Raw genomic sequence first — 144,179 nt, 5'->3', positions numbered from 1 at the left:
GGAGGCACGGCAGCAGAACATCCCATCTCCGCCTGAGGGGCTCTTCCAGGCCCTGGATCATCCCTTTTAATGTTCGGTTGAACCGCTCAACCAGTCCGTTCCCCTGAGGGTGATAGGGGGTCGTGAACTTGTATGTGACCCCGCACTGCTGCCACAGGGACCGCATGTACCTGGAGATAAAGTTCGTGCCGCGGTCGCTCACCACTTCGCGGGGAAATCCCACTCGGGAGAAGATCCCCATCAAGGCCCGGCCTACCACAGGGGCCGTTATAGTTCTTAGCGGGACCGCCTCCGGGTACCTGGTGGCGTGGTCCACGAGGACCAGGATGAAGCGGTGGCCCAGGGCGGTTTGGGGGTCCAGGGGCCCCACAATATCGATTCCGACCCGTTCGAACGGGGTGCTGACGGCTGGAAAGGGCTGGAGGGGGGCCTTGACCCGACCCCCCGTCTTCCCGCTGGCTTGGCAGGTCGGGCAGGACCGGCAGTGGTTGTCCACGTCTTTCCGCATCCGGGGCCAGTAGAAGTGGGTCACCAGACGACTGTACGTTTTGTCTTGCCCCAAGTGTCCGGCGAGGGGCACATCATGTGCCAGGTTGAGAAGGAACTCCCGGAAGCGGAGGGGGACCACCAACACGCGGCTGGCCCCGAGTTCTGCCACTTTCTGTTCGCTGTACAACAGGCCCTCGGCCCAGTAGACCCAGTGGGTGCCGGTCTGGTCACCGTTGGCTTGCGCGGTCGCCTGTTGTCGGACCCCCTCGAGAGAGGGACAGGACTGCTGTTCTTGCTGGAACTGCTCTCGGGTGGGGCCCCCTTCATGTCGCCATTGTGTCAGTTCTGGTAGGGCGCTCGGGGACGCCATCTCTTCGGGGGAGGATTCGCTGGGTCCAGGGTCGGTGTCCGCCTCCTCCTCGCTGCTGGTGGGAGGGGGTGTGAGCCCCTCGGCTGGGGCGGCCCCGGAGGTCGAGGATGAGCTGGAGGCCCGGGTGGTCATGGACCGGGTGATGGCGCAGGCCCAGTCAGCCAGTCCCAACATCCGGAGGTGCTCCCGTCGCTCCACTTGAGCCCAGGGGGAACTCTCCAAGTCGTTCCCCAGGAGACAGTCGACAGGGGCGTCGTCGCGCACCGTCACTTTCAGCAGGCCCGTCACCCCTCCCCACTCGAAGGGGACCAGGGCCATCTGGCACAGGCTTTCACTGTTGTCGGCCGTCCGTACGGGGCACAGGACATTCGGTAGAATCTGTTCAGGGGTCACCAGGTGGCAGCGGACAGCGGTGATACTGGCGCCTGTGTCACGAAGGGCTTCGGCCCGTTGTCCATTGACCGTGACCTGCTGCCGGTACTTCTGGGTGTTGCTTGGGATGGGGGTGCAGGGTACCATTTCTCGGCTGCCCAGGCAGACCAGGGACATGGCTGCAGGCTCCCACTCAGTGTTTCCTCGGTCGAGGGCCTCCTCTTCCTCTTCTCCTTCTCCCAGGGCGGCGTCCGCCAGCTGTCGGGGCGGGGGCCCGCCGGCCCCGTTTCTTCGGTTCAGGGGGCAGACCGGATCGCTGGCATAGTGTCTGGTCTGTTGGCAGCTGTAGCAGGTCACTGGTGGCCGTGGTCCGGGTCTGGCCGGGGGCGCCCCCCTTCGGGCTAGGCTCGGGGAGAGTTGTTGCTGCGGTGGCCCTCGAGGGGGGCTCCTGGGGGCACCGGCGGGAGTGTCTCGGTTCCTGTTCGGCCCTCCCCCTCCACCGCGCTGGCGGGGGGGTCCGGTGGGGTTCCTCTGGTACTCCCCCATTGAGTTCCGGGGGACCCGGGAATTGACCCATCGATCTGCCTCGACGGCGAGTTTTCGTGGGTCGGTCATTTTGCTGTCGAGGAGGTGCTGTCTCAGTTCCACAAAGCAATTGTTGGAGAGGTGCTCCCACACGATGAGGTCGACCAACTGCCCGTAGGTAGTGACTTTGCTCCCTTTGATCCACCCTTCTAGGGCCCGACTGAAAAAGTCCACATATTCCACCCAGGTGGTGCCCGGGATTTTCTTGCAGTCTCTGAGCCGCTGGCGGTACATTTCCGCGGTGAGCCCGTAGCGGGTGAGCAGGGCCTCCTTCATGTGATCGTAGGAGGTCATCACCTCCTTCGGCAGCTGGAGCAGCGTGTCTCGACCCTCACTCAGGAACCGCCCCCAAAGGCCCGCGCCCCAGTCTTTTCGGGGCACCCGATGAGAGGTCATGGCCACCTCGTAGGCCTTGAACCATTGCTGGATGTCGTCATTCTTGTAATACTCCTTGACGACCTCTTTCGGGATATGTACCTTGGTCTCGGAAGGCGGTAGAGTGTCTCTAGTACTGGGGGTGTTGGTCCCTCCGTTCTTGGCCTTGATCTCGAGCTCCTTGAGACTGCGCTCGTGCTCAAGAGTCAGTTTCTTCTCCTCCAACTCCCGGTGTCGTCTCTTCTCCTCGATCTCCTCTTGAAGCCGTAGCTGTTCTAGGGCCAGTTTCTTTTCTGCCAACTGGAGTTCGCCGTCCAGCCGCAGTCGTGCGAGCTCTAGCTCGTGGCTCCGGACCTTCTCCCGCTCTCGTATTTCGTCTTCGGAGAGGCCGGTTTCTAGGCTCTTTCTTCCTCCGGTTGCCGGAGTCAGTGCGGTTGCTGTGGTCTCAGTCAGGGGCAGGGGACCTTCTTCCTGGGAGGGGCCTGCCCCGGCCTCCCACCATGCCCTTAGAGCCTTCTGCATCTCCTGTTTGGTACCTAGGCCGGTGGTTGCAATGCCTTTGTCCTTGCAGAACTGCTTTAACTCTTCGTGCGTATATTCCTCCAGCCGTTCGGGCTGGAACTCCATTGTCGCGTTGTTTTCCTGGCTGCTCATGATGCTGTTCGTTTGGATGGGTAGCTAGTGGGTACTGGCTGGTACGTATTGCGTTCGGCTCGGATCCCGTCGCTGGCCACCAAATGTTGGAAGGCGGACCCCGAGGAGTCGGCGAGACCACCAAGGGGGGCCCTCCCACTGTATGAAGTAGCTGAGCGCTGCCGAGAAGTCTCCTGGGAGATCCTTCTCCTATCACGTACTAGCACAGTAACACCACCACACAGGACTCAAGGAGGTTGTCTCAAGACAAGAAATGCTTTATCATCAATAAGAAGGTTACGAGGTCAGTATTTACACGAAGGGATCGAGGGATCCACCAAAAGTCTCAATGTCTCTTTGGAAGGGTAGGGGTAGCGGGACAGTCTTTGGCCGGGATGCGGTACGAGGGTACCTGGGGCCCAGTTCTTCTCCTCAATCTGGAGGACCTCCGATCTCGGAGGGGTCGAGCCGCGACGGCGTCAGCAGGGCTCTGGCGTACAGTTCAGGGAGAGCCGCGATTCAATCAGCAGGGCTCTCAAGGTGGTTTCTGCTCAGCTCGAGCCGCGACGTCGTCAGCAGGGCTCCGAGGAAGGTTTCAGCGAGGGTGGGCCGCGACAGCGTCAGCAGGGCTCCGATGTTCCGGGTGGCTTCAAAGTGTTCACAAGAAGGAGCCGCGACGCAGTCCGCAGGGCTCGTGATGGTTCCGACAAAAGTTCTTCTCCGTAGGGTCAGCCGCGATTCAATCAGCAGGGCTCTCGACTCCGGGATACAACTGCCGATCTGTGGCGGGGTCACCCCAGATATAGGACTGGAGCCCTTTGATGTCCGGACCCAGGCGCCCGAGGGGGGCGGAGAGGCTGGGTGGAGGTGGCCAGACGCCCAGCAGGAGAGGCGCCAGGCCCAAGAGATTCGCAGGCCGATCACACCTAGGGATGGGAGGACAGTTGGGGGTCCCATCGATACTGTCCTCCGCCGGGGGCGATGAATGGTCCCTGCGGCACCCCCTGGCCAGTTCGTGGTGCCTTGATGTCGGGGCTTCGCTGGGGTCGAGGCCGGGTTGAGCGGGGACGCGCTGGCTGGTGCATAGTGTGACATGGATGCCAACAAGATGGCGGAGCCACGAGGAGGATGCGACCGCGTGCAGCTCCGGGTGAAGGGCCTTGGTGCAGTTCAGACGGGTGGCCCGTGAAGGCCGGGGTGGGGAACAGGCACAATCCATAGGGTTAGGGACCACGCCACGAGGCCGGGTCCAACAGTTGTTGATATTTTTTTGTATACAATAATATTGACTTGATTATTTTGTAGTTCGATATTATAGGAGTCAATATTGTATCAGTGTTCGGCAAGAACAGAAATGATTGTAAAAACATCGACATACCTTAACTAGGAGACAGAAGCACTTTAGGGAAATCAGAGCCTGCATGTTTTGTAGTAGGGTTGTTGTACATCCACTGAGAAATTTGAAAAGCACTGAAACAGAAAAAACAAGTTAAGAGAGTAGTTGATAAGGCCTTGAGGAAGCTTATCATTATGATTCTAAATAGAATGAAGTCTCTTAACAAAATAGTGTTGTGCAAAAGGAGACAAAAACAGAAAAAAAGAATAGTGAATAGAAGTAATTTTTGTGCTGTTTTTAATGGAGAATGGATACATACTTCTAGTACAGAGCCTTTCTTTAATGAAAAACGTTATCTCCAGGATAACAGAGCAGTTCATGCTATTGAGGAAAGAGGACAATGTTATGAAATGAAGAATTGTAGTCCTATAGCAAAAACGGTGATGGGACCTAGAAAGGTAGCAGATGTTATTGCAGAAGAGGCACGAGGAAGGCATAGTCAGGCACCTGTATACAAATTGAATTGTAGTAGTGTCTGTAGTATTAGGAAGCAATCCATTGATAAATTAATACAAATCCTATGTATATTCCAAGGCGAAGATTAAAACACAAATTAAGTAGTTTGCAAGGTTTGGATCCTTGTAAGTTGAGAAAGCATACAAATTTGCAGGGACACTCACTAGCTTGTTTATCAAAGAAAATGTTGCAAAGCACCTTTCATCATCTTATAATGTTAGCTGTACACCACTGTGAAATGCCAACTGGAGTTAGGAGTGTTTACTATTGCAATAACTCCTGATTTATGTTTAGGAGAAAAAAAAAGGGCACTTTCAATGGCACTGCGACAGAGGTAGAAAAGGTTTGTGATGATGTGCAGTTTTGTTTCTTTGGTCCAGAAAAGACTGTAAGGAAAATGAAGAGTTGATAACAGGAGGAGTTGAAGAACAGGACAAATGATCTACAGTTAATACTTTTGAAGAAGAGTTTACAACATTTAGGACTAAGACACTATATTCTGAAAATCAAAGAGTATGTCTGTATATGTTGTCAATACACTCACTATAAGAATCAAATGAGGACTGTTGACTTATATTTCAAAAGTGAAAAAGAAAATAATTAAAACTGACAAATTTTGCACTGTACTTATTTGTAGAAGAAGGATTTGAATTGTCCACAGTTATATGGAAGTACTGCTACAATAAATTAAAGGAAAATAAAATGCCTGCTAGAGCTGTGCATAACATGTTAGAACTGGTTCTCATTCCAGAAGTACTTCAAGGTTTCAATATTTATGAGTCCATTCTTAAAAAAACTAAACACCCATTTCAGGCTATGGTGCATATGGAGCCTAAGACCATCAACTGAGTTGCCAAAAGTTCTAAAAGGTAGAGTAGTATATTTGCTATTAGATGTCAAGATAGAGACTTAGAGGGAGGGCTAGTAATTCTTGTAAATGGTGTGCCTAACAAGATCAAGAAAATACAGCAGGTCTTAGTAGATGTTACCAAAGTTAAAAGAAGCAACTTTATCTCTGGTACACAAGTTTTGCTATAGAAATGTGAAAAGCCTGCTGAATGTTACAGATTTGGAGCATCAACTGTGTCAAATGAAAGAAGCAAAAGAAGCTCCATTAAGTATGTGGGAGAAAAAGTTTAGAAGCTTGGTATTTCCCACATCTTTTTCCTACTGGAGTAGGTGGCTGGTATGATGAGTGGCCTCGGCAAATAACTGCATATGAGCATAGATATAATAGACTTTATCCAGAAGACTGTAGGTTTCTATATATATTTCACCTATTATTTGAGAGTAAATTGTCTGGTCTCTCACATGCCATGATTCATATTCTAAAAACAGGAGTTAATAATTTGCATAATATATCAGCAAGACACACTTTGTAGAAATGTCAAGGAATACAATTTAATAAACCTAATGACATGTCAGTGTGAGACTAATGAATATTGGTATTGGCATCATAGTGAACTCAAGTGCATGTTGATGAACCCTGATCTTCTACTTTGTTCTTGATGCTGAGTTGTGCTGAATATAAATTGGGGACCTCCTGCTGGAATTCTCACAGGAGGCAAATTCAAATATAAAATAAATTCATCTGAAGATTCCAGGAGAACTATGCTCACTAGACCCTGCAAAAGTTTGCATATAACTTAATCACAGATTTCAAGCAATGATGTCTTTCACCAAAAAAGAAACAAAACCTCCTCTTGGTGAAGTGATTGATTTCTTTTGGCGTAAAGAGTACCAAGCCAGAGGTGCTCCCCATATTCACATGCTGTTGTTGATAAAAGATGCCCCAATGTTTAGAACAGACAGTGATGAGTCTGTGTTGTCTTTTTTGAGCAGTATGTAACTTGCTACATCCAAAGGAGAGTAGTGACAACATAATGTCGGAGAAAATACAGAACAAAAGGGAAATTTTATACAAGATGTTGTTTTAGACTCCCACTACATGTCATGTCACAAGAAAGAGTCAACAGCTTTTTGTCTGCAGTCAGACATACACTTACAAGAAAATCTCTGAAAAATGCTTACAACCTAAGAAACACAGAGACCTACAAGTACATTAATGACTACAACCCTGTGATTCTGAATATGTGGAATGCAGTTTCTTGCGTAAAGCTCAATTGCTGCTGCTCGGTGCTTTACATCTTCTATATCAAAGTCAGATAAAACTGAGATGAAGGATATGTGGGAGGAGATTTGAGCAGAAAAGAGTCTTTCAAAGAAATTGTACAGTTTTAGTTTGAAAAGACAAAATGGAGTTTTTGTATTTAGCCTTGTTAAGTTGTGTAAGCCATTGCGAGGTGAAAGTGAGCGATTTTGAGAATTTGCCTGTTATGAAGATTCATTCAATGCTGTGAAAGATAGCAATGAGTGCCAGTGTATCTTCAAATGTTGAGAGAAGAGATTGAACAAGAAGAATCATTTGCTGCCGAGATAGCAAGATAGAATTCTCAGAGCAGTCAAAGTACAGCACCAGGAAGTCAAAATCCTCATGAACAGTTTTTAGGTCTTGTTTAATTAACTTAGAAACTGTAGAGAATCAGGAAATATCAAACTCATATTTGATATTTTGGCTGTGTTTGATTCTTTCACCTATAGGTAAAATGGCAGCTTTCATAAGAATATTTCCTAATATGTGTCATAAGATTTACCCACAGAAAATCGGTAAAAACCCTTCATGCATCAGCCCCCGTTTTCTGGTGAGTCAGTATTGATAGTAGGTGAATTGCCAACACCTCAGGCTTTAAATATTCAATGCAAGGTATAGTGAAGTATATGTGGAAGGAGCGCTATCACCAAGCATCTTGGATAGTGGTGAAAACATGACACCAGACTTTTGGAAAACATGAAGGCAGTGTCACCAGGAATGCTTTTTAAAAAAAGGTTCTTTCCAAGTTCAACAAAGATTGGAGTGATATTGTTCCTAGTTGCAGTGATTCAGCTATGTGTATGAAAATGTTGTGTGATGACCTGTCAAAATTGATGCCTGAGCTGAAGTACGTCCCTTTAAGAGATCCACTTGTTAGATGGTATGCTGAAAGCATTTTTATAATCTTCAGTGTTAATGAGGAATGCTATTGACTTTTTAGTCCATTCTGGTGCACTGTTTTCTTATGCACAGGAACTAAAACACAAATATTTATCATGTTGTGCTTTGTGTGGCATTAAAGAGGCATCCCAACTTTGTCCCATGGCTGATGGTTCTCAGTCCAAGAAGCTGTGAATGCTATATTATCAATGTGGCAACTATTTACAGACTTTCTGCTGAGTGATGATGCTTAAGGTAAGAAATGTGAGGATCTTTGGTCTCATACTGATAGTGATGTGAAAAAAAGTACACTTGACTGCATTCTTAGATTTTTACAGGAAAACATAACTGCTGTAGTGGACATAATAAAAAAACTAGAGTCTGAAAACACACTTGTCTGCCAAGTGTTCAGCATAATTGGTGTTGATGTGAAACGTCTCCTGGAGAGTAGGATGGGCAACACCTTCACAACCACAAACTAAATGCCATTCAAAGAGAGGAAAAAGAAAGTGAAAGAGTCATTTTTTTCTTCCTCAAGCAGCCAACACAATGTAACTTTTGTTATACAAGCTAGCAGTAAGGAAGACTGGGCTAACATTATTCTGCTTGAACAGCGATAATTTGTTTCTTGCTCGCGCTGTAAAATAATACATTCTCGCGCGCGCGCGATCGCCTTACCTGAATCCCTGCGTTCGCCAACAAGTTTTCTTGATCCGGTCGTGTTCTTCATGAGATGTTGTATTGTTTTTAGCCATTTGCGCTGTCTCGCGACAGTTCGCGCCCGCAGTGACGTCATGCGTCGCGCGATCACGTCTTTCTTCTCGCGATCATGCACCGCGAGACAACTCAAAACAAGATGGCCGCGCCCGCAAGCAACCACATGGGTAAGTTGGCGACCCGCAACCATGCAGAAAATCTCGCGAACATGCCGGAAAAAAACTTCCGCATCTTCGCGATATTTCCGCTTGTTTGCGATAATTTTAAACATTTTCGCAATAATTTGCGAAAGTTAATTTCGCAAATTCCACCCACCCCTAGTTGAAACCTAAAACTGGACAGCCCAAACACCATTAAAGAATAATGGGGTAACCCAGTATCTCAAAGAACCTGGGGGACTAGAACAGTAAGCACTAATGGTTGGTTCTGTCAACTAAAGCAAAATTATTTGTAAAAACTTATTACTTTGTCCTTACCATTAGGAAAAAGCAATCGATGGTGTAACATCTACATAGTTTACCATACAGATACAAAAACAATGAGACTGACACTATAGACTTAAAAAGAGAACGATATATTAACAGTCATATATATCGTGTGACACACTACATTCTCAAATATCTACATTATTTCTACATACATAATAAGTGCCATGAAGTTAACATAAACCAACATTTAACATTGACCAAACCCATTGAAAACAAAAGGAAGGTACTTGTTAAAACAAGGGCATCCGTAAGGACTTGGCAAATAAATTAACACATATAGGGGCCGATTCCAATCCTGGAAAAAGGCTGTACGAATCGTTGTACGGAGCGTTTTCCCCGTACGAGTCGTTACCGGTAAACTTTCCGTACAACCTAGGAAGTACGATTCGTAAAGAAAGCCTATTTCCTTACGTTTCGTACAAAAGCCCGTACGGGTCAAAAAAACCTATGATTCTGATCCGGAACCGCTTGTACGCGACGTCCGGACGTATTCAGTCAGCGGTTTCCAGCCCAGCAAGTACAATTTGTCCCTACGTCACTACGTACGGCTCTTTTTTTACGGGAGCCAAACACAGCCGGAAAAGCAAAGTCCTACGCAAACCCCTATGCAACGGAGCCCCGGTAAACGACATAAACGCCATGAACCCCGTCGTACGTGTCATCCCGGTCCGCTTGACCTACGACCTGGTGCACCGCATCCGACGCACTCGCCGCAGAAGGTGAGAACAACACCCAGGGGCCAGGGTGGGGGTGAGGGGCAGGAAACATACCCCATACTCAAAGCCAAGCCTATAATATGGAGGCCATACATTACCACCAGGGTCAGGTCACTTGGGGGGCCGTGTCCAGCAACCCCTGCGTACCGCAACAATGGAAGTGGACGTGTACGATGTGTTGCACACGTACCCCTGTGGCACCAGTACAATAGTGATACGATGCGTACACACGCAATGAATGCGTGGGTACGGTGCGTTCCACAGGTACCGCTACGGCACAGTAGAACAGTGATACGGACAGTACACACGGAATGAATGCATGGGGACAGTGCGTCCCACACGTGCCCCTACGGCACATTAGAACTGTGATACGGACCGTACAGACGCAATAAATGCGTGTGTACAGTGCATACCACACGTACCCCTATGGCACATTAGAACAGTGATACGGACAGTACACACGCAATGAATGCGTGGGTACAGTGTGTGTCACATGTACCACTACAGCACCATTAGAACTATGATATGATGCGTACACACGCAATGAATGCGTGGGTACGGTGCGTTCCACAGGTACCCCTACGGCACAGTAGAACAGTGATATGGACAGTACACATGGAATGAATGCGTGGGGACAGTGCGTACCACACGTACCCCTACGGCACATTAGAACTGTGATACGGACCGTACACACGCAATAAATGCGTGGGTACAGTGCATACCACACGTACCCCTACAGCACCATTAGAACAGTGATACTGAACATACACATGCAATGAATGCGTGGGTACGGTGCGTACCACACGTACCCCTACAGCACCATTAGAACTGTGATACGGACCGTACACACGCAATGAATGCGTGGGTACGGTGCATGGCACACGTACCCCTACGGCACAGTAGAACTGTGATACGGACCGTACACACGCAATTAATGCGTGGGTACGGTGCATACCACACGTACCCCTACGGCACAGTAGAACTGTGATACGGACCGTACACACGCAATGAATGCGTGGGTGCGGTGCATACCACACGTACACCTACAGCACAGTATAACTGTGGTATGGACTGTACACGTGCAATGAATGCATGGGTACGGTGCATGTCACACGTACCCCTATGGCACCATTAGAACTGTGATACGGACCGTACACACACAATGAATGCGTGGGTACGGTGCGTACCACACGTACCCCTATGGCACAGTAGAATTTTGATACGGACCGTACACACGCAATGAATGCGTGGGTACGGTGGGTTGCATACGTACCCCATTACGGCAGCAGTACATTTGGGATACGAGGTGTACACACGCCAGGAATGCGGACTTACGGACTGGCATTGCATGTTACCTTCATATTGGTGTGTGTGTAGGTCCAGGCCAGCAGTGTACTGCTCCACGGGGCTGTGTGGGTGGGTGCAGAGGACTCCCAGCAGTGTCCAGACATATGAGGGGTGGGTGCATATGACTACCAGCAGTGGCCTGCAATATGAGGTGTGGGTGCATATGACTCCAAGCAGTGGACAGAGATATGGGGGTGGGTGCAGAGGACACCCAGCAGTGTCCAGACATATGAGGGGTGGGTGCATATGACTCCAAGCAGTGGACAGAGATATGGGGGTGGGTGCAGAGGACACCCAGCAGTGTCCAGACATATGAGGGGTGGGTGCATATGACTACCAGCAGTGGCCTGCAATATGATGGGTGGGTGCAGAGGACTCCCAGCAGTGGACAAAGATATGTGGGTGGGTGCAGAGGACTCCCAGCAGTGTCCAGACATATGAGGGGTGGGTGCATATGACTACCAGCAGTGGCCTGCAAAATGAGGGGTGGGTGCATATGACTCCCAGTGGTGGACAGAGATATGGGGGTGGGTGCAGAGGACTCCCAGCAGTGTCCAGACATATGAGGGGTGGGTGCATATGACTACCTGCAGTGGCCTGCAATACGAGGGGTGGGTGCAGAGGACTCCCAGCAGTGGACAGAGATATGGGTGTGGGTGCAGAGGACTCCCCGCAGTGTCCAGACATATGAGGGGTGGGTGCATATGACTACCAGCAGTTTCCTGCAATATGAGGGGTGGGTGCAGAGGACTCCCAGCAGTGGACAGTGATATGGGGGTGGGTGCAGAGGACTCCCATCAGTGCACAGAGATATGGGGGTGGGTGCATATGACTCCCAGCAGTGGACAGAGATATGGGGGTGGGTGCAGAAGACTCCCAGCAGTGTCCAGACATAGAGGGATGGGTGCATATGACTACCAGCAGTGGCGTGCAATATGAGGGGTGGGTGCAGAGGACTCCCAGCAGTGGACAGAGATATGGGGGTGGGTGCAGAGGACTCCCAGCAGTGCACAGAGATATGGTGGTGGGTACATATGACTACCGGCAGTGGACAGGGATATGGGGGTGGTGCATATGACTACCACCAGTGGACAGATATATGACGGGTGGGTGCAGAGGACTCACAGCAGTGGACAGACATATGGGGGTGTACATCATTATCAGATGACCACACCTACATGGTGGTATGGACGCATCCCTAACTTTGGACTATGATGATAGTGCTATTACAACACATCACTGACAGCAGTGTCCCACTCCCAGGAGGATGGATGTCTTTCGCACACTGCATGACACAACACATGTGGGTATGAGGACATATAACACATGCATACCCACCCATGGCGATGCAGCACAATACACACCCTGATTTCATGCCAACAGACTGTATAGTCATGTAACTGCATACAAAACTAAGATAGCCAAAGGGAACACACACTGTCATGCACATCCCAGGAGTGATAGGAATGTTCAGGTGCTGGTCCAGCCACCAAGATGTTGTCTCTCATGGAAGGAATAGGGTTGAATTCCACTAGATTCAATGCCCACAATTGTGAGTCAGGTGCCCAAATACCCTGCATAACAAGTACCATTTGTGTGGTAGGCCGTGATTACACACATGCATTGTGCTGAAAAGGGGCAATTTGACCCTGAAGGCATTCCTACATACCCAAAACACAAGTACAGTGACTAGCAAGGATGTCACAGAAGATTCAGCAGGAGACATCGGTGAGCAGGCATGGCCATTGTTGAAGGGATCCGTCACCAACAAAAGAAATGTTGACACAGGTCAGCACAACAATTGTGCATCTGTTTGCAGGGAAGATGTCAGGTGTCACAGAGGAAGGAACACTCCTTGGGACAATGTCTCCAAACAAAATGAACACACACTCCCAATGATTCTTTGCAGAGACATTGTAATGGCACACAGATACCATGGTCCACCTCATGACCATCATACAAAAACATTTCTCAGAACCCTAACACATTACCAGAACACCAACTCCAGGAGCCTCATCACCAACATCAAGTACCTGAAATGCAATAGTGTTGAAAGTAAAAGAAAAGGCTTTATTCCGCACAAAAACAAAAACCACAAATAAACTATTTACAAAGGCCAATGGCCAGTCCATTTCTCAAGTCCAAGGGGGGACGTAGGGGACTGCGTCCACCCCTACCTTGCCTGCACAAAGGAACCTCAAGGTTTGTCGACCAGGAGGGGCATCATCTGTGGCAGTACCAGGCACCGCAGGGACAGGATGGGGATGGGTAGGGGTGGTGGGTGCAGGGGTGGACGTCTCCACCACAGAGGGTGGGGCAGCACCAAAGGTGGAGGCAAGCTCGGCGCTGCGCACTGCTGCTAGGACGTCCATCCTAACCCCTGCACCTGAAGATTCCCCAGAGCCAACGGAGGGTGTGGTGGGTGAGGGATGTGGTGCAGCGCTCTTGGGGGAGGGGGTGGACTCAACTCCCGTGCCCGGGGACTTCCTCACCCGCTTGTGGGGTGGTGGCTCAGTGGGGGCGAGGTCCAGCCCACCCATAAAGATCTCCTTGGGTGAAAGTTTGGAAGGGGAGCTAAGGGGAGTGGTTTTGGAGGAACAGGACTGCGGACTGCGACTGTGGCTGCGTGTATGTCGTCTGCCCCAGACCCTGTGGGTGTGCCTACATCCCCCTGAGTGTGTGTGCCAGGAGGTGTGCGCCTTGCCTTACTTGGGGGTGTGCTGCCTGTGTCTGGTGGGGTGCGTGCCTGTGACTGTCTGGGTGTGCGTTGGGCAGGCATGGGAGAGGGCAGTGTGGATGGGTCTGGGGAAGGGGGGAAGGAGCGCTGCAGGAGAGTAACTGCTGCCATCAGGGAAGAGTCCATGGACCGCAGAATCCTGCGTTGGTCAGACATCATTTCTGACATGCCCTCCACGAACGACACCATCTGTGTGAGCAGTTTAGTGTGTTCATGGAGGACATACAGCACCGATGCCTGCCCAACCTGCAACTCCTGCAGTATGTCCACAGACTCTTCACTGAGGGCTATATATTAACAAAATGGGGTGACCCTGTGTCCCTAGGAACCTGGGTATTTGATATATAAAGGACAATGGTTCCCTTGGGTAGAAACAATGCGTATTGCGGTTAGCCGTAGTAACTTCAGCATAACATATGATACATTTCTGAAAGCCAGAACATTTCTTAAGCAAATGGGGGAAGGAACAAGAACACAGAAAAAGGGTTTTTCATTAATTTATGTATCAGAAATGATAGCATTTGTTATGCGAACCAAATTATATACAACAAAAATACATTGCAGAATTTTTGCACTTCAAAATTCATACAGTGATACACAATGGTGAGATAGTAGTGCTCAGTGGTGATATAGATACACAGTGCAGTGAGGTAGTAGTGGGGGGGTGCGGTTTGTTTTGGAGGGCCAAATTCAAGAAGCAGTGACAAGTACGTTAAACAAATTATATAGTTGATAGCGACTATGTCCTACAATCTGTGCCAAACTAGTTTGTCGACATTTCAACCATATGGGCGCTTGGTGGAGTGTCACAAGCGGGTCTTTATCAGGACTGTGGAGGAGGGGAGGTCGCCTATGGGAAGGAGTATTATAATAATGAGTGTTCAAGTTCCCATTGTTCGAAAGTAATTAAATCAAGGAATTGTATTATAGACTCACCCTAGAATTTCAAGGGCGGTCAAGGCAATTGATTGAAGGGGTTGGTTTATTCTAGCAACATGTATGTGAAAAATAAGGTATTTGTAAGTGCTAACTCAGATGTGAGTAAAACACAATAGCTTGGAATAATTCTAAAATCTTACCAACTGTGATATGAATTGCACAGAAGATCTAAAGGAAAACAAGAAAAGGGGAAATGTAATCCCTAAGAAACCAAAAGTTGATTTGAGAGTGGTATAATCAGGGGATAATGATAAAACTCACCAAAAAATGATTGCATTCTGGTAAAACGGAGTCCTCACGAAACACTGCTTTCTGGTTGCAGAGCAAGTGAGAAATGAGCTCTTAAGTACTCTAGGCCAAAGCTCCAGCTGGGAGCTTGATGATGATTAACAGGTGTGTTCAAGGACAGCATCACAAGGCCTCACTGCCGAGTCAAAGGGCTACAGCTGAACTGTAGCTAAAACAATCAATCAATTAAATTCTGCCAGGTAAATGTGTGCAGACGAAGTGAAGGGAAAAATGCCGATTTGGATAGTTAAACCCAAATCGCTTTGGCGAATGTATTGGGTAAGGGAAAAAGAATATTCATGGTGATACTACCTTGCATGGAAACAATTGATTGATTCATAGCGGAGGGGCCAACGCAGGCAAGCTGGGTTGGGCTCCCACCGTGAGCTTGATGATGATTGACACGAGTGTTCAAAGAAAGCAGCCAAAGGATTTCACTAGCGCTGGGTATGATAGAAGCTAAAAAAATCCAGCTGAAAGAGGCTGTAGGAAATCAATTGAACTTCTGCAAAGCAGATAAATGTATTCATGGAAAAGCAGTTTTATAAAAATACACTTCATGAATTCTGGATGTGGGTGCTGATCATACAATTTTGCCTAAATTTAGAGGATTGGACAGGTATTGAGTCTCCATGAAAAAAGTGTGTTTTATGTAATGGAAACACAGTGATTTATGCAGGAGTAACAAGAATATCATGAAAGAGCACAATAAATGATAGAGACAACAGATCTAAAGCACTCCGAAAATACAATGGCATTAATAGTCATTAAATAATAATTTTTGTAAACAACGCTGTGGTTTTTGGACATGTAAAATAAACATTAAGTGTAAAATCAGTTTAACATAACAAAGAAATGTTATTTTAAAGGACATTCGTACTGTTGGGGGTTACTACATGTAGATGGTTAAAAACATACAGTAAAAGTTCTCTTATGTAATGTGTGCAATTGTCCTTAAAAAAGGGGGGGGGCATGGGACTGGGGAGAACTAAAGTTGGCCCATCTGTCTCGAAGTCTCTTCTTGTTCATTGAGCCCCTCGGTTACTGAATTAGGTGAATGTGTCCGTTTGCACTCTTTATACCTGAGAGCTTGAACAATGGAACCACCCCTGGGACTGGGCAGTATCCTCTCAAGTATAAGCCATTTGAGACTTGTAGCTGTGTGCATTTTGTTCGAAAAATGTTCGACTAGGGGTGCTCCTGGGACATTGCATCTCACCCATATATATATAAAATAAATATTTAAATTTCAAACTAAACTACATTCACTGGATGATGTCATCAGCGATGTCATCAGTGATGTCGTCAGTGATGTCACTGACCATGTCATGAATGATGCAATATGTGACATCATCAGCAGTGCATTGCGGGCGCACGAGTTATAGTTAGCAGAACTAACTATAACTCAGGAATTTCTATGGTTTTGTATGAGTGAAACGGCCAGCTAACTATAACACCCCTGAAACCTATGTTTTTTTCTGTGAATTTATATATATACATACATATATAAACATATATATAATCTGCATATCTATATAAAAACATATATAAATGCATGCATAGATATAAATACACACATATATATATATATATATATATATATATATATATATATATATACATATACATATATGCATACATATGCATGTCATGTACATGAAAGTTTGAAAAACACTAATACAAGCAAAGCTAGAAACCCACCTAATTACAAACAGAATTGCTTTAACTTAAACGACTGCGAGACCTATTGCATTTTCAATGCTTGTTTACTTTGGTTCCATCAAGAAAGAATTCAGATGTGTCACATATTTGCCATAAATTCTGAATGTTAGCACTCTAGTTGCTCATTAGATCACTGTAGTAAAGCTACTGCTAACCAGGGAAGTCTGCTGCTGGTATTCAAAGTGTCCATGTTTCAGTCTGCATGTCAGAATTTTTTAATGAAATAGAAGAGAAGTCAAAATGTGCCCTTATTTTTCTTTCTGTAGCACTAATAAAACTTTCTGTGGCAAAATGAACACCCCATTGTGTTCCTTTTTAAAATAAATGTTATAAGAGTTACCACTTTATTCGATTCAAGATGGCTTCAGGTGTGCCATACGTTTGTCATAAGTAGGCCTGTTAGCGCTTTAGTTGTTCTTTAGAACACTCTGGGAAGCTGCAGTAGAACACAAAGGAATCAACTGACAGTCTCTGCCCTTGTTGGATGTACATGTTTTACTGAGAATGTCAGACTTCATTCTCACATCACTGAGAAAGATCATGTGAATTTACAGCAAATATGCTCTCCGGTTAGCCTATAGATCACCTTCCAAACCTCTGTGGGAAAAGCATGAGAACATATTTTTCTCTCAAACATGATTCTTGATATCCCAGCAGAAGGCTTTTTCACATGGTAACATCACCTTAGAACACACCAGGATTCCTAAAATGAGTATGATACCATCAACAAATGATTTATAATGTAACTAAAGTCTTAAAACCTTCTATTAACTGCAATGTTTTTTAATGAAGTGCTATCATGTCATGACAGCCAATCAGATCTCACGATGAGATGTGTGGTTAGGCTCCACCCAGATATATATGTGACTTAGATTTAGATTTTCTCAGGAACTACTGAACAGATTGACACCATTTAAGCAAAAGGCAGACGTCTGAACTGAGTACTACCTCTTTGCCAAATTTGGTGTAATTCCGTTCAGCAATTCGGGCTGTAGCTGCGGCTAAATGTCCTATGGGAAATTGCATGGGGAAAACACGTTTTGGGACTCCCCTTTTTTCTCAGCCCCTGCTACATGAATCATCCCGAGACTTTTAGAATAGGAGCGGACCGGAGCTGGCCAAACGTTTTGAAAATTTCACGAAGATTGGTCAATCGGTGCCAAAGTTATTAGGAATAGAATGTTGCGGATTTCCTATGGAAAATAGGTCCTAACTATAATTACCGACTGGCGACCGCCAGTAGGTAATATATAAAAAAAAAAAATATATATATATATATATATATATATATATATATAATATATATATATATATATATTGAATGGCACACAGATAAATACCAGAGACATTGAATTCGCTTGAAAATGCCCTCTTTCAAATGGAACATGTTATATTGTAGTTGTGTTTAAATATAAAGTAGTAGTATTGTCAGACTGTTGCATGCAACCTCTCATTTCATCACCCTGAGATAGTGCCCCATTGCATACAGCCCAGACTATCAGTGAGTATATGTTTTCTAGGGCAGTTGTAGATAAAACCCCCATCCTCACATTGTACTTTATCTGATTGCTTAAAATACTTTATAATACTGGACTGGGAGAACTGAGTCCAAAAGTCGGTAACAGGTTTAGATGCTTGGTCAGTGAACATCGTCGCATGATCCGTACATGATGCTTCCCCAGTATGGGCCGGCGATTTCTCAAGTTCCATCTCATTACCATGTAATGTAACCTTTTGGGAACTGGTTTGGATTTTCTTGGCAGTCTTCTGCCTTTGTTGTGGCTGTGCTTGTAATAGAAGCTGAAGTGATCCCCTTGGGCAGCCCGACCTTATGATGTGAATATTTTCCTCAGAAGTTCAACCAGAACCAACACCTCACCACAGCTGTAATCCTACTATGGACCTGCTGGAGCACTTTCCTTTCTGATGTCTTCCCTGGCCCCAGACCTACAGAAGGTACGATATTAAGCCCGAGACTGAGGGGGTAAGGGAGCTGGGGTAGCTAACGGATGACCAAACCTCCAAACCTCAAAACTCCAAAAGTTAAAAAACTCCATAAAACCCTAGCCTCCCCCTCCCAGGGTGATGCTGAAAGTGGGAGTGAAGGAGCAAGCGTTTCAAGATTTTTTAATTCAAGACAAGCAAACCGCTGCAAAGCAGTCCTCCAAAGCAAAGGACAGCACAGGGCCTCCTCAGGAAAAGTAAGATGCACCCGGCTACTGCTGGATGATTCTGCTCAGCCCTTGGGCCTGTGTAGCACTAAGCCTTACCACCTGCTGCCTGCTTCCCACTCCCCCCTGCTGCTACTCCCACCTCATCTGATCCTGAGCCTGTTTTTCTTCTCTCCATACTCTTTCTCTGCTCTATCTCTACTCACCACCCAAATGGCTATGGCAATGATAGAAAGTTGGAAATGCTGGTAAATTATCTAGTCAGGCACCGATGAAAACCCTACCCAGTCAGGCAGGCAGTACCATCAATCTGTTGTGTGGTCGCAGACATGGTAGACCTGGCTGGGGCCTTCGGTGGCAGAGACCTTTTTACTTTGATATTTCAGGTGTTTCAGATGACACCAAGAGCAAGTGGGGCCTTCCAGGCAAGCCTGCAAGTAGCACCTAGGACTAACTGAGCAGCATCCACTGGTTGCCTGTGGCAGGCACTTGGCAGTTGCAGACTGTCGGTGGCCACACTCACCCAGGTGACTATTAAAACTGCTGGCTTACTGTGAGGCCCCACAAGTGGGGCCAAAGATGGAGGAAGCTGGAGCTCAACATGGCCAAGCTCAGGCAGTGCTGAGCTCAGGCAGTCCTGGACCTGGTGGTGTCCCTCGTGGTCATGAACCTCACCCTGCTCTGCTTCTCTACCAACCACTGGCTGCCTACATCTCAGGCTCTGGTCCAGTCTGAAATTGGCAGGATGCAGTGGTGGTGGTGGTGATTCTCCGGCCCTGGCTCTGGCTCAGGGTCAGAATCCACCTCTCAGGACTCTTGCATCTTGCGAAACGTGTTTGGGAGTGGGAGATGTAAGGTCAGAGGGCATCCACTTAATTTATGGGTACAGCTTATAAATAATATGCTAAAAATCAAAGAAAAACAAACAATACAAATTAAGAGAAAGGTGCTGACAGAAACCCCGAGTAGGCAAGAATCAACATAATTTGTTGACAAACTCCTGTACAGTGCTTGAACCCATGTTGTCAGCTGAGTTTAGTCGGTGTTTGATAGGAATGCAAATTAAAAACATTTCAAAATAAGGCCAACACCACCCAGACAAGCGACTTTCAAGCATATCTAAATGGAGGCTTAAGATGCAGGATTCAAATGAACATGTCAGGAACGGGGCTTAAGTTGATACCAGAACACAAAGAATTAGGGGGGATCGGTGGCACACTCTGCTGAACTCTCAGCTCCAAATTGAGCACAGAGAAGCAAAACTCAGCAGACTCTGACAGCAGTGTGGAGTTTGCCACCCACCCTTAGTTATGAAAACACATTTTTTTGCAGCATTCTGAAATTATTCATTTTGATTCAATTCCATTAATAAAGCAGACTAAAGCACCTTAAAGCAAAGATTTGTAAAAGCAAAAAACAATATCTAATATTTTTCTCCAAATAGAAACAATTGCATAGGGTCACTTGTGAAGTGACCAGCACAGTTTAATTGAGAGGCCTCATTCCAATCTCATGACAGAAGTAATAAAAAATAATTTTGGACTGAAATTTGAGTTTCGAGGACAGAGGTAACTCTGTTAGGATGGGGAGACCAATTCCTCTAACATCCTGAGGGATCTTTGCTAGCCAAATTTAAAGCTGTCCATTGTCCCCTAGCCTTATGGACACCTCTCTACATTAGTGGTTCCTGTGTAAGCACGAAACAGTTGAAGAACAATACAGTCAGACATGATGATTTGCTAGCAGACTTTTACAAAACATTTTTGTTTAAAAAAAAAACTCCAAAGCAGGAGTTTGTTTAGGAAACAAAAAAGCAAATGCTCCCACACGCTGGAAGGTTTCCATGGGTGATGGGGTCATAATTTGTTTTCCAGACAGGTTTTACTCTAAATAGGTAGATAGTGTAAAGTCCCTCCTGAGATGGCCACTACTCTCTTGGCCCCTTACTGCAAAATAATCTGACTCCTAATACAGGCTCCCAAGCACACCATTCAAAGGTGCATGAGTTGGTGCTAGTCAGCACATAGTGAACCAGCACAGGAAAAGAGTAGAAGTGTGCCATATATTAGTAGTCCCTGTCATGCAATGCAGCACAGCAAGTTATCTTAGTGCCTTGCATTTTGTGACTTGTAAGTTAATCGGCCCCTTTGCCACATAACTACCTCACATAAACACCTATGGAATGTCACTGCAAAAATCTGGGGGTAACAGATAATCCATTTCTGGTTCATCTGAAATCATATATCCTGAGCCTCCATCACCCCCTCTTAAGCGCATTAGGGCCTTCCTAGGATCTTGAGTTTCCCTTTGCTGATTCCCTAAGCCATTTGACTGCTTTGTTAGCTATTAACATTTTTCCTGACTTCAGCCGTATGAGTTTCTAGAAAACCTTTTTACCATCATTCACAGACCATACTCATTTTCACCCATCCAACTTTAAACTCCTCTGCCAAGTTTTATGCCGATCCCCTCGCATCCACCCTCAGACTATGGTGCCAGCAACAGGCTGCATCACCTTCACTCAGAAGTCAGTGTGTAATAGTCCGGGCTTTTTATTCATTTTGCATGCTTTGATCTTTAGCAAATACTAAAGAGTTATGAATGGGGGTTTAAGAGGTGGTGGTTGGCAGCATATGAAGCAAGGATGAAAACCATTAACAAAAGGGATAATCAAATACATGTGAACTAGACTCGCATAAGTGTAATCCTGTTGGTCTTCCTTCACTCCCAGGTCACCCAGGGTCTCAATCATTTATCCCCCCCCGTAGTCATGATCTAAGTCATCCTTTAAGTTGTTGTTTGTGCCTCCTGATCCTTATACTGCCCCCGAACTAGCTTTCCTGAATATGGGGGGTCCTATTTGTAGTCCTTCCTGACCTTGGTCTTCCTTGGACTTCATCTCTATTATCCTTGTATTAGCCCGTCCGAGGCCTCCTGACCCTTATACTACTGATCCTCATACTGCTGCTCTGCTAGGTCCTTATTCACCTAGCACTGTTGTCCTGCTTCTTCTAGGGATAGCACTCCTAATATTCCTGGTTTGGGTAATCCTGATTCTCCTTGCCCTGGTCCTCTGTTTGTGGTCTACATGATACTGCCATCCCACTTGTCCTGGACCTCCTTACAAGGTCCTCTTGTCCTGGGACTGGTCATTTTTTGTCCTAGTTTTATCCCATTGATCTTCATGGCTCTGAATGTCCCGGTTCCTTTGATCATCGCCAGTCTGGTCCTAATTCCCAGGTCCCAAGTGCACCTGCTCCACTTGGAACTTCAGGTCCTGCTCCCTTGGTTCTGACTTCCCTAGACCTCACACACTCTGTAAATGGAATTGCTAATTCTGAATATTATAGTCCATTTATTATTACCCATATGGTCCTTGTCTACGTACTCCTGACCTGACTGGTTTTCAGTGTCCACCTTCAACATGCTATAACACTCTTGGCCCTGATCCTCTAGCATGTTGTCATCTTGGACTGAATAATCCACTTTACCTTGATCCTCCTAGTTCAGATCATCCTTTTTTTAGGCACCCAGTTTGGCTCCTGTCATCCGGGCCTTCTTTATCCTAGTCCTCATTTTACTCCTCATCCTGGTTCTCCTTGTCCTGATAAGACATTTCCTGATACTCCTGGGCCTCTGTGAATTGAACTTCCTTTTTGCCTTGATTGTTGTCCCACTGGTCCTCACTGCCCTGGTGCTCTTTGCCCTTGTCTTGTTGGCTCCAGTTGCCTGGCCATCTCCACTTTCTTCTTCAGGTCCTATTCCCCTAGTCTTTCTCAGTGTCAATCTGGTTCATCTAACAATGGTCTTCAAATTCCTGGTCCTCACAATATGTGTTCTCTTCCTGGTCTTGTATCCACTAGACTTGATCCTTTTGTTTCTGCTCCTCCTTGTTTGTGTATTCATATGCCTAATCCTCGTGGTTGTTGTCCTTCTGGCCATCATGGTCCTTTCAAACTCCCTTCTCTTTTTTTTTTTTTTTTTTTTTGTTTTTTGAAAACCTTTATTGACAGTTCAATAAGAACAAGTATGGGCCTACAAACCCCCAGGGCCGGCCGCTAAGCAATCAGAGCCATAACAACAAATATAAACACAGGCAGCACTTCGGGGAGCAAAATCGTACTGCTAACACTGTGAACAGCGTAAGTAGGGCACCAGGAGAAAGAGGTTTTCATTTTATGATGAAACAAGGCAGAAGGATCAGGTGACAAGCAATTTTAAAACAACGATCACGGATATGCGGAGTAATGAACGTTAGCGATGTACAGCAATCTATTAGGTCAGGCGCAAACACAAGAACATCAGGATGGGGAAGAACAGAATATACAGTTGCGCCCGCAGTCCCCCGCCAGAACTCCCCAAGAACACCCCGGAAGTTGTGAACACATGGAGCGGCAACGAGGCATAGCAAAAGGAAGTGTATCACGCTGATCCCAGAAAAAGAAAAACAAAAAGAATCAGAAAAGAAAAAGGAGGCCATGGAAAAAGAGATGAAAGAATACAGAATCCCCTCCCCCAACCCCCCACCCTGCACCTCTGCAGATGAGTACAGCCCCCCCCCCAGCAGTGTGCCTGTCGCCCTGGAACCAGACCCGAAATATAGGAGAATAGGGAAAAAGAAGTAGGAAAGGACCCCCACCAGACGGGGGGGTAGAGAAAGTATTTATAAACTGGAGGAGGGCCTTCATAACAGACCCCCGGCTGCTCCCTCCCGCACGGTAAGGTTCCCCTAAAGTGAACAAGGAACAGCACAAAAAACCAATCTTCTCAAACCACGATGGGGAGCATTATGCACCTATTGTGCCAGTAGCCATGTAAGGAGAGCACGCCACCCCTAGGCCCGCCCGTCCACTAGGCGACCACCCCCGAGGGGCCAGCCTCATCCCTGACCACTCTTTGGAATTCTGCCCATGCCGACCCCTCGACCCAGCACCACACCCAATGTTCCTAGGCAGAGGATTGCCCAAGAACGACCGAGAAGCGACGCACACAGGTGGGGTGGAAGTCTCTGAGCATCAACACAGTCCGCCGCGTGAAGAAACAGGCTTCCCAGTGCTGCCCTAGGATCGGCACTGCACGCAAGGTTCAGGAAGGCGGAAGCAGCCAAAGCAGACATTAGTTGCTGGAGTTGTCCCTGGGTCGCAGGAGGGCATGTACGGGATGAGGCCACCACATCCCTCTCAGGTCCAACGCCTCCGGGACAGATCAGGCCCTCAGAAGGCCGAACACACTGTAGGATACTGGCCGGATCTAGTCGTGTACTAACCTCAGGGGCGGCCGCCACAGCGTCCTCCTGCGCGCAGTGTGGATAGTCTCTGTGTTCGTGCGGACAGGCGGGCCGCCACTGCCCCAACTCCGACGCCACACCATCGAGCTTACTCCCCAAGACCACGAAACCATGAACCAAGGAGGAGTGAAGAGTACCAAGAGCCTCAAGGAGGTCGCCGTACCCCAGCGCAGCTCTCTGTGATCTCGCCGCCACACTCCCAAAAGTCGTACGCTCACAGGCCCGCTGCGGCCCCGCGGACAGGATGGTAGGCGTCATCGCCCCAAGATGGCCGCCAAGTATGCCCGACCCTCACCGGGGCCGGGACCCCGGGACAAGCGCCGCGATGTCCACGTCGCGAGTGACCGAGTTCCGGGGGCAGGCAAAAAACTATCCGTGGTCACGGGCAACAGTCGTCCCCACCACGGACCAGCTCCCGTAGAAATCCGGGGGCGGCCCGCAATGATCGGGGCAGGATACGGACGGCGGCCGGGCAGCTCACCAGCAAGGCAGGGGTAGTCACCGGAGGATCTAAGATTTGCACCCTCGGTCATGCACTCGGTCCGCTACGCTGGGCAGTAGAAGTGGCCACGCCGAAATGTAGGCCGAGTTTGGCACCGCTCCGGCGGGCCGACTCCACCCAGTCACCACCGGCCGCTGTTGTCGCACTGCCACCCGGCCACGGCGTCCACTCGATGTCCCGGCTCCAGGGCCGCACGGGCCGCAAAGTTCAGATGCAGTTTTCTCCGGCGATACCGCAGCTAGAAACCTCGGAGTCACACAGTCGGGAGCCCCTCTCCCTCAGAAACACGACCACGTAGCACAGGTTGAGGATCTCAGGCAGGATATCCGTGCGGGATGCGGAGGTTCATGGAGCCGGGAGTCTACGCTGCCGTCCCGGTCGCCATCTTCTCAAACTCCCTTCTCACATCTCATTCTTTTCTTTCATATCCTCTTGACCCCCATCCATTTAACCCGATCCTTCCGACCCTGCTCATCTGATCCCAGAATATAAGTGACTGACTCTGCTGGTTTTCTCGATCTAAATAGCCGCTTGAATCCTGGCCCTCTTAGGATTTGACATCTTAGCTCTTGTCTTCCTACTTTGGATCATCCTTGTCCTTCTGTCCCTGTGCCTTGATGTCATGGTCCTTCTGGCATTGCACTAAATGGTCAAGGGTCTCTTGGTCCTAGATCTCTTTGTTTGGGTCCTTCTGATCCTTGTTGTTCTCATCCTTGTCCTTCAGGACATCAAGGTCCACTTCACCTGAACTTCCTGGCTCTAGCTGTTCTGGTCCTCCTCATCTTCCTCACTCTGGTCCTGCTGCTCGAGCTCCTGGTCTTTCTGCTCCACATGATACCCCGGGCCCTGGTCCTATGGTCATCGTCCCTCTGGCACTCCTAGTCCTGTTATTGGTCCTATTGATGCTGACCCTGCAAATCCTCCATGACTCTGTTTCTCCTCGTTCCTGTCCTCCTGATATTCTTTGTACTGACCCCCTTATCTTTCTTGTTTATTGTGGCCCCTTGTCCTACTGGCCTGGATCTTGTTTTTATGGCTCTGGTACTCATCCTCTTGACCATGGTCTTCCTGTTTCTTGTCCTCATGCTACTACACAACCTATTCATGGTCTTTCTTAATCTTTTCTCCTGAGCCTGGCCATCTTCTTGCTCATCTTTGTGGCCATCCTGTCCTAGCATTGTGGCCTGGAGCTCCAGGATGTGATCACCGTTGTCCTGATTTTCCTGGTCCTGATCTTCCTTCTCATCCTAACTCTGGTCTCCTGTTCCTAGTTCTCAAAGTCCTGATCCTCTTTGCCCTAATGGTCCTTATCCAGATAGTCCTTTGTTTTCTGTCTCTCTTATAACTTTTCCTTCTGACTCCGGCTGAGTGTGTCCCTGCTGACACTCATGGCCATGATCATGCTATTCTTGTTTTATGTAGTCCTTCATGAGATGTCCTCGATCCTCTTAACCATGTTCCATTTAGTTTGGGTTCCTTTGTAACCTTGTTCTCCTTTACCTGACCCACCTGCTATCATAGTCTTGGTCTCCTTGGTCCTAGTCATCTTGGTCCATGTTGTCCTATTGTTCTTGTTATCATAAACTTTGCCTTTTGGCCATCATGGCCTTTTCTGGTTTCTTCAGACTTGGACCATTGGGCCCTGTTCTTCTGTGGTCCTCTTGGTCCTAGCTTCCTTGTTCTGGTTATCCTCCCTGTCAATCTGCTAGCCCTGGCCCTCCTGGCCCATCTTTCTTCTCATATGATGGTACTATTAATATTTGTCCTTCTGATTTGGTTTGTCCTTCTTCTCCTTGATCGGCACATTGCCCATTTAGTCCTACTGCCTTGCAGAAATTGATCCAGGTGATCATGAGCCAGGTTCTCCCTGTTCGGGTCTTCCTGAGTCTGGTCAGTTTGGTTCTGTTCCTCCTGCCAAGCTCTGTCCATTCCACTCGGTCTTCCAGATACTGGTTGAACTTCTTACCTCAAATCCTCCACACCCTGCTCCTGCTACTTCTAATTATTGCTCTTTTCCACTTGGAAATTCAAGCCATGGTCCCATAAGTCCTGATCTTAATGACCCTCTTGGCCCTCCGTATAGTCCTCTTGGTCATGATCCTTTTTCTTTACCTAGTCCTCTTGCTCTGGTCGTCTGGGTACCTTTGGTACTACCCTCCTTAGACTTGCTAATACCTTTTCTGCTTATTCCAATATCCGGGATGTACTGACCATTGCTCTACAAGAACTGATCTTTGTAGTCCTTTCCAATCTGGTCCATATCTTCCTAGCCCTCGGTCCATTCCCTGGTACTCCTGCCCATAGTAATTTGGATCACCAGTCTCATGTTCCAAAGGCTTTTGATTGGGGACCTTTTCATTCTTGTGGTCCTGTCCCCCTGGTTTATATAGTTCCCTTGTTTGCCTGTTCCTAATTGTTCTGATCCAGGTCACCTTGGTCCATGTAGTTCTGGTCTTAGTTCTGGTACTCCTTTGTATAGTTCTCATATATCAGGTCTTTTGCTGATAATTCTAGTGGCCTTGGTGTCTCTGGCCATTATAGTCCCCTGTCCTCCTGCCCTATCCTACTAATTCTCCAGCTTTCCAGGATTGCCAATTCTGCCTTGTTCTTGTCCATCTGACCATGGCCCCCTCGATCATGCTTCTCCTAGTAATGGTCCTATTGGGTCTCTTCTTCCTCGTTCGTCTGGCACTGGCCCAACTAGTTCCTATGATGCTGTTCACCCATGTTCATGTAGTTCTTGTGAATCTGGTTTAGGGTCCTCCTGAGTGGGATACTCCTGAATCTTCAAATTCTGTTTTCAATGGACCTAAACTTTTTTGTCTCTTATAACCGTCCTGGGAATTTTAATCTAGGATCTCTTGCTCCTGCTAGTCCTGGTGCTTTCTGGTTGTGGTCCTTCTGGCCCTGCTATTTCTGCTTGTGGACCCTTGGTCTCCCTTGATCTCTTCTCTGTCATCTTGCTCCACTGTCTCCTGTCCTTCTTTTCATTGATCTCCTGGTACTGTTCCTCTTTGGTCTGTCTGCTTGAGTCTGCTACTCCTGCCCCTGGTTGTCCTTGTCCCTTTTGTCCTATTTGTTGTGCACAGGTTCTCATAGTCCTCCTTGTTGTTATGGTCCAGAACCTTCTTTTCCTTCTAACTCTGGTCCTTCTGTTATTTCGGTCTCTTGTACACTAGGGCCACATCTCCCTTGTTCACAACCTCCTGGCTCTCCTGATTCTTCTCACCCTCGTCCCGGTACCTCTAGTGCTGTTTTTCATTCCTGTTCCTCATCGTCTATTTGTTTCTGGCATTGTAACCCTAGTCATCATAGACAAGGTCTCCCTGGGTCTCGTTCTTCTTGACCTGGACCTTGTGTCTCTGGTTTTCCTAGCCCTCCTAGTGCTCTCGTACCTTTCATACACCTCTTCCTCTTCTTCCTTCACCAGCCCGCCTTCACAATTAATTTAGTTAGATACATCCTGCAAGCCTGTCACAGATTTGTTTTGTCTTCCAGATTTCTTTTGCTGAGACTGCACTGTCAGGTACAGAAATGAGGTCCAAGTAGAGACATGACCTTGCCCACTTAAAACATTAATGAACATGGTAAACATCAAAACTACCATTCCCAAGATTGTGTAGGTAACTAAAAGTTTAGTATTGCTGAAGGGGGTCACTTATAACATGGGACCTAAAAGCAATGAAATCAACCTACTATGCTTGGTGAAAAGCTTGAACATGTATGTGTATTCAAGGCAGCATGGTGGGCTCCGCCTGCAAATTATTTAGATGCATTACTTGCCTGTCTCCTGCTTTCACTTCCCCATTTCAAGGAAGCACTATTACAGTGTCTTGCTCAATTTACCTCCTGCAAGTGCCCTTTAGCACTGTGTCCCCAAACACTAATTACCTACTGTATGTGTCCCTACAGATGGGGCCCAAATATCACTGTTTTTCTGCTGTTCATTGATTACTGCTGTGTTGTCAGATTTGAAGTGCTAAGCAAGCACAATTTACCTTTAATGGAGGCCTAAAGCCTTCAAAAGGCCTTCCATAGGAAGCCCAAAATATCTCCACCCTCAAAAACCTCAAAAGGAGCATCATGAACATTATAAGAGCAATGTATTCTTATGAATGTATACACAAAACATTAAACATGCTTTAAAACCATACTCAGTAATCTGTGTAGACATCCAAATACTTCCTGAAGCACAAAATATTTGAATGCCATATCCTCCAGGAGCTTCTGTTTGATTTCTACATGTCCTGTTTGAATATTAAATAACATAAATATTTTTATACAAAATTGATTTTACATTTTTTCATCTGTAAAGACTATACCTTTTTATAACTATTGTAGTTTTGTTCATGTGATGGCCACTGTGCTACCTTCATCTGGAGTCCCTGTTTTCTTTGTGGCTGGATAAACACAGACCTGCTTCACACTTTATCAGGAACTCGTCAAATTGTACATAATCAGTACTATTTAGCCTATGGCTGGCTTAACAATAGAGATTGTATGCTTTTTTGCAGGCACTGGGTAAATAGGAGAGATGTTGCACTATTTGGCCACTGAATGTTTAAATAGATACTTCCTGATGAAAACGTTCTGGCTCACTGTCTGCCTCCACGATGACTGCATGCAAGTCTCTTTCCATGAGATTGATGTTTACATCAAAAAGTCTTTGAGCAGCAGCTAGAAAGTGAATATTAATCTGATGGCTCCATTAACTGTATGTGCTCATCCCAAACTGTTACTGACTTACTGTTAGTTTGAAAGCTAACTCTCAGCTTGGATGGACTATCCCTCTAGAAATGTACTGCCCCTTAAGCGAACGCAGACAAGACAAGTAAATGATAAAAATAGTAATCCTGAGCGATGTGTTGCAAGTATCCCTCTTGAACAGAAATGTATCCCTGGACCCAGTGAAATAGCTGCAGATGGCAAAACTGATCTTGGAAAGATGAGAAGTGAGAAACCAGTGTCTATCAATAGGTCAGTGCTTGAAGTGCACTGCCTCCAAAAACAGGTGATGATGAAGGGGAGAGGCACATTCCCAACCCCAATTGCATCTGATATAAGTGAAAATTAAATTCACAACAGAAGTAAAGATGATGTGCACTACTTGGTTGGTAAATTTCCACATGTGCAAAGAAAAAATGCTGCATTAACTGTGAAGAAAGCCAGTAACTGGAGTGGGCTGTTCCATTGCCGTATGCTTAGGGCTGTAGTGGATGGAACTACATTGTGAATGACACTACAGCAGACCAATGGGTGATGAGGGTTGATGAAAGCCCATGCATATGGGAAACAGCATTTACAGTGCTGTATCCTCAATGGAGTGCTATTACAACGCGGTTGTCACAACTACTACTTTGTTAGTACGCAATACCTTTACATCGCAAGTCATTGCAATGTAGAGTTATTGGATATAAACTCCACCACCTTCCCTTCTGTTGCCCAAACTGGAATAGGAATAGTAAATAATACTATTCCTAAGTCCAGCGTGCCCCCTACAGCAAGTCGTTGTAATGACTTGTGATGTAAAGGTATTGTGTACAAACAACACAGTTGTTGTAACAACCACGTTGTAATAGCATGCAATGTATTTGTATGCGTTATAGTCATGCATATACATGTAATTTTATAAAACAAATATTTTGGAAAAATGAGAAGGTCTTGGCTAAAAATATAATGCTACCAGACAAACCACACTCAAAAAACCCGAGTGACTATTTTTTGTGGGATTTTCATCTCCAGTACACCCGAGCCTGACTTTGTGGCAAAAATGTGGAACTTGGTGACCAAAACTATTTGCAGTAAAGTCAAATTATAGGGTGACTTCTGAACACCTGTCAGATTTGTCATTCTTGGTCAGGCAGCTCAGTAAGTGTTTGCACCTTTTTGATTCCACACTTTTAAGGCATCCGGCTGAATGCTATAAGGTCTACTTATTATGCATATGGCACTTTTATGTCCCCTTCTTGAACTTATCACTTAGCAATCCCAGCATGCTCCATACATTTTACGTCACTTCTTTGTTTGTCTACATGTGTTTTGGTTAGTCATCAGCCCATAACCCTTTGATGTTTGTCTTTTTTGCGTTGTGCTGTTTGTGGCATTGAGCTACGTATGAGAAGATCATAATATCATGAAATGGGAGCCAATGTGAACCTTTACAGAACATACTTAAGGATGGGGTGTGTCCTAGCGGCTAGAGCTGCTGATTTTAGAACTGAGGAACTAGTTTTAAATCGCAACCTCCACCTAACATCCTGTGATTCTGAACAAATCAATTAATTTCCTGTGTCTAAAAAGGAAATGTGCTCAAATGTTTTAGGACCATGTTTACGCTGTGTAAAACTGCTAAAATTGTCAAATTTGAAATGTTTTCCTCCTCCTTATTTTTATGCTTCACTATGTTTTTGGTCTGTTTTGAAATCACAGCTTTCTATGAATTATTGCTATCAATTCTTTTAAATGTGCATGCATTGGGCATATGCTCCACTGACTGGAGTAGTATAAACTCTATTGGATGTTTGGTTGTCATTTCACTCTATAGGAAGTTCTTGCTGCAACTGTAAATTCTGAGGCACTATTTTACAACTGAAATTATACTCAATTATCACACTGTGATATTCAGTTCTCTGTCTTCTGTATGCATACTATACGGAAAAAAATCATATGTTGCTACTTATTTTCCAGGCACTGGCATAGCCAATAGGGAAGGCTTTATTGTGACAAACAACATTTGTGCATGCAGCACATGCAAACAGCAATTTTGCAGCTCAGTATTTACTTACATAGACACACTAGAACAAAGCATTCGTCTTTGCCAATGCTTTTTCTTTAACTCTGAGCCCCAGTGCAATACCCTCCAAAATATGATGTTTTTAAATGAACAAGTTAGTTTTACCAATGACTGTAATCATATTGCATATTATATTATTGCCATTTTATTAGAATACAGATAAATACATGGAAACCTGTAAAGAGATTAGAATGGCTGCTGAAAAGGAGAGGTCAGACACCAGTTTTTTTCACAAATGCACCATCTTTTACAAAAAATATGAAAGAAATGAGGTAAAACAGAGTGAGAAGATATTTTTCTAGACCATGGCTCAACCAGGCGCATCACAGCTTGGACTATCCAATGTGTCCGCTTAACTTATTTTCCTTTACCGCATAAACCTCTACTTCACACAGCGTAAGATACTCGATAAAGTACGGAATAACGATATGGATGTATCTGCCACTCATCCCACCGCAGCACAGTACAGTAGTGTTGTAAATGTTTGCTTCACTGAATACACCACAGCTGTGACAAAAGATATACAAGAAACAAGTTTAAGTAAGAATACATCTCTATAAGTAATATCTTGCCACTGTTGTAATGACATTTAAAATTTCCTTCCACTTAAATAAAATCAATTTGGCTTCATTCATTTGAAACTACTCCAATCTTAGCACTCTTGATGGATTACTGCCCACCATGTCTTTATGTAGAAAATGTGACAGCTTTACCCATACTTCCCTTGTCTTGGTGGGCCAACTTTATTTTATATCTTACTCAGGTCTCATCAATATTTTACTGACCTTTGTTGATGTCTGCAAGGCTTGACGTCCTTATGAACATGGACATCTCCCTACCATACTTATTCTCTGTATACCCACATCTTATGAGCTCCTCAGTTGACCCACGCCTATCTTCATATTGTCTAAAATTGAGTATAGCACAAATTGGTACTCTCCTCTATGATCCATAAACATTTGTCTAGAATCATCATTATCTGATTTAGAAGTAGAGATGGTTTCCTCATACTTTATATGATTAGTTAAATTCCTAGGCCAGGCTGGAGCTGACAACAATTAGCAGTGATGAACAACATTAAAATGCCAGCCCAGCAGTCCTAATGTAGAAGCAAATTAACCTAATTAGCTCTTTAAATTCCAACCAATGAGGTGAATGTGCTATAAATTGACCCCCCAGAGATCACCATATTTCACATTCCCATCCCAAATCATGCGTGAAGGAACCTATTTCCGAAGTACACCTAGACAACACACCGCTGATAAGATGGAATGTACTTTTTTGCTAAATTGGGTATGTCCTCTTCATATCAAGATGCCACCAGGTAATTTTCCTGGGTTGTACCTGGGTTCTGTGTATGAAGATTTAAGACATTGGGGCATTTATTGATGGGTGTGTATTCCCTTTTCAATCAACAATCAAAAAAAAAACTAAATTAACCCTCTGGTAGGTTCGTACAAAAACAGTCAGGCTTAACATAGAGGCAATTTGAAATATACCACAAACCAAATAAAAAAATAAAAATAATATGAGACTAAAATGACAAAAATCCAAGCAGTGGAATCACAGATATGCAATGGTAAAGTTTTACAAGGATTCTGTGACAAAAGCACAAAGTACAACTCGAGTACCAGGAAAACGTCACATGTTCAAGTTGACTACATCGAGCCATGGTGCGGATACATGGGACCAGGATAGTCCGGTGCTCAGAATCCAGAACTTCAGGAGTTCTCCTTTTCTTTTAGAGGAGTGCATGATGATGCCATCCAAGGCTCCAGGGCCTGGGGAGGCACCTCTTGGGATCAGAGATTCTAGTGGAGGCCATTAAGGCTAAGGCAGGTCCAGCTGCATAAGGTAAGCTGGGCAGTTGCAGGGAGGCCTCTGGAGTTTATTGTGTCACTGTGGCTCAGAACAAGAGGTCAGTCAATTGACCTTTGGAGTCACACAGATAGCCTAAGATAAAGAGAGCAGGTCCATTGTTTGTTTCCCAGAAAGCATGTTAGCCCCCAAGCAGCAGGGCAATCCTCTGGAGAACAAGGCAGGCCTCAACCATCGGGGCAGTCCTCTCGAGAGCACGGCAAGCCTCAAACAGGAAGGAAATCCTCTGGTAGCATTGGGGCAGGCTTTCAAAGGAAAAATACAGGCCTCAGCCATAGGTTAGTATTCTGGGAAACAAGGCAATTCTCAAGCAGCAGAGCAGTTTTCTAAAAATAAAGTAGGCCTCAAGCAGCAGGCCAGACTTTGATGAATAAGTTAGGTCTTCTTGTCCTCTGCTATAGGAATGAATTGAAGAGTTGTTCAGGAGGTGGTACCATATTTATAACTAGTGCCATCTGCTGAAATGTGGGAATGTTCTAGTCCATGACTACATCTGCATCAGGAAAGTTCTTCCCATCCCCTGCCAAGGCTCAATTAAGTCTAGTGTCATAAAGACAACTTTTTTTGTTTGTGCTGGAGGTAAGGCCTTTGCAATGTAAATAGGGCGGGGAACAGCTCCACACCAACCATCTGAGCAGGATGTCCCATGCTGCCAATATCTAGTCCCTAATATTCACTCATTAGGTCTAATGTGCATTCTTAATGGAGGAACCATTAACAGGCCTGGACAGCTAGAAATTCCTAGAAAGCCTAAGATGTTTATGGGCAAGAAACGGCCAACTTTCTAAAAGTGGCATTTTCACAATTGTGATCTATAATCTCACTTTACTTTAAAGAGGATTTTAAATTACAATTCATTTGAGTCCAAACTTCACATTTCTACCTGCTAGGCCTTATGATAGTGAAACATGCATTTTAGGATTTTTTCTCTACCAGGACATGTAAAACTTATGAAAACATGCACTCTTTTTTTAAATCTAATGCACCCTGTCCTGTGGGCCTTTAGGGCCCACATTAGATGTGACTTAAATGTATGAAAACAAGGTTTAAGCCTCACAAAGATATATTTTGCTAGGCCAAAAAAGCAGTTTCAAACTGCACTTCAGGCTGCAGTTGCATACCTGAGGCGTGTTTTAATGGGCTACTTTAATGGATGGCACAATAAGTGTTACAGGCTCCCCAATAGCATTCAGTTCTCAGGCCCTGGGTAGATATAGTACCATTGTACTAGAGACTTGCAATTAAATTAAATCTATCAATCAGGTTAAAGCAATTGCATCATGCTTAAGGGAGAGAGCACAAGCACTTTAGTAGTAGTTAGCAGTGGTAAAGTGCACTGAGTCTTAAAAAGCAACACAAACAGATTCAGCAAAGGAATTGTGGGAAGGCAAACATTTTGGGGGATACTGCAGAAATGGCAAAGTCCAACATGAGACAGCTATGATATGAATAAAAAGGACTGAATCGGATAGAAGCCCTTTTTTTTTCAACTACTGAGGAAAAACATGGCGGCCGCCAGCTAGAGCGGTTCGCGCGCTCCTACTAGCCTCCTGAGACCCCTGCTGCTTACTGAGAAAATGCCGATATACACACGGGCTTGGAAAATTAGTGCAATCCGTTAATACTCCGACGATCATAGGCAATGACGGATGTGTCTACCGGTGACTTTTCAAGAACCGGCGTCTGTTCCGGTGCTCCTCCCGAATTGGAGACGGGCAGCCGTGGAGCTCAGGCGCGGCCGTGCGGCCGCTGCTCGGGGAATTTTCACAGCGTCTTCCCTCGGCGGGGGAACAGGAGCAGGGATCTCTCCGGTAACGAAGTCGAGGGACAAAGTGCTGCGTAGGTTCCGTCTTGTGGGGGAGACCTTGGAATCGGAGGTGGATCAAGCAGCGGCAGACCCGGAGGAACCAGCGGGCGATACAGCCTTGGCAGAAAGTAAGGTTTCCGCTCCAAGTGGGGGGGTGAGCAAGACGGGGTCAAATAAGAGTAGGAAAAATACTGTTAATCCTCGTCTAGGGTGTATAAGAAGTAGGAATAAGAGTCAGGGTAGGGAGCCTAGGCTGGACGAAAACAAACTACAGCTCCCAGAGTGCACCTTGGGGCAGGTCTCTAAGTCAACTTCGGGTGAGACTATAGGGGGGTCAATCAACGAACAAAAAAAAACCATAAAACAAAAAAAAACAAAAAAACAGGAATTCGAGAGCACCAGGTGATATAGCCCCCTCATTGCGTTCCTATTTTAAAGTGTTACCCCAGATATTAGAGGTCACGCAGGAAATGGCTACATCTCAGGGAGGCAATAGGCAATCCAATAAGCAACAGGTTATTCCCAACGTTACCCCTAGCGTAAGTCCCTATTCTGGCACTCCTGCTAAGGTGGCATTACCTGAGTGTCCATCGGAAGCTATTTCATCAGACTTGGCTGTGGTCATCAGTTCAGAGACCGCTATTTTTAATGAACCGTCTAACCAACAAGCTGAGGTGCTATCAGAAGGAACGCCAGGGTCAAATGTAACGGACGTGAGGACAGAGGATGGAATGGATCGGGGTCATGAATCTCTGAAAGGGGGAGACACGTTGGAGGCTCTAGTCAGCTCAATTAATGCAATGAGGGAAGAAATAAGGCATGACTTTGCAGTGTCGAAGTCTAACCAGAATGACATAAGGGCAACTTGTGAGCTCCTAGGTCAAAAGGTGGAGGGCCTATGCGAAAGGACTGGCGCATTGGAAAGCTCAGTTGGTTTTCTAACAACCGATTTAGAGGCTGCCAAGTCCAAAATACAAGCCCTTCAAAGAGATGGGGATGACATGAGAGAGGGGGTGGAGGTCTTGGAAAATTACTCAAGGCGCAATAACATCCGACTCTTAAAAATCCCAGAAGGAAAAGAAGGAGCAGATCTTAAAGGCTTCATAATCCGATCTCTGAAGGATTCCCTTAACTTAATAGAAACAGCGGAAGAATTAGATAAGGACATCCAGCGAATACACAGAGACCCTTTCCGTTTAAATCCGGCGAGATCCAAACCCAGGAAGGTGCTAATCAACTTCTTGACCTATGCACTCAAGGAAAAGATCTTAAACCTTGCTCTGAAGGCTAGATTATTGAAGTGCGCAGACTTCTCCTTCGAAATTCGTTCGGATCTGTCCAAAACCACACTGGACAGACAGTGGGAGTTGGGGCAACGCATGGATAAGTTCAAGTCCTTAGGAGCCACAGTGCAGATGAGGTTTCCGGCTTTTTTACGGATTATGCATAACAACAAAATGCACAATATTCGCTCTGTTCGTGATGCTGATGATCTACTAAATCTCATTAGGGAACAGGCCCAGAATACAAAATGATGGGTTGAGAGAAATTCCTTTCTTGTTTTTCCGGGTCCTCACACATAAGTGTTAATGGTGATGCCTTCAATTTCAACTTCTGGCCTCTCCCCTCTACGGAGCTTAGAATAAGGTATATATATACACACGGGGGTGACTTTTTAACACTTAGAAAGTGTAAGCTTAATAGATCCTTCTTTGTCACTTAATTTTCTTTTCTCTGGATTTTGGATTCTTCTTTTGCATTTACAATAGTTGGCACAGGTAGTTTGCTAGTATACAATATAAGCAGCAGGGGGGGTTGTAGGGTAAGGCTGTAGGTGGGCGTAACCTGGCCAGTCATCAGGCTAGAATAGTTAGGGGTGGGTTTTTCCAGGGGGGTGGGGTGGGACTGGGGGTGGTGGTGGGGGGGATGGGTATCGCATCAAAAATCCTCATTTGTCTATCGTCTTTATTTTCTCAGGCCAAGCTTTGTTTATTTAAGACTCTCCAATTTATTAATCTAAACACTAAACATAGGGAGGAGCGAAACAACGAAGGTGCTGGAATAAAAAATTTAAAATGACATTAACACATTACATCTCCTGGAATGTTAATGGCCTGCGTGGGAGAGGTAGACGTGACTGTATTTTACAATATCTGAGAGACTCTCAGGCGCTGGTGATAGCTCTTCAGGAGACACACCTTCTTAAAACAGAGGCCACAGCTTTGTTAAAGAAACATAAGTGGGTTGACAAATTTTGCTCAACAGATCATAATGCCAATATTAGGGGGGTCATATTTATTTTTTAAAAAACTGCCAAAGCCCAAATTTTGGAATGTAGAGAAGATCACTCAGGGAGATGGCTATTAGTGAGAGTTGCGTTGGATGCTCAGATTTATACCTTAGTTGGCTATTATGGCCCCAACTCTGATGACCCATCATATCTGGAGGTGATCAGGAACCATCTAATATTAGTTCAAGATCCAGTAATTTGGATGGGGGACTTCAATATTCTTCTCAATCCTAGGTTGGACAAATCGGTGAAATCTAGATTTTGTAGCTCTGTTAAATCCAGGTGCTCCATCCTAACAATTATGACACAACTTGGGTTGGCGGACGTATGGAGAGAGAGGGCGGGTAATAAATTAGGGGTGTCCCTTCGGAATAGCCGTTTTAAACATAAGTCAAGAATTGACTACGCACTTTTCAGCTATTGCCTAAAGGACACTCTTTTTACGATAGATTATCTTCCCTCGCACCTCTCAGACCACTCTGCACTGGCATTTTCTTTAAAACGGGGAAACTCTACAAAACACTCATCCTGGTCCTTTGACCGGACTCTCTTGCTTGAAGAGGAAGAGGTTAAATTTTTAACAACTGAGTCCTTAATTTTCTTTGATATCAATAGGGACTCTGCCGGCTCTACCGCTGTATGGGAAACATTTAAGGCCTTTTTAAGAGGTCAGATTACCAACAGAGCGTCTTTTAGGCGGAAGACATATAGAGAGCAGGTCGTTAGTCTTGAACAAGAGATGAAACATCTAGTGTTAAGGATAGATACTCCCCTAGGAACAATACAGGATCAAGATAAATTGGCCGATTTAAATTCACAACTTAATAACATCTTACAGGAGAGAGTAAATAAAAGATGGGAAGTATTTAAAACCTCCCAATTTGAATTTGGTGAAGCCGCAGGAAAAGTATTAGCTTGGAAAATAAAAGCAGATCAAGCTATTAAATTCATCAAAGAAATTAGGATAGAAGGCGAGGTAGTGACAAGATCCACCCAATTAGAAATAGGGAGAGCCTTCTTTGAATTTTTCGAAGAGATATACAAGGAGGTTCTCCCCAATGACCAGCAAGCAAGAGACAGCTGGCTGGAAGCTATTACCCTCCCATCTCTCTCGATAATTCAAAGTAAGGCCTTGGAGTCCGATATCACAGAGGCGGAGGTAATTAAAGCCATCCATCAACAAAAAAAAGGGAAAGCGGCTGGCCCAGATGGGCTGCCAGGGGAGATATATAGATCCCTGGAGATTGTCTTAGCCCCCGTATTGATGTCCTTATTTAATGGTATCTTAATAGATGGGGAGTCGCCGCCCAAATCTTGGGGGGAGGCCACAATTATACTTATCCCGAAGCCGGGGAAATCTCCCCTCGAGTGCGGGTCATATAGACCAATATCACTATTAAATAACGACTATAAAATCTTTGCAACAATCATGTCAGCTAGATTGGCGAGTGTTATTGGTACTATAGTCCATCAGGATCAAAAAGGTCTCATCAAAGGTCGACAATTAGTCGATTTAACTCACCAACTAATAGGAGCTATAGATATCGCTACTGCCTTCTCCCTACCTATGGCCACTTTAACTCTGGATGCAACTAAAGCATTTGACAGAGTCAACTGGCTTTACCTCATAGACGTACTCAAAAAATGTAATTGTGGGGAAGGTTTTTGTAGAACTATAAAGCAGCTCTATAACACTCCTTCGGCCAGACTATTGATCAATGGGGTTTTGACAGACTCCTTTAATATAACCAGAGGTACGAGGCAGGGCTGCCCGCTTTCCCCTCTCCTATTCAACCTATACATAGAACCTTTTGCCCAGCTTTTGCGTGAGGAGGCTAATATTCCATCTTTTAGCTTTGGAGAGTGGGAAAGACGGGTGGCTCTCTATGTGGATGACATTTTGATCTTTACTTGAGATCCAGTAAAGGCATTTCCCGTAGTCATCAAACGGGCAGAAGAGTTTGGTCTTATCTCCGGTTACGACATAAACTCCAGTAAGAGCAAAATAATGGTCTGGAACTTACCGGATATACAGCTGGGGGTAAATATTTCCACATCTATGCGATATCTTGGCATAAGAATTACTCAAGAAATGGACAGTATAGGACAAACCAATCTAAATAGAATATATATCGAGACTAAAAAACTTTTAAAATCTTGGTCTCATCTGCCACTTTCTATAATGGGTAGGGTGAACCTGGTAAAAATGTCCATTCTCCCTAAGTTTACGTTTATTTTTAATGCGATCCCTCTGGCATTTGATCCCAAATTAATTGAAAAATGTCAACAAGAAATAAACTCCTTCATATGGAACTATAAATCAACCAGAATAGCTTGGAAGAAGTTGAGGAGAAGAAGGGAGAAGGGTGGGCTCGCCTTGCCAGATCTACTATATTACGCCTGGGCATTCCTGTTGGCACATTCCAGGATGCTTTTAAAAATGCCATCTAACCTTCAACCTGGGTCGATATACAAAGCAATGTTAATGGGGGTGAATTTGTCGGCAGAGGGGTTTTTGTTCAAATTTGGGAGCCAGAAATTCTTCAAAAAAATCAAGCTAAAAATTCTACACTCATGGGCTAAAACCTGGTTCAGCATTAGGAAGAGACTAGGGCTGTCTTACTATTCGGATTTTTCCCCAATCTGGGACTTGCCGGGCCTCCCTCTATGTCTAAAGGATAGTCTGTCTTCCATAATACAACAAGCTGGTATCAGGAGATGGGGTCAGCTATTTAAGGAAGGGGCATTAATAGCTTGGCCCCAACTATATGAATGTGTAGGGCCCGGACTTTCCAGATTCAAATTCATTCAATTGGAAAGTTGGGCTAGATCCCAAAAGCGTACAGACCCTCACCTAGGGAAGGTAAGCATCCTGGAGCAACAACTAGTGGAATTTCCATTGGGAGGGAAAGAAGTACCCAAATGGTATTGGCAGTTGATGGAGGAAAGTGATGGAGAGTTCCTTCTCCCAGACCAGCTATGGGGGGGGGGTGTCTGGCCTACATTGTGAAGAGCTCTGGCTAAAATCCTTTGATTTACTTCATAAAATTGTAAAACCATCATGGCTAAAACAAAATCATCTATTTTCAGTACATCGTGCATATATAACCCCGCTGAGACTCTCCAAATTTCTCCCAGATAAAAAGTGCAACAAATGTAATTACAGCGAGGCCTGCGATGTACATATGTTCTTGGACTGCCCGGTAATCGCCGGCTTTTGGGAAGAAGTGAAGAACACCCTAAATTCCATATTAAACGTATCCTTGTCAATAACCTTACCACTTGTCATCTTTGGTTTGGAGGACAACATCATTGGCAAGGCACGGTCCTTCCTCTTCTATGCAATGCTATTGGCCAGAAGACAAATCTGTATTCACTGGACGGAGAAAACAGCCCCATTACATTCAGGGTGGCTTTCATCTCTATACGAAACATCTAGAGCGGACCTTAATAGATCATGCAGTAAACACAATCTAACTTTTTGGAACTTGCTGATCGAATGGCGATAGTGTCCGGGGTTTTTTTTTTTTTTTTTTTTTTCCCCCGGGTCCTATGATTATGCCTTGAACACTCCCTGGACCGGGCTTTTGTTTGTCTTGGTCCACTAATGGTCCTGCAGGCTGTAACATGCCTAGATGGAGTTGGTGAAAGCCCCTCGGATGTTGGAGTTGGTAGGCCACTACTACATTAATCTGTGTACGAGTGGGGTTGTCGGCCTGTCCATCATTGTGGGTTAGGCAAATGAGGACAAAAAAAAAAAAAAAAAAAAAAAAAAAAAAAAAAAAAGGACTGAATCATCCTCCAGGAGCAAACAACCTTAATTTAAGCCTTCAGTAACATGCGGGCAGACTATCTTTGCAGAAACACTCAATAATATGTGACAAATTTTCCAAAATAATTAACAATGCCTATTTTACTCTTATTTAACATTTCGAAATGAGAACAAAATGATAATTTAGAGTAAGCTAATGTGCATTAGGCCTGGGTGGCAAATTCCGTTCCGCTCGCGGAATTTGCGGAATTTGCGTAATTTCGCGTTCCGCGGAGAACGCGAAATTACTCAAAAGGCTGCTTTCCGCGATTTCGCGAAATTTTTGCTTGTTCGCGTTCTCAAAATGCATGTTCGCGAGATATTTCTCCTCGAGCACGCAAACAGCAATTGCGAACAGGAAAAAAGCATCGCGAACAGGCAATTCTGCGTGTTCGCGGAATTTCTGCGTGTTCGCGGAGATTTTTTACCGTTTCGCGGAGATTTGCGTAACGCAATTCCGCACATTCCGCCCACCCCTAATGTGCATGTATTTCAATTTTATTTTAATAATATCATTAAAAAGTATGTTAGACAGCAATGCATCTTTCAAGGCACATAAACACCTATAGCTATTCCTACAAGCATCCTTCTGGCACTAAATCTATGCCCTATACACTGACACCATTACATGTTTACTTACACGCTCATATACATATGTGTTTGCAGTCCTGCTCTTGCCTTTTCAACAAGAAAAATGTAACACAAAAAACTCTTCAGATAACACCCACACATCTCAAAAGCTATGCATTCACATACATACACAACCTCACACAATAGCATGCTTACATAACCCTAAGTGTAAGCTGCACATATCAAAACGTACACACACAAACATTATAGCATCAATATACAGAGGCATAATATGCTTTCACATTGCCACCCTACCTCTACACTGAAACTGAACCAGCCCTATTATTATATACTGAGAAAACACTGGTTAACTACCGTCTACACTAAAAAACAGAATCTTATGTAGTGAATAAAGTGGTCTGTGCTAAATCCCCAGACCTATGACTAAGGGTCCTAATGTGACGCATGTTGACCTCCTGAGGCCATGTTCTTGAAAGCTGTGTGCAGATCTGACTATTCCTACTACTGATACCTGTAATGGTGCTCTAGTGTAGTGGACTCAATGAAATGGTATACATTCGCATAAATTTAAATTACATCAATTGCAACAACACAGAGGTTCTCTGGCTTAAAGTTTCTATGATTAAGTACCTTTGCAGTCACCTTCAATGCTTTTTAGTGGGTTTTGGGGGCACTCTTTAACTGCTCACTGAGAATATTGGTGTTAAATCAAAGGCACCATGATTGCATTCTGAGTTATTCCTCTCTGCCTCTTCTGGCATGTCACTTTGTGTAGAGGAGTGTTCCTAGTTGTCCCTGGCTGCTGCTGTGTCTTATTTTAAGTACTTCTGCCTGTCATCATATGGGGATCTGTAAAATCAAGTGCAGAGTGGGAACCCACATTTAATTTTGAAACAATCCATTATGACCTTCGCCTATCAAATTTTCTGGACAGTTTAGCAGATTATTAAGAGCAATTATGGGAAGACTAAATGACTTGGGTACTAAAATGGAAACCCTAGGATAGGGCATTGACTCACCTGTAACCAGGATGATGTATTGGGAAAATAAAGAAAATCAATCGAACACCACAAGCTCTGTGACACCCCAAATAGTAAAACTGCTACAGTACAAATCCAACTTAACACCTATTTAATGTAGGTATCCGGATGCATGCTTGTTAGAAATTGGGTTTCTGGTTGGCATAGTTATGTACCCTATCTAAGCAGGAACCAGAATCCTATTCAGAATAGGTCAGATACACACCATATATGAACCTGTGCTCACTCTCTGGCAGCTTGAAACAGTAACACAATGAAAACACCACAAAAAGACTCCACACCACTTTAGAAATTGAGATTAGGATTTCATAAATAAAACAAGACCAAAACAACAAAAATCCAATGAGCAGAAGTTGAAATATACATTTCTAAATATTAAATTTGAAAATAGCGCTTAGAATCAACACTTGCCCATAAGGGTTATCTGGTCACGCTGGACCCGAGCAAAGTCAAGAATTTAGGCTGACCGTGATGGAGCGTGGGCTGAATACAGGCTGCATGCAAGGCACACTGAACAAAGTACATTGATCTTGGTCGCAACAGCAAGATTCGGGATGCAGCCTGACATTTTGTCAGTGTCGATCCCGCAGTTGAGATGAGGTGATGATTTTACTCATGAAACAATGGCGATGCTCCGGTGCAGAAATGCAAAGGCATGATGCGTTTGTTCCGAAGTCAATGCGGCAGGTTTCTCTGCACAGTCTGAGGTCATGCAGCTTTTCCAATGCAGCTGTTCTTGAGGTGAAGCACTGGTTCCAAATGCAATGTGCTGGGCCAGTCCCCTCAACAGCACCAATGCAACAAATGTTCTTACTGCAAGAGAGGATGCATTGGTTCTACTGGAGCAAGCAACGGAATCCACTTCCAGTGACATGGCAAAGGAAAAGGAGGTGGAACTTTGATATTCCTGAGTCTCAAACCAGGAAGCAAGCCAGCTTGCCATTGGAGATCACTTTAGTTTCAAAGTAGAATCCAGTTCTTTCTCAGCAGGGGCAGAGGGTAGCAGGCTGCAGGACAGTACAGCAGAAAAAAGTTCTTCCAGAGCAGCAGTCTGGCAGAGTGACAGTCCTTGTAGCAGCACAGCTGTCCTTCATTCTGGCAGAGTTTCTTTACAGGTCCAGAAGGATCTGATTTGGTGGGGTCAGAGATCAAGTACTTATACCCAGTTGTGCCTTTGAAATGGAGGTGACTTCAAAGAGGTTCTTTGAAGTGCACAAAGGCCTTCCCTTTCCAGCTCTGTCAGATCTAACACTGCTCAAAAAGTGGGAATGTATAAATAAGAGCCCTGAAAGTAGGAGCAGATGCCTTAGATATTTGGAGGTGTTTGACAGCTTTATGTTTACAAGGTGGAGTGATTTGACAGCCTACAAAAGGAGGGGGTCCCAAAACACCCAGTGCATGATCAGAGGTTGAAGAACATCCTGGCAAAATGTTAATACTACTCAGAGAAGACGTATTCAATCTCTCAGGTGAGCAGGTGGAATTTCCTCCACAAATACTTGGATTCACTCTTACAGGAAATTTACACAGCAATCCTTCATAGGAGAATTTTGATTAAAAAAAAACAATTGGAGATACGTGTAGAGTGAATGAGATCCAAAATAGATTGAGAATTTCCACAGGTATCACTTTGGAGATGGATGATCAAACCAGGTTCTTCTTAGATCAAGTAGCTGTTGTGCATTTCCTGAATATCCTGAACACCTAACTGTTGTTGCATCTAATGTTAAACTTTCCAGTGCTTAATTTAAAATAGCTAAAGAAAAAACAAAACTCAAGTGCCAAGGAATTCTAAGCCTTACTATTGGCCAAAGTATACCCCCCTAACTCGGTGTGGAAAACTTTTTTTTTTGTTTGACTTTCTCTCAGACATCTCTGATTTGAGGGGATATACTTGTGTGCTGGGAATTTCATTCAGTTTGGTATGCAGCTAAAGACAGATCAGGGTAATTAATTTTCTAAGACGCCTAATGAATTTTCTAAGAAATAAGAAGTTGTATTAAATACATTGGGTTTAGGAGACATTTGGAGATACATAGCCTGGGTGAAAGGTAAATATCTACATCTGATGCAAATAGAAATCATTTTCATGAAAATGTCAAAACCTGTGTAGTAATAACTTGTGTCCTCCATCTCACATAGCTGATAACATATCATATCATTTTCCGATCATTGCTCGATGTGTCTGGACTTTGAAACACATCACAGAATATGGTCATGTGGAGCCTCCATCCACCAAAGAGAAATGGAATATAAACCCACATTGATAACTAATTTGACCTCAACATAAAAAAGAGACCTCATTCCTGAAGATATTGGAAGCCTTTAAGGCTGTTATAGGAGGAAAGCTGATTTACTCCATAGTGATGGCACTTAAACATAGACGATGATAAACTTACAGATTTTAAAAGGAACTTACATTTATAGTGAGTTCCTTCACTCATGTGACCAACACAAACAATAGGTCCTAGAGGCCAGATTAAAGCAATGTTTACAAATAGGGTGAAGATGACACTGCTCCATTGTAAAATATTTGTCTCGGGGCCCAACAATAAGCTGGGAATATGGTTACAAGCTATGCAACAAAGTCAAACAATCAGTACATTAATTCATTCCTTTCAGATGGGTGTACCCTTATGCTAGTGGAAATAGACATGTTGGAGAAAGTAGGTACTTTTTGAGACCATGTATACAGCATAAGTCGATCCAAAGGTTTTACAGAGGAAATATAGTACTTGGACTGAACTGAAAAGGATACCTAGGCCCAAGCTGAAGTATTAGAATAACAGACAGGGAGGTCAATTGATTAGGGCATCCAAGGTAATTGGTCCAAATGGGTACTTCAGCAGCTTTTGTAAATTAGTTTTGCTCCCAACCAGTCATCAAGTGGATTTTGAATTTTAACTATTTTCTCAACACTGTCAAAATTGTCCATTTCATGAGGATGCCTCAGTTATTCTCAAATTGGGAAGAACAATACAATCTGCTACTAATATAGGCTACTCTCAATGTTGATGCTAAATGATATGCAAAAGTTCTTTCTTCCAGAGCAGACCTGCTTTGGTCTGTTTTAGTTCAACCAGACCAATCTCAATTAATTCATGGCAGGCAAGATATGGTTTGTGAGTCATCCAGTGAGAAAGATGTGTAATAAATCATATAAAAAGCCCTGCTGAGTTAGTCTCCCTGGGAATCAACAAAGTGTTTGTGTCGACTGATGCTTGTTTAGACAGGGTCTGGAGTGAATAGAGTATGGCCAATAATATATCACAAGGATTTTGCTTGAATAGGTGACTGAAGGTAGTGCATTGTCCATTCTGACTACTATTTAGACCTTTTTAGAGTCTAAACTTTCCAGAGGGACGATAATAGATAATTTGGAGTAAAATAACCTAACTATATATTTTTGTCAATACAACCTTTCTCACTTTACGCACCCAGACATCTTCTTTCCTGACTCTGATACATCAGAGCAGCATTTGTGAGAAACTAGAGGGTTATCAAATAAGTATGAGCTTGGCCTTGAATCAAGTAGAGAAAATGCAAATGAGAACTCAGTTACAGTTGAGCTGGGCAGAGGCATATCTTTACCCCTTCGATGCTCATGACGGAATGGTTCCGTCATGAGCATCGGTGCCCCTGTGCTCATCATGGAACCATTCTGTCATGAGGCCAGGGGCATGAAATCCCTCTGCTGCAGACAGCAGAGGGATTTCTATTTAATCCCTGAGACCTTGGGAGCTGGGAAAGAGCTTCCCCAGCTCCCGAGGCCCCCTCCCTGGTTTCTGTGCCATGAAGATCAGAGCGCACATCGCGCTGTCTTCATTGCACAGAAACCGAAACTGAAATGAGCCAGTTTCACTTTCTATGGCCACTTTCTATGGCACTTAGAAAGACGGGAGAGGTATCATTGGAAAGGGGAGAATCTGTCCTTTCTAATGGTACCCCTCCCCTGTGGATCCCTGCTTGGGGATCACCCCAGGAGGGCGATCCCCATGGCATAGGCAACTACCTTAACTGTATATCTGTACCCTACTAGATACACATATATAATTGATGGATTCACAGTGAGATTATTCACCTATAAATCTCCTTATATGCCATTTAAATCCAGAAATAAAACTAGGAGGAAAGTTCGGACCTTCTGAGAAATGACATGTATGTATGTATAGGATTTATAAAGCGCAGGAATCACCCCCGGAGGGGTATCTCCATGCTATCTTAATGGGAAAGTCAGACGAATATTTGCAGAAAGAAATTAAACTCTGAATAATGCCGTTTTCAGGAGTTTCCTAAAGCATAAAAGATTGGAGTATTTACACAGGTCCACAGGTAGAGTGTTCCAACATTTTGAGGCTAGATGGACAACAGTTTTGCCGCCTGTTCTAAGCTTATTAAACCACGGGTCCACTAACAGCCTTTTCCCTTCCGATCTAAAATGACGATTCAGACAGTAGACTTTGAAGTTATACGCCAGGTAGCTGGGGCTAGTGCCATAGAGAGCTTTATGGGTGAGACAATTGAGCTTGAAATTAATTCGCTGGTGGATAGGGAGCCAGTGAAGCTGTTTTAATAAAGGTCCTACTGAGGTACGAGAAGGTTTTTTAGGACCAGGCGAACGGCCACATTTTGAACAAACTGCAGTCTTCTGAGAAGGGACTCATTAGCAGATGCCAGCAGAACATTTCAGTAGTCCAAGCGGCCATTAATCAATGCCTGAATCAAGGTTGTTCGCACAGAGAGTGACAGCCAGCGAAACACTGTTTGCAGGAGGCTTAAGGTATGGTAACAGGTCCCCGTCTTAGTCATAACTTGGTCCTTCATGAATAGCAGAACATCTACAGGGGCTTCCAAGATTTTTGCCACTGAGGTTAGAGAGGTGGCCGGACCTAATGTAGCAGGCCACCACCTAGGGGACCAGACGGCCTGAGCTATGCCAAACAACAGGATTTCCGTCTTAGAAGCATTTGCTGAAGACAATGGTCCATCATCCTTTCTGATATAGCTAACATACCCTTAGCAAAACGCTGCTTAATATCCTCAGAGTAGTTAGCAAAGGTCAGAAGAAGCTGGGTATCGTCAGTGTAAGAGAAAGGAGTAAAACCGTGCTCCCTGATAACCTTGGCAAGGGGGACCGCATAGATATTAAACAAAGTCACGCTCAAACAAGAGCCCTGGGCACCCTCTTAGTAAGTTTCAAGGTTTGGGAACGGAAAGGACCCAAGTTGATGGTCTGAGTGCGCTGGTCAAGGAAACTGATGAGCCAGTTGAGTGCCTGTCCCTGCAGCCCAGCCTCTCTCAGTTGAAAAATCAGTGTCTGATGAGAGACCGTGTCAAGGGCTGCTGTCAGATCCAATAAGACCAGAATTACTGCTTTATTACCATCCACAGCCTTTTTAGATATGATCCGTAAGCCCAATAAGGGTTGTCTCTGTGGAATGGTTGGGTCTAAGCCCAGATTGTGAAGGATCCAAAATAGTGTGGCTATCAAGGTAGTCCATGTAGTGGGATATAGGACCAAAGTGGACATGTTCCATGTGGAATCTCAGTAAATGGAAATTTAATTTGGAGGTGGAGGAAAGATGTGTTTCAACATCAGGGACACTTCTTTTGAGCTTGAATCAAGAATAGGAAATTGAACTGGGAACAGTTTTGCTGGCCAGTGGCCTATATTAAATGTTTGGGAATTTGGAATACGCTACATGTCGATCTTTTTTGGGCCAATTGGCCTCCCTTATTTGCTGACATACACAATGATTTACAACAGTGATCCATTCTCTTCATCTCTTGGTGGGATGATGGGCACAATCAAAATAAATACTCCTCACTATCTTGTACTTCTTTTAGACACTTCTGATTACTATTGATTTGGGCTTCTTTAAGGTTCTAAATAATTCTATATTGCAATATGGTTGTGAATGATTCCAGCCCAGTGCACCCTTGTAAACTCCTAATGCATCTCAAATTGGAGGGTGGGTAGGTGATACCAAATTGAAACTAAACAATTATTTATCCTAACTCTGAGTATTGTTTGATTGATCCTTGATCAAAAACTGATCAGTTTTGTGTCCACCGAAATAATACATACATTTTTTTAACACTTGTGAATGGGAATGGCAGAAATGCTACTTTATGAGTAACTTAAACAACATGTATGCAATCTAAATTAAGATCATTGCCTATAAGTGAGATGAAATCATATAGAAATGTTACTTCTGCTATTGCAGGCCTAAAGGGCTGTTATCTCCAAGCTGTATTTAGTGTTGCTTTAAATACAACTGGTTCTGCAGGTTGGGATGAGAGCATTGATTTGTGGGGCTATTCATTGCAACATCTTGGGCATGGTACACAGAGATATGGCTAGAAACAGGATTTACTGCATAGTTGGTACTATGTGAACACAACATTAAATTCCACGTATCCTCATGTTATTCCTAGATGTTGGATGGGTTATGGGGTGATCTGAGGCATATATGGGGGTACATCCTTGGCTTGACGAAATTGGAAGGATAAGCTAGCAGCAATCAATGCTATTCTGGGCTACCCTTTCATAGCAGACTCAGAGCTTTATTTTTGGGAAAGTGTGGGCAGGAACAGAAAGGCATAACAAAGGGGTATGTATCAACTGTAAGAGGGTCAGCCTCTAGAAGCAGCACCCTCTCCCATTCATGATCCTGTGTCATTAGTGATGCATGGAGTAGTTTGGCTATAGAGTGTTTAGTTAGAAACATTAAGGAAAAATGTGCCAAAATGGAACACACCTTGAAACCACTGTTGGACCATATGCCAGATGATCTGTTGAACATAGGGACTGATTTAAATTACGGTGGATGACCTGTGGATAGATAGGCCGCCCACTTTTTTCTCATAAATGACCCGCAAGTATGCAGTTATTTATGAAGACATTGACAAAAGTCACCATCATGGTGGTACCTGTAAATGCATTTAATCTTAAAAGAACACCGCCCCGTAGCAAACAGGATTTTTTTTTCATTTCAGAAAGAAAATCACTATATTGGATTTTTTTTTTCAATGAAACCAATGCTACCCTCGCCACGGGTGGTCTTCCTGATTTTACTGTTCCATACCACCAAGTGCTAATATATAAATGGGACTACTTAAAATGACTTTTTTTTTCATAGAACTCAACATAACTTTTGCACAAATGACAATGTATCACAGTTACCAATTTGTTGGCCAAAGTTTTCAGTGACTGTTAAAAGTTGCACAAAGGCTTCTCTCCTTGATACAGTCTTCTGCTGTCATTGGGAGAAGTGTGAATAACTCTCATGAAGAAACACAAAGGGCCTTCTGTGGGAAGAGGTGTGAATTCCTCCTGTCAGAATCCCTCCAGGCTTGTAGTGGGCATAAAAGTGCCCCCCCCCCCCTGGCAGCTAGACCTAAGATCACATCAGAACTGGAGAAAGGACTGAATAAGGATTGCCTGATGTTTTCAGGACTTAGCCTAAACAAGCTGCACCTAAGTGCATCTGCTGCATCTTGAACTACCAAATAAAAGACTGTGGCTGTTATGTCTTGCTCGAGGAAATGTCCTCTCCAAGCCCGCCAACAGAGAAGGTCACTCAATTGGGCAGTTGGCTGCCTTCATGTTACAGCCATAGAATCTAAATAATCCTGCTTTGGTGTTGTGGTATCCAAGGACACCTGATCGCCGCTGACCTCTGAAGTGCAGCCAGAGAGACCAAGACTTTGAGGGACATGGAACCCTGCGGCCAAAGTCACCCCACCATGTTCATGGGCCAAGGGGTGGCCACGGGAAAATCCCATGCACCAGATAAGCATGTGTGTGCCTCTTCAGCATCCATCAGGACCACTACATTTATTCTTATTATGGTTTGCCCATAGAGCCTAAAACTGGACCGTAGACTGTTTTCTATGTGAGGCACTGTTCTGTTGGACCTTATTGATCCCTGTGACTGGCTTCCTGTTGAAATTGGGTGCCACAAGTGTGCCCTTAGAACCATTTTCAAGTTACACGTTGTGGCTAACCAAAACCGCAAGGAAAGGTTCATTACAATGATTTATTGCGCCATGTGAAAAGCTGCGATTCATTTTTTCCTTTAAAAACTCATGTCTCCAGAACCCTGTGGTGGGTTTTTGTTATTGAGGTGACTATTTAAAGATAAAAATACACCCAATCTTTAAGTCTGGCATTAGCCAAGTCTTTTTGATTTTACTAAAATTATGTATGCAATAATTAAAGGGGATTTCAGCCATCTCCTCATCTTTATTCATTGGTCTGCTGTTGTGTCATTCATGTTTTGCTTTCAGCATCTCCAGCATAAAGTACAGGGCAATACTTTATCTTACTTCAACCACTGGCTTACTTCACTTTGAGTGTCTGTGTTGATCTTTTTCAGATATAGCAAATCTGCAAACAAGGTAGTTCACTCCAGTGTCAGTGTATTTGTTTCTCATTTCTTATTACTTTAGTGCTGCTTTTGTTTGCAGAATTCTTTTTACCCGATAACATCACAGGGTACATTCCATCTATATCATTTCCAGTCTCCTTCCAATGCTATTGTAAATTCCTTTTGAAGAGTTTTGTTTAAGAGGATAACAGATTGCGTCCATTTGAAACTGCTCTGCATTAAAGGATTCTCTTTTCACTGTGCATGCAGTTCACAAACCAAAAGCTACAATTTTAATAAATGAACATTTTCAGGAGACATTTGTTGTGGACTCATTAAATTGTTCTTGAATACATTTTGTCCAGAAAGAAAATCAGCATGTATCACTTTTATTTGCGACACATTTAACCCTCCTTTTTTAATTGCATGTTTTATGTTTGTTTTTTCCTCCTTTTTTCATTTTCTTTCTTTCTTTTTTCTTTCTTTATTTCTTTCTTCCTTTCTTTCTTCTTCTTCTTGTCTTTTTTCTTTCTTTTTCTTCATATCTTTCTTTCTGTCCTTGTTTCTTGGTTTCTTTTCTCCTTTCTTGGATTCTTTCCCCTTTTTTACATTTCTGATTTCTTTCCTGTGTGCCTTTTTCTTTCTTCCTTTCTTCTATTTTTCTTTCTTTTTTCAAGTTTTTTTATTCTTCTTTCTCTCTCACTTTCCTTTTTTCTTTGTTCCTTCTTTCTTTCTCTCTTCTGTACTTTTCCTTCTTCTTTCTTTCTTTACATATTTGTTCGTGTCGCCTTTATCCTTTTTCTTCATTCCTTCCTTCTTGTGCTCTTTCTTTCTTTTTTCTTTCTTTGTTGCTTTTCTTTTTTCTTTCCTTGCTTTTTGTCCTTCTTGCCTATTTCTTACCTTTTTTCTTTCTTTCTTGATTTCTTTCCTGCAGCCTGTCTTGCCTTTTGCTTTGTTTATTCCCTTATTGTTTTTTTTCTTTCTCACCTTTTTTCTTTCCTTCTTTCTTGCTTTTTCAAAGGCGAGATGCTGGCTGTCAGCGGTCGCACAACTGGTTTTTATAGGTCTGTGCTAGCCAAAGCCATTTGATTTTACAAAAATTATGTGTATGATAATGCTACTTATAGGGGGTTAAAGCCACACTTAATCCATTTTTCGGTGGTAATTCTAAAAATCAGGAAAAACAAGAATTGGCAAAAAGCTAGTGGACAATGCCAAACCTGTTGACTTTGCTACTACTTGCTACAAATTGGTATTACAGTGTTACATTTTCTACTTTTTCAACTGTTCTAGTACTTCTAAATGCTTTCCAACAGCCTAACAGCTTTGAGCCATAACTACCCAGGACTGAGCCAAGGTTTTACAATCGAACATGACTTGACCTGATATGGAATTGCAACAACCACACCATGTAATAAACCACTTTCTTCACACTTTTTCATAGATTCAAGCAATTTTCTGACTGCTTTGTTCTGCAAACTTCAAACCTTGTAGGTTCGTTTATGGTATTGTGATGTAGTTTACGGCAGTAGTCTAAACATATCTTCCCTATGGCACTCATCAGTTTAGCCAAAAGGTCAGTTTGAAGGAGCATTTTCCTTCATGAATTTGGTTGCTCTAGTTGACTCCTTCCATCACAGAATTATCTTGCAATCCTCAAATATGCAGCAAATATAACTCTCAAGCTTTTGGGCGTCTGGGCGTCTGAGTAGGATGTAGACTGTGGATGCCCCCCATATTTATTGACAGGCTAAATGGAGTAACTTGTAATCTGCAACCCAGTCTTCACACTGTTTTGGTTGTTGCTATTTTACTGGCCTCATGACTCAATATCCATCAAACATTGAGAAAGAAGGTTACAGGTATTCCTTCGTAGCTTTGATGCTTTTTAAACACTGGGAGCGGAATAGAGGTCCAAAACATTATTGCTTACTAAAAGTAGTACAGATCATAGAACTACAGCAATGACTTACATAGGGTTGTTACCATCAGGTGAGTCTCCAACACGAGCATGAGCAAACATCAGGCGATTTTGGCAACAGTCCGTTCTTTGAAATACCCTGATTGCAGATATTTTGTGGGACTTTCCCAGGTCCAGCATCCACCAGGGAGCCATCTCTATCTCAGTGTGGCAACAGGAAGAATGGTCGATCCTCAGAGCAGTATTTCCATCAATGGCAAGAGAAGCAGTAGCCCATAGTAATCCTAAAAACACAGAACTCTGATTGGCAGCTCCTTCCCGTGCTATATTAATTTCTGGAAGAATGAAGAACATCAGGAGATGTGACTCACCAAAAATTGAGGAGGCTGCATAATCCTCAAACCTCTGTGCAAGTTATCCCTAAAGTGCTTGATACATTTTAATAAATATAACAAAAAGATAGAATGAAGGCTAAACAAGCAAGCAACCATGAGAGAGAGGGGAAGTCTGGGAGCAGTCATGGTTGTACATGTGTTGTTGGATCTATGGCCTAGATGCACACAAGTTAGGACTAGCAATTTTCTAGTTGAGATTTTTTCAAATTAAAATAACAAACTCACTATTCTTTATATATGAAGCTGTTTTGAGTTTCAATAGCGATTCATAGTGGTTCGCAAATAGAACTACCTCATGAATATTAATGAGGTATGTTGCAATTTGTGACCCCCTACAATTTGCTGCCATCTCATGGATGGTGGCTTGCTGGTGTCAACATACCACCATGCATGCGATTTCTTTTATATTAAGCAACTTTTTATTAAGCAGTCTGTTTTCCTTAAAACAGGCAGTAATCTGTTAGACCTCTACCTATCCTTAAAAATATTTTTTGAACCATTCTCAAAGGGAAAGGGGCCCTTTTGGGAACCCATTCTATTTGCAAGTGGGGTACCAGCAAATTTGAGTTGTTGGCAAAGTGCGAACATTTGTGCATACCAATGAAAATTAGTATTTGGAAGGAATGCACTAAATATGCACCTTCCAAATACTGATTTATAACCCCAAATTGCAATTCAGTAAAATGTTATTTAATCGCATTTGGGCTTTTAACCACTGAAAATGCTTTTTTGAATTCACAAATGGTCCAATTAGGTCATTTGCTACCTCAAAAGGGTTGTGTACATCTAGCCCTATTTTCCTAAGGTATTTAATGACTTTCCCCAGTCTGTGTCTATAGTGAAATGTTTTGACACACAAGGACCTAATTGTGTTATGCATAACACATAACTTGAGCAGAGGAGCATAAATGTGAGTCATTGCTACTCATACATTTACAAAGAGAGTTGTTGCATTACAGTTAAACACCTCATCCTCGCTTTTCACAAATTCATCAGGTTTGGCGAGATCATATTTGAAACCAGCAGCAAAGTACTAACTTCGGCAACCCTTCATCTTGCATGAATGACCCACCAAAAACCAAACCCTACTATACACTCAACGGCAGACCTGTTATTTCAGAAACTGACAGATGGATTTTACAGTACACTATTGGCATTACTAGGGTAAGGAGCAGTGAATAGGTGAAATATAAATAAAATAAAAAAGTTTTGAACAGTGGACACTAAAGATCACTTAAATTATTTATTGGTTATATAGTAATATTGATATTTTGCTGCTTAGTCCTGTGCAGTCTCCACCAAGCATTTGAACATTAATATTATATAAAATGTATTAGCTCCCAAACTGATTTGATTGAAGGGTATGCAAAATATACCATGTCCAGAAGGGTAATATGATTAAGTACAATCATTAAAAACAGGACTCAATTAGGTTCTACAATAATACACTGAGAAAGTGCAGCATCACTCAGTCCCAAAAGAATTCAAGATGTCTTTACTATCCTCAAAATGATGCATTCTTTACAGATTGTGGAATAAGACCCATCTGAACGGGGGTGTGGCTTGGCATCATGGCCACGTAGACAGACTTTGAGAGAGCTCTGTGCGGCTGAGCAATATAGATCAATATCCTGAGGTATCCTGGCTTCCAAAAGTAAGGGAATTACTCTCTAGGGACCCGTGAGATTGACTGCTGATAGATGAGGGCTAAACGGACCTGTGTACCCTGGGGCGGCGAATGCGGAGTTCAGGCCCAGGTGATGGACTGGCGCCACCTTGGGAGTGGCCTGAAGAGGACTGAGCGGAGGCGCTGGACCTTACATCTTTAATAGGCCCCACTGTGGGTGAAATAACCGTGCTGCGGCCCCTGGGGGGAAGGCACTGCCTGCTTTGAGGGAAAGGGAGGTGCCGGACAGACCCGCGCTGGTTGCCACGGAGGCTGGTTCTGGTGTGGACAGACTCAAAATGGTAAAGTGCTTGGAGAGTGGGGCTGGTCCTGGGAGCTGGATAAAACCCTGCTGGGTTGGAATGGTGATCTAACCCCACAGCGAAGGTCGACCTATGGCAGCACTGGTGGGAGTATGAAGGAACAAATGCACTCAGAAATGTACCCTGTGGGCCCAAGATACAGTGACGCATGACCGGAGCAACTGCCGGGGGAGATTTAGATGAGCGTGACCAGAGCTGCTCAAACAGCAGGCCGGCCGATGGTAGTGCACACCAGTGGATAAGTGTGCCCTGGACTGAGGACCCTCCTCCCTTGATCGCAAGGTAAGGCTGGGGATCCCTTGAAGAGTGGGATCGCAGGGCAAGAAGAGCAGCCTAAGTCCTGTGGGGATCCGGAGGTGTCTGGTGGAGAAGGGCCTGTGCAGAGGGAGAGATGACTTGGGCCCCCCCTGTGGCTTGGGCGCATGAGGAGAGATCCGAAGTGGGTTCCCCCTGGGAGGCCTTATATAAGTGGTTGCTGGCAGACTGATTGGACTCGCCACCTTGGATGACAGCGGAGCAGTGAGGTGGCTGAGTGGTTCTCACTGCAGACCCAAGGAATAGTAGAACTGCCTGCATTATAATTGGAATCCTGCATATTCATGTTAAGCAGTGGGACACTTCATGTGAGGGAGTGCAGAACCCTTGGTGGGGTTTGAACCAGTGGGAAGAGATACAGACTGGCCGCAACTCCCGCAGAGAGGCATCATATAGATAAACTCGCTGCAACTTGTGGAACAGTATGGGGAAAGATAAAACATCAAAACCACAATCCAACAAGATATCAAATTAGGCTCAGCCCATATTCCATGGTCCTGAGAACAGGAGCGGGGACCACATAATGGAAAAGGGAACAGTGGAAGAGGCCGCCTAAGATGCACCAACACTGATGGATGTTATCAGGGCCGTCCAATCCACTAGAGACGATATGATCAAGAAGATTGATGCTGTGGCCATAGATGTTATTCTACTGAGGTGCGATCTCTAGAAAGTCTCTGACAGAGTGACAACCACTGAGAAAGACTTGGAGGCCCTAAAGGAAGAGATCAAGAACTTTAGTGAGACGGTGGTGGAGCTGATGCGACAGGTGATCAAGCTCGATGACCGGGCGGAGGACTCAGAAGGTCGCTCCAGGAGGGGGAACCTAAGATTTTTGGGGTTTCCAGAGAGGGCAGAAGGTCCGGATGTGGGTTTGTTCTTGGAAGACTGGATTACTCAGGTAATGGCTTCCAAACACTTGTCGAAGTTCTTTAGTATGAAGCGTGCACACAGAGTGTTGGTTGCCCCCCCTAGGACTCGAGTACCTAGGGATCTTCTGCTTCAACTTTCCCGCAGCGGCAAACGATATCATTATTATTATGCAAGTTGGCCTACAGCCAAGAAGGAACTTTGTATTTTAATTAGATGTATCTATCCCCATTGTATCTCGGGGTCCTTTTTGATACCAAACTAAGTTGGGGCCCCCACCTGGCCAAAAAGACAGGGGAACTGGCAAGGGTTAACGCTACCATTTTTAACTTTGCATCGAAATTGGGGAAGAAGCCCAACAATGCCATGATGAAACTCTATAATGCTAAATCAGTGGCAACTGCTGTTTATGGCAGTGAATTATGTGGCTATGTGGCTGGAGAACAGCTACAGGTGGCTGAAAATGCCTTTCTGAAGCGTCTTCTATGTGTTCCAATTGGTACATCTAATCTGGCAGTACATGAAGAATTGGGGGCACAATATTTATGTGACATTTTTTCCCTGCGTCCTTTGACCTGCTGGGTAAAACTGTGGTTGAACCAGGACATTCCATTAACCCGCTTGATTGTGAGAGATCTTGTGTCCCATGATAAGGCAATGTGCACCCCCTGGTTAAAGTATCTGAAATCCTGGTTCTCTCGACTTGGTTGTCTGGAGTTGTTTGAAAAACCAAGCGGGATCGTAAAAGGGGATGTGGAGGCAATTAAGCGTGCTTTTTATATGGGGAGAAATGTTCAACGAGAAGGAGAGGAGCTCCTGAAACCCAGTATTAGGAAATATGTCATGTTAAAAACATGCGAGACAATGGAGCCATATCTGACGGGCTCGTTCAGCTCCCACGAGAAGTTCCTGATGACAAGGTTCAGGTTAAATATCTTTCATCATCTGTTAATTAGACCTAAAACAGATATTTTTAACAAGGCTGCAGCTCCCTGTGGCTGCGACGGAAAGTCTCCACAGGATAAGCTGCATTTTATATTTTTATGTGAGTTTTATGAATACCCATGCAAACGCTATCTGGTTGCTCTTTTAAAGAAACTTAATTTCAATCATATCAGACCAGCACTAATGTATTTACAACTTTTGTACAGTGACAGTGTTCTCCATGTACTGAATTCTTAAAACTGTATGGACCATTGAGGTTGCCTCTTTACTGTGTGATTGCTTCATCTACCTCAGGAACCTATTATATGGATTATACTATATTTTGCGCTATTTGCATCTTATTGATTATGAATTCATTGGCACTATTTAACATTTGTTTTTAACTGTGATGTTTATATGCATACTTTTATGGTTTGAATCAAAATCATAATAAAGTCTCTATTGAATTGAATTGAATTGAATACCAATTTATATTACTGCCCAGGGGTGGGAGTAAGGTGTGAATTTGTTCATTTCTTATAAGATAGTTTTGTTATGAGGGAACCACTAGGGTCACACAGGATTACACTTGGATACACAGGCTGAAGAATCAACAAGAGAATACACTGACCTCAGGGGTACACACATTGGGTGCTTAATGTCATATTGCCATGACAGTACAAACGTTGAAGGTCCTTAACTGGAATGTCCGTGGGATGGCAGGCCTAGATAAGCATCGAAGAATACATGCCTTCCTGAAGAGATATAGGATAGCAATAGTAGGACTACAAGAAACACATATTTGGGGGAATACATTATTGAGCCTATGGAAGAGATGGAGGGGCAGATTTATGGCACATCATACTCTGGGTTTGCACAAGGGGCAATTATATGAGTGGCACCAGGGGTCCCATTCCAACACCTCCAGCATGTCCTAGACCCTGATGGACAGTATGTTATCCTGTTTGGAAGGTGGGAAGGGAGGGAAATATACATCAATGTCTACACACCCAACTTGGACTACCCAGATTTCTTCCCAACAGTCTTACGGCAGTGACCCCATACCTGGGGGCTAAGGTCCTTCTCTTTGGGGATTTTAATTGCATATTTGATGGGAACTTTGGTAGGGAACCCCTAGAGACCACACTAAACCCTGTATGCTGAGATCCCACACTGGTATCCTTCATGGCATGCATCTTTGTGACGAATAGAGAGCACCCAATCCCACAAAAAGGGAGTTCTCTTGCTATACCCCCAAAGCTAATACTTTCTCCCGCATTGACCATTGCTGTCTTTCCACTGGCCTGTCTTCTGCCACGCAGGCCATCTTCTATTTACCGAGATATTTATCTGACCATGCACTATTATTGTTGAATCAGTCCAGCGGACCGGGACGTCCACCTATTCCACTATGGCGGCTTTGAGCTAAGGACCTTACTGATCCTCCCCATACATAAAAACTGTGACATAGACACTTAGTCATTACTTGGGGGAAAACTGGGGATCCACAGCCACTAGATCCACAGAGTGGGAGGCAATGAAGGTCGTTATCAGGGGGATTTGCATGAGGACTACAAATGGAGCCCGGTAGCCACTTAGTGCTGATCTTGACACTTTAGAAAAATGACTAAAGACCCTAGAGTATATACTATATAAGACTTCCACTGACATGACGGAGTGGATGTGACTCCGAGGTGACCTCCTTGAGGCTTGGTCACGCTTAGAGAAGCACAACTATACCACTTACAGGCAGCGATTGTATATGGAGGCCGACAGATCAGGATTGCCCCTAGCAGGACTCATCCACACAGAGATGGTACAGATTCCGGTGTTGAAGCTTTGCAATAGTATGGGAAACAAGTTATGTACCCAAGATGCGATTAGACAGGAATTTGCGACTCATTTACATCAGACATGTTCAAGTGTTGCACAGACTCGTCTGCAGACATTGCAGGACTTTTTAGGGGACATAGCACTTCCTATCCTTGAGGAACAGAACGTTGAAGCACTAGGGGTGCCACTCACTAGGGGAGAAATATTGGCAGCGATCAAAAAACTAAAACCGAAAAAGTGCCCTGGGAGTGACAGTCTCCCGCGCTGAATTTTATAAAACGTTTGCCCCACAGCTGGTAGATAATGAGGCTCTGGATAGGGTGTGCTTCCTGCCACCATGATGGAAGCACTAGTGTCCATGATCCTGAAACCAGATATCCCCTCTCCCCAGGCTTCTACAGACGCATATCTCGTCTGAACATTTGCATCTCTCTTCTGAACATTGATAAGAACATTTTGAGTGGTGTTTTAGCAGCACAACTCTTGCCGTACATGACCCGATTGGTCCATCCAGACCAGGCTGGATTTGTCCCTGGCCGGAATACAACACATTATCTGCGCACACTTGAATTTGTCTGGCACGCGCTGCACCCATGGGACGAGGACTGGACACTGTGTCTTCTAGTTATCCAACAGGCCTTTGATTCATTTGAATGGGATTATATGTGGATGGTGCTTGGTCAGATGGGACTGGGAGATAACTACTTGAGATGGTTAAAATTGCTATATATAAAGCCAATGGCTCGGCTCCGCCTTCGCAATCAGGTATCAGACATTTTAGAACTCCAAAGAGGTACTCGACAGAGCTGCCCCCTGTCGCCGCTCCTTTTCGCTCTCTTAGATGTAGGATGGCACACCGGGGGATTCGGCTTGGGGCGATGATTCATGTGGTGTCAATGTATCCTGATAACACGTTGGTATACCTCCGGCGTCCAAAAGAGGCGGTCCCGAGCTCCTCAGGGAGCTAAATGGCTATGGTAAAATATCAAGGCTTTGCCTTAACCCAGGGAAGTCTATGCTTTTCCCAATGGGGAGCCTGGTGGTTAAGGAGGAGGGGGAGTTGCCCATGGTGGGGATGACCTGGGTTGAAGACATAGGGCCATATGTAGGTAATTTCTATTTACCGATTCCTAAATACCGAATTTTACCGATTCGGTATTTAAGAATCGGTAAATAGAATGTAGGTAAAAAATCGGTACATTTTACCGATTCGGTAATATTCGTTATTACCGATTCGGTATTTACCAGGGCGGAATAAGGAATACCTTCCTAGTCATTCCTATGGGCCTCGAGACCCATAGGAATGAATGGGAAGCCATTCACTATTACCGATTCGGTAAATACCGAATCGGTAATAGGGGGAGCATATTCAAGGGTGGCAGGGTGTCACATTGACACGCTGTCGCACCCCTGAATCGTGCATGTGTGCACATGTGGCGCACATACATGCCCTAAGGGCATGTATTTCTGCCACATGGCATTTCTAGAAAATCACACAATTGCTTTTTAAAAGGTATTCGGTATTTACCACCAACCTGTAGTTGGTGGTAAATAACGAATCCTTAAAACAAAAATGCACTCGCTTGAGTGCTCCCTACATAGGATTTAAGGATTCGGTAATTTACTGATTCGGTATTTTACCGATTCCTTAACCCCTTCGATGCTTGTGACGGAGCGGTTCCGTCATGCACTACGGTCGCGCTGTGCGCATGACGGAACCGCTCCGTCACGGCCCCGCCCGCGCACGGAACCTTCAGCACAGCGCGGAAATCCGCGCCGCGCTGAAGGGGTTAAATGACGAATCGGTAAATTACCGAATCCTTAAACCCAGCCTCCTACATCGCAAAGGGCTAAATACCGGTCGGTAACGGGAAATTTACAGATTTTCGGCCGTTACCGACCGGTATTAGCCCACCTACATATGGCCCTTGGTAGGCTATTTTGGTGTCCGGCTGCTGCACACACAAGAGGCCTACCTATAATGCAATATGGGTAATTGTATGGAAGGCATTCGTAAATCAATCGAATTCTGGGGAGATATGCCCCTGTCCTTGATGGGACGAGTAGCCTTAATAAAAATTGTGATTCTCCGGTGCTGCTTATACACTATGTAGAATTTCCTCCACCATATTCCATGGGCATACTTACAAAGGCTGGATCGCCTATTGGTGGAACTATTATAGGTGTCCAAAATGAAAAGGGTGAAACTGCATACACTACCAAGGACATGGGAGTGGGGAGCACTGGAGGTACCTAGATTGGACTTTTATTACATGGAGACAGTTTCAACATGCCGCCCAGTGGCTAGATGAGAAAGATAACTGGGAGAGGCAGTTGCTGGAGGGTACTCACGGGGGAACCCCTCTTCTGGACCACCTTATGATGGGATCCTGAGTACCGGGGAAACTCCCATATATTATCAGACGAGTGGCCGCAATCTGGGAACTCGCAATTAAAACTGCAGTGAAACGAGCGCCCTATGCAACAGAGGCCCCGTTGTGGGTGGTGGTACCATTGAAACACATAAGTCAAACCATGTCCATTCTCAGATGGACGGAGGGAGGCTATTGTACGATAGGAGATTTGTATGTGGGACAAAAGTTCATCACCAGGGAAGAGGCGGAATCAACGTTTGAGTTAGGCAGGGGGCAATATCTTCAATAGGCCAAGATTTCACCGGTCGCACTGGAGATGTGGCCGACGTTCCTGAAGGAGCCACACATTACCACCACTATTTAGGCTTTTGTGACCTTGGTGGGGCAATGTCGGCTGGTATCTCACATTTATAGGGCACTGAGGGGGAACCTGAATGTGCTCCCGCTCCCGATTCCCAGTGCTGGGAGAGCCCCTAATAGACTTTGAGTAACAAAAGGAACATGAAGGGGTTAAAAGCACAAGTTCTAATACCAGATTCAAACTTACACAATTCAATATAGTACATCAAACCTATCTGACACCAAGTGTACTCCACAAAATATACCCGGATTGCCCTGCTAGATGTCCCAAGTGTGGGTATGGCGATGCCCAGTTCTTGCACATGATATGGGATTGTCCAGACCTGTGTCTCTTTTGGGGATCGATACTGGAGAATTTACCTCGAGTGACCGAGTGGATGCTATCCCAATCTATCAAAGAGTTGTTGCTGGGACATCTTCCTAGACCTAAAGGGAAAAAGCTTACATGTAGATGCCTCCAGTTGGGGTTGGTTTTGGCCAAGAGAAGGATTGCAATTAGTTGGATAAGTCTGATACCCCCCACGGCGGGAAAGTGGATCAGGGACTCGTGGGAATGGGAAATGGCAGAGCTAATTCGAATGAGATGTGTTTGAAGAGTTGATAAACTAAAAGAAGATGTGAGGGTCTGGTATGGCATGATCACAGAGGTCCAAATGGGGGATGGCCTTGCCTCACAAGTGACACAAGAACAAAATATTGAAGGTGATAGACCCAATGAGGTAGGAAGACCACAGGTCTCTCCTACCCTGAGTGCAGTGTAGAAATGTCTGCACACACACATCATATGGCCTGTATTGCAAGTATCGGGATTGAGGTTTTCCTTATGTGAGTCGGGGGTGGTAAGTTAAAGTTATTATGTTATGATTTCCTTAATGAGGATGACATACTTATGTTCCAATACAATACTGTGTGTATCGATACAAGATTTTGGTTATTTGTAATTATTTCTTGATGGGATAGTATTATATCCTTGAGAGGTTACCTCTGATACAAAATTGTTTACAAAATGTAACACTAGTTCAGAAAGTATTGTACTATGTTTGGACGTCTATAAATCATAATAAAAACATATTAAAACAATTAAAGATCCTTCTGAACAGTTATTAGTGTCCCCAGACAATCAAGCCCTGCATACCCTTGTTTCTCAGTTGGGATGGCTCCTTTCAAAACAGAAGAATAACCCTTGTCTAAAACTGAGAAGTTCTATGACACCTCTTCTACATCTGTTCAAAAATACACAAAAAATAATTTTCACCTATAACACCCTGAAATTTGAAGAACAACTATTTTGATAGTACTCCAGCAGATAAATGGGAGCCATGGCTGCTTCATTTTTGGTTAATATTTATGTTGATCTATTTGAAGAAGTGCTAAACAATCCATACAAAGCAAGTACAGCCACATGGTGGCATCATAGAGATACCAAGATCTGCATTTGCCATGGTACAGACTCACACTTCATATCCTAATGTGATTTAATATATTACAGTTTCTCCTATATTTCACAAGGTCAATTAGCTCTGAAAGTTTATGTTCTATATCTCAATATCAAATAAATTTAAAAAGGCATTCGAATAAAGGAGCATCACTGGGCATTGATAAGGCCCCCACTACATTATCAATGTTGCCATCCTGTTTCCATTGGGACAGTCTTCCTGGTGGATCAGGATTTAGAGAGGATTGTAACACTATCTGTGACTTTATACAACAATCTGAAAGGTTAGAAGATCCACCTGTGACTAAGGGTTACCCCTTTCGAGTCATTAGAGATGCTTCTAAACATGTCTGTATTACAACACACAATGTGGTGTTAAAGGTGATAACCTCACCTCATGATTATTGGAATACTGTTGTCACTATATACAATCAACTTCCTTAAAATAATTTGAAAACATTAGAATTTTCATGAAACTGAGGTGGGTGACTTATGAGCACCATGATGTGCATTCAAGACCTGCGAGATAGCTTGGTATAAAATTGAACAAAGTTGCATCAGTCTCTCATTTCAATTGTGTGATTCACTTCCAGTCACAGGGCACTATACCTGTGGGACCTGCAACCTGGGTACTCTGGCCCAGCAGACCAAATATGACTTTTGGAAACAGTTTTAATTGAGAACACACTGATTGTAACGTTCAGAACTTGGGTTACTCATTGGCAGAGTTATGCACCTTGTCCAACCAGAAACAACAATCCTAGTCAGGGTAAGTCAGAAACACACCCTAAATTAACCTATGCTTATCCTCTGGTGGCTTGGCACAGATTAGTCAGGCTTAACTCAAAATCAATGTGTAAAGTATTTGCACAACACTGCAAACAGTAAAACAGAGAAAACACCACACAAGAAGAGAGCACACTTGTTTGGAACAATGGAGCTTAATTTCATAAAGAACACAAGACCAAAATGTCGAAAATCCAATAAATATGACCGAAGTAATGATTTTTTTAAAGATAAATAGAAATGTTTCTTAAAAGCAAAAAGTGACAACCAGGACTATCTGTTTGCGCTAGACTGAGTAAAATCAAGAAGTTCAGGCTGACCACAATGGTGTGCAGGTTAGATTTAGGGACCAGTCTTAGCCCGCAATCACCTACTGTAGTTGCATTATTGTCAGAGCCAAGATGTGAGACATAAATAGGTGATGTGTTGTTGTTGACACAGGCGTAAGACAATGCGTCAGTTCCGAGCCATGCAAAGTCAAGGATGCATCAGGAATGGAGGCGATGCACTGTGCAGTAGGTGATGTAATGTCCTTGGGGCCACGACAGCAGTGATGCATCATTGTTGATGGAGATACACTTGTTCCCATGTGCGCCACGGCATTGATGTGTGGATTTCTGCTAGAATATGTTATGTTATGTTTAATTTTATACAGCGCACAGCTACCCAACAAGGGATTCCCAGCACTAAACCTGACAAGAGACCAAAAACAGTAAAGGAACTCAGAAATACAGTTTAGGATTATTGATTAAATAACCATGCTTTTAAAAGTTTATGAAAATCATATATGAGGTTTCATTACGAATTACAATAGGAACGGAATTCCAAATCGATGGACTAAGACAGGCAAATGAACGACCACCCATTCTTTTAAGTTTAACATGGGCACCACAAATTTACCTTGAGTGGCCGAGCGAAGCACACGAGATGGCTGGTAAGGGTGAACCAGGGTTTGTAAATATTTTGGAGAGGAGCCAGTTTTAATTTTAGACATATAACTCATGGCCTTAAACTTCACACGGTTTTCAACCTTAAGCCAATGAAGATTACGCAGGGCACTGGAAGTTGAAGAGTTTTTAGAGAGCTGACATAGCTGCCTGGCAGAAGAATTTTGGACCACCTGTAGTTTCCGTGTAACTTCCCTGTTTGAGCCCAGATAAAGGATGTTTCCATAGTCCATTCTGGAGGTCACAAGCGCCTGGACTACGGTTTTCTGGGTGGAAACCGGAAGCATCCAAATAATTTTTTTCAACCATTTCAAGATGGTAAAACAGGTGGCAGCCCCCTTTACAGCCTGCTGCTTCATAGATAATTTATCATCAATGAGGACTCCCAAATTGCGAACATAGGCGGAGGGCTGAGGAAGATCACCCATTTCACACGGCCAATGCTGGGGGCCCCAAAGATTTTTATTTTTTCCCTAAATGAGGACCTCAGTTTTTTTGCCGTTAAGCTTAAGAAGATTAGCTTGCATCCAAGATGCAATATGCCTCAGACCAGTCTGAAGAACTGAGGGTCCACACATCTTTTCCGTAGAAAGGGAAAAGATGATCTGGGTGTCGTCAGCATAAGAAAACAGGCACAGCCCTGCCTCCTCTGCTATTGTTGCCAAAGGTTTGACGTACAGATTAAATAAAAGAGGACTCAGAATAGAGCCCTGGGGTACCCCATAAGAAGAAGAGTACATTTTAGAAGTTGTTCTGGATGAGAAGACTTGAAATGTCCGCTTGGCAAGAAAAGATGAAAGCTAACCAAGTGCTGAACCAGTAATTCCAAAGGATTACAAAGATTTAATTAACAATGTATGGGACACTGTATCAAATGGAGTGCTCAAATCGAGCAATATAAGAGCTACGGTGTCCCCAGCATCCAGTCGCTGTCGTAGCATTTCTGATACTCTAAGCAGAGTTGTTTCAGCTGAATAGCCAGCCCTAAAGACGGACTGAGAGAGTGTAGAAGGTTAGTTGATTCAACACAATGAGTAAGTTGCTGATTAACGTGTTTTTCCAAAATGTTGGAATAGGTAGGAAGCAAAGAAATAGGCCTAAAATTAGATAACTGGGTTGTATCAGCATTGGCCTTTTTTAAAAGAGGAAGAACCATCGCATGCTTCCAATCTGAGGGAACAATGGCTTCTCGAATAGAGGCATTAAGCAGCTGCATAATTTACATCAGGGAAGATGAATCCAGCTGCTGTAGCACAGATACAGGGATCAGATCACAAGGAGAGCCGGATTTAATACTATTTAAAATCTTTTTAAAAGAATTGCTATCAAAAAGTGTCCAGGTTTCAAGTCTAATGGAGCCCTTTGCCCTGTAATCAGACTTGATCATAGGAGGTGGCATAACAGAAGCCACTATCTGAGTATTTTGTAATACAGAGAATAGTTGCTCTACTTTATCCACAAAGTAATTAGCAAGGTTGTCGCACTGTTGTTCATTTAAAATAGGTGGCATTGACTGTGTGTCAGAGCCAGCAAGTTTTTTCACCCTGTTAAACAAGGTACGCAAACAATTATGGGCATTGGAGATAGTGGAGGAGACATATTCCTTCCTAGCTAATTTACAAAGAGCTTGATAATGTTTTAAGGCTAGTTTATAATTATATTTAGAGTCCTGCGAGTAATTCCTCCTCCAGCTCCTTTCCAGAGTTTTACATTTCGTTTTTTCAATTTTACATTTTTAATTGCTTTCGTAGATAGTAGCATTCAACTGCATCCGAAATCCACTCATGTATAGTACTCAATGAATTAGTTTGTATATGCTCAATAGTAGGGGCATTATCAACGAGAGTCTTATTAAAGATTTCCAAGTCCAATTTACTCCAGTTCTGAGATCTTTGAGGACTGCTAACAGAGGCAGCAATCAAAGTCAGTGAAAAAGCACACTGAAATTTAGTTGCAAAATTATCAGACCAACATAAAGGGAGAGCAAGATCGCACCAAAGACAAGTTACATTTGAAAATATGGGATCCAACAAATGCCCAGCCACATGAGTGGGGCCGCTATTGCAGAGTAAAAGATGTAATGCTGCAAAATCCGCAATCAGTGTACTACTAGTCGTGCATTCCGATTTGTCAAGATGTAAGTTAAAATCACCCAATATAGTAAAATTTGATGCTTTGAGAAGATGTGACGTAACTAAATCTGGAAGTGAAGAAACCCAGGAGCTAGAAGGTCCAGGGGGACGATCGACAAGAATACCTGAAAAAGTGATTTGCGGTGTCATGGTAATTTTAAATAAGGCTGCTTCAGAGTTTTAAAAAGATAAGTCTTCCAGTTTACATTGATAAGACTTATCATAAATTATAGTAATTCCTCCACCCTTTCCACTGACCCTGTCCCTTCTAGCTATAGCATAATTAGATGGTAAAGCTCAAGCAACATCAGGGCCTGAACTGGTATGTAACCAAGTTTCAGTAAGAAAGATAGCATCTGGATGTTCACTGTTTAAAAGATCAAATATATCCATTTTATGTTTGGGAAGGGAACAGCAATAAACATTCCAAAATGTAAAGACTTTACTAGCAACATCCTTACCCAACAACAAAGCATTATTTTTTAAAGGAAGGGGGGAGGGGATAGTCAGAGTTTCATAAATCTTATCTTTAGGAAGTACTGTACAAAACGAAAAATTACAACAAGGGCAGCAAAACACATCGTTAAATACAGAGTTGACATTACAATTCGGATCTATACATGGGCGGTATTTCATTAATTGTTCAAATGAATATTTTATTAATTTAACCAATTTGTCAGATAATTGGCCAGGGTTCGTGGCCCATGTTCCCGGAATAGCGCGGAGGGGCGCAGAAGGGCTTGCCTTCAGCGCGGCGCCGGCCCGCCCTTTGCCCGCGTCCGCTGCATGTCTGCTTACTGCTCATTTAAATAGGGAATTAGGCAGTGCGGCATGCAACAACTAGTGCGCTGATCAGAGAAAACGCGTGGCACACTCAAAATGGCCACCGCTAAAAATGTTATCAAAAAACCGAGCAAAGTTTAAGATAATCAGTGCGAAGTATCAATATTCAGTTTTAAAGAAAACATAGATTTCCATAAGTAAATCAGAAAAGTACAGTACAATTAATATGCAAATTCAGCAAAAATCTCAACAGAAAAACACAATGGAATCCTGTCAGAATAGCACTTTATACTCAATTCAAAGGGCCTAAGACCGTGTTTCTACCATTTAACAGGGTAAAACTCAGACATGGAAAAGTCCATGTGCTGTAGCAGGGTGAGGTAGAAGTCATTGATGTTCCTGAGACTTTATAACAGAAGGAAAGTCAGCTAGCCCTTGGAGTTACTCTGGGTTCAAGTGGTGCGCATCCAGTTCTTCTCACCCAGGCAAGGAGGGCAGGAGGCAACAGGAAGGTAAGTACAGCAGAAAAATGGTTGTTCCACAGCAACAGTCCAGCAGAGTAAAATTCCTTCATCAACACAGCAGTCGTTCTTCCTGGAAGAATAACTACAGGTCCAGAAGAGTTGATGGTGTCAGAGGTCCAGTACTAAAACCCAGTTGTGCCTTTGAACTGGAGGAATCTACAGACAGGGGCTTTCAAGTCCACATAGGTCCTCCCTTCCAGTACTGGCTCCAGACTCACTACAGGGGGTTAAGCACTCATTTGCATGGAGAGATGACACAGCCTATTTAGGTGTAAGTGTAAGGTTGTGCCCAGCTCCTCTCTCCCATACTCCCAGGATTGCCCATCAGGATGTAAATGGGCCATTAGTCACACCTAAGCTCTCTTTGTTTGTGGCTAGCTACAGGGAATTCATAAGACCCAGCTGTCATCAACCCAGGTGTGTATTAGAGACAGGCAGCAGGAACATAGAGCTAAGAGTAGAAACATTTCATTTTTCTAAATGTGGCGTTTTTAAAATTGCATTGATATATTCAGCTTTACCAATAAATAGGATTTGTCATTATCAAACATGATATCTATACGTCCTTCCAAACGGGAATTACACTGGTTAGATAAAACAAGTAATGCCCAATGGTTTTTCACTACGAGGACACGGAGAACTTAAAAGAATATGTCCTACCTTTTACTTACACACACCCTTTCCTATGGGCTACGTCAGGCCTAACTTAGTGGTGACTTATAGGTAATTAAAGGGAAGTTTAAGTCCTGGCAAAGGGTATTTAATGCCAAGTCACCTTAGCAGTGTACATTGCACACACAGGCTCTGTAGTGGAAGATCTGTTATATTTTAAAGAGCCACTTAAGTGTGAGCACAATCTGTGCTGCAGGTCATTAGTAAGCCTGGGCAAAGCACTATGCTACGCTTGCGTAGTTTGTGAAGTTTGCGCTACTTCGCACTACGCGAACTGCACGTAGCACAGTGCAAACACGCGTAGCGTAGCTAAGTGCAGCGGTCATTTTTTACTTGTTCGCGGTCCTCAACGTCAAGTTGGCGACCGCGAGCAAGCACAATGACATCCCGGCGAGACTTTTTCCTCGTTCGCGATCAGCAACATCAAGTTGCCGATCGCGAGCGTGGAAAATAAACCTCCCGGCGAGATTCTCAACACAGGGAGGTCAGGTTTCTCATTGCGAGTGGTCGCGTATGCTCGCGACCGCTCGCAATGAGAAACTACCAGTCCGCGTTGAGAAAGCTGGCGCTCGAGTAAAAATCTACTCGAGCGGCAGAAATCTACAGCTCGCACTGTGCAAGATGCCGTTTTCAATGACTGCACAGTGCCGAATACTTGTCCGCACTGTGCAATCTTTGAAAATGGCATCTTGCACAGTGCGAACAGGGTACTACGCAGTTTGCGAAGTGCTACGCGTAGCTCGCGTAGTGCGAAGTGCACTTTGCGTAGCTACGCGTAGCACTACTTCGCGAACTACGCCCAGGGATAGTATCATTTAATATACAGGCCCTGAACACATGTATTGCACTTTACTAGTGACTTATAAGTGAATTAAATATGCTAATTGTGGATGGGTAGATCTAACCATGTTTTAGCAGAATAGCAGATGTACTTTATCAATATTTAGCAGTTGTAGAGTGCCCAGAGGCCTTAAACCAACAAAACAAGATTTGTGAAATTGAAGGCTGAATGGTTAAACCTTAACATTACACATTAGGTGTATGGTCTTGTTTGTCCATGACTGCTAAGATACATTAGTTTGAAATGCAGGAAATGGAGGACCAGAATGTTAGAGTGTGCCAGTGTTATAAAGCAAAAAAAAAACAGACTACTAAACTTGACACCTGTTTTAGGAAGTTAATGAGGAATTTCAAATGGCAGGACTAGAGCACGGTACAGCACCCAAACAAACAATTTCTACATAAAGAGCAACTATGGCTCTTTTTCCAACAAGCTGATGCTGATGTATTGAATGAAACTTACATTTGATTTTTGTACGATATTGATAGTCAACACATCTTTTTTTCTATCTTTATTTCAAAAATTTACTATTTTATACTGGAAAGTTAGAGTGAATTTGTTTTATTGTTTAGTTAATTAACACCAAAATTATGTTCTAAAACACTAGATACATTGTATAGTTAAAATCACACAGCAATATATACACTTTAAAACTCTTAATTACATAAATTTCTTTAGACATTCGATTTGTGAGTATAAAATTGATGTGAGTCAGTAATACACCACCTTTTTTATACAATTCATTAAAATTAAGTGATATTTATTTTTTACAGAACAATTGATGATAAAAAAGGCAGACTATGACCACTAAAGCGACTCTGTAACCAATATCAATGTGTCAAGACTTTCTTCTAACTTATTAAAAATGTTGTTAAGTGGCAAATAAGTTGCGGTTCATTCAAATCAAGGTATTTTAATATGGCAGTTCTGCAGGAGTGGATGCCTCTTTCATTGAAGAGTCTCTTCAACAGTTGACGGCGTTGAGGACCTAACACTGGGAAGATGCATATTAGATGTATAAAATCCTGCTTGGGTGACCCTCAAAGAGTGCATGCTTTTAAGCCCTGGTACTTCCAGCAAGTCAGCTCTGCTTTGTCAGGCAACTTTCCCATATGTAACACTAAAAACATGTTTTTTAAGTAGGGGGAAAGAGGAGACCCAGGTATGCGGCTGGCTTTGGTTTTGTGTAAGAATGCACTACCATACATGCATGGGCTCGCTGACTGAACCTTGCTTTGTCTTCTACTAGCAAGTGCTTTTTTACCGCCTTCTTCATGATGAGCTGAAACGAGGCCAGAAGTAGTTTCTGCAGCCAGAGGTCAGCCATCCGGGTGATTTTTAATGAGGCCTGTAAATACTTTGCGTTGACAGACTGAGGGTCAGCTTGTAGGGCTTCCCAGAGCCCATTATTAATCTCGAGCCAACGATTAAGCCAGATTTTATACCAAGTTTTAATTGTCTCGTATCTTCTGTATTATTGTTGTTGTTGCATCCCAAACTCAAATCGAACCTGGGTTGGTGAGGAGTCGTGTGGCAAGGAAAATACCCGTTTGTACACTTGTGTCTGAAGGCTGTACAGAATTGTGACATCATTTCCATGCTGAACTACACTGCCATAGGCAATAATTGGTGGGAGTTTTGCTTAGATGACTACTAGTAATAGGGTAAACAGTGGGCCTTTTAGGGTCTTTGATAAATTACAGAACGCGAATATTAGAGCATTTACCTTTTTTTGAATGGCCTCGTTCTGCTTTAGAAAGAAGAGCCTTCTATCCAGAAATATTCCAAGATATTTATGACTGCTCACCACTTCCAACTTTGCATTGTTGAATGTGAACATCATTTGTTTAAGGTAACAGTGAGTTATGATCATGACTTTTGTTTTTTAAGTATATATTTCCAGCAAGTTTGTCTTGGCCAAGTTAACTGGCTCATTAATTGCTCTTTGCAAGCCAATTCTCGTTTGGCTTAGGAGCACAATGTCATCCGCATAGGAGAGACGTGTTAATGACAGCGTACCCATACGCAGAGGATGTGAGTTAACCTCACTAAGCCCTGATGTCAGGTATACGTTTAACAAATATGGGGCCAAGACACAACCTTTCTTTAGTCCCTCACTAGTATAGGTCTCCCTAGTGAGCTTCTTACCGTTGGCGATTTTTACCTGCATCCAGGTATCAGTGTATAGCTCCATTATTGATTTCAATATTGATTCTGGTAGACCCTGTTGCTTCAATTTGCCCCACAAAATGCTTCTACTGACTCTGTTGAAAGCCGGCCTAAAATCCACGCAGCATGGATGTAATTTCTGTTACTGCTGCAGACTAATATCTGCAATTAGGCCTAACGCTAGAGCATGTGTGATTGTGCCTGTGCCCCAGGGGAAGCCCGACTGGATGATCCCTGACGGGAATTATTTTGTTTGTGCCAGACCAGCTTATTAAGTCGGCTAAGATCAAGGAGGCATAATATTTAGCCTCAGCATCTACTAAAGCAATCAGACGAAAATAGGCTTGGTCTGTTTTATCCCCTCCTTTAAATATTGGATTCATTATTAAACTTCTCCAGCTTTCCTGGATGCAACTGGTTGTGCCTACCAGATGAAACAGACAGTATTGCCCAAAAATCGGGATCTTGCTTGTAGATTGCTTGGGGTACTCCCTTCAGGCCCGGGACCCTATTGATCCTCCTTTTTCTATAACCTTGCAGATTTTTCCTTCGAAATATGGTAGGTATGGGTGTTGTGTTACCTCATCACATTTTGTGTTTGTACCTGTAATTTTGGTGGTATGGGAAAACATGTCCACCCTATAGCTCTGTTTATTTGTGACCACCAATGCAGTTGATCTACCTTTATGAGTTTTCGATGCAAAATCATATTTTGGTCCTCCGCTACCGAGGGGGATGAGAATTTGAGGGAGTTTGTCCTGCCCTAGTTTGATATTGAGAACGTGGTGATTAGGTGTAGTATCCAAACAGACTCTGTGACACAAGTCACGTTTATGACTTTTGACGTTCTAGACAAAGAATTCAGTGAATCACAGAAAGCTCTGTTGTTCAAACGCTTTACGTTATATAATAGTTTCGTACAAAAATTATCGTGTTGTGTTATTTTGTCCTCCCAAATCTGTTTTTTGTCTTTCTTCTTCAGTTGACGTACTTGCACCTATGTGGTAGTGGATGCACTTTGTTGCCGTGCCGACCTAATAGCTCTTCTTAGTTTTTTCCTTAGACTTCGGGCAATTTGACAAAGGTCCGCTATGGTTTATTCTCTTGCTACTTTGCAAATTTGTTGATGCCTCAGAATTTGAAAGGTTTGCTAGGAAGGTGATCCATGTATCAATCGTCAAGGTTTTTTGTGACTCAAGGGTCACCATCAGGTCGTTCGCCCTCGAAGCTATGTGCGGTAGTGCGTTATTTGTCCATCGCAGCCGCATCAGGTTTATTGTTGATGTGGACCCCTCTACGATCGGGCATCTGTGTGTCTTAGAAATGTTTTTGTTAGTTCAAAATGCTGACACGAGTGGTCATTCTTGCTGGTGGATATGATCAGAAACCTTCCTGTTTGCGCTAAGAGCAGAAGAGTTACTATTGAAACGTCTATGACTGAGCTTAAATGAGGGCCATGGTATATGTAGGTCGAAGGTCTGTCCTGTTTCATTATGCCATTTAGTACACGCATCCCTAGATGTTCAAGATCTGCTTCCAATTGTTGTCCTACCCTGTCAGCTCGTTTTGGAATGGAAAAGGATTGTGTCTGTACTGCCCAGATTACGTTTGCTGCAGTGATGTTGTCATCTTCTTCTGGCGTGTATAGTAGATTTGAGATTAAGTCTTCAGTTAGGATTATTTCCGGGTCGGTTGTTAAAACCGGAATTCTGCAATGGTGGCAATATGTTTTTAAATAATTCTATTTTGATCTTTTCTTTTGGGTGTGCGTAAAGATTAGTAAAGATTATGGTGCTCACCACTAACTGAGAGCCCAACTCCATTTTTATTATTTGCATGTCTGATGTGGCTGTTGACAACAGGACAGAAGACATGTCTAGTGCTATGGAAATGTGGCATACACATGGTAGAGGATATGCCCGGGGAGTTCCACTGGAGCTATTAGCCAGGTTTTTTTGAAGGGCAATGATTTCTTAATTATCCCAGCTCTCAGGAGACCCATTGTCATGCAGGCATCTCTTTACGCCTCTTATCTTCCAGGACACGATTTGATTGAGGGAAACTCTGGTATACAATGTGTATGCATATCATTCTCTTTGCAAGTCTAGTCTTTTGGGGTCCTTGGTATGTAATTATTGTAACTTTTATAGTTGCCAATTTTTACCATCCACGCCTTTTGCGCCCCGTAAAATCGAGAGAACTGATATTGTACTAGGATTGTTGCTTGTGGGTTTAATTGATGACAGAAGAGGTGATGGATAATGTTGTATAAAAGGAATAGAAAGAGATATACCAAGCTCTTCAAACTTTAGGGCCTCTTTTAAGATGGCTGAGACCGTGTCTTCCATCTTCAAAGTTGCAGGAGTTTTTTCCCTTCAGTTATTATTTGCCTGGCCGATGAATTCTATTGCCAACAAGTCCGTAGATGTTACATGTTTTAGAGTTGGTATGACTGCCATTAGGCGTAAGATGTGCCCCCTGTTTAGATGTTCTTGTGGTCCTTGTGAGGAATAGTGTGGTGTTTAAGTTTAGTTTGATCTCCTTTTTTTTGCGGGAGAATTGTTGGCGCTGGTCGAGAGCTTTAATTTCTTATCTGCTCTTCTGCTTCATTGTGGCTCACTTGTTCGCATTGCAGGTATTTTTATCAATATCTGGTCTCTCGTCACTCTGCCAGGTTGCTGCCCTCTCTGTAAGATCACTTCCATAACTCTTCCTTTTTCCTCTGTGTGAATCTGTAGAGTGGGACCTAAACTCCTGTGGGAACAGCCACTTTCCTTTGTGCAGATGGTCATAATAGGCTGTGGACTTGTAGTTCCTTTAGGATTTTTTATTTTATTTATAATGCCCCCGGGGCATGCAACTCTGCGCACACTAGGTTTGTTTTCTTCTATTTGATTTCTGTTAAAAGAAAGACCACTGCTCTCAGAGCTCAACTTTGCTGAGACTGGGCTGTTTAACCCTTGACAGTGAGTCTAGTGACTCAGTTATCCCCGTATGATCTGAGCGACGTGCATCCTCTTCCTCTTTGCTTGCTTGATTCTGCCCGGTGATTGCTAGTGACTGGACTTTGCCATAATTGAAATTTAAGATTGGGTAATTGTCCTTTACTTGTAGTTTTAATACTTTACTATATTGGGGACAATTTCTTGCTTTCCTGGTGCATTTCTTCTGTATTTTCATTAAAAGGGGAGTAAGGATAATTGTTTGGTTGGCCCAAGATGTTGTTTGTTGGACCACTTGGGTTTGTGAGGCGTCAATCTGAATAGTAGGTTGTATTGAGGTCAATTCTGCTGAGGAGATTGTCTGTTGGGTATTTGATGGGGCAGTAAATTGTGATATTCTTTCCCCACTCTGTGGCTCTTTTCTGGCTGCACTATTTGATTCTGGGAAATGAGTTGCCTGTTTGCACTCAAGGAGAAAGCTTGTTAGTATTGCTGTGAGTTCACTTAATTTTTCCAGAATTGGGCCCCAAGCACAGTTAAGAGCTTTTACCAGTGTAGGTATCTCATTTTTTTTATAAATAATTGGCCCATCATTGAGTCAAGTTTGGTGTTTATACTGGAGATGTATTTTACTATTCGTTAGATTGATTTGGATGTCAAGTTTATCAGACTGCATAGTAAAGGCACAGGTTGAAGTTTGCAGTGCTTTCACTAAGGAAGTGTGCAGATTTGAAAGGACTTCCAGTTTTATATCAAATTCTTGGTTCTCATCTATTAAATGTTTATTAATTGTGTGATACAGCTGATAGTTCAGTTCTGCTGTACTGCTGGATGGGTGGTACATGCCATTTTTTTGTCTATTGTATTTTCCGTGAAGGACCACTGTTCACTGGTGGGTGGCTTTATTTTTATTATTGACTTTGATAGCTAAGTGAGATAAGAGTAAGGCAGCTCTTTTCTTGACTTCTCTGGTGAGCTAGATATGTTGATTATTGTTTGCTGTTGGTCTATTAGCCGAGGTGTCAGCTTTCTCCTTAATTGACCCTCTGTTGGACTCTTATCATTTTGATCTGTTTCTTGTGCTAAGTTGATGTAGGTTGGCATTGAGGGCTGAGCCTTTCTGTATTTCTCTAATTTCTTCTCTTGGTTACTAAACTTAATATTGTTTATTTTTGCTGTGTTATTGTTTGTTGGGGTTGCTGTCCACAACTTTTGCCAGTTCCGGGGAGGTTAATATTTCTACTGTAGTGAAGTGCGCCTCCGGTCACGACAATGGCTACTTACAAAGTTTTGCTGGAGCTTTTGACGTCGTACTTATTGTCTGCAATATGTCCTTATTGTTCAGTATTGATTGCGGCTCCATCCACGAGTCACAGAAGTCGTCTGTTTTACAAATATTCTCCTTCTTATAGTTTTGCTTCAGCTGTTGTCTTGGAGTAGAGTGATTTTTTTTTTTTTTTTCTGCGTCACTGATAGTTTCCGCTCCATTGTCAGTCCTTGTGTCAATCCTGGGTGTGGGATCCAGTTCTGTGCTCGGGTGAACTTGCACTTGCATGGTGTGCACCGTGTTCCTCTGGCGGTTTGATGTTATAACCTCTTGGTCCACATATGCTGTCCCTGGGATAGAATCTGTGCTGTTACTATATGTTAAGGCTTCATCCTTAAGGAGAATTTCGGTGCTCGAGTGTACTTGCGCTTGAATAATTTGCACCTAATTGCTCCAGCAGTTCGGATTTGTAACCTCTGTCCAATGGCTACTGTCATAAGGAGGGCTTCTTTGCACTCACTAATGTTTGGAGCTGTGTACATTGCAGTTGCAGTTGCCTTTTGTAATTATTTATCTTTTTTGTCTTCGTTCTGCGTCAAGACTTGTTTGTACTGCATCAGCGGTTTAGGGGGGCCATTGACTTTTGCTGATGTGGAGTGTATGACTGCAGTGGTGTCCTTTAAGAAGGTAAATTATCATGTTGTATTCATTGAACAAAATATTGAATAGGTTGGTGATATTAGCATTGCACCTTGATTCCGTGATGATTTTGGTGAGCCACCCAAGGGGGACGCGACTCCTTTGGGTTTTGGTTTTGACGTATAATTTTGCTTTGCTGGTTGTGGTGGTTGCTTCCTTGTCCTGCCTGATATCATTGCTCTACTTAGTTGGTGATGACCGGGCAGCGCTGGGCTAAGCTAGCAAACATAGAAAACAAGTTTGTGAGATTTACTAGTCGTTTGACCTACTGACTGCTTTTCTGGCTGCAGTATTTACTTTTGTTGCTCAGTTGGCCCTTTTCCCCAGTGAGTATGCCACAGTGAGTTTTTGCTGGTTTTGTTGCAGGTGCCTTCTGCCTTGCTGTTTAGCTGCTGGTCAATTTGTGTTGCTTTTTATAGATGCTGGATATAGATGCCATTAGTGACCCATAGTGGAGCCACCTGAGCTCTAAAGAAGAGACTAGTAGGTGTTTTACCCTACTGCTTCATTCAAATCAACTGTCAAAGTTACGACACTGTAGCTACGAGCGATGTGGTTGGGTCAGGGTGCGCTGGGGTTTAAGAAGGAGACACTGTCAAGCAGGGCACTCTCGACGAGGTGGCATGCCGCACCCAGACCTAGCTGGGCCGCTTCCACCACCCCTTCTGGGCTTACACTCAGCCGCTGCCTTCTAATGGCAGCAGCGCTCACAGCCCTCTCCCAACCATCCACCCACCTTCACCACTTCCTGGGTCACACCTTACTGTTCTCGGCGCTTTACCGCTAGTGTGTTGTACTGTGCTCACTGTTACCCTCCCTTGTCAGCAGCTGCACCACGCACCTGTATTGGTGGTGTCTGGTGATGTCCAGTGGAGAGAGAGGGTGGCAGGATTAGATAAGCTCTCCTACCGCCCTCATAATGCTGCTGGAGAAATGATGGTGGTTTAGGGCTTCTCAAGGTAGGGGGCAGGACGCAAAAGGGATGAACAGTGCAGCTCCGCACTGCACCCCAGTATTGACAGAATGGTGGTGGAGACTGAGAGAGTCTGGGGGGAGAGATGCTGGAGGTGAGAGAGTTATGGTCACTACTGCTTCTGCATTTGCTTTGGGTGACTAGGGACCTGACAACCCCTCTACTGCTCTCAATTCTGTCTCTGATCCTGGCACCATCTCCGGCACTGGCCCTTCTTAGGGGAAAGCAGAGCAATGGGACAACTAGCAGGACAACAGGCTGAGGGACTTTTTCACCCCGGAACCCCCCGGTAATCAGGAACCCAGTTCACAACTGCAATAACTCTCCTTCCATTGGGCTATTTCTATAGGCCTCCCCATAGACCACTTCAAACGGCCCCTACTATTTTTCCTTTATTTAATAGATTTTCCGCCCTATCAGATTTAGGAAGTCTAGATTGACTATTACCAACATCCTCTCACATATCCGCTGAGGTTACTAGTATTGTTCCTCTGGAAGAACCAAATCTCACATGTACCGACATGATATGCCCAGGTAGATCAGTACCTCCTCATGTAGTGTGCCCCGATCTTCCCATTGCCCCTCCTTCTTCGCCCATTATTTTACCGATTGATACCCTGAGTATCATTAGTTGGAACATCGCTGGGCTCCCAGGAAAGATGAAAATTAAAGAATGGGTTACTTGGATAAGTAATTTTGATGTGGTAATGCTGCAAGAAACTTGGTGCACTTGTGCCCAATTACTGGAGGGCTTCTTCTGTCATAACCTTATCGTACCACCTCCTGCTATGGGGCGACCCAGTGGTGGTCTATCTATCTGGGCAAAAATTTCCAAGGATGTGAAAATTGAACAATTAAATGTGATCAGCAAACACTTGATAGCCGTGAGATATGTTGCAAGGTTAAAGATTTGTTTTATACATTTTTATAATAATGATTTCGTCAACCATCCTAATCCTATTTTTTTAGAACTGTTTAATTTTATTGATGAAATTGCTAATGGTGAAAAGTATGGCCAATTTGATGGTATTTGTGTAGGCGGAGATTTTAATGCTCACATTTATTCTATATCCCCGCCTTGTAGACGAGGATCCGAATTATTGGACTTATTATATAGCTGGGATTTAGATGATGTAATGGGCTACGGGGGAATTGCTGAGGAAAAAGCACCGGCCCCCACCTACATTGGCCGAGGTAGTTCAACAACTATTGACTATATGTTTACTTCCTCCCTCCTCAGTAGTGTGTTACTCAAATCTGAGGTTGTTAGCAGTTCATATAGTGATCATCTGCCAATAGTAATTCACCTCAAATCCATTAAAAAACACACAGGCCCACATGAGATTGGGGCCTCAATCTACTGATAGGCTTAGGATTGTATGGAGAGGGATTAATAACCAAGAGATTTTAGTTAACGTGATTAAGAATCACCCTTTATTGATCGCTAACTGTTTAACATTTGGCGGCATTGATATAATCAAGTCCTTCTGCGATTTATGTGCAGTTATAAAAAGGGCAATCTCCAAACCCGCAAAAGAGAACAACATAAACAACCATAGATGGTTTGACACCAATTGTTCGAGGGCCAATAGAGAACTCAGAAGGGCCTTGGAAGCTAATCCCCGAGATGTGTCCCTCGTCAGATCAATACGTCTTAAATATAAACATACATTAAAAGCTAGATCTGAGGAGTTGCTAATAAGCAACTGGGACAATCTAACCAAAACTGCTGTTCTAAAAGACTCCACAGGGTTTTGGAGAGAAGTAAAGGATTTGAGAGCCCTGGGTAGTAACATTACCCCGATAAACTGCAATATCACAGGCGATTCATGGGTTAATCACTTTTCTAAGCTTTATGCCGCGGTTGGAGACCCAACCGAGGATACCTTCCCTGATAGTACCATAGTTATAACATTAGAGGAGGTGGAGGAAGCCATTGATAATAGTGCCGGCAATAAGGCTCCTGGCCCTGACAGCTTGTCCATTGACCAGATAAAATCTAACATCTGTTTTTGGGCCCCCTTACTCTGTAATCTTTTTAATAACCTGAGTAAGAAATCCATCCCCTCGACATGGTCCAACAGTACCAGCGTACCCATTTTTAAAAAAGGAAATAGGATGGACCCGGGGTGTTATCGACCAATATCTTTGATTGATAACAACCTGAAGGTCCTTGGAAGGGTTCTATTTAATAAAATCAGTACTTGGGCCGATGAGAACTCTATCATCCATCGTTGCCAGTTGGGCTTTAGGAGTAAACTTGGTACGGTGGAACAATGCCTGAATCTCAATCTCCTAATGGCTAAATACACAAGAGCCAAACAATCCCCCTTATATTTTGGATTTATGGATTTAAGTTCAGCTTTTGATTTTGTAAACCGTTCTCGTTTATGGTCTATTCTTTTAAATTATGGTTTAGATGAACCTTTAGTACACTTTTTAGCCAACCTTCATTGCAATTTGAAAGCTAGAGTACGAATAAATAATGAAGGTGAAGTCTCAAACGATATTTTAATTGGCAAGGGGGTGAGACAAGGCTGTGTCTTGGCCCCCTTGCTTTTTATACTATACATCAATGAATTAACTAACTCCCTATGCAACCTGACAAAGGACGTCCCTATCATTATTCAGAGACCTATCCCGTCTTTACTTTACGCAGATGATGCGGTCCTTATGGGCCGCACCCCGAATGCTTTGCGCATTTTAATATCGGGATTTGTTAACCATATGTCTGATCTAGGTTTGTGCACTAATTTTAGCAAATCTTTTATAATGTCTTGCAGCCCTAAAAATTATAAAATCTCAAAGATTACAATAGGTCAAAACACTTTAAAAAGCACTTGCACTTTCCCCTATTTGGGTCTGCCATTCTCCAATAGCGGTTCATGGCAACCGCATGTTGCAATGGGGAGGAACACACTTTCTAAATCTATTAATTCTGTTACCTCCCTTTGTCAACCACGTCGGGCCAATGTGGTTCCCAGTCTATTCCAGATCTATCAGACTCAATGTCTCCCAACTGGAACGTATGGAGCGGAAGTCTGGGGGTTTTCGAACTGCTCGGATCTACAAAGAGAAGAGAATAGATTCTGTCGGAAGATCCTGGGGGGGTTATTAGTGCACCGACCTTTGTATGTCATAAAGAACTAAAATTACATTACATCGAGGATTTCATAAGGGCCAGATCTGCATTATTTTGGTTAAGGATTTGGCAAAACCCAGCAGCTTCCCTTTCCCGTGAGATCATTATGGATTGCTTGAAAAGCGAGAACTCGAGTTTAATCCCCTGGATAAAAGCGGTGGAAAGGAGCCTTGTGAGTGTCAACTATGGTCACCTCTTCACAGATCCCGAACAGATTGATCGCTCCCATAAAAACCTGGTGAGAAGGGCACTTTATCAATATTTTCAAAATGAGAGGGAAAGAGTGGACTCACTGAAACTATCCACAATAAATGATCTAATGATCCGGGAGTCACACACTGTACCCCCGACGCTACCCCAGCCCTACCTATGTAAAAAATTGGGCAGGTGGAACAGGTGTTTACTATTTAGATTTATGGACAGGAGCTTTGTAAACCTTATTTGTTTTCCACTGGGTTACACTAAAAATTTGGAAAAACTACATTGCCCTTGTGATCTTGGCGGAACCCAGAGTATGCTCCATTTTATTTTTGGCTGTGGTTTTTATAGGAAATATACAAAACATTACCTAATCCCCTATTGCAGGAAACATGAATGACTAACCACAATCTTGCTTATAGCCATTTTTTAACGCTTGGATCGGACGAACTAATTTTTAGAGTTAGTGGTTTTCTTAATGCAATTGTATGTTCACGCATGTCTTTGAAAATTGAGTGATTTTGTTTACATATACATTCTGTACTTTAATGCCTTTTTGCACAAACGTATCTTCAGTTTACATATGCATTTTGCACTTTAAAACCAATTTGTATGAACTCAATGTTGGTTTACATATACATCATGCACTTTAAAGCTAATTTGTACAAATCCAATGCATCGTATCTGCTTTAGCTTTACAAAGTTAGTGTTTACATTTTTGTATATTTTTATCGCACGTATGATGACTTAATGTACAGTTTAGTAAGACCGTAAAATTGTATTTTAACTGTTGCTTTTGCAATTTATATTAATGTGCTTTTTTATTTGCGGCCTAAAATTGTAGTGTTTAACTGTGTATTTTAATTCAGGCTCTGTGCTTTTATGGATGGTTTTGAAATCCGAATAAAGTCTATTTGAATTTGAGTTTGATATCACTGTGGTACTATTTTTTATCAAAATCGCATATACATCTTAATATTTAATGTCATTTTTATAAAGATTCTTTACATAATAGTTAAATCAGGTAGTAGAGCATATTGTTTCAGCTATTTATAAATTGATTTGACAATGTTAGGATGTGTAAAACCTAAGACTGGTACACCACTCTAATACAAACCAATCATAAAATGGCAACCTCTTCAACTTTGCACTCCTTGATCATGAGAAAGGCATCAAGTGAAATTATTTATTTGTTTTTAGACTACACTATCTCCACTTGTGAGTGGTTAGTACCTCATAAAACTTTCCCTCTCTTTCAGAAAGAGATTCCTATCCTATCTATGTATATTCACAATGTATTCTTGAAGTTCGCAGAGAAATTGCAAAAGAATGGGAGTTCAAACTTATACCTAGCTTTATTTTTCTAAGATCTAAATACTACACAACAGTTTATTACATGGTCCAGTGTTGAAAATTAAAGCTTGCCATTGCTTAAATTGTATCATCACTCCTCAACTTTGAAAAAATGTTCTGTCTCTTTAACACCCCCCAAATACACTTGTAGCTCAGTGTACCTAGCAACCTAGTGGAACAAGTTGGCCTAACGGATAGGGCGGTCATCCTCAAATCTGGGGAACTGAGTTTGAGTCTCGGCAATGATGCTGAACATCCTGTGATTCTGGGCAAATCACTTAATCTCCGTGTGCCTAACAAAAATGAATTTGTCCTTATGTAATGCAACTGGTGCTATGTAAGGCGGTCTGATACCCGATTCGGGTCAAATTCGCTTTATATAAAACACTGTAAAAAAAAAAGGACACAAGTTCATTGCAAATTCTAGAAGGAACATGCAATTTCCAAATAAGATACAGATGTGTGCTTTACTCCACAAATTCAAAATCATATCCATGTCTGCATTACATTTCTTTTCTTAAACATCAGCCAACAATAAAACTGCTTGCTAAGCCATCAAACATATTTTATTCATTTTCATGCTGACAGCATCCAATTAAATATAAAGAACACCTCCATTTTAACTGCTTTTCTTTTAGGAAAACTACCTCATTCATCTCCAGCCTTTCTCCTGACTACTATTGCTCCTTCACTTCAAAATGGATTGTGGGCCACAGCTATATTTATTAGGCTAAAGAAGCTGCAAAAAGGAGAGGTATTGACAAAGACTTGGGTTTGCCAAATGTGCAGATTACTTGATTTGGCCAGGGAGGGATAACATTGATGGCTTTGTTTAAATCCATTGTGTATTCCAAAGCTCCTCACCTCATGATTGTACACTGTGGTGGCAATGACCTAGTGACATTGACTGGGGTAGGGCTGGAAATCCTAATGAAGAAAACTTTTCAGAATTGCAGTAGTTTTTCCATCACATTGTCTTGGTGTACTCTAATATATGACAAAGACAGACATTGAAGTGGTTAGATCAATTCTGTCCACAGATTGACAAAGCCAGGAAACATTTTGATAAAACAGTTTCTGCATTCCTCCGAGACAATCGCATGGGCTGTATCTATAACAAAACTTAGCATTTCGACATTCATGTAATTTATAGAAATGATGCGCTTTACAGATGAAGGAAACAGGGTGTTTCTAAGTAACCTGAAACTCTGCATCCTATCTGATGTATAGCATTGATATGTGCACAACCAATGCAAAGTTCTTTTCAGACCCACCCTAGTACCCTAAATATCATGACTTTTCTTTGTAAAGGGTTTTCTTTTCTTTAGTTTTTGAGGATTGTTGCAATGATACACCGATCCCCGTGGACACATCATGAAAACAGAAAACGAAAGCAGATATTTAATAATCACCAACACATCCAAAAATAATATGTAGAAAAATCCATTCTGAACATTGTGCTACACACATAACTATATACATTCTTCTTTCAAAGCATATTTAAACTCATATTTTGGTTCTCAATTTCTTTGAAAACCATCTTTCAGACCTATTTTCCTTTTTCTCGGTTATTAAGAACATCCCAATGACATTGCTAACCGTGCCGATCGCTCCTTTTCCACAAAGTCTAACACACATGTATCTACACAGATTACATATTTTACACACTAGGCGTTTCTCACAGTACTCTTTAAAGTCATGCTCTTCTACAGAGTTTAAAAAAACTGTCTCTAAAACCTTCTTTATATTTTTGTAGTTGTTCTGGAGATCGCGGTGACCTCGGTAATTGTGATCCCCTCTGAGACGTTGTGAAATCGGAAAATAAAAGCACTAATTCAATAGTCACCACCACATTAAAAAATGATAACTATATAATTTATTCTAACCATAACAGTAGATAACTCACTATATAAGTAATTCAGTAAAAACATTTATCAGAATCTCAATATCTGTATAAAAATGTGAATTAATTTTCATAGATTTTTTTTTATATTTCCACCAATGTCCCCAATATGGTACGTGGTAGGCAGCAATGGCCGTCGCGGTGTCATTGCGAATATTGGGTGTGATTAAAAAAATCGATCAATTTTGGATACATAAGCTGTGTCACTAGCAGGCCCATTTCTCAGTTATTGGTTCACATTACTCTTACTCGGACCCCTTATGTTAGCTTTTTCAGAACTTTTCAGCACCAGGAACAGTTCTAGATCAATAAATTGTTAGCCGCAACTTTCTCTTCAGGTTATGTCCAGCCAATAAGATCATTCCTGTTGGTATTCAAATGATTCCCAGTTGCAGTGACCGGAAAAGAAACACTAGGAAAGCTGGCAGCTACACAGCATGAGGACGGCATTGCTGAGGCAGCGGTCTCACCTAGATGAAATACAGAGCCCAGGGGCGGGACCTGATCACTTGTTCTGGTGCTCGGGACACATGAATATGCACAATCATCTGCACTGTAAACAATCGGTAAACTAAGCGTAGAAAACTAGAGACCAGACTATTCAAGTGAATAACCAGGTAGGATCTGATGGGGATATGTGTATTTACGACACAAATTGAGTGCGATACCAAAGCATAGTTCACTATTAAAATGCTGAGCTCCATAGGTATTAGTGATTCAACTGCCTCAAGGAAGATTATAATATAGGCAAGCTGCTGTAATAAAGTAATCAGCAATGTTTAAAGGTTGATTATACCACTGAAAAAGGAAAGGACATATTTTGATCCCAAGCTTCATGATTGAATGTGAAGTATAATTGATCTAGGTGCCAGTGAAGGGTTACAGAAGGTACCAGGATGTAGATTTCTCACATCCAGTGAATTTAGAGAATATTTTATTTCCTGTGCTTTTTTAATATCATATTAGTCATACTTATATCCCCAAATATCACTAAAGTGTGTTTTTGAATAACCCCTGATCGAAAGGGATGTTTACCAAAACCTACAGAATGAAGGTATGAAAAAGGGGGTATATATGGGTTCAAAGGTCCTGTAGAAAACCATGTAGACCCTTGGGAGGGCTAAACAAAACCATCTGAAACATGTTGACAAGTATGCAGTGAGGAGGGGTAAGGGGTTGCTACCTTTTACCCCTTACCACCATCCCATTCTTCTTTTTAACCCTTTCTGGATAATTCTGGAATAAAGCACAATAGGCAGATAGATCTGAGTCAGTTTTAGGTTTCACACTCCTCACATTTAATTTGTTGATCCGATTACTGTTTTCATGTTTCTATTGTCTTCTCCTTCCCTTGCTCTGCCCCAGGTATTGGTCAGCAAAGAGGTGTCAATTAGCAAGCCCTATGATGAAGCATGCCACAATTTGTGGGTGAGGGCAGTTTTTCGACATGTAGCATATGCCACTTAAACTTAATAAGTGAGACATTTGCATTTGTTCCTCTTTTTGTGTGTATACAGTTTATTCGGGGAGTGTGGGTTAGGAAGTTGTCCTGTTTCCCCTTTTTTATGTGTGTTAGACTTGGCCAATTGGCAGAGTAGGGCATATAGAGAATGTAATAAATAGTACAGATGTATTAGAACATGAAGAAAATGCAGAAAACTGTGCAACATTTCTCCTTTACAAAAGACGAAAAATGAAATGCAAATAAATCCACTACTGAAACAACAGGCCACCCACCACAATAAAGTTTAAAAATCCATTAAAAGTACCACCTAATCTAGGTGCATGGGCCCAATCAAACAAACAATACAAAGAGTGTCAAATCCAAATAAAAAGTCACAGGAAAAGGGCTGAGCTCTGGGAGGAGCCTGCTAGACAGGGACAGGAAGTTAGCAACTCTGGGCACTTCCTTCCAGTTGGAAAAAAGAACTCTTTGCACAAAAAATCCAACACCAAATGTCAATTTGGGAAGGTTTATAACTCTTAATCGTCATGTAAGGGAAGATTTGGATGCTTCTTAAGGAGAGAATCTTCTCCAGATTGTAGCCGTGGTAGATCCTGCATGTTTATGATCGTGTATGGCAGAAAACGTCTGCTGGAGGTCTCTGGCACACCTGAATGATGATTTGTCAACTAATAAATCTCGCAGGAGCATTTGGCCAGCTAGCAAAATTACATGGCAAAGTACAGAGATAGAAAATGTATGTTGTTTCTGTGGTCCTTAACAGGAATGTTTGTAAGATAAGAGGTTGGTATATAAGGGTTCTCAACAACTAATCACCAAAATAGATGAGTGGCAATAATTGGCTGTTTATTTATTTGTAGATGTATGCTTTGCCTTCTTCAAATGGCAAATTATATGTAAGTTCTTCTACGATAAATTAAAGAAAAACAAGATGCAAGTTAGAGAAGCACACAACAAGCAAAAATCATAATCTATAACACAACTATGAGATTTGAATGTTTCTGAATCCAATACTCATAAAATGTGTTCATCCATTTCAGGCTATAGATTGTATGGAGCCTAAGACAGGGAAGATACTATAAACTGACCATCAGAAAGACCTTAAAGGAAGAATTGTCTATTTACCTTTAGCTTTTAAACAGAATATTACAACTGTACACAGAGAGGATCATGAATCTGTTAGCATTCTTGTAAATGGTGTGCATAATAACAAAACCTGGCAAGATTTAGTGGGTGTTAGTAAAGTTGAGAATGCAATAATATACCTGGTACAGAATAATGTTTATTATAAAAATGTCAATGTTTTACGAGATGTACCATATGTACCATATGTGGTGGATAAAACATCCCCATCAAGTGAACAGATTAAAAAAGTAAATCAATCCACATCAGAAGAGAATTAAAAATACTACAGCACCTATTCTCTATGGATCTCTTTCGAATGAAGCAAGCAAAGGCATCCCCCGTGAGTTTGTGGGAGAAAAGTTTAGAAGCTTGCTGAAGGAGGCTCCTTTGATGACCATCCTTTACAGATACCAGCAGCTGAAAACCGGTTTTGACTGAATATTCCCTATATATTCAATCTTCTATTTGAGAGTCACTGGTCTGGACTTTCATATGCTGTTATCCATTTCTGAAGACAACAGTGAATCATCAACAACTGTCTGCAAAGGAGTTAATTGACAAACTTCATGAGAAGAATGAAAATATGGAGTACAACTTGATTAATTTGATGGCACACCTACATGGCACCAATGAGTGCTTGTATCGCCATCTTGAAGAACTAAATCATATGGTGAGAAATTTAGGTGTTCCTACTTGGTTTCTCACACTCAATTGTGTGGAGTATACCTGCAAAAAACTTCTTGAACTTTCGTGACAAGCTCACCTAAACATAAAGGATATCAAAATGAAGACAGAAGGAAAACTTTGCTCATTGGATTCTGCAAATGTTTGCTGATGTTTTAACCACAGATTTCAAGCCATGTAGCTTTTCAACTCCAACAAAAGTAATTCCACAATTTGTTGCAGACAATTCCATTGGTGTTGGTTGGTACAACACTTCATACATTATTAAAACAGTAAAGACAGAGACGAAGAAGAAGTGGGAGGAGATTCCTGCAGGAAAGAGTCTATCTAAGAGATTGAACAGTTTTAGCTTAGAAATGTCTTCCCATATAGATATGGCATCCTATGAGTGCTGTGACCACCTGAGGTCAGCCAATTTGTTCTCAAAGTCAAGGGGAAATGTTTATGTAAGTCTAGGACTAGCAAATACAAAGAATAGAGTGTTAAAGTTAGTCTCCGAAATTCAGTATATAGTAGAGTTTGACCCAGAAACTACAGACATTGTGAAGACAAAATAAATTAAATGCATAATATTTTTATTGTATTTCTAAAGAGGAACACTTACCCCCAAGGGGATATCACGACGCTAAGTAGTTGCCTCAACTAGCTATTGAGAAAATACAATGAAAAAGGGGCCCCATGTCATCCATTAGCCCAGAAAAAGCAAGATTTTCAATTCCTTTCTAAATCTGGATTCCCAATGAGAATAAAAACCAAAGGTAAGTAATTCCACTGAACAGCAGCTAAGCACAAGAAAGATTAGCCACCCCATCTGACTTTCCTTATATGCTTGGATTCTGGTAGGGCCACATTACGAGATCTCAAGTTACAAGAGAGTGTATACAAATCCACCCTTGCCTGGAGAATCTCAGGGCCTTCACTGTGAAGAGCTTTATGAGCATAGAATCAGAGTTTTTAATTAGCTTGCTTGTGCATTGGTTGGCAATGCAAGGAGTCTAAGCATGCCGAAGCAGAGCCAAACCTGTCCATCCTACATATTAGCTAGGCTGCTACATTTCAGTTCATTGCAATCTTGTAAAAAAGCCAGCCATGCCTTCAAATACTGCATTGCTATAGCCCAGTCTACTTGACATGTGCGCCTGGACTATACTTGTTTGCCAGGATTTATGAATATATTTGAACATTCTTCTCAGCAGCTCAGGAATGCCAAAGCATTTACCATAGGTAGCCCTGACATACTATGGTATGGAAAGTTGATCATCAATAATGACCCCAGGATTTTTGCAGATGTCTTGGACAAGTGCATCTCCCTTAATGTCTCAGGCCACCAGGAAGCATCCAAATCAGATGTGCACCAATGAACAGCAGGATACTAGTTTTCTCTGCATTAAGATTTAAGCAGTGCTGCTTCATCCATCTGCAACTTCAGTGAGGCAACCCCTTAGTTTGCAGTGGATCTCATTGTGATCCTCCCCAAGTGATATCTTTAACTGGGTATCATCTGTGTAGGACATAACCACATAGCCCCAGTTCTTAATTATTTTTGTCAATGGAGCTTTGCAAATGTTAAAAAGAGTGAGGTTCAACAAGGAGCCTTGGGGGACTCCACAATTAGAAACAAATACAATAGGATCTGTAGGCACCCAACTGCCCTTTCTATATTCTATTCAATAAAAAGGAGCTCAACCACCTGAGGGCATGATAATGTAAACCAATCTTGTGAAGCCTACCTATTAGCAGTCCATGAGAGATGGTGTCAAACGCTGCAGACATGTCAAGTAGGATCATGACTGCGGCCCCTCCCTGATCAACTACTTACCTGATGTCATCCAAAACAGCTAAAAGAGCAGACCCTGTGCTTTTAGTAGCTCGAAATACCATCTAAGAGGGATTCAGAAAATTGATGGGTTCCAGAAATTAGTCAGTTGTTTTTTTAGTAATTTGTCAAGAATTTTAGACATAAGTGGAAGTTTAGATATTGGTTGATTATTGGAAACAATTGGCACATCAATTCCCTTTTTTTTGCTAAGGTTATATTACTGCTTCCTTCCATATCTCTGGATATGTCCTGTCTCTCAAGGATCAATTAAAGATTTGAGTAAAATGGGGACATACAGTCATAGCTAATTGGGAGTTAATGAAGTGAGGGCATGGGTCAAATTGCAAACTAGATTTAACCTCAATTATCAACGGTATTATCTGTGTTTCTAATTGTAGCTCAAAGGCTTTCAAGTGAGCCTTAAAATCTGGGTACAGATCAAGGAGGGCCTGCACCACTTCAGAAAGAGGGAGTTGGTTCTTAAAAAATGTATAGATTTTTCAATTTTTGTCCATAAAAAAGTTCCAATTTCCTAACAGTAGGGCTCTGTGTGGGGAATTCACTGAGATAGGCACATGGGCTGAGCAGGTTTCTTCACAATTTCAAATACATCTCTTGCATAACTACTATTCTCCTTGATACAGTGAATGACGTAGTCTTTCTCAGCTCTTTTCAATGCCTTATAATACAGTTTTTCCTCTACTTTAACTGTCATACTATCCGCTATCATACTATACAAGAAGGAGTACAGATCTGGAAGACATGTCCCTTAATGAAGAATTTCAACACTACAGATACAAAAGGAATGTGACAGAGAACTCAGAAGAAGGGACATATGTGGTAGTTGGATGTGACGATTTTTTGGTGAGACATAACAAAGGAAATATATTTAATCACAGAAATCTGAGTTAACAAAATTCAGCTATAAGAGAGTTTTTCTATTTGGCAGTCCTGTAAATTTTCAAGCCTTGGCATGCTAAATCAGAACTACTTGGAGACTTTGACTGCTCTGAATATACTTTCAATGCTGTAATTAGTGTCACGTTTTTACAAAGTATTTGCAAATGTTGAAAAATGCAATTGAACAGGAATAAACCATTGCTCCTGAAGTAGCTTAGGAGAGTTCACAAAGCAGCAAAAGATGTGCATTACTGAGTCAAGATCCATTTTGACAACCATTTTTCTAAATGAAGCTGCAACAGCCATTAGTGAGGTGAAGAATGCAATTCAACAAGCAAGAGTGGAAAGTGTGAAATTCAAACCACAACTGAAAAACAAACAGAAAGAAATTTATATTGAAGTAAAAGATAAAATAGAGCATGGATTTCTGCATGAGAAGCCAATTCTACTCTACATCAGTGGTCAAGCTGGCACTGGGAAAAGCTTTTTAATTAAAGTACTCACCACTGATCAGAATCAAATGTATCATGTATAGTAACAACACCAACTTGATTAGCTGTACCACACAACTTGAAAGGAATTACTTTACACTGACTACTTATGGTACCTGTTAATCATTACAATATGATGGGAAACCAGAAGTTATCTGGTGAAGCTTGCCTTGAGGTTTCGAGAGTTTTGAGGAAATTGAAGCTTTTAATCATCAATGAGGTGAGCTTGGCTTCAAACGTAATGCTTGTATTTATACACTTTTTAAAAATAGAGTACGATGTGTTCATTGGAGGAAAGCATTCATTGTCTTCGGTGACCTACTCCTGTGAAAGAGCAGCCTCTGTCAAGACATTTCTCCATAATTAAACAAGAGTTTCCTAGTTAAGTATTGACAATGTAAATATTTGGTTAGATTTGTAATACGAGGATCTAGTAAAGAATATGTGTCAAGTATCTGAATTGGAATATGGAGAAATCCGGACAGACATTTGAGTAGTTGTTCTGCCAAAGGAGGGACAATGTACTTTGGAAAGTCAACTTACCAGGAATCTGTTTTCATCTGACAACTGAGCAGCACAACTAATGTACTATTTAATTGCAAACGGCAAATCCATAGTCTGTTGAATTCCTAAACTTCAAAAGTGCTCCAATATTAACTAACAATTACTGAAGCTGGAAAAGGAAGATATTTATTGATAAAATATAACAGCAGGGAGAAACAATACTAATAACTGAGAAACTACAGGCAGAATAGTTTTTTTAAAGACATCTGTGTCATGGACTGCAGGATGAGAAAAGCGTTTATACATATGCAAAACGTTTTGAGTAATTTTACGGCATAATGTAAGTGTGGAGGAAGGGCTAGTAAATTGTGCTTTTGGCAAATATATTGATTTCATCAAATTTCCAAATAGGGATGAGGTTGAGTACTTAGGCATAAAATGTGATCAGATTGATGATGTGAAGCGGACTGGGTTATGTGTTGTACATGTTTTGCTTGTGAAGGACTTATATGTGCAGCTGCACCAGTTGCAAGTGTCTTTAGCATATGCTGTAAGTACATTATTTAAAGAAGGTATTCATATGTTGCATTGTTCTGAGTCAGAACATTCTCTTGTTTATTTTTAGTTGAATTTGATGATAAAAATGTTAGCGCTGATGCAAGCTGTATAAGAGAGTACAATGGGCTAAGAAGTTTATGCGCTCCACATTTAGGCCAGTACCCAATTTATGTCTAAAACGGAAGCTTACACAAAAGTTGATTGATGTTCAAAAAAATAAGCAAAACAGTACAAGGTAGAAGGAGTTAAGAAGAAAAAAATGGAAAATGAGGGAGCTATTGTATGATACCAGTTCAAAACAGTTCAGCTATCAACTGCTATGCAAATGTTGTTTTTAATATACTGTTTCATTTACCAAAACTTGTAAATAAATTTGAAGAAAAAAAAACAGATAAGAGATAGTATTCTGTACTGTATCATATGCTCCAATGTTTACTCAATAACAAATCTGTAATTTATTTTGCTTCAGGCATTTGAGAATTTTTAGATATATGCAGTAAATCACGAATATTTACTCTCAACAGTTAAAAAGACACAAAATAATGTATAATGGTCATGCTTGGAGTTTAAGAAGATAAAAGAAAGCATATTGATTACTTATTTTGACTAAACAAAACATAGAACCATGACTATAACGATTGCTCATTTACATCCACCACTCAAATAAATTCTGAGCGATTTCTGTACTTAGCACTATCAAATTGCAAAATTAGCCTTTTGACAGATTTATAAACATTGCAAACCAAAATATACCTTGCCCAACAAGTGGATCAGATGTTATGTCTATGTTCCAATTACAAAAAACTGGGACACAATGCAGTCTAGATGGATCTAAACTGTAAACCAAAATTCAATTATACACTTCAAAATTCAACTCTGGGATACATTTATAAGTAGCTGTATACCAGGTTTAATAATAAAGTGAACCGTTTTAAGGTACATTTGTTTAAATTAGTGTAGTCATTTTAGGTAAAACAACAGTTTAACAAATGGTACTGAATGTAATGCACAGTGTCAACTATTTACAATGGTGTACTGTGCAGTTATCCACACAATTGTGTTTTTCCCCGCTGTTCAAGGATGAAGCTTCATATAGTAAATTATTTATGGTGTAAACATATGAAAACTTAACACAGGAAAATAACATGTTTTTCAATATTGGGATCTGCTGTTACAGCATGAGCAAATTAAAATGTTATGTTTCTCAAATTATGAAAATAAAATTCTAAATGATATTGGTATTCTTTGGAGTGATATGTGTTTAGATGTATCAAGATACATCTACTGCTATAGACATATTTCAGTGGCATAGTCATGCAGAGGGTCTTCATGGGACCTACTCGACACCACATCACCGGACGTCGCCTTCCTGACCGAAACCTGGATGAACGAAGCCTCCTCGCCAGACATCGCCATAGCCATCCCAGATGGATACAAGATCACCCGCAGAGACAGCGCAAACAGAGTCGGAGGAGGTATCGCCATCGTCCACAAAAACACCATCAAGATCTCTACAAACATCAACGACACCCTCAGCACCGCCGAACACATGCCCTTCCAGATCCACACAGACCCAAAGACCACCCTAAGAGGCACCCTCGTCTACAGACCGCCAGGACCTCAATTCTGCAACTCCATCGCCGACCTCATCAGCTCGCACGCGCTGACCTCCACCGACTACATCCTCCTCGGAGATCACCTGGAGAACAACAACGACAGCAACTCTTCCACCCTGATCGAAAATCTCGCCAACCTCGGACTCAAGCAGCTCGTCACAACGCCGACCCACATCGATGACCACACGCTTGACACAATCTTCTCCTCAAGCCCCCACGTCACCTTCAGCCATGCCTCCGAACTCACCTGGACCGACCACCACTGCATCCATTTCTCCTTCCGAAAACCACTCACACACCACCGCACCCTACTGACCCCCCGCCACCACTGGGGCAAAATCACTGAAGAACAACTACAGACAAGCCGGAAAATCACCGACATCCATGACAGCTTCTGACCCCAGACGACCCTTGCCGACCGCACTGCACCGAATCCTATGCACCTCACCACCCACAACACCCTGACAATCTGGACCAATGTGAGCATCGAGGACACAATCAAGACCATGGGAACAATCCACTCTGGTTCCCCATCCGACCCTCTCCCACACCACATCTTCAACAAAGCCAGCAAGTCCATCGCACCCCACCTGCACAAAATCATCAACCTCTCCTTCGAGACCGCCACCTTCCCTGAGAACTGGAATCTCGCAACGCCCTACTGAAGAAACCCAAGGCAGACCCGAGCGACCTCAAGAACTTCCGGCCCATATCCTTGCTCCCGTTCCCAGCTAAGGTCATTGAGAAGATAGTAAACACCCAGCTCACGCGACACCTCAAAGACAACAACATCCTAAACCCGTCACAATCAGGATTTCGCAGCAACCACAGCACCGAGACCGCCCTCATCACTGCCACAGACGACATCAGGATCCTGCTAGACAAAGGCGAGATGGCGGCCCTCATCCTCCTGGACCTCTTCGCCACCTTCGACACCGTCTGCCACCGCACACTACGCACGCGCCTCCACGATGCAGGAATCCGAAACAAGGCCCTGGACTGGACTACCTCCTTCCTCTCCAGTAGAACTCAGAGAGTCCGTCTCCCCCCGTTCCGCTCCATGGTCTTCAAGATCATCTGCGGCGTTCCCCAAGGTTCCTCCCTCAGCCCAACGCTATTTAACGTCTAAATGGCACCACTAGCACGCATCGCCCGACAGCACAACCTCAACATAATCTCCTATGCTGACGACACTCAGTTGATCCTGTCCCTCACCAAGGACCCCCTCACCGCCAAATCCAGCCTCCACCAGGGAATGAAGGCCGTCACCGTCTGGATGGAGGACAGCCGCCTCAAACTGAACACAAACAAAACGGAAATCCTCATCCTTGGGTCCAACCCCTCTGCTTGGGATGACTCCTGGTGGCCCACATCACTGGGGGTCCCTCACGGCCCCCACCTACCACGCACGCAACCTGGGAGTCATCCTCGACTCGAAACTCTCCATGACCAAACAAGTCAACGCAGACTCCTCCACCTGTTTCAACACCCTCCGCATGCTCCGCAAGATCTTCAGATGGATCCCGACAAACACGAGGAAAACAGTCACCCAGGCCCTGGTCAGCAGCAGGCTCCACTACGGAAACACCCTCTACGCCGGAAACTTGTCCAAGCTCATCAGCAGACTACAGAGAATCCAGAATGCCTCTGCACGCCTGATCCTCGACGTCCCACGCCACGACCACATCACCCCCTACCTGAAGAACCTGCACTGGCTCCCCGTCGACAAAAGAATTTTCTTCAAGCTCCTGATCCACGCACACAAGGTACTCCACAAAACCTGCCCAGCCTATCTCAACAGGTACCCAACAGACAACTCCGCTCCACTGACCACGCCCTAGCCACGGTCCCACGAATCCGGAGAACTACTCCCAGAAGCAGATCCTTCTCCCATCGCGCCGCCAAGACCTGGAACACCCTCCCCCTCCACCTACGTCAAACCGAAGACCTGCTGACCTTCAGGAGACAACTCAAGACATCGCTCTTCGACCAGTAACAGCTTCCATCCCAGCACCTTGAAACCCGCCCAGGTATGTAGTGCACTTTAAAAGTTATATGATTGATTAATTGATTGATTGATTGATGAATAAAAAGCAGTTGATGTCCCTTAACATCTGTTTCTTTTACCAGTTAGGGAACGGGAGAAGTTGGCCTGGTATATGCTGTCCACTAATTATAGCGGGCACCCTGTACCAGTCCAAACAACCCCTTATTGGTTATAGGTTAAAGACAACCTTTATTCAAAGCTATCCTAGTGATAGCTATGTAGAGCAACCTTCAGGCTAAATCTTGAAGGAATGTAAATCAGCTTGTTTTACCAGTCTATAATCTCTTGAGAGCCTAAATGAAAGACATCCATACCAGGTATATATATATATATATAAAATATATGTATTTATTACTAAACACATCCTCCTAGTCTCTTTATGAGACTAGAGTTCAAAACGCATAAGTTACACTTCAAATATTACAGTAAAATAGCACAAATACATGTCAGGCCCTAGGGGCGAGCCAAACCATATACTAAAATAGTGGTATAAGAACCATGACTTAACTAGAACGAAGGCCTAGAGCCTGTAGAATCACTGGAACCCCAAGGAACCACCCAAGGTAGTGACACAGGGGACTCACGGGTAAGTGTGCAGTGTGAGAAAACAGCTGCGAGCTCCTGTTAGCTTCTATGAGGAAATTCGAGGTTGGATTTTTGAAGATTAGGGACACTTAGAAGTGAGTCAGGACCAAACCCTTTGGGATTTAGGAATTTCTAGGGTCAATACCCAAGGGAGCACTGGAGTGCTCATGTTACCTCACCCAGGGAAGCCGGGTGCAGAGGTGTCAAATGGGGTTGGGTTGCGTCGTCAATTTCAATGGAAGCTGGCGAAGAAGTGCTGCTGCTGGGAAGATGCGAAGTGTGCGAAGAGATCCAAGCCTAGATCGAAGATGGGAATAACCTGAAAGCAGAGGGGACAGAGTCTGGGTCACTAGCCAGTGACCAGGAAGGCGATAGGGAGATGCCCACCGATGTCGGGTGATTTCAGGTAAAGAAGGTGAAGCTTGACTCTTCAGCCATGAGGACCAGGAGATGTCAAGGATGACCAGGAGATGGATTTGAGCTGTCCCACAAAGGATGTTGAGTTCTGCAGCATCAGTGCCCGGATTAGACATAACAACCCTTGGCAACAGCAACCCATGCCGAAACGAGAAAGATGGTTCAGTGCAGACCAGCAAGGTCTGTGGGACTCACTACTTGGTAGGGAGTCGGAACACATCAGGAGCAACCAGGAAAGCCCAAGGAAATTCAAAGTTACCCCCTCAGGGACCCACCAGTCATCAGACCAGGGATGGCAAAGGGGCCTCGAGATGAAACACAAAATGGCGTCCTTCGGGTTACTTGGGGTGACTAGGCTGACAATCTTTAATGGATGCTGTGCTCAAGGTGGGGGCTACAAGTCAGGCCATGCACGACTTCAGAAGATGTCAAGAAGTCAATACACTTGCAAAAGTGCACAGTCGCCAGGAGGTCCGGTTCCATGCTACTCACAAGGACAGTGGGTCTCAGCTTTGCTGGGAACTCGGGTCAACCTGTGAGATGTCTGCAAATCCTCTTCCTGGGCTGAAAATACTTCAGAGTCTGGCAGGAGCTTCAGAAATGCAGACCATCAAATTACTTCGTTGGTGCATGCCAAGCAGGGGAGTCACTCCTTGACCCCAAGGGAGATTTCTTCAGTCCTCTGGTCTTTAGCAGAGCGCCGAAGATCCAGGATTCAGCTTCAGAGTTTCATCCAGAGATATCTAAAGTTCTGGTTACAGAGGTTCCTTGCTTATACCTAAGGAAGGAGTTGGACTAGCTCTGGGGACCCACCTATTGGAGGGTTTGGAAAGAAGGGTGGCTACACTCATTTCCTTTGTCCAGTTTCATGGAAGAGCAGGGGCTGGAAGCCCCTGAACCTGTTTGAGCTGGACAGGGACACCTAATGTGCTCCAATGCAGGACTTCAACGCACTCTGAGAGTGCTCTCAGCCCCAATCCACATCATCCTGTCTAGGAGGTGGTTACACCTTCCTGTGACAGGAAACCTATTGTCCAGGCCTCCCCTGCTGGAGTTTCGGTCAGCAGTAGGAGGCCAGACCTGTGTCTGTGGCTGCTGCATCCATTTTGTGATGCCAGGGCTCTGTTAAGTTTCTACCGGGTAACCCAGTACTGCCATGTCTCTCCCTGTAGAAGGGTGGGATCATACTCCCACACCAGTCACTGGTGTGGGGGTATGAGTCCAAGGTGTCTGACAGCAAACACAACATTTTTCGATAGGTTTTTATGTGCAGTGATAGGTGGGGTATAGTGAACATATACCTCAGTAATGGGTGCATGCACCACCTTATCCAGGCTGCAGAAGCAGACCTGTGTTGTCATTTTTGGTGGCTTTCCAGAGGGGGCATAATACATGCTTCAGCCCCTGGTAGACCTCTGGGGTACCTATGCCCTGGGTACATTGTATACCATATAAAATGTCCTTATAAGGGCACTCCAGATCCAATCTGAAATGTACCTAAAGTACATGTAATCAATTTATAAGAGAATGCAGATAGGCTGGGGACCTGAATAGCAGGTTCCCAGGCGAACTAAGTCAACAACCATCAAAACACCAGGAAAGAAGTGGGGGCAACCATGCAGTCAGATTCCACCTCCCCACAGGAATGCTAGAACACGCCTATACAATTGATTGTCTCTTATAGGAACTCTGGAAACTGAACCTGACTCACTCATATGGGAACTCACATATCCACTCATTGAAAGACCCACTCACTCACTCATACAGTCAGTTACAATGTTATAAGCTGGCTCTCTATATAGTGTACTAAAATGAAATCCACAGTGCAGAGAGTCTATTGGATCTCCAATTGGTATACAAAGGTAAAAACAGATTATTCTAATGCTCTTTTTGTGGTAGTGTTGGCTATCAGTTAGGCTTTTTTGTATTCACCAAGCCAATAAATGAGACAACCACTCAAGAATATATCCGAGAACAACGTATACAATTATTGTCAATTTTGATGTATTTTTAAGACGAAAACCTTTTTTTCAAATATTTTTTTTTATTTTGACCCAACGAAAACATATAGAACAAAGCATAAATAAGTTCATTACTAGGATTGTCTTTTAAATTAAATAGGCGCTCCTTTTTTCTGATAAACCTTTATAATAATATGCCAAAAGTAGAGGTAAAAACTTTAATAGCGGAACTGGATTCATTGCTAACCAAAGGCGGTCAGGCGGTAGACTGCATACTCATAGCAGGGGATTTTAATTGTCATCTATGTCCCTATAGCCAAACAAAAAAATGTGGCATTTTTGACTCACAAGGGGATCCCACCACACATTTTGAACATTCCCTAGCGGGTAATCTGCTAAATCAATTCATGCATGAATGGGATCTGGCTTTTGCAAATGAACTTTGCCAGCCACCCGTAGTGTTTCAAACAACCTTTTTTGGTCATGGGGCAGGTACTGTAATAGACTTCATCCTGGTTTCAAATAGGAACCAAGGTTGGGTGGGCGGGTTTGAAACGGAGGGCCTAGCAATAAGTGACCACTTTCCCATTAGCACTTCCCTTAAATTAGGGAAATGGGGCACGAAAAAAATAAGCACCACGGATATATTGCATGGCCGTTCAGTGGCACTGGCCAGGAAAAATGGCTATGCCATTAAATGGGCAAAAATTGAACCCACGAACTTTCTGAAAGATCTATTACAGAAAGAAACTAGTCAATTTAACACCTGCCTGGAACCAAGCACTAACCCAGAACAAACAATACAGGCATTTGATGAGATCAAAGCAGAAATAAACGCCAAACTAACTAAAAAATTAAAGGTAAGGGAGGAAACGAGAACATATGGCTGGTTTAACCGAGCCTGCACAAGTGCGCATAAAACACTCTTACAGGCTTTAAAGACTATACCCAGGGATAGCAGACAAGTCAAGGAGGCTAGACAAGCTTATAAGCTGACTCTCCTGACAAGAAAGAAAGAACTCAAAAATGCAGCTTGGGAAGCCTTGATAAAGGCAAGCGCACTAAGGGATAATACGTCCTTCTGGAAAGAGGTAAATGCCCCCTTTTTTCTAGATAGGAAGGTAGATTCCTTGGAAATTGGCATAGCTGAAGATGTTTGGGTCAAGCATTTTACTGCACTTTACAAGAAAGACTTTCTTATGTTGACCTCACAAGAGGAGTTGGCTGAGGGGAGGGAGATCCTTTCACAACCACAGGGAAATTTCCCATTAAAAGTAATGTTCACCCCTGCAGACCTGGAACAAGCGATTTCCCAGAGTGCAAGCCTAAAAGCTCCAGGGCCTGACGGTGTACCCATTGATCTATTTAAAGGGAACGTAGATCTCTGGGCACCTCTACTGGCAAATGTTCTAAATGCTTACACCAAATTGGGCTTCCCTAAAACATGGAAGGAAGCGATAGTCATCCCAATATTTAAAAAAGGAGATAGACAAGACCCAAAATGTTATCGCCCAATTTCTCTGTTAGATAACTTGATGAAGGTTGCTGGCAGGGTGTTACTAACCAAACTACAAACTTGGTCCAAGACTAACGGGATACTCTCAAAATTTCAATATGGTTTTAAGTCGGGGGTGGGAACCATAGAGCAGGGTTTAAACCTGTCCCTTATAATAAACAAATATATTGGATCAAAAAAAGGGAACTTGTTCCTGACATTTGTCGATTTAACTTCGGCTTTCGATTGTCTGGATCATGGAACCCTGTGGAAAACCCTGACTAACATGGGGATAGATAAAAACATCCTAACTTTTATCCAGGAACTTTACAGAGATGCAGGAGCTACGGTGAGATATGGCAGAAACGGCGAGCAAACCAGAAAATTCCCAATTGCAAAGGGCGTTCGCCAGGGCTGCATCCTTGCACCGTTTTTATTTAATTTGTATATAAACGAGGTAGCAGACTCGATGAATGAACTGGAGGTGGATTACCCCAAGATAAATGGACTCGCAGTCCCGTTATTGCTATACGCTGACGATGCGGTGATTATGGCCCGCACTCAGCGGGGACTCCAAAAGGCACTAACAGGCTTTGCAACTTTCATGAGCTCTAGAGGCCTTATAATAAATGTGGGGAAAACTTTCACGATGTCATGCACAACGAGAAAAAAAGTACCAGACTGCAAAACCTTTGTTAATAATTCAAAGATAGCGATGTCGAAAACTTTTTCCTACTTGGGCATCATTTTTAATAATAGGGGGACATGGTCTGCAGCGGTCACCTCCCGAAACCTGGCTTTTGCTCGCGCAATAGGGGCGGTTAAGCAATTTGCCAAAAAATTGGGCGGGAAACCGGTAGACACACTACTTAAGATCTATGCAGCTAAATGTGTGTCCACAGCTGTTTATGGGGCGGGGATTTGGGGACTTGCAGATAGTTCCGAAATTCAAAGGGTGGAGAATGCCTTCCTGAGGCACCTCTTAGGAGTCCCGCGTTCCACATCTACTACTATCTGCCACAACGAACTGGACAGATCTCACATTAGTGATATTATAAAGATAGCGCCAGTTATGTTGTGGCATAAGATCTGGACATGCGAGGACACAACCTTTAACAGGGAGGTAATTCAGGATTCCCTGCAGCAAGGAAATGGCGCTAAACAACCTTGGCTAGCCTACGTTAAAAAACTCCTGAACTCCATCGGCAGCCCAGAACTCTTTTCAGACCCAATATCATGCGCCCAATTCCCCAAAAAAGCACTAAAAGAGACGTGTCTTGGCCTACTGGAGGAGAGGAGATACTATTTAGATGGGAATAAATCTACCATTATAGCCCACCGCCAGATTTTACATGAACATGGTTTACATCCTTATCTGGCGCCAAATATCTCCCCTTACCATAGAATGCTGTTGGCTCGTCTGAGGACAGACTGTTTCTTCAGGTTAATAACGTTCCCTACACCGAATGATTGGTCAGTGAAAATGATTAATTGCCCGTGTGACGGAATAGCCACTCAGTCTAACATACATTGCATACTGTTCTGCAAGTACTATCAATGGGGTAGGAAAAAACATCTATTGCCTCTGTTAAAACTGTGGGGCTTGAGAAGCTGTAAAGCAGCTCTCCTTAGATTGTATCTGCTGCAAGACGAATGTACAATTGAAGTGATGATAAAATTCCTGTCGTTTATTATAAAATGTAGAGGGTCTATGAGAAGTGATTAGTAGGTTGTAGGTTGAGGGTTTGTAGAAGTATTATTTTGTGCCTAATAACATCATATAATACATAAATATGTCATATTTACCTCGACCCTTCTACTACTTTTTAGTATGTAAATGTTTAAATAACGTTGTTTTAATCGTATTTTTGTAATGTTTGCTTATATGGTGTTTGTCAAATACCGAATAAAGCTATCTTTGATTTGATTTGATTTGATTTGCATAAATAAGTGATACTTGGTATTTGTGCATCCATAGTAGTTCCATCTGGAGTATGGTCACAGTAATTGCCCATTGCAGGGCAACACATTGAAGGACACAAAAACACCAGTTTTGTATTGAGCATAGGTTAAGGCTGCAAATGTTCTGCGCAGCATTATTCGGGTCAGAAAATACATTTTTGAAGGTTCCCCTCCCTGACAGTGATCCCCCTCCTCCCAGTTCTCCTTCCAACTCTAAGCCATAGTATTTCATTAATGGGGTCCATATCTTCTTAAATTTCCATGGGAAGCCACTAGCTTTATATGTCACCTGCTCTGCCACCATATATAAGTCTAGACATGCCCTCCACTACTCAAGTGTGGGTATTTTTCACGCCCCCCAATATTCTGCTATGTCGCGCTTGGCCACTACTAACCCCAGGTTGGACAATATTAATTTTCGGCATGTGATATCCACATTTGTTGAAAATTGCCTAGAAGAAGAACCCTTGGTTCCATTTCAAGTTGAACTTCAAGTATGTTGTTAAGCTCACCCATAACCTTTCCCCAGTATACCAGGATCTCCGAACATTCCCATAGGGTATGTATAAAAGTCCCCTCCATCGCATAGCATCTAAGGCAGTTTGGACTGTCCAATCTCCCCATTTTATGAAGTCGAGCTCTAGTGAGACGTACTCAGGTAGTGTTTCCCCATCCAGTCCCTCTGCTATCCATGCATGTTTCAGCTGGAGATATGCATTGGCCTGTGTATCATGAAGTTGGTATCTATCTTTTAGTGTGTCAAAGGAGGCCACCATTCCCCCCTCTAGCAGGTCCCCTTGCTTGGAAATGCCAATTAAGTCCCATTGTTTAAAACCTCTAAGCTTCGCAATCTCAGTCAGTCCGTTTCCTTCCCATAGTGGGATCTCCCTGGTACATTTTTTTCCCATTGCATTTGTCTTTCTGTCCGTTTCCATGCCTCCAGCGACCTCTGTGTTGCATGAATCCATTTGTTAATTACAATAAGATGGGACGCCCTGTAATATCCCCTAATATCTGGGAGGGCTAGGTTTCGAATGCCACTCTTGGGTAAGCCAGGTAGAAGAAGGCGTTGTTCACTATCAATTTGATTGAACAGTGTTTCTGGGATTTTACAATAAGTATTTTGTAGTTTAATCATTTTATATATGGCGGCCCTTCCCATAATAGCAAGGGGAAGTTTCCGCCATCCATTAACATCTTCTTGAAATTTAAGAAAAACCCTCTTGACGTTATGTGTTAAAGTCTCTGCTGCATCAGTGGCAATGTAAAGGCCAAGATATGTAAATCCCTCTGTTGATCAACGTAAACAGTCAGGGTATATTTGGAGCTCCATCCTCCCACTAATTCGGATTAAAGTAGATTTACTCCAGTTGATTTTATATCCCGCATGCCTCCCTTATATTTCAAAGCTCCGCAGAATTCGTGGAAGAGTCCCACTCGGGTCAGTCACATACAGTAAGTTATTGTCAACATATAAAGATATGAGCTCTTCATCAAGCAGTCTCATCTACAAACCCACCTAATCCAGGGGGGGCCCTGATGACACAGGCCAGGGGCTCCAGGATAAGAGCAAAAAAGTAATGGGGAAAGGGGACAACCCTGTCTAGTACCCCTATGGATTGGCCAAGATTGAGATCGGACCCCATTAACCTGAACCTTAGCTGCTGGTTTTACAACCCAGTCTCAGAAACCCCGAACAAATCCAAAATTTCTCCCGAACCTGTAGCATGAAGGTCCAATGAAAGGTGTCGAATGGCTTTTCAGTGTCTAGGGAGAGGAGTAAATGTGCAGTCTCCCGATCTCGAACCGCGTCTATCCAGTTGGCCACCCTTCTTAAGTTGTAGCGAGTGGCTCGCTTTGGCATAAAGTCGGATTGATCATCATGTATTAACGAGGAGATTACATTCATTAGACGTGTTGCGAGGACTGTAGCCAAGATTTTAGTTTCTACATTTAACAATGATATTGGGCAATAGGAGCCACATTCGTCAGGGGGTTTCCTGGCCTTGTGTATCACCACTACTATCGCTGCTCTGAGGTCGGCAGGGAGCAAACCAGTATCTTTGGACTCTTTAAACATTTTAAGTAAATGTGGCACCAGGAGAGTGCTGTGCTTTTTGAAGAATTCCCCCCGGGAGACCGTTAGGACCAGGGGTTTTCCCCAGTTTCAACTTATTAATGGCTTCCGTCACCTCTTCCAGGGTAATATCTATGTTGTGGGCATTTCTCTCCACTAAGGAAAGACAGGGAGCTCAATATCGTCAAGGTATTTGGTTATTTGTGTTTCACTAACTCGTGGCTGGGCTGCATAGAGTGTTGTGTAGTATTGGGCAAATGCCTTGGAGATGTCTTGTGGCACAGTGTATTGTCTGTTCGATCCCTTGATGGATGTGACCCATCTAGACTCTTGTTCCTTCCTACCCAGCCAAGCCAATAGTTTACCCATTCTAATCCCAGTTTCATGTAGTCGATGCTGTACAGCAAGCTGGTGTGTCCTCACTTCCCTAGTAACCAACGCTTGATATTCTCGATTGGTGATGTCAATTTGGCGAAGGGTGTGTATGTCTAGTGTATGTATCTTGGTGTCTTCAAGCTCTAATAACTTGGTTTCCAAGTTCAGGAGTGCCTGGAGCTCCCTTCGTTTTTGATAAGCAATAATGTTTTGCGCTCTATCCCTCAACACTGTTTGAAGGCTTCCCATAGTGTAATGGCCGACTGAACTGAGCCATCATTTTCACAAAATAAAGTTCCACCTCTACTCTAATTTCTTTGGCTACCTGCTGATCTTTCAGGGCCCAAGCATTCACCTTCCAAGAGGTGTTATGCCCTCTCTTTCGTCTCCCCACTTTCAAATAGAGCAGTGAATGATCAGAAATACCTCTCGCCAAATATTCTACCTCTTCTATGTGTTCAAGCTCTCCGACTGGGGCAAAAAGGTAGTCTAGCCGTGAAAACACCTTATGGGCTACAGAAAAGTATGAATTTGCATGTCTGGTCAGGTGATGACTTCACCATATGTCGGTTAATCCAAGAGTGTCCTGAAATTTTGCCAGCCCAGTGGCCTCACTCATACATCATTGAAGTCCCCCCAATGATATGTGTAGCAAGGCCTGCTTGCAAAAGGATTTCAGCCACTTTGTCTAACGTGCACTGTTGGAGACGTGGGGGGGCATATACACTAATTAGTAACCATGGAGCCTGATTCCAAACCCCCTGGACCGCTACGTAAGTACCATCTGGGTCTTCCCATTTACAGATAACCCTGAAGGGGGGATTTTTGGGCAAGGATCGCTACCCCCCTCAAACCCCTAGTGAATCCTGCATGTGTTAAGGTGGTGTATTGTCCCCTTCCTAGAAATGAACAAAGGGACCCGACAACATGCGTTTCTTGTAGTAGGACAAAAACTGGTTTAAGCCCAAGTTTGATTTTATTCCCTAACCAATTAACGTTCCACTGGTCATGGTATGAGTAAGTGTAACCTTTCAATTGCTCATGGTGGGACCCAAAAGGTGTCACTGCCACACCCCGTCTGATCCCCCTGTATGTCCATCTGGCCTGTATCATCCATTGCTAAACCGTCTTCCTGCACTACTAATCCAAAACCTTACCCAGACTGTATCATATTTAGTCATATCCGTATCCATGTAAAAAAAAACAACAACACCTCCATCTACCCACCCCCTCCCCTCTTCAAAACAAAACAAACCCCCCCACCACCCCAAACACCCCAAACACGTAACCCAGGATGATGATCAACGTCTGTCATACCCCTCTCCCTACACTCTGTAGGCACCCCCACCACCTCCAAACTTGTCAACAGGACAACAGTGGTAGAGGTAAGCCCCCCCAGAGGTCTATAGCCCACCCTCCCTCACACACTCAACTATAAAACACCACATAAGAGAAAAAAACACTTTGCTATATACTTTCCTTCCTTTCAGTAAAGTTCCAAATGTCCTCTACTCCTTTGGGACATTACAGCGTCTCTGGGAGGGCGTCTGGCCCCATTACTTCATTCCTCCTCACCAGGACCTGGGCATTGCAACAAGCAAGAATCCCCATCCGGGGGGCCCGAGCCCGAAGCCTCCAACTGAATGGTCTCTAGAAGAGGGTGTGACCCATCCGAAGCCCGGGAATCAAGGTTCTCCGACTGATCAGAGTCTCCATTGCCTCTGGACTTCGAGGAGGTTCTTGATCCGCATTCCAGGGCTGTGTCGATGTCCAAGTCCGATATGGTGGCTTTTTGGTTCCAGGGCCTCAGGGATATTCCCGGCGTATTTCTAACTGGTGTCTGGTGCTTGACCACTCACTTCCGTCTCTTTGCCCGTGGTCTCTCCCAGCCAAGGCGTGGCGGCCTGGAAGCGGACGAGGGAGCAAGAGTAGGCGTCCCACGTCGAAGCTGATGCAGTTCCTCAATTCAGGACCATGCCTCCTCCGGTGCATGGTTTCCCGGAAAATATTTTTAAGTTTGGCGGGGAACAGCAGCATATACTGGATCCCAAGGGCACAAAGCTTCACTTTGGCTGGATCAAAGATGCACCTTTGTTTTTGAACATCATGCGTGTAATCAGGGAACACCTTCACCCTCGTGTTCTCGTATTTGATCTCACCTTTTTTACACAGTTCTTTAAGTAGCAGGTCTCTGTCCTGAAAGTTCAGGAATCAAGCTATCAACGGCTGAGGAGGGGCTCCTGGCATCCTATGTGCCCTTGCTATAACAAATCGGGATGAGAACTGTACCGTAGGAAGGCCATCCTTTAGAAAAGTCATGAGAAAGTGATACCAGGTTGTTTCTGCGGGCACTGTTTTCAGCATTGTTGACTCTCCAGATCACCTCCTTCACTGCGGCCTGAAAATCCTTTACATCTTTGTGCGTGGTCCTTGAGGTATCCTCGAGTTCTGAGACACGTTGTTCTGCTTCGGTCACTCGCTCGGAGAACTTGCGCTGGTCTTGTTGAAAAAAAGATACCTCCGTCTGCACCTCCGCCAACTTGCCCTCCAGACTTTCCCGGGAGGCACGGATCATGTTCAGGATTTTGTCCGTGTCTGGACGGGGGGCTTGGCCCCCGTTCGCCCAGGCGAGCACAGATAGAACCTTTGTATATCGGTCCATCCTCCCCTGTTTGGTCATCTTGGGGTCTTTATCTTTCACCATCATGGGTACTCAATATGTAGTCCGCTACCAGCACCCTCTAAGAGAGACCCCTGGAGGGGGTAACCTGCCCCGCAGCACACAGAAGTTAGGATCACAGTGGAGGAAGAGCTCCAGCCAGGCCACTCTCACTCCTGACTCGGCAAACAACCTGGAGGGGGGAAGGGGAACACCCCTCAAACCGAAGGTCCACAGCAAGATGGGCCACTGGCACTTCTCCGCTCCACACAGCACAACCAGGATACCAGGAGCACAGGAACACACCCACCTAGGACCCCCAACACCGAAAGGCAATGCAGCCATGTCCCTCTCACCGTCCAGCTTGGATCCAATGGGTCAGCCGCCCAAACTCCAGGAATTGAAACCTCAGATTTAGTCCACAAGGGTACACAGGCCCCTACAATGTACCAGGGCTTAAAGTTGGGGACTCAGGATGCCTTACGCCCGTCTACAGTGGCCCCCATCTGCCAGCATATGCCTCTTTCACTATTTATTACAAAGTGGCTCCTCCATGCCCCGATGTAGGTCGCCACCCGCCGCAGGCCCCTGCAGTTGATCACCCTCAGGAAAGAATCTGGCATTTGAGTAGGACCCCCGGACCCTGGTTGCACCACCGCCCAATAGACGCAGTAAACCACACAGTCTCCCAGGCTCCTGACGCACTCGAGCTGTTCATGCCTGCTGGTAATGCACCACCCACCGCCGTCGCACCCAGGTAACAGCTCTGCCACCACTGGGCTCAGGCACCACCTCGCATGGGCTTTTAGCTGCACTGGCAATCACCGCGACGGCCTTCACAGTCACCGGGCCTCGCCAGGAGGGTGCACTCCCCTTCGCAAGCTGATGTCTCTGTAATCCGCACAGGGCCTCGGCAACCGCTGCAGGTGGACCCAGAGCACAAACAGAGGCCCCCAGATGTGGCGCCACTGCTGAGGGGGCAGAGCAGGTCTCGGCAGCTGCCGCCCGGACCTCGATCCCTGCCCCTCAACACCACTATCGATATGCTGGGCGGAGGCTCAGTCACATTACTTAGGACCTTTCCTGGACCTCCCCGACCACCATCTTGGAAGCTGCGCACCAACAGTAGCACCAGCAAAGTTCTCGGTCCCAGCCATGAAGGAGCCAGAGAAACTCTCAAGCAGGCACACTACTTTTGTCACCACCGCATCAGGCACAGGTACGATTGTTTTAAAGCTCGGCGGAACAGGATCAATGTAGGATTCGAATCGGGGCCAGTGGAGCTCGCGGAGAATGCAGCTACTCGACCTTGTTGTTGGCCATGCCCCTTAAGAAGAAAAACTTTGATCTACAGTAAGTACTTTAGAAATTATGATTTTTTCACAGTGCAGAAAATGTATCAAATTTGTGGGCAAAGCTCGCTATTGAGGTCAAGGGCGAAAATTGTAAAAATGCATAGAAAATCAGGCAATGCTTGCATGAAGTTCACCTTCTCATTGTAGGTCAATAGCAGGACCAAGTCCAACTGCTTGCAGCAGACATTCAGGAGTGTCCCAAATCATCCGGGAGCAGAGTGCTAAAGATGATGATAGCTGATGTGCTATGACAAGGAGGTCACTTGCAAACACACTACACAGGGAGACTTAAAGGTAAGTCCGAGGGGTCTCCTTCAAGGGGAAATATCACAAGGGCCTGGGGCCCATGGGAGCACAACTGGTTCGTTGTTAACAGGGCCTATAGGGCTGGGTGCAAAGCAGATAGGTCAGCCAGGCATTGTGCATCTTTTGGTCAGGAGCAGGCACCTTGGAGAGGTGACCTCAGGACAGCTGGGCCTCTCACAAAGTGAGTCTCAGGAGTTTCATTGTCTCTCAATGGATGTTTGCTTTTGGTGTTGTGGGAGTCCAGAGTGGACTCATCTTCTTGTGTTTCACAGATGAGGGTCTGATAGCCTGGGTATTGGTACTATGCAGCTCTGGTAGATCCTGGTGACTCCAAACTTGATGGAAAAGCAGAACTGATCCTCTCTAGCTGGTGTACCCATTTTGGTTTAGATGCCGTTTTATGAGATCTATGGAACAGCACGTAATTAAACTGTACATATTGGGTTTGGAGCCTGGGTTGTGTGGGGGAGAGATACCTTCACTCAAAGAGAGGTTCTTGGTGCATTTTTTAAGTCTGTAGGAGCTCTGGGGTTTGGAGTCTTCACTGGTTCAGGACAACACAGCACTCAGCGATTGTCGGGTCCCAGAGGTGACAGGCTGGGTTTGGCACCAATTTTCTTTTGCAGCAATGCTTTGGGTCTATTTTTGCCTTGCTCTTCTTCTTGTCCATCAAATTTATCTAAAGTTTCAGCTCTTGGGGTGCCACCTAAATACTACATTCTGGGGTGTTACAAGGGGGACAGTTAGTAGCAAGTGGGCTACCTCTCTTTAAGGTGTCCATACCCTCTAGGGACCACCTCCTTTGGGAAGAGGCATTACCCTAGCTCTAATAGGTTGTTTTTCCTGCTCTCAAGATGGTGGAACTTCAGGAGAGGGGTTCACTCTACCTGTCATGCCTTAGAGGTGGTGCTGGCTGAGGGTGGACACTCCTCTTCAGCTAACTAATTTCCCCACCTGTCCTCCCATCAAACATGGAGCAGGACAGGGTAGTTGGCATCCCCTACTATCTGGGGAAGCCAGGCCTGTACTTCAAAGGAGACATTATCGTTGAAGCTTTCAACTCAGGAAAGCCATCCTGTCTCGGAGGATGTTTGAAACACCTCTGTATTGAGCAGGCTTTGTCTCTGACCTCTGAGAGTGGTGGGTCTCACTCCATTAGTTCAGTTTTATATCTGGTAGTGGCAGGCTGGCTACAACTAGTCATAGACTACACCAGTGTTTGAAAGGTTTTCAGGGGACCCACTAAAGGGTCTCCTGTGTGCACTTATAAAAAATACACCAATGGCATTAGTATGTATTTATTAAGACAAGTTATTTGGTCCCATGTGAGCATGGTTTACATGGATGTATGCTATGTTGACTCTTTTGATTTGTTTACACCAAGAAACGCAGACTTCAACAGCAGCATGCATAGCCTTGGTGATGGGTCCGTGGGGTTGCACAACTAGTGCTGCAGCCCCACAGGACCCTCTTCTGTACCCATGCCCTAGGTACCAATGCTAACATTTCCTAGGGACTTACAGAAATAGCTGACATGGTTCCAATTGTGGTAAAGTTTTGGGAAAGCGATCTGGCACTGGGAACCTGGTTAGCAGGGGCCCAGTTCACTGATAGTTTGAAATCACATCAGGCATTGTAATGTGTTTCCTGAATGGCACATTGTAGTTTCCCCTTTTTAGCTCAACTGCACATGTTCTGGCCTCATTTTGTTTTACATATGTTACTATTTAAACATACTTACTTTTGTGCCACATTGTACTTTAACAAAGAACCAGAATACGTTATTGTGGTCTGTTGTTTTCCTGGGATATAGGCTGGATACCACATGTAAGGTCAAACAGCAATGTTCTTTCCGGTTAGGCACTAGCACTTAGACATAACAGAAGGATGCAACTGTTATTTATGATCACGCATGTCTTGTCATATATAGGAGGAGAGGAGCCTAAAAAGACATATGGAGTGAGAGTTCTGAGACAAGAGCACTGCAGCAGTTGAAATATAGAATGTCTATCTGTGTATGTTGAGGTATGGGGTCCTCTACTAATCCCAGAGAACTTTGATTTATAATAATTTAGCTTCTGTATAGGAGGAGAGGATTTAGGGTGCTCTGTCTTAGCTTTTAGTGGTATGTGGCCTATTGACCATACCAACTGTAATTTTAGTATGCATTTGTTTTTTAATTGTGGCACAAATTCTCAATTTAGAGCACAATACTTTAAATAAATATTCTAAACTTCCATCATCAGTCTTGTTTATCTTATTGCGGACAAGTGTGCGTAAGAGAGCAAAAGGGTGTGTTCTGTTACTGCGATCCCTGAGAGGGTTTAGAGTCTTGTGTTCTGGAGTAAACATCCATATGTCTCCCTGGTAAGGTTAGGATGGCAAGTGTGGCACTATAGCTATTCAGACTCAGGCTCATAGACACTGAGGTGGTATGGTGACTCAGTCACCACATACTGATGTTGCATGGTCCCAAGCATAGTTCTGTTCCAGAGCAGAATCCCTGCAATAGCATCAGATAACAAGTGGGGGCTAGCTATTTCAAAAGAGGTATTTTCCTACACACACACTCAGTCACTGATACATCCAGTCACACAGTCATTCACTCATCCAATGAGCTACTCACACACTCACTCATTTATCCATATGACCACTTTCCCTCTCATTAGTTTAGCCACTCATGCAGCCTCCCACTCAATCATGCTGCCACTCACATATCTTCTCACTCACATAGGTACTCACAAACTCACCTTTTCTTCAAACTTCCACTCATGCAACCTGTCACTCACTCATACAACCAATAACATAGCCACTCATCACCTACTAACACACCTATACAGGCACTCATGCACCATCTCACTCAACCATAAAGCTATCACACAGTCAATCACTCACCCATACAGCTGCCCGCACATCTACTCATTCACCCATAACGTTATTTACTCACTCACTCACTCATGCAGCGAATCATGCAACCAATAACTCTCCCATACAGTCATATACAGAACCTGTTACTCACTCATACAACCACTCACATACCTACTCCCTCACTCATGCAACCAGTGATACACACACTCATACATCAGTTGAGTTGATCATACACTCACTCATTTTCTCATACAGGTACTTATCCACTCTCTCAATCATCCATAAAACAACTCATGTGGTCTCACACTTACTCATGCATGAACTCATACACCCTCTAACTCACTAATATATGCACTCATGCACATTCCTTATCCATCCTTCTACTAATGCTACCTGTCACTCATTAACACTACTACTAACTCACCCACTTACTCACCCATGCATCCACTCAGCTCTCACACACTCACCCATACTAGAACACATGCACTGTCACACTCATCCATACAGCAGTCACGCAGCATCTCACTATCCTATAAGAAATTCACACAGCTACTCACTCACTCATAGAGTTACTCACACACTCAATCAGGCAGTCAGTCATGTACCCACTCATTCACCCATACACTCAACGATGCACCCTGTGCCTCACTAATGCAGCCACTCACATACCCTCTCACTCACCCATACATTCACTGAATAACATTTAACCCATGAAGGCATTTATATACCTTCTCACTTACCCATGTAGCCACTCAGACAGCAACTCACTCAACCATACAGGCAATGATACACTGTCTCAAACACCCATGCAGCTACTCACACACACCCTTATTCACCCATACAGACACTCATTTACCATCTCACTCACACATATAGCTATTCATACATCCTCTCGCCCACTCATGCTGTCAAACACCAACTTACTCACCAATACAGCCACTCACTCGCCCATACAACCTCAAATACATGTACTCCTTCACTGATAACTCAATCACAGAAGCACTCACTCACCTGTTCATCTAGTCACATGCCAATCTATATTCCCAAACACGTATTAACACACCCACACACACACCCATACAAGCACATATATAAGCCCTCACTCATCTATATGGCTCGTCATACATACATTCAATAACCGGTACATTCCCACAGTCCTAGACCAGTCATGCACTCATTCACTTACTCATACATCACTAACGCATTAATTCACTCACCCGTAGCTCAACTAACATACCCACTAAAACCTATGCTCTAGTGAGACACACTTCCACTAACTCATAGAGCTACTAATACACCAATCAGAATCCTTAAGAGAGACAAATACATCCCCTCACTTACTCATACCACCACTGGTACATGCACATGCACATGCTCACTCATTCAATTACTTACAAAAACATATACTCATTTAAACACTCAGTAACATACTAATAGAGATGACAAGACATTCACACTGTTATAAACATACATTTAACGTATAATTGTACTTTCAAAAACTGGAATGAGCATTTCTAATAAGACTATTTTTTAAATAGTTTAACTTGAAACGTCCTATGGATGAAGAAGAACACAAGAATGGCGATTGCTCTCAAACTTGGAAAAAAAGTAACAATTCTGTGCATTAACATTCTGTATTAGAGTATGTACAACTAGTTCATCCTAAACTAAGTATTCTCCTGAATTTGTTGTAAAAAAATGCCAACTTTTGCAAATTACTGGTTAGTACTTGGTTATCACTAGTTTGTCTACCAGCAGATGATGTGCCTGCTTGTTCCTCTCCAGCAGCAGATCTTCTTTGCTGGCTCTAAAACATCTCTATTTCTGCTCTTGCCATGTGTGTTCCATATATGGTTCTATGATGTTAATACATGGCTGAAGTCCCACACAAGTACTTTTCCTCAATGCTATGAGGGAGAATCTGCTGGTACAGGTTGCACATCACTTTTCTGGAATGTACTTTTTTACCAGGCTGAATCAACAAAAGAAACCTGCCAAACAATGTTTTCTTTTCTTTTTTTTGAACTTTTTGTTCCACTGCAGAATTGTCATGATGCTCTCACTGATCTTCTCGAGTAGATGCCAACTTCAATCAGTTGGAAAAACAAAGAAAAACACCAAGCAAAAACAAAAATAGTCAGTGGCAATAGAACGTGTTAAAAACCACAGCCACTACTTAAAGAGTGAAGAAAGTGGTGAGAACTTCCTGTAGTCATGATATTAAGATGTTTACTCTCTCAAATCCATTTGTTTCCCTGTCACATAGGATTCATGACACCACAAAGCAGTTGCAACTTCGCCAAATACATTAAAATGACATTTGAAATCTATTTCCTCTTTAATTATATTACTTTTCTTCCTCCATTAGTAAACCTTTTTCCTTAAATTCTACAATAAAATGTCTATATATCTGTGAGGTTACTGCCAAAAATAGTTTGGAGCTGGGTTCTCAGAGCAAATCCAGAAATATACGTTCCAGGACTGGCTGCGATGGCATTAGAACTCCCCAGAAAGTATTAAAATGAACTTTCAAAAGTTTTTCCTCTATCCTCCTAGTACATTTACTAAACCTCTCAACTTTGACTAGAGTGTATAACTATGTGTTTTACTATTGCCAAAAGTACAGCGGAGTCAAACATCTCCTCTGGAGTGCAGTGACAGGAGCGTAACTGTAAATTAAAAATATATGTATGTATCATGTAGAAAAGTGCCTCTTTTGACATGGTTATCTACCACATTTTGCCTAATGAATGATGTTATTTTGAATATTAAGTGTACTGGGTCCCTGCTAGCCAGTTCCTCAGTGCCAGATATTTTTCCCAAAATGGTACCATGATTGACACAACTTCAGCCACCCTGTATGTCCCAAGTACATTGTGCCCTCGGTACCTACGGCATGGGCACTGAAGAGAGTCTGAGGCTGTAGCACAAATTGTGCCACTATAGAGACTCCTGTCCAGGACCAGGTAGACTGCCGTTGCAGGCCGAGTGTCTTGAAAAAAATCCTAATTTTAAGACTTTCGGTATTCACAGAAGGCATTTAGGAGTCCTAACTTTAGGACTCCTAACGTCTGTGAATACCGAAATAAGTAAGTGCCTTCTGTGAATACCAAAATGAGTAAGTGTCTTCTGTGAATACAAAAATGGTAGTAAGTTTAGGATTTTGTCTTAAGTTAGTTCCGTGAATCGGGCCCAGTGTTATTCTTGTAAATTGATCTTGGAGGGTTTCTCTCATTTATTGCCTTTGTGAGTACAACAAATGCTTATCATTACAATCTGATATACCTAACTGCTCACCAACACTACCACAAATAAAGTGTTAGTGTTATCTTCCTTTGCCTCTGAATGCCAATGTGGTTCTTACTGGACTCTCTGCACAGTGTACTTTGTTTGAGTACACTATATAGAGAGCCAGCTTCCTACAATAAGTTAAATTAGTATTCTTCCTAAACTAGTAATGAGTGATACTGTTCCTAACATATGTCATCTGAGTGTGAGTGGATTCATAGGTGAAAAATTAGATGTGTGAGTAGCTGTATTGGCGTAGAAAGGACTCTGTGAGTGGCTTTTTGAGTAATTGAGTTTGATGGGCTGTATGGGTGTGAGTGACTGCATTAATTCCTATATGAATAGCAGAGTGTGTCAGTGGCTGTTTTGGTGATGGAGTAGCTGTGTGAGTGGCTCTATTTATGGGGGAGTGGGTGTGTTAGTGGCTGCATGGGTAGTTTAGCAACTGTTTGAATGAATGTATGAATCAGTGGGTGTGTGTGAGTGTTTTTTTTACACAGTAAGTGTGTCGCTCCCTGTCTTGGTGAGTCAGTGGGTGTGTGACTGCTTGTGTGGATGTATGAATGGGCATGTAAGCGAATAACTAGATTAGTGAATGGGTGTGTGTAGCTGTATGACTAAGTGAAAGAATGTGTGAGTACTGAGTAGATGTATGGGTGATTGGGTGCTATTAAGAGTGACTGTGCGGTGAGTTAGTGGTTATGTGATTAGCCATGTTAGTGAGTGAGTAACTTTGTGTGTGATTCTATGGGTGAGGAGATACTAGTGTTAGTTGCTATATGGGTGCATGAGTGGGTGTGTGAGTTGCTGTATGGGTGGGTAGTCGGGCTGTGATAGTGGTTGTATGAGTGAGTGGGTGTGTGTGAGTTATTGAATGGGTTTGTGAATGGGTATGTGAATAGTTGTTTCGGTGTTTGAGGTGATATATGATAAGTTGTATGAAGTGAGAGTGGGTATTTGAGGGTGTCTGTGGAGGATGGCATAACATGATGTAATTTGAGGTGTCATCAGGGATGTCACTGACCATGTGATAAGTGATATAATAGATGAGGTCATCAGCAGTGCTAAATTTTAATAGTTTGTATAAGTGAAATCTGAAAGTAACTAAAATATAACTGTACACTTTGTTTTTCTTTCAGTGAAGTTCTAAGAATTGTTTTAGTTCTATTGCCTAACTATACTTTCCCAACATCCTTTGTTTTCAGTGAATTTCTACATTGTCTAACCCTTTAAACCTAACCCTAACCTGGCCCCTTTGAGAGTGGGTGTGTGAGGGTCTGTGAGTGGGTGTGTGAGTACCTGTGTGAGTGGGTGTGTGAGTATGTGTTTGTATCTGTAAGTGGGTTTATCAGAGCCTATGTGGGTTTGTGAGTGTGTATGTGAGTATGTCACTCAATGCCTTTGTAAGTGTGGGTATGTAGGTTACTGTGTGGACCTGTTAGTGGGTCTATGAGTTCCAATGTGGGTCTATGAGTAGGTGCATGCGTGCCTGTTTATGTCTGTGAGTGAATGTGTCTGTTGTGCTGTGGAGTTGGATTTTGCATACTTAGGGTATTTAAAAGAAAGAACCATGGGCTCTGCTTTCACTAGGAGCCAACAAGAAGGAAACCACTTATCACAGACACTATACATCATATTGTGCTTCAATCTCTCAAGGATGAATTCACCTTCATTAAGAAGTTCATATCACTTTTCAACTTGGAATACAAGAGGAAACACACATGCTTTGCCTTTTCCAAGCCCAAGAGGTTAGGGGTATTCGTGCTTTACTGAAGTGGAGCTTTGAATGGGACTCCCGCTATGTTTATATTTGTAAGTGCTTCCTGTTGAGGTTTACTTTCTGAGAAATCAGCGTCAGGGCCAGAATAGAAACTCATTTTTTCCAAAAAGAGTTCCCAGTATTGCCAAAAATGTCTAACCAACTGGAGTACTTTCATCTGGTTGGGTAGTTATTAAGTGCTATCCCACTGGGAAATTGTCTTATGCAAATTCTACACTACAACTTCGTAAAGCGCCACAAGGTAATCTTTCCAATGACATCGTTTGCATTTAAATTTATTAATGTTGTTGTTCCTCAAGTGTCTTCATCCACAAATCTGTGATAACAGGAATCCTTTTCAGAAGAAGATGATGAAACTACAAAGAGGTGAATCTCCACCAAACAGGGGTACTTCCTTTTAACTAAATGAAGTAAGTGCTTCTTTGTTTGTAGAGATGTCCTTGGATTCCTCTGCATTAATAATGCACAGGCAGAATCAGCTGAAAATGTGCTTGAGCTCTTTTTGTTAAGTTGTCCATCAATGTGGTAAAAGGCGGGAAGCCCTTTCCATGCTATTGCTGAAAAGTAGGCATGGCCAATCCAAGGAGCTTGAAGAGAATTTTGTGATTTTGCATTATCGGGGAATTTAAAACTGAGACCAAGGCAGAGACAAATATCAATTGGCAAGGGAGGCTGTTGGCCCACCTCGGCCGATTTAAGCTGCAGGGACCTCGTACCCTGGGGCCCAGCCAAACTTCAATGGGGAGCAGGCTTCATGGCCCTTCCTCCAAGGTGAATATGTACATGGGTACCAGTTTCCCAGGGGCCCAGCCATGCCTCTCTTGTTGCATTGGCCTCAAGGTACCTCAAGGCCCCCTCAATACCAGACAGCTCTATGCCTCCTACAGTAGCCGGCATTGTTCCCACATGCAGCGAGCTAATAAATATGCATCTCCCGGTGACCGTGAGCAATCTTTCATCTGTTTCTCTGCCCGCACCATATGAACACTTTACTTCCAGGAAACAGGAGCAGTTTTACAGCTCCTGCTTGCTTCAAGCAAAGTTAGTGTTTGCTCTTCATGGCAGGAGCTTTCACAGCTCTCGCCAAGCAAAAGCAAACTGTTATGCCAACTCTGGGACACAGGGAGCCTTCCCTGGGATGTGGTGGTCTCCACAGAAATGAATGGCTCCAGGAGATGGACCACACAGCACTCCTCCTTTAAAACACACTGGACAGCCCTGGGGAGGTGTTGGTCCTGGGGACAAATATGTCCCAGGAAGGAGTCCTTGTGACCTTCCTCAAAGTTTTAAGGATTATGTAGGCCATTGGGAGGCTGTGGTCCCTAGGGCCTGAAAGGACTACGCAGGCCCACTTAAATAGTTTTTTTGCCTCAGAGAGATGGTGGTACTCGTGGTATCAAACAGGCCCGGGAGGGGGTCTGAGGTACCCCCTCCAATTAATAAATAGAGCCTTGGGGAGGTGGAGTTCCCCAGGGTGAAAAAAGTCCTGTGAAGGGGGGTCCATGCATCACTCCTTTAATATTTAAATAAAGTCCTGGGAAGGTGGTGGGCCCTGGGGCTAAAAAGAGTCCCAGGAGGGGGATCCTATGGCCACCTCCTTTTTGGTAATGATTTTCGTTCATGCCCGAGACCTGGCCCACTATTATACTGTAAATAAAGATGGGAGTACATACCTGTTTTTTATGGTTTTGACACAGATTTATGACTGTCACAATTTTGTGGTGAAAATGTAAAAAAAAGAATTGTCTTTTCTCCCTGCCCGGGTCCCTACAGGACACCAGGACAAGTGCTAGGGAGTCCTGGTATTCCTTCTCTGTCGCCTTTTCTATTGTTTATAATTTTTGGGGTGCTCAGCTGGAGCCAAGTCCCAAGATTGTTGCCAACACTTCCTGGTTGAAGTATTGGCACCCAATCTGATATCAGCAAGGGGACTGTCAGATCCTCAGAGATTATATGTGTCCCTATATATACACATTTAGTTTTCCTTTAATGTCTTAAAAACTATCTAAGAACGTACACCAAATAACAAAACACTCACTTTCTGTGCCAAGAGATAGCTTTATGCAACAGTATTAAAGCTTTGTTTTATTGAAATACCATCCAATCCAACTTGAAATTAATATAACAACCCCTGATACATGTTGTGCTATCATTGTAGCTCTATGGAGAGGTTTAGATTTGTCCAGGTTGGTATTTTAACAATCCAAAGCTGTAATACTGTGCGTGGAGTGATAAAAGGCTTTTGTCATTTTACAGCTCTGCATGGATGGCAATGTGCAAATCCTAATGCTCAAAGTTTTTGCTGTAGAAATGTCATAGATATTTTGGGACATAAATGTAATCCCCTTTTGGCACTGGATTATCACATTTTCTGACACTTCGGTGGTGCTTTTTGCTGGTCCATAGTTTCAAGGCCACAAAGTCACTTTGCAAGGCGTTAAGCAGCTTTGCAAATAGGGGCCTCTTTCATGCAGTTTTGTGTTTTAACGTGACGTGTCATGGATGTGGCTATTGTTGTTCCCACACACAACCATGGCTTTTTGGCACTGCCCCCAGTTTTACATTGATTGGTAAATATGAGGCATTGATGAAAACTAACACCTTTCACGTGTTGCTCTTTCTATGTGTGCTGCATTCTGCAGCATACATAGAAAGAGGAAAACTCCATTGATTATTTTTCTTGTGTAGGAAGGCGTCTCTTCCTGCACAATCTGCGACCCTTGACCCTACCTTGTAGGTCGCTCCCCCGCCGCACAGCACCGCCAATGTGTCTGCCGCTGCTGAGATAGGTTGGTTCTCATTGTATTGCCTGTACTGCTTTCCGTCTTTGTTGTGCATGTAACTCCTGTTCTTTGTCCTCCCCCGCTGCCTGTACTTGTTCTGTGCCCGCTTTTTTCGCTCTGTTCCCCTCGCTGTCCCTGTGTCTCTCGTGCCCGTTTTGCCTTATGTTCCATTCTCTGCCCCCATATTTCTGTAACCTTCTTTGCCTTCTGTAACACTCGCTGCCCCCTTACTTTTTGCCTTTTTGCCTTCTGTGCCCTTCGTCGTCCTGCTCCGCTCCTGCCGCTGTGTCCCCTGTGGCCCGCCCCTCTGACTGCCCATTCGCTGCCTCCACCTCCCACCTGCCAGCTGCTCTTCTCTCCCACCTCCCCATATATGCCGGCCGCAGGGCGGCCGCGTGCAGCGGGACCGCCGCTGGCGCGCCAAAGGCACACCTAAGGCAAGCCTGTCTGCGCCTGTCCATGCCAGGACCGCGCCCAGTGCCAAAACCCCTGGTCGCTGCACCCGCCACAAGGAACGCTGCCACTACGATGCCAGCACTCTACATGTTCTCAACCCCGGATGGACCCACACCTGCTTCAAGGCTGCTCCGAAACGCACACACGGTCCTTTCACCTGCCGGAATTGCAGCTACACCAGCTGCAGAACTGACGAACCACCCGCCAAAAAAGACCTCAACCACCTCCGATGCATACTTCTGAACACACGCTCTGCACGAAAACACGCCGTCGAGCTCTTGGACCTGCTCAACACAACATCCCCAGGTGTCGCCTCCCTGACAGAGACATGAATGAACGACTCCTCCGCACCCGACATCGCCATAGCCATCCCAGATGGATACAAGATCACCTGCAGAGACCGCACCAACGGAGTCGGAGGAGGAATCGCCATCGTCCACAAGAACAGCATTAGGGTCTCGACTAGCACCGACGACACTCTCAGCACCGCCAAACACATGCATTTCTAGATCCACACAGACCCTAACTCCACCCTCAGAGGCACCCTCGTCTACCGCCCCTCCGGACCCTGCCCCCAGTTCTGCGACTCCATCGCCGACTTCATCAGCAGGCACACCCTGACCTCCACCGACTACATCCTCCTCGGAGACCTGAACTTTCACCTTGAGAACAACAATGACAGCAACACCACAACCCTGATCGATAACCTTGCCAACCTCAGACAGAGGCAACTCGTCACTATGCCCACCCACTCCGCCGGTCACACGCTCGATCCCGTCTTCTCCTCAAGCCTCCACATCTCCTTCAACCACACCACCGAACTCCTCTGGACCAACCACCGCTGCATCCACTTCACCTTCCAGAAACCCACCAAACACCACCACACTAAACAGATGCCCTGCCGCTGCTGGAGCAAAATCCACTTCATGCAAACCTCACCCCCAGCCCACCCACCGTACCCTCCAACACCGACGACGCTGCCCACCGCCTCAGATGCTGGATCAAGGACTGCACCAACACCCTCGCCCTGCTGAAGAAACCATCCTACAGAGACACCAGTAAGAGGGCCAGCTGGTTCACCCCAGAACTCCTAGCCTCCAAGCAAGCTTGCCGGGAGCTAGAGAAAAAACGACACAGTGAACAGTCCCCAGACAGCCTCACAGCACACAAGGTTGCCATCCACAACCACCACCACCTCATCAAGGCTGCCAAGAGCACCTCCTTCAAAGACCGCCTCTAAACAACACACACAACAGCAAGGAGCTCTTCAACATCGTGAAGGAACTCTCCAACCCCAGCTCCAACACCAACGACATCCCGCCATCGCAAGCCCTGTGTGACTCCCTCGCCACTTTCTTCCGCCGAAAGATAGCAGACGTCCACAACAGCTTCAACACCCAGACAGCCCCAACAAACAGCAACACAACAGACTCTCCTCACATCATTGACTACGACCCCCTGCTATCCTGGGATGGCGTGAGCATAGATGACACCATCAAGACCATGAGCATGTGGTAAATATTTAAATTACCTGTACTATTTTTATGCGTTAAAGTTTAATAAGAATAACTCAGAAAAATAAGAGGCAGAATCCGTGGTATTTGAGGTTATAAAAGGGGTTTTATTCCTTACAAAGGAATTGGTTCGAACCAGGCAATCGGATTCCGTCACCACGAAGGTTCGGGAAGGGATTCCGCATACATTATTGACAGGTTATCATATATATAGTCAATGCATTACAGTAAAGGCAGATGCAGAAGGCGTAACAGCTGAGAGGAGAGATAAGAATACACATACGTAATGAAAAAGGCGTTACAATAGGCATGCATAAGGGCGTGTACTAGAAACGTCATTTCGTGGAGGTCACAGGTGGGTGGATCCATAAGAGAATCCTGCAATGTCAGCAGAAATACTTGGCAGAGATGCGCGTGTAGCAGCATGACGTGTGACTGACATGGAACTAGAGGGTGAAGGGGACTTGACATTGAGCCCCACATGAGGAGACAGAAGTCTGGGATGTCAGAACAACCTAATCCCAAATCGTATCTAATATCTTGTGTTTAAGGAACTGTATTATCTGGAAGGAAAGGTCTCTCAGGCAGAGGCTATTCTATACTGACTGCTAGTGCCTGTATAAGCGTCTACGTGTCTACATGAGATGCAAGGGGGCAGGGGCTATGAATTACTTGCACGGAGACAGTGAGGCCGGGCCCTTTACTCTGCAGCTGGAAGGATGTTTACCTAAATTACTAGACAGGAATGTATTTTTCGAGGCGCGGAGCAGATAACTTGAAGGCAAAATACAGTCTTTGGCAGGCAACAGGCCGAGCCGGGCACCGTTAGCCGCGCAGGGAGTAAGACAAAGGTCATGGATACAGATGCAGGTCCAGGCTGGAGCATTCAGAGGCAGAAGGCAGGAAAAGGCTCGATGACAGAATTCAGGGCCTAACTTGCCAGAGCTGAAAAACGTGAAAGGTACACCATATAAAGACGGTGGCAAAGCATATTTAGGAACGGAATATCCGACCCATTCATGGTGGATCTGAAAGAGGACATGTTGACGTTGGACACAAATGTATTTGCGTCTTCATAGCTGGAAGTGGAGGGAACATACATGTACTTGTAGCACGTACATGGAGCCGTTGGGGTCTAAGATAGGGGACACAATTGATCATAAAATTCATATTTCCTAAAGCACAATCCACTCCGGCTCTCCGTCAGACCCATTCCCGCACCATGTCTTCAACAAAGCAAGCAGCTCCATCACACACCACCTGCGCAACGTCATCAACCTCTCCCACGAGACCGCAACCTTCTCAGAGAGCTGGAAACACACCGAGATCAACGCTCTACTCAAAAAACCCAAGAGACCTCAAGAACTTCCAGCCCATCTCTCTGCTCCTGTTCCCAGCCAAGGTCATCAAGATCGTCAACATACAGCTAACCCAATACCTCGAAGAAAACAGAATCCTGGACCCTTCTCAGTCAGGGTTCCGCAGCAACCACAACACCGAGAACCGCCCTCATCGCCACCACCGATGACATCAGAACCCTGCTGGACAATGGTGAGACCGCAGCACTCATCCTCCTAGACCTCTCCGCCGCCTTCGACACCGTCTGCCACCGCACACTACGCGCATGACTCAACAGCGCAGGGATCCAAGACAAGGCTCTAGAATGGACCACATCCTTCCTCTCAGGCCGAACGCGGAGCGTCCACCTCCCCCATTCCGATCTGAAGCCTCCGAGATAATCTGTGGCATACCCCAGGGTTCCTCCCTCAGTCCGACACTGTTCAACATCTACATGACCCAGCTTGCACACGTTGCCCGACAGCACAACCTCAACATAATCTCCTATGCTGACGACACTCAACTGATCCTCTCCCTCACCAAGGACCCCATCACCACCAAAGCCAACCTCCACGAAGAAATGAAGGCTGTCACCGACTGGATGAAGACCAGCTACTTGAAGCTGAACTCGTACCAGACGGAGGTCCTCATCCTCGGCTCCAACCCTTCAGCCTGGGACAACTCCTGGTGGCTGACGGCACTGGGGGCAGCCCTGACACCCACTGACCATGCATGCAACCTGGGAATCATCCTTGACTCAATGCTCTTCATGACCAAGCAAGTCAATATCTTCTCCTCCTCCTGCTTCAACACCCTCCGCATGCTCCGCAAGATCTACAGGTGGATCCCGACAGATACAAGAAGAACAGTCACCCAGGCCCTCGTCAGCAGCAGACTTGACTACGGAAATGTCCTCTACACAGGAGCACCAACCAAGCTCATCAAACGACTGCAACGCATCCAAAAAGCCTCAGCATGACTGATCCTCGATGTACCACGCCACGGCCACATCACCCCTAACCTGAGAAACCGGCACTAGCTCCCCATCAACAAGAGGATATCCTTTAAGCTCCTCATCCATGTACAGAAGGCACTCCACAAGACCGGCCCAGCCTACCTCAACAGATGACTTTCCTTCTACATCCCCAACCGCCAGCTCCGCTCCACCAGCTTCACACCCGCCACCATCCCGCACATCCGAAGAACAACCACCGGCGGGAGATCCTTCTCCCACCTCGCCGCCAAGACGTGGAACACCCTCCCACTGAGCCTATGACAGACCCAAGACATGCTGACCTTCAGAAGGCTACTCAACACCTGGCTGTTTGACCAGTAGCACCCCCCCTCCCAGCGCCTTGAGACCCTCACGGGTATGTAGTGTGCTCTACAAATGTTTGCTTGATTGATTGATTGATCGTTCCACCAGCAGTGCACCATGAGGTGCGTTTTCAGAGTGGTGCAAAAAGTAGCATGGCCTCAGACCACCTCTCTGCAATCTAGCTGTGTGGCACTTACTGGAGGTACCTGTTGGGCTAGTTGGCCCCAAGAGACCTTCAGTATTCAAGGGGACTTAATTCCCCAACTTAGAATGGCACATTTTCAGAGTGGTACAGGAGGGGAGGGGCCTCTGGTGAGATGCTGGTTTTCTTTAAATATCTTTTTAGAAGGGGGCTGTGTGGCCCCCCTTCTTTCAATGTTTTTGGGCCCTTGGGGAGCCCATCCACACGGGGCCTGGCACATTTTTTTTTTTAAAACAGGAAGAGGCCCTCCTTCTGAGTCCAATTTCAGCCCCTGGGACCCCACCCTGTGGGGCATGCCACAAATATATATGTTTAATGTTTTTTATGGAGATGGTCTGCGTGGGCCCCCCTGAGGCATTTATCTGCCCAGGGGACCCCATCTGCCTGGGCGTGGACTCTTTTTGTTATTTATCTATTTTTTTTTTTGGATGGGATCCTCATGGCCCCCTTCCCTGGGCCAGTTCTGGCCCCAGGGACCCATCTGCCAGGGCTCGGCCACCTTGATGGGGACTATGTGGAGAGCTCCAATGCCCCCACAGTCCCTGCCAGCTCCCTGGCTTCCTGCGGGAGCCGGCATTGGTTTTGGGCAAGAGGAGCTGCTGACATGCAGCTCCCCTTGCCCAAAAAGCAATCTGCTTTGCTTTGTTGAAGCGAGAATCTCGTTTCAATGAAGCAAAGCAGGAATTTGCTATGACAGGATGGGAGCTGTGGTCCCGCCCTGCCATAGCAAACAGTAATGTTGCGGCGGTGGGCACCCCGGTACATTGCAGGAGCCAGCCCTGGAGGATGGCAGTCCCCAGGGCCATAGAGGGCTCCAGGAGAGGGTCCACGCAGGCCCCCCTCCCAGCATTTTTAAAGCACTTGGGAGGTAGTGGTCACAGGGGCCCGGAGGTCTGCAATGGACCCCCATATTTAAATAATTAGTGCCCCAGGGAGGTGGTAGTCCTCAGGGCAGTGTGGGGGGGCAACAACAACTACTGAACAGATTTATACCATTTAAAAAAAAGGTCAGTTTCTGAACCAAGATCTACCTTTTCGACAAATTTGGTGTAATTCCAATCTACAGTTCTGGCTGTAGCCGTTTCTAAAGTTCCTATGGAAAATAACATGGGGGAAACGTGTTTTGGGACCCCCCTTTTTTTTTCAGCCCCCGCTTGACGAATCCCCCCCGAAACTTTCAAGACAGGAGCTGACCTGAGTGAACCCTTTTTTGGATAATGTTGCTAAGATTCGTCAAACTGCGCCAACGATATTGCCAAATCAAAAACCGCTTTTCCTATGGAAACTAGATCCTAACTAGGCCTGGGCTAAATTTTCGTTCCGCTCGCGGAAATTGTGATAATTTGACATTTTCGCGTTCCACGGAGAGCGCGAAAATGTCAAAATTTCCGCATTCTGCAGCTTAGCGATAATTGTTTCTTGCTCGCGCTGTAAAATAATACATTCTCGCGCGCGCGCGATCGCCTTACCTGAATCCCCGCGTTCACCGCCAAGTTTTCCCGATCCGGTCGCGTACTCCACGAGATGTTGGATTGCTGGTAGCCATTTGTGCTGTCTCACGACAGTTTGCGCCCGCAGTAATGTCAATGGTCGCGCGATCACGTCTTTCTTCTCGCGATCATGCACAGCGAGAAGAGTGAAAACAAGATGGCCGCGCCCGCGAGCAACCGCATGGGTATGTTGGCGAGTCGCGACCACACAGAAAATACCCCGAACAGGCAGGAAAAAAACTTCTGCATCTTCGCGATATTTCCGCTTGTTTGCGGAGATTTTTAACATTTTTGCGATAATTTGCGAAAGTCACTTTCGCAAATTCCGCCCACCCCTAGTCCTAACTATAACTACCTACTGGCGACCACCTGTAGGTAATATACATATATTTATATAATGTACAAACCACTTGATACAAGTGGTTCTTTCCATCAGGAAACAGGGAGGTGTGATATGTAGAGCACTAGCAGAGACTCATTAAACTTCCCCTTGTTTAAGGGAATGCCGTGGCTACATTCTGTCGGGTATGAATCATTACTTTATAAGCACTGGTGTCTGATTACTTCAAGGGGTATAACTTGAATGAAATTTTTATTACATGAATTTAGGGGAAATCTAAAAATCAGTTGGCAGTGATGAATACTGGCCCCAGCTAGGCCCGCAGAATACTAGGGTTCGCTCTCCTGTAACGTAAACTAGAAGGAAGTTGGCACGGAAACTGCAAATACAAAGACAGAGTTTATTAACCCTTAAGGGTGGTCCTGCAACCTATACAACACTCTTCAGTATTGCATAGAGTAGCACAAAGAACTTGCGTACACAGTCCCCTTTTATACACAACAGAGGGGCTCATAAGTGGGTGGATACAACATGAGGCGAAAAGCATTACCTTTTATGGACATTTTCGATACAGAATCAATATGTGGGCAGAGTTAACACATTCCTAAGCCCGCGAAAACATGGTCAAGCAAGGACTAACTGATAACAGATGTGGTCAAGTCTGGACATGCGCCAGACGGACAAAGGAGATATTTATAGACTGTTACTAGGCAGATTACAAGAGCAACTAACACGAAGATAGGACTCTTCTCGTGCTGAGCACGTGGAGACATGACAATACAAAATGGAGTCCAGACATTAGGCAACATAAAGACAGAAGACATGTTTTAACTAGAGAGAATTCATGTCTTTAGTGAATGCTTAATCATATCGCCGTTTAAGTTTTCAACAGACGACCCTTTCAGCATTTACTGAAGACATTAGGCTTATTGGGATAATCATCATAGTCTCTCGTGCCACCCGGTCTGCGAAAGCATTCCCTTCTCAAACTTTATCAACCACTTTCTTATGGGCACTACATTTAACTATAGCAATCATCTTTGGATATGTTAATGCAGTCAAAAGATTGTGAACAAACTCCCCGTACATTATCTGTGCTCCATGTGACGTTAGAAACCCTCTCTCCTTCCAGAGCAGGCCGAAATCGGGCGCTACTCCGAAGGCATAGCGGCTATCTGTATAAACATTCACACACAATCCTGCACTGAGCTCACATGCTCGTGTTAATGCTATCAGTTCCGCTGCTTGAGCTGATTTCTGCGGTATGCGTGCTGTCTCCACTATTGTTTGTAACATGGTAATTGCATATGCTGCCGAAGCCGTACCATCTGGTAGCTTCAGGCATGATCCGTCCACCCACAGTTCTCCATCTACATCTGTAAAGGGCGTATCCTGGAGATCAATACGACCCTTTGTCTGTTCCTCAGTCACAAGAATACAATCATGTGCTTTCCGTGCTTCAGCCTGAGTTTCCGGGAACGGCAACAATGTGGCTGGATTGAACGTTGCACACCTCTTTAACGTAATATGAGGAGCCAAAAGCGTCAACTCATATCCCGTTAATCGAGCACTGGTCAAATGCTGCGTCTTTGTCTGATTAAGCAGGGCATCAACAGCATGGGGGACTAATACCAACAGTTTGTGTGATAACACAATTCCCTCGCTTTGGCGTATTGACACAGCTGTCGCCGCAACTGAGCGAAAACAACCAGGCAATGCTCGGGCAACAGGATCAAGTACAGCCGAAAAATATGCACAAGGGCGTTGCTTGTCGCCGTGCATCTGCACTAAAATTGATAATGCACATCCATCTTTCTCATGCACATACAGTGAAAAGGGCTTCGTATAATCAGGGGTACCTAACACTGGTGCTGAACAAAGGGCTTGTCGTAAATTGCTGAAAAGCAAATTCACACTCATTTGACCAGGGAAGAGGGATCGGTGTGTCTTTTGTCAAAAGGGCTAACAATGGTTTAGCTATGTGTGAAAACCCCAATATCCATTGCCTACAGAAAGAAGCAAGACCCAAAAATGCACGCACGTCCTTCTGTGTGGAAGGTACTGGAGTGTCCAAAATTGCTTGAATACGATCTGGTGTGAGTTTACGCCCCTCCTTAGACAAAAGGTGACCCAAATAAGTCACCTTTGGTCTACAAAATTGCAATTTCTTCCTGGACACTTTGTGATGATGAGATGCCAAAAAGGAAAGCAAAGATAACGTACACTGCTCACACAACTCCGGGGTGTCAGCCGCCAACAAGATGTCATCGACATATTGTATAAGGGCGACACCCTCGGGCAGAACAAAGGAATCCAATTGCCTTTTCAATGCTTGACTGTAAATGCTAGGGCTTTCTGTATAACCCTGAGGGACTCTACAAAATCTATAAGACCTATTATTCAGAGTAAAACCGAAAAGGTATCGGCTATCAGGGTGAATAGGAATCGAAAAGAAGGCATTTTTCAAATCAATAACTGAAAACGTGGTCGCCTTTGGCGGGACCAAAGTGAGTAACGTCGTGATATCAGAAACCACTGGATACCGAGGTATCACTATCTTATTCACTTCCCTTAAGTCAATGATAAAACGATAAACCCTGGTATCGGTATCTTTCTTCAAAATGGGTAAAATAGGACTGTTACAGACATTATAGGGAATTTCCTCCACTACTCCCACCTTAATCAAATCCTGCACAATCTGTATGAGTGCCTCCTCCCCCTCCTGGGAAATACGATACTGAGGGAGGCGTGGTAACACCATACCCTCCTGGACACTAATGTGGACAGGCGGAATCACCATCTGTCCCACATCAGTATCCGAAGTGGGCCACAAAGAATGAGGGAGGGAAGCCAATACAGTATCCTCCGCAACCACACACATCCGGTCTGCCATTGGGTGATTATCGTTTAATATCACACGTACTCCAGTAGGGGAGCAGCGGATCGTAGCTCTAAAGTGCTTGAGCATATCAAGACCCATAATATTGTCAGGCGTGTTCGGGGCAAGCAGAAACGGACAGGGCGCAGAAAAGTTGTCAACATGGAATGCAAGGGGTCGGGAAAGAGGGCTTCGAGAGAGTGTACCATCAAACCCTACCGATGTAACCATTAAGCCAGATGGGGGAGCCCTCGGAACCAATTGTTTGGACAGCGCACTGCGAGTAGCTCCTGTATCAACTAGGAACCGATCAGTAGAACCCAAAACATTTGCTGAAACATAAGGACCCTTCTGATCAACCGGTACTTCAACTGATTCTAACCCCCATCTAACGCAATCCTACGCATGCTGTGAGTCATGGTACCCAGAACGGTCGTTCCCAGACATTTGATACTGGTGTTGCCTATCAAACACATTAGGCCTATCCCGTTGCTGTACGTTAGGCTCAAAGGGAGCACGATCATTGGAGTTCCCTCTATAATTCGAAAAACCCCCTCTACCTCTCGGTGGTCCCTGACCACGTCCCTGACGAGATACATATAACACCGGGCAATCTCTAGCCCAATGACCCGACTGTTTACAATACGCACATTGATTTCTATTTACATCGGACCGGCCCGAAGGGGGACCATAGAATCCTCCTCTTCCTCTTTCTACACCCCGACGAGGCGGACCATACACTTGTGCTAGCATCACCTTAGTTTTCAAATCTTTCGATTTCTTCTCCTCATGCCCCTTCGCTTCTTGTTCCTGACGCTCATAATATTGAGCCATAGTCAGGAGGGATGCCGGAGACGAAGTGGACCACGAACTTTCACTCGCTTTTAAACGAGCTGCTATTCCCGGTAATAAATTCGCCACATATTTATCAACAAAAAGATGTCGGCCCGTATCATCCGTAAGCGACTGACCACTGAAATCATGAAATGTCTCCTCAAAGCGTGTAAAGAAATCTGAAACTGATTCATCTACCTTCTGTTTACATGAGGCTAACATATTCCAGTCAATCTTTTTAGGGGGGATAATTGTTTTCAATTTAGTCAAGATAGCAGCAGGAAGATCTAAAATAAGCTGGGGTGGTTTTTGCGCGGGTTTTCTCTCCCTATCCTCATCCTCAATCTCAGACCATTTGTCCTTAAAAGCGGCTTGATCATCCACCTTCCGCACAGATCGCCACATATCCGGTGGTAAAATAAGCCCAAAGAACAAATCTATATCCGCTAAAGTCATAGTACAAGAGTTCAAGGCTCCTTCGACCTCTTCGTAAAAGGCTGCCGGATTCTTGCGGGGGTCAGGCAATGCATTCTTTAATGACATAACATCAGCCCTATGCCTGGGAGTACAAAACCCAATTATACACAAAATAACCCCTAGCATCGGGGGAAGACATATCTGAGCTAGTTCCTGCTCCTTTAGGAGGAACATACAAAGGTGCCGCCTCTCGCATTGGTTTAGCATGCACTAGTTCGCTCTTATCTGACGGGGAGGTAGATGATTGGCCGCCACCAATGTGCGAATCCGATTGGTCCTTTTCCGCTGCCTGTAGGCGCGCTCTCTCTTTAAGTGCAAACGCTGCGTCCCGCAACGCAAACAGCCGTCGGACCGCATTGGGTACCTTAGAGGGAGAAAAAACACCGTTACGCAATGCTTTAGCATCTAATACTACAGCTTCAGGCTCGAAAACATCTGAATATTTCCGAAAGGCAGTAATTACTTCATCAGAAAAAGTTTCAAGAAAATATAACTTCTCTCTATCCTGCCACTTTCCCAAAGACTCCAATAATTCAGAAAGAGATAGCTTGCCCTTAAGCGCACGAAGAGAAATTTTCCGAAGCTCACCCATACAATCAGTTGATAACATGGACCGCGTGTCTACCTTATCCGGAACCGATCCAGAATCCTGTGATCTCAGGGCGGACGCACCAACATAAGGGGGCGGAGAACGATCTAATAAATAAAAATCATCTTCAAGATTAGTAAGGACAGGATAAAGTGGCTGGCGGACAGCATATTGACCCGAGACTTGCAACCTACGTTCTTTCTCTTGTTTCTCCGCCAGTTCTCTTTCCTCCTGACGTTTCGCTTCCTGCGCTCTCACATGATCATTTTTCCGTTTCTCTTTATCCAACAGCGCTTTCTCACGTTTCTCTCGCTCACGCACTTCCTTCACCCATAACCGTACACATTCAAACATGTCTTGCCGAGTACGCCGTTTACACATACACTGTTCCACATACTCAATCTTACGCATATCAAACGATCCATACAAAGGCCATCGTAACTCAGGATCCTTTTTGGTGTATTTCCTCCACACTGTGCTGTACATTATAGAGGAAAGACCATGCTTCACATACATATCCCTATTAGGAGTCCCCTCTGGGGGGGCTGGAGCAGATTCCTCGAGGTTTAACCGGTTTCCAAAGCAGCAGCACCACTTACGGAGTGCGCTAAAAGCAGGCATGCTCAAAAATAATGCAAAATATGCAGTATTTTCAAAAATGGCACTTAAACTTTGCGCCGTTCAGATTTACACAGCTCCGGAGAAATATCTCCACATTACCTGCCTATATGTGTTGCAACGCATATATTCTCACAGTAATCAATACAAAATATGACCGGTCATCACAAATCAAACTCAAATAGCCAACCCAGGCTTCAAAAACTCGGAGCAAGTACCGTACAACGGTTCTTACCAATCAAGAGTGTCCAGATTCCAACTGCCAAGTTCCAAAATTCGCCCAAACGGCTGTCGCGGCAAACCGACAGAAGAGGTCTCAGTCGAGGACCGGCGCCACCCAGAAGGTCAGTTCGGAAGGGAAGGAAGAAAACCTCGGGATGCCAGGGCTAAAACCCGCCGCTGGCAGTGATCACATCCCCAGCAAAATTCCTCACCTTCGTCACGACCAGTCCTTCGAGCATCCGAGTCGCCGATGAGCTCCACGTGACTGGCGCCAATTGATGAATACAGGCCCCAGCTAGGCCCACAGAATACTAGGGTTCGCTCTCCTGTAACGTAAACTAGAAGGAAGTTGGCACGGAAACTGCAAATACAAAGACAGAGTTTATTAACCCTTAAGGGTGGTCCTACAAACTATACAACACTCTTCAGTATTGCATAGAGTAGCACAACGAACTTGCGTACACAGTCCCCTTTTATACACAACAGAGGGGCTCATAAGTGGGTGGATACAACATGAGGCGAAAAGCATTACCTTTTATGGACATTTTCGATACAGAATCAATATGTGGGCGGAGTTAACACATTCTTAAGCCTGCGAAAACATGGTCAAGCAAGGACTAACTGATAACAGATGTGGTCAAGTCTGGACATGCGCCAGACGGACAAAGGAGCTATTTATAGACTGTTACTAGGCAGATTACAAGAGCAACTAACACGAAGATAGGACTCTTCTCGTGCTGAGCACGTGGAGACATGACAATACAAAATGGAGTCCAGACATTAGGCAACATAAAGACAGAAGACATGTTTTAACTAGAGAGAATTCATGTCTTTAGTGAATGCTTAATCATATCGCCGTTTTAGTTTTCAACAGCACCTTTGAACAAAAGCTCTTGCATTTGATTATATCAAGTTGTACAAAAGGCATAGTTTCAATCACATGAATTCAAGAGAAAATGATCTGGTTACCCATTGGTAAACAATATAGTGTGGAGGGGACTGTTGATTACTATTCATATTAATTATCAATATTTTTGAATTTGCGCTTTTCAAACCCGGGCCTTGTGATTAAGTAATATAGTATAAATTCACTCCGTTAAAGTATATGTGTTATATATACCACATTGAATCATAGTTTGTAACTAAGTGGAGATAAGGGTTATCAAGTTTGAGCAAGGTGAATCATTTTAATTTTGTACTATTTCAACAAAATTAATTGATGATGGTATTCTAATAACCGATCCACAACAATGTTTGAATAATTGCACTGTATGCAGAACGATCATTAAAATGTAAAGTCTTTCTTCAGTGGTGACGACCTGTGTAAATCACATGACCGAAAGCATTTGATGTTTTTTAAACATTGAGACTGCAACTGACGCTTGATGTTTAACAGTTAAAAAAAAGAGCAAAATGTTATAAATGTTGGAATGAGTGTATGATTGGTTTAAGGATAATTGAATGAGTGCAAAACTGGTGCATGGATGTGACAATGAGTGAATCTATGAGTACATAAGTGGTGGCTGAGTGATTGGATGAGTACAAACTTAGTGATTGGGCGATTGGAGTTGCGCATGGGTAGTGCCTGGGAGAATGAATGAGTGCATATGTACTGCTTGAGTGAATGAGAGAATGGGGTTTAAGTTTATTTGTTGATTAATTGAAATCATTACAAATAAAAAATAAAAATAGGGAAAATATTCACAGAAACATCAAACTAAACATATACATATAGAAATACAATGAGATTTTTTTTTTAACCAGGGTAAGATCTACAACAGAGCCCTAACACAAGTTGCAAATAACTGTTAGCAACAGAATATAGGGTGCCGTGTACTTACAGCACCAACACTAATGTGCCTTGTAATAGCACCAAATATAAACAATTTTAAAAATATGCCAATAACAGTAAGCAACAGAAAAAACATGCATTATAATTTCAGCTCCAAAACTAAAGTGCCTTATGCTACCAGCAAAAAATTGCCACATTTCAGGGGGTAAACTACAACATTAAAATAACTTGTACAAACAACAATATTACACATAATCAAAATACATTTAAAACACATTAAAATAGCCCACAAACTCCCTAAAAGACACTTAAGAACATTATATCATTACCATTTTTCTATTAACTTTCATAACAAGTATTTCATTTACTTAAAATGTCTGCTTTACAAAGTTTCTTTTCAGCCATAAAAACATACTTAACAAATTGGTAAATAATATGAATAATAACACCTCTTAGACATGAAATAATTAGAGTCCTACATGATCTAACCCCCAATTCCTTAAAAATAGGCTTCAAAACGATCTTCCGCTCTTCTAACAAATTTGGACATAGAGTTACTATGTGCAGTAAGGTTTCGTCACACAGCCCACATAGCCTACAAATACTCGACGGCCATATATTCTCCCATTTTAGGGTTCCATCTTTAGTTGGATATATCCCAAACCTTAATAACATGAATTTATTTTTAATCAGAGGTTTTAAATAAAAGAGCAAATACGGTTGGGGCGACAATTTGCCAAAAGTATTAACTATTGACCATAAGTGATTTTTTTTCCTTAATTCATCTTTATCTGTTATAGTGGACAGTAAGGCTGCTGTTTGGTTAATTGATTTTTTATAGACCATTTTGCTCCTCACTTCATTTACTAAGTTTGGGCATTCAAAATTGCATAAACACTCATTTAATTAAACTTGCCAGCTACTCGAATATTCACCTTTCGAAATCTCAAGCCAGCACAGATCAGCTAGCGAGCCCTCTTCAGCTCAAGATAGGGACAGTAAAGACTTTAAATAAGTAGATTGTCGGGCCAATAACTGTTTTTTTTAGACCAAACTCGAGTCTTAAATTATCATGACTAATATATCTGGGAACCCTAAAAACAGATTTATACGTCCTTACTTCTATGTCATCGAGCAGTTTCGCATCCTTGCCCCGAAAGATAGTAGAACCGTAGTCCAAAGATGGAATTAATTTTGCTCTCATGACCTTCAGCAAGTGATCGTAATTAGGGCATACTAACTTATCCCTCAATTTTCTAAAGGCAAATGCGAGTGAAGTACCCTTTGCTTCAAGGTTATTAAAATGCTGCCTACATGACAAACCATCATCAAATGTGATTCCCAAATATTTGTGTGACTTTACACTTTCAATTCCCAAACCAGTAATATTCCATTCTTTTACTCCCAATTTGCCTTTTCCCACTGTGATTATTTTAGGTTTTTTTGTATTTATTGTTAATCCGTTTTGTGTAACATATATATTAAAAGAATCGATTAATCTTTTCAACCCTATAACTGTTCGTTTTAATAAAATGGTGTCATCTGCATACTGTAAATATTTTATTTCTTTATCCGACACAAAAGGGGAATGAGCGTTAACATTATTAAAATGGGCTGGGAGATCGGACATAAAAAGGTAAAAAAGCCTACATTAGCTTCTAGGCAACGGGTCGTATGTCTTCTGTCGCCAACTTTGATCTGTACCCAAGTATCGGAGTATAATAATTTCATCATTTTTAAAAGTGTTTCAGATATACCCCAATTAAATAACTTTGACCAAAGAACATTTCGGGCACAGAATCAAAAGCGGCTTTTAAATCTATGAAACAAATATACAGTTTTTGTTTCCTACACTTGGCTCTTTCGCCTAATAATGTCAATAAAATCAAATTAGTATAAGTTGATTCTCCCTTTCTAAAACCAGTTTGTAGATTTGGAATCAAATCCTCTGTTGTAGCCCATGACTCCAATTCGTCCAGCAGACAACTAGCAAATATTTTCGCATCTCCATCTGTTAATGTTATTAAGCGATAGTTTGCGTGATTATCCCGGGGGCCACTTTTACAAATTGGTTACTGATTGGTTATTGATACTTCCCTGCCATGATTCCGGAATAAGGCCTGTTTTAAGCACATCATTAAACAGGAGCGTTAATAACTCTGGCCAGTTCTTTATCTTAGCCTTAAAAATTGGCATTTGGAATACCGTTCGGTCAAGGCACTCCATTAGATCTAATTATTATTATTATTATTATTATAATTTATATTTATATGGTGCACAAATCATCCCCAAAGGGATATCTCGGCGCCTTTGGAGAGACCCAAGCAACTCAGTTAAATAACCAGGTCTTTAGGTGCTTCCTGAATATGGTTAGATTAGGGCACGAGCGCAGATCTATAGGCAACAAATTCCAGTGTTTGGGTGCCAGATAGGAAAAGGCACGCCCTCCCATCTTCACTTTTCTGATTCTCGGCATTTGGAGAAGCTTTTGGCCGCTAGATCTTAAACGACGAGCCGGAGAGCACCATACCAGCTTATTTGTAAGAAATGTCGGACCCTGTCCGATATGTGCCTTGAAAGCTAGGCACAAAAGTTTAAAGAGAGCCCTCTTTCTTATCGGCAGCCAATGCAGTTCTCTCAATAGCGGTAAGGATGGAGTGAGTGGAGGTTTATTCAAGGCAAGGCGAGCCGCTGTGTTTAGCACGACTTGTAACCTCGACAACAAATCCTCCCTCACCCCCACTAGGAGGGCATTCCCATAATCCAGTCTACTGACTAGCTGTGACTGGATCAAAACCCTTCTAGCAGAGAGAGGAACCCACAGTATCTAGCGTATGGCCTGCTATATGGGTTGGACCAGCTACTCTGGGCGACAGCTCTAATGATTCCATGGCTGCCAGCAGATCAACCGTATCCGTGTTAAAATTCATATCAAAATTAAAATTAAAATCTCCTAGAAGGAAAAAATCCTTTGTTTGCAGGACATATGGGGCCAGAATTTCTAGTAAAGAGGCACAAAAGACGTTCTTGTTTCTCCCCGGAGGGTGATACACAACCGCTCCTGTCGCTTTATGGCCAAATGCCAGTTCGATGGATACAATCATAAGCTCCATCATGGGAGACGATATTGTGTCCAACACTTTTACATTTAAGACAGAAAGGAACGTAATGGCCAACCCCCCACCTATTTTTCCTATTCTGTCCAACCTTAATACCTTATAGTCCAAAGGAAAGGCAATGGCTAGAGACGGAGCAGAATGTGTGTGTAACCACGTCTCAGTAAAGAAACATATGTCTGGTTTACAATCTTCCAAAAGATCCCAAATTTCTATGGCGTGCTTGGGTATAGATCTGGTATTAAGGTATAACCCTTTGAAGGAGCCATCTGTCCCCGTGGCTTTATTTATCTAATCTTATTTATTATTTTCTTTACTTTATCAACAGACCATGGCTCAATATCAATAAAACTTAGTGAATCATAAGCACTGGAATGTGACCCCCCATCTACTATCTCAGATTGGCAATGATGTAGATTACATTTATGTTCATCGCACTGTGGGCATTGAGAGACAGTTTTCAAATTGTTAAAAAAGTTTACCCAACTTAATTAATCAATATTGACACTATTACTTCTATAATTACCATTTTCAAGGTTATTAATAATACCCCAAAGTAGCCGTGCATCATTAGATTTGCATGCACAATGTAATTTAGACCAAGTTTCTTCATAATATGCCTGTTTAGCCTTCCAAATTTCGTTCTTATAACCCTTTTTCAGATCTCTAATTTGTAAGGATATCAAAAAATATGATGACCCTTTTGCTTTCCTATATAGTAATCTTATTGTTTTATTAAGGCTTCTTTTAAGGTGTAATAAGCGATAAGAAAACCACCCTGGATTCTTAGGATTTAAAATTAAACCCCCAGAAGGTTTCTGGTTACAAAATTTAACCAAAAGCGCATCACATAAACCAGGCCAAATAGCAACCATAGATGTTCCTTCAACATTAGAAACCTTAACATCCAGAATTAAACGAGAAAGAACTTCTAAAATTTCCTTCTCAGTTTTATCATTCCATATCAGCCTTTTAAGATTAAAAAGGGGTAGAAATAGTTTTAAATATTTTGGATTCAGGCAGATAGTAAAAGGGAAAATTGAAAGAGATAACTTGGGGATTGTGATCACTCTCAATCCTGGGAACTATCTCATAACTTTTGACTAAATTAAAAAGTTTCTCTGATATTATTGTATAATCGATTATTGAGGTACTACCTATTTTATTAAATGTCGGTATATGATCTCCACCCTGCATAATCTTTAAGTTATATTTTATAAACTCACAATTTATCCATTGGGATAAAAGTTCTGAATGAATTGCCCGATTTTTATACGAAACAAGATGCATATTAAAATCCCCCTAAATGATGATCATTGAATCCAAGTGATCACCATTTCCCATAAGTAGGTAAGCTTTTTTTTCAAACTCAAATAAACATTTAAAAAAATAAGTGATTGTCTAGCAATTAATTTAACACACTGTATCCATTTTACTTGAAAGTCAATCTCAAAATGTTTTACATCAAGACTCAAAGAAACATAAATAGAGAGACCACCACTTGGACGGCCCCTAGAGGCCTCACGTGTTGTCATGTTCAAATATTCAAAATAATCAATCAGAGGGTCACTACACATATTCCATGTTTCTTGCAAAATTAGAATATCAAAAGATTTTTAAAAGCCTATAACATTCGAATCCTCAAGGAGTGTTTAAAAACCGTTCGTATTCCAGGAACAAATTTTAAAAGAGTTTAATGCTCTATTTTGAAAAGGCCTGCATCAATCTATCTTCACAGAGTTTACATTTGTTAATATTGATGGAAGCCAACTCCAATCCTCAACCGAATCGGTGGCTTTCTATAAATCGTCACAAATTCGTGAACCTGGCTGACAGCTCCTGATCTCAATACCGCGCGACACATTTAACTCTATTGATGGACCTGAAGCACCTTTCAATACTCTAACATGTGGTGCCCTGGTTATTTTTGGTTCCTTCTTCTTTAAAATCGGGCAACATAATGACTTAATTGGGATTAACGAAGTTGGATACTGCAAACCTTGCAATCTCCATGCTCTGATACCCCATTTCTCAAATTTATTAGAATTAGCAATTATTTTACTGACAATATCATCACTTTGCCAGGTTGTAATCGTAATCTCCCTATAAATGTTATCACAATCTTTCTTAAACCCTACACATTCCAAATCGTCTGATACTACATCCTTAAAATCTGGAATTGCATTTAATAATTTCAAAATATTTCCACGATTCAAAATATCATAAGTGCCTCTCGTAGAATATTGGGGACAAAAGACTAACTTCCTTTTTTCAAACAACAGATCAAAAGACTCTATATCATCCTTATCTCTAGAGTCAACTAATACCCTTTTCCCACTAGTAGGTGCCAAGACAGAAACTGTCAAATGGTTTAATTCAGTAGGCTCTAATGACTTTTGGTCCTGAATGCAGGGTTGATCAGCCTGATCATTCCTACTATATTGGAGATTAATAGTATTTACAGATTTCTGGTTAAAAATGTTTTGATTTACATGTTGGACAATCAATTCATCTCTAGACTGATCAGACACTACAGCCACTAACTTTATTTGAGGCTGAGCTTTAAGCCCTATACTTAAATTAGCCTCCTCATGCATAGCACTATTAACCTGTTCACTAATTTGTTTGGCTTCGAATTAACTATAGAATCTTTCATTGATCTAAAAATCGGAAAGAAGGCTTTCGTTTCAGGTTCAATACATGTTTTAAGATTGTTACTAACTATCTCACTAAGGAGTTTTTTTTCCTGTGATATTTTATTATGGGTTTTCCTTAACCTTTTCCTTGCCCGTTTGGACAGAATCTGAGGATTAGTAATATCTCCTATTGCTTGACTAACATTAGGGTAAATCTTTTTCATCTCAGAGTTTTTACCGACACTTGTAGCCTGATTTGGCTCAGAGTAGTCACCAATTATTTCCTCCACCACCAAAAGGTCATTGTTATTTGTACTTTTAAAACGAACATGGGAAATCCTTCGGTAATTGCGGTTTGTTGGCATCATTTACAGATTGGTCATTCCTATCCAAAACTATACTATTTGTACTAATCACTTCATTTTGTGATATAGGAAGTTTATCATTAGATAATGACCCTAAAATAACAGGGCCATTTAAAACATTATTTTTACCTGTTATGTTGCTAGGTTCTTTTCTGCCTGAGAACAATTTTACTTCATGCACCATAGAACTAACAATTGATGGTAAATCTGAAATTTTATCTATCAGTTGTGCACAAGTACATGTTATAAACTGATTCTCTTTATCTGCCTGTACCTTGGTAATCAATTTAGTTAATTGCAGAAGCTTTGCATCAATTCCTACTACATGGAATGCCTGTGTGTTAAGGATGTCTAACTGAATATCTAACTTGTCTGAATGAGAAATTCAGAGCATTAGTGATTGAGTCCATGGTATGTAATAGACAGTCCCAAATACCACGCTCAGTTCCAGAAACTTTATTTTCCAAGTCACCAGATCTGACTTGAAAGTTTCCATCAAATTTAGTTAATAAAGATCAATCAACTATATTGGTGAATTTACACTGCTCATTTGCATTGGGAACATTAACCCTACTCGCAGCACCTGGAACCAGTAGTGATTTATTAATAGTAAAACTATCCTCCAGATTTATACTCGACTGGTCCAAATTAGAGAGTCCAGCTTTACCCATTTTGTCCAATTGGTCAATTGGGCTGGATACTAATTCATCCAAAATTGGTTTTGTTGTAACCAACCCCCTTTTGGAATGTAACTCATCAATTATAACATCTGACACAACAACCACATCGCTCACATTATGAACCAAACAGGAGATATCAATTACTGACCCAGCCGCTTTTCCAATTTCGGCTGCCGTTTTACTAAGCTACTCCTGTCTGGTAACCTGAGAGTCATCAACCATAATTAACTCAGTAGGGTGTATCAAATTATCGTGTGAATGTGAATGAATTTGGACTTGTGTCTTCAACTGACCTGAAGATGATAATTAAAAAATAGACAAAAATGGCACTACATCCTTTTCAACATTCTTATTCCTATCCTGTGAACCAGCTACAACATAAGGATTTTCTATTTCTATTTCTTTTTCTGATGAGATCTTAGACTCTATTTTTACACAAGGGTGAACACTTTTTTCACATAATGGTAATGGTAATGGGGATGTTACACAGTCACTAACAAGCTCAATGTTTTTTATTTATATTTCTTTTTTGTTTATGAATCTGATTTTGATGATACTTGAAAAAGGAACTCTTAATGGATGACTGAGTAGCAGGAGTTGAATTCTTACAGTCCTGACCGGGGTTTAAGAGGGAAGCATCCAATTTAGCCGACTCGTTTATATGCTCATTTAAATCAACACTAGCACCACTACTTCCCTCATTTTTTTTACATATCTTTGATTGAGACACCAATTCCATGAATTCTTCGGTCTTCTGACGTTGTTTTAATTTTAGCAGTGCCCCACGCTGACGGCCTGATCTTATTGTCTAATATCTTTCCGGCAGCGGGCGCCCAGAACCGCGTCAAGTTCAGTCGATTCAGAACAAAACAAAACTCCCAATTATTAATGTTGTTGTTACTATTACTCCTATTATTTTTGTAAGTATGTAATAGGTTGTAAGTATGCTTTTATTGTCGAAATTATTTTGTCTGATTATAGATCTTTAACGGTGACAATAACTGGATCTAATTGATAGTAGTTTTGCTATTGCTACTGTTTAGCGCTTATTCGATGATAATAATGGTGGTGGTGGGAGTGATGGTCCTCAAAACTGTGCAGTAAATACTGTAGGTCCAATGGGAGCAGTTGGAGCTTAATGGGCAAAATGACTTAGACAGATTGAGTCTTGCTAAGGAGCCTAGGACAAGGGAGGAAGGGGGTAGTCCGGATACTGATGGCCAGATTTTTACCCAACCATTTTACCTAGTCCTCCTGCACACTCGCTTATGCCTGATCATAACACCTGATCACAACGGCGTTACAGGAGGGACACCCCCAACGGAGAATGATAGGAGTTCCCCAAAGGCCGATTCTGTATTCACCAACCCAGGCTCTTCCAAAGCAACCGCTGCACAAGTTGCTTGCTCACGTTTTAGTGTCCTCACAAATGTGTTGGCTTGCTTATATCCTCGAGGCTCTGCTCAAAAGATCCGACCGGAGCACTCAAGCATAGATTGCTCCTCAACCCCCAGTGGCTGCCAGATCGTGCTCCACCCCTCACTTCTTGCCCCACTGTAAATCTATCGCAGACCTGTGTGACGGTTTCACTCTTGGGAAGGGCGGGGAAGCATGCAGCAGACAGAATGGGCCAAGCAAGCGATGACGATGCCAGTAGAGGCTAGTGAAGGCTGTGCTTCCAAATCTGCCCTGCACTCTGAACCTGCTCACCGCTCGATCTCCGGCACTGGCTACTAGCTCTGGCAAGCGGCTTCTGCGGTCTCCGGTCAGTGCGGTCAATGTGGTTTATGCGGTCAGTGGTTCAAAATTCACAGGCTTCACGGGCTACTACCCTGCCCTACCCTGCCCTAGACACTGGACACTGGACCTGCTATGCTCACCGCTCAAGCCGGAGCTGCGGCAACGGTAACGGCAATGGCTTTGGTCGTGCGAGGTTCGTCCGAGGTTCAGACTACGAGGGCTTTGTGCAGAGCGGTTTATCAGCTCTGAATGCTCTGGATGGGCTCCGCAGCTACTGCTGCTCACAGTCTGGCCCAGTCCAGCCCACAGGTCAAGGCTGGAAAAAGACGCCGGGCTGGCCGGCTGGCTGACGGGCTGACGGGGGCTCTTGGCGCAGGTACTGAAAGGGAAAAGCCACCGGATATCCCCTGGCTGCTTTCCCTGCGATATCGGCGTTTTTGGCGTTTCCTTTTTCCGGCTTTTTTTTTGCAGGTCCCTCCTTCACTGCTGCTGCAAATGAGAGAGTGAAGCTGTAATGCCTGAGTGAATGGATGAGTGCATGGGTAATGGTAGATGAATGGATGAGTACATTGATAGTGCCTGGGTGAATGGAGGAGGGCATGGGTAGGATGAGGTAACTTCAAATATTGTAACAACGAGTGACTGATTGCATGGGTGATGCTTTAAGTTGATTGATGATTCATGTAGTGAGAGACACTGAGGGAAGATGTGTGTTGAACTGTAATATAGTGAATTTGTTGAGATGATTATTTATTTGCATTTTTTGGGGCTTGAGTGGTGGGCACCCTTTTTTGTTTCCCTGTAGGTGATGGGCAGCCTTTTTACACTTAGCCATATTTAATTATTTGCAAGCGTGTTCTTCTTTTTTTCGGTTCTTTAAACACCAAAACAGTCATTTTAGTTATCAAACAGAAACCTATGCAAAATACTGCAATTCTGTTTCAGTCTCAATTTGTTCTTCAACAGCAGTTCACTGCTATCCATGTCTATCTTGCTCAGGGTCCTTGTGATTCATGATGATGATGCCTGGTCTGGGACTGGTTTAGTTTAGGTTTAGTTTAGTTTATTATGCATGTTTAATCAAAACCATTGCCTACACGTATCATTACAAATTCATTCACATTATGCAAAGCAGAATAAAAACACAATTAAAACCATCATCAAATGCAACAAATAAAAATTCACATTTTAGGGCTTTTGCAAATCATCAAATTTAAAGTGTGTGTGCATCGAGGGGTATGCTAACAGGATCCTTGTCAAGGTAAGCAACAATAAAACCACAGCCCAGCTATTTTGTTATTCAATGTCTGTTTGCGATGTACATTTAAGTCTCTCTGCCACTCCGTAAAAACAAATTGTAAGTCGACAGTTTACCTGTGTACGAGCCTATATCGTTCAACAAGACTCCAATGTATTTAAAGTTTGTTACCTGGTCTGTGCTGTGACTGAGTTTGAATCTAAGGAATTGATTAAACTAAACCATGCTCCACAGGAGCCATTGTG

The sequence above is a fragment of the Triturus cristatus genome, chromosome 5_1 (assembly GCF_964204655.1).
Source record: "Triturus cristatus chromosome 5_1, aTriCri1.1, whole genome shotgun sequence".
NCBI classification, from domain to species: Eukaryota; Metazoa; Chordata; class Amphibia; order Caudata; family Salamandridae; genus Triturus; species Triturus cristatus.
This window is presented reverse-complemented; position numbering follows the sequence as displayed.